At 45.2% G+C, this 112,937-nt stretch overlaps 4 protein-coding genes across 4 annotated transcripts; 3 read left to right on the top strand and 1 right to left on the bottom strand.

Annotated features, from left to right (window-relative positions):
• Positions 1-47,138: 47,138 nt before the first annotated feature.
• MRGBP (MRG domain binding protein) lies at positions 47,139-52,745 on the top strand (the record flags this gene model as incomplete). Its single annotated transcript, XM_084271705.1, has 5 exons — positions 47,139-47,361; positions 47,926-48,047; positions 48,594-48,675; positions 50,322-50,396; positions 51,463-52,745. 5 exons carry the CDS (start codon positions 47,139-47,141, stop codon positions 51,651-51,653), a joined length of 693 nt encoding a protein of 230 aa, XP_084127831.1. The 3' UTR covers positions 51,654-52,745.
• Positions 52,746-54,072: 1,327 nt separating this feature from the next.
• OGFR (opioid growth factor receptor) lies at positions 54,073-64,279 on the top strand (the record flags this gene model as incomplete). The annotated part of the gene is made up of 8 exons (XM_084271579.1): positions 54,073-54,297; positions 58,819-58,863; positions 59,585-59,647; positions 59,967-60,048; positions 60,410-60,488; positions 60,970-61,036; positions 61,340-61,488; positions 62,639-64,279. The coding sequence occupies 8 exons, from the start codon at positions 54,073-54,075 to the stop codon at positions 64,005-64,007; spliced, it is 2,079 nt and encodes a 692-aa protein (XP_084127705.1). The 3' UTR covers positions 64,008-64,279.
• Positions 64,280-68,252: 3,973 nt separating this feature from the next.
• On the top strand, positions 68,253-104,527 carry COL9A3 (collagen type IX alpha 3 chain; the record flags this gene model as incomplete). The annotated part of the gene is made up of 32 exons (XM_084271617.1): positions 68,253-68,318; positions 69,540-69,608; positions 74,016-74,051; positions 74,611-74,682; positions 75,338-75,391; positions 79,733-79,768; positions 80,401-80,424; positions 80,726-80,779; positions 81,428-81,481; positions 82,196-82,237; positions 83,707-83,763; positions 85,374-85,427; positions 85,859-85,912; positions 86,449-86,502; positions 87,291-87,344; positions 87,605-87,658; positions 88,104-88,157; positions 88,448-88,501; positions 89,124-89,177; positions 89,900-89,944; positions 90,890-90,943; positions 91,338-91,391; positions 94,160-94,213; positions 94,818-94,889; positions 98,171-98,206; positions 99,181-99,225; positions 99,635-99,667; positions 100,052-100,198; positions 100,821-100,875; positions 101,621-101,803; positions 102,067-102,144; positions 104,041-104,527. The coding sequence occupies 32 exons, from the start codon at positions 68,253-68,255 to the stop codon at positions 104,214-104,216; spliced, it is 2,028 nt and encodes a 675-aa protein (XP_084127743.1). The 3' UTR covers positions 104,217-104,527.
• Positions 104,528-106,077: 1,550 nt separating this feature from the next.
• TCFL5 (transcription factor like 5) lies at positions 106,078-110,639 on the bottom strand (the record flags this gene model as incomplete). The annotated part of the gene is given in 7 exon segments (XM_084271580.1): positions 106,078-106,098; positions 106,100-106,192; positions 106,957-107,098; positions 107,482-107,722; positions 108,299-108,443; positions 109,036-109,222; positions 109,906-110,639. Coding segments are annotated over 7 exon segments (1,563 nt in total).
• Positions 110,640-112,937: the final 2,298 nt, after the last annotated feature.

Raw genomic sequence — 112,937 nt, 5'->3', positions numbered from 1 at the left:
CAGAAGTTAATTTATTTAAAATGGCTTTAAATCCTCCTCTGCCTTATTGAATTTGGTTGATCAGGTTGGAGTATATTCGTGAGACTGTGTAGGCAGTAAAGCAGCCTGTCCTGGTCTCGGGTGGGTTGTGCACTGTGAAGCAGAGCGTGAAATGGCTCTGGGCACTCAAGTGCAAAACCCCTCCAGAAGTCCTGGAGCACAGACATGGATGCCCTGAGCGCTGTGAGGTGGCAGAGTGCTGGGGAAAATCCTACGTAGGGCAAACATGCAGAAGCCAGCCCTGTCTCCGCTGGGTACCAGCCCAGCGCCTGGCTCACTCAGCCCAATGCTGGGGGAAAGGATGGAGATGGAAAGTTTAGGACAGGCCAGCTGAGCCCACCAGTGACTGCAGCTACTAAAATGAGAGAAAACACAACTGTTCCACTCTTGAAGACGGACTTACTGATGGCAAAGTTAGTGGGAAGAGTCAAAAAAAAAAACCTTGAATGAAACTTAAACATCCCAGAGATGGCCAGAATATCATCATCATAGGTCTGAGTACAACAGCCACACACTTGCTGTGCATACACTTGCTATAGATTTTTGGTCTTTCCAGTGGAGGCCTGTTCCTCATGCTTGAAAGTACTGGAGGGCTCAGCTGGTTTGTATCACCAGTGACATGACATTTAATTATACTTGGCTCTTTCTCTGTGAAATCCTGAAGAAATGGGAAGTAATATCCTTCACCCTTTTAATGCAAAAATGTAAAACCACCTTGTAAAGCAGGACCAGTCCACTCTGCTTTCACACTGCTGCTGCTCTGCTGTGCACTGCTGAGATGTCTTAGCTTTGTTGTAAACCAAGGTTACATAAAGGAACGATTATGAACACATAGCCTGCAAGATGTGCTCCAAGATCTGCAAAGGTACAGAAAGAATAAAGAGCTCCTCTCTTGCCAGTAACATTAGTATCTTGGATGGACCGTTTCATCCTCCCTCATCTTGATGAAATGCAGCGTGAAGATGAAAGGGCGGATGGTACATTAACTTCAGGAGCATTAAGAGCTGAACCGGTTAGCCTAGGATTTCTTTGTTCCTTTCTTCTCCTTCTCCTTTCTCCTGTCTTTGGAAGCAGCTTAGTGGAAAGAGTATGGCCAACACTTCTGCAATGCAGCTTTCAGCCTCAGGCACCACTAAAACACATCATAATTAATCAGGATCTCTGATTGTTCTGTGTCTCATCACTTCTCCTTAACGATGCAATCTCCAGTGCAAATATTCACATACCATTTCTTCTTTATAAGCATCTCAGGGCTGAGCAGATATCAACATGTGTTCACACTGCTAACGGCCCAGCATACTCCATACCTCTCTTGCTGCAAGAGTGCTGTTGTTCTATGAGAGGGATTTCAGGCACAGAGGACTTAAAAGATTCACTCAAGAACTGTAATGAAATCTTCTTGTAGACCAGAGATTCAAACCCCAGTGTTTCCGGCACAGTCAACTCTGATTCATCCTTCCCTTCATTCAGCATAAGCAGGTAGCCCATGAGCTATTTTAAGCCTCCATCCCAAGACTTGTATTAGCAAAACATGCCAATGTTCAGCCATTTAAAAGCAACTTCTCACTTGGTTGTCAGCAGCAGCAACAACCTTGGCACAGCACTTGGCAGCTTTCAAAGTGTTCTTGACGGTGCTGTTATCCTTGGTGAGACTGCAGAAGGTGAAGCATTGTGCTCTGAATTTAAAAGACACCCAAACAGGCACCAACTCCCTTAAATGGGAATGACCTTAGTGATGCCATGGAGAACCGTAACAGAATCTGTGACACCTGACATTTTCAACGTTGTAGTTCTTCTGTCCACTTGAAAAGCAGCTACGACTGCCAGCAGCATTTTTCATACAGCTCCCTCACAGAGGATTCATTCTTACAAAGCTCCACATTACTGCAATAAAAAATCATTTTTGTCTTCCTTCAGTCCAGCAATTGGGATAAGATTAAACTTGTCTTTACCAGGGATAAGATTAAACTTCTCTTTACCGTCATCACAAGCATGAAATTAGATTCTTTTGTGATGATCCCAGAAAAACACCTTATGTAGCCAATGGTGTTTTCTGACTTGAGCCTTAACGTCTCTCCTCCTTCCTCTGGGCTTGATCCGGATTAGGACAAACAGAAGGTACAGGGATTTTAAACCTGGTTGCTGATGGACCACAGCAAGGCAGCCAGACTGGTTAGTTTTATTGCCCAGAGAAGTGAGCATCCTTCCCAGGAAGGCTGATTTAGTAAGACATGTAAACATAAACCTATATAGTCTTTTGAAACAAGACAATCTGGATTTGTGGAGCGTTTGTGAGCCTAGATGTAGGCCCACATGCATGGCTGGTATAAACCAGTTTGCAGCTGCAAAGGAACCCAGTCTATGGTTTGAAGTGACCCAGTCCAACTTTGTTTGTTTCTCTTTTCAGAGACTTTGTTTTTCCCCCCAAATATCATTTAGCAGGGAGAAAAAATGAAGGAGTTCATTATGTTAGCAGCTCCACAGCCAATCTTAAATGCCAGAGGCGCTGATCAGATTAAAACAGAAATCACACTTCTTAGCTTGTGTCTGGGAGGAACAAAGACTCTGCTCCTGAGTTTGATTGAATACGGGATGATATCTCTTGCTTATTGTATATATTACAACAGCAAGGAGGGAGAGTGTTTATCACAGCATGCCTCGGTGCTTTTTAATATACTGTTTATCATACAGAGCTCACTGGCATGCAGAAAACACCCTTGCAGCCTCCTCTTTGTATCTTAATAAGTTTTCATGGACTTTGGAAGACAGAGAAAAATTCCTGCTCTCATATTGCCAGTCTCACTCCATTTATACACCATTAAAACCAGCTCCTCATCGAGGAGCAATGTCCTCGGGTTAGTGTAGCTAACTGGTAGAAATCCCTCTCTTCCTTGCCCTAGGGTGGTAATGATGATGTCTGTGAGAGCCACATTGTTATAATCTGATTCCTGGGGAAGATGTGCTGTCTTCTGCAGGGAAAACATTTCACCAGTAAGCTTGAGAAAGAAAAGGAATAAGCATGAGTGGCAGCTTTATACCTGTGCTGAGCAGGAAAGCCAAACCTACCCATAGATGAGCACTAACACTGAAATCATGGAGGGCCACCTCTGCTCCACTCATCAGTCTGGAAGGCAAATGCAAAATTAATGAACCTCTGTACAGGGAGAGGGAGGCTGAAAAGGTTCCTTCAGGCAGATCTTGCTTTGGTGGGCCCCCAATAGAAATGCATGGGTCTACTCACTTGTCAGTGCTCAGCTTTGAGGAATACTGTGCTGTGTCTGTGCATAAGATGTAGGACAAAAGGTAGAAAGGAGTCCAAATGTCTTCAGAAAGCGTGGGAGAAGCGCGTGCACAGTGATAATTCTATTTGCTTGCTGTGTTTCTATATACATCATGTCATCAAAAGGATTTGCAGACTTTTTCCAGAGAGAAGACGGTTGTGTTAGCAGCATCAGCATGTAACAAAAAACACAGGGAAAAAAGGGAAATGAAAAAAAAAGCCCCCAAAAAACCCCAAACTATTCTGTCCCTGTCTGATTTTTGCGACTTCACAAATCAGTCAAAAGCTTTTCTCTTCAGCCACAATCTCACTTCCACTTATTTACGACAATTCATCCCCCTGTGCTACTCATTTTTCTTGCAGATTGCCTCCAGGGCTCAGGGGCTGCCTATTTTTTTATCTATCCATTTCTCCAGGAGGCACCGTAGGGTTTGGAGATTGGTTGTCTTGATCAACATGAAAAGGCTGTTTTATGTGAGAAGGGGCTGAGTCACAGCAGGACTTTGATGAGCGCAATAGGCTTCCTTAGCAGTTGGCACCAGAGTAATGGAGAATTAGGAGCTATAGGGCTGGAATGAAATACTGAATCAGATTATAGGATGAAAAAGATGTTTTGTTGGGGAGACAACTGATAGAGCTGAGGATACCTTGTGTTTATTTGAAAGTGAGACCACTTCTTGTGAGGCGCAAAATGGAATTTCTCAGGAAGCTGTTTAATTGTGCACAGGCAGAAAGACAGAACAGGACAAGGAAGAGAAGGGATTGGATGGGAAAGAGGGATGGTCAGACCACACACCCCACGCAGTGGGTTAAAGGAAGGGCATGGGTGCCACTTCACTAACCTGCTCAGTAAAGCATCCCCTCACTGAGCATCACAGTAAAGCAGGGAAGCAAAGAGTTAAGTTTGCTCATGTCTCCCAGCAAATGCCTGTTCCCACAATTGCTGTCTCTTTCTGGCCAGAATTCTGTATTTTTTAACAGTTCTCAACTGTCTCTCAGAACAATTATTCCACAGAGCAACTGAGGACATTTTCCCTCCTTCTCAGATGAAAGTCACTTCTGTTCAGTTTGGTAGGAGCTCCTTGAACCACCAAATAGCATCTCCTTTAGTATATAACCTGTAGGTACCCAGCTGCAGGGAGAGCTGCTAAGACACTCTGCAAGTCAGTGGGAGAAGAAAGCAGAAGGGAAGAAAGGTTCTGAGCTGACGCTGCAGAGGATGGGGAATGGCATGCTCACCTGGTTTACAGGAGAAAGAGAGGAGGAATGTAGCAAGGAAAGACTTAAACAGTCAAACTTGGGGAGGTTTGCAGGATTAACTGCTCCCAGATTCAGCTTCAGAGCAGGCCAAGCTGAATCTTTATCAGCACCACCCCTTCCCACAACCATCTTTTCAATCACAGACGTTTTCGCAGCCATCCCTATTCCCCAAAAGTTAAATCTGGGAAAAATGGTAAGGCCCAGACCCATCAAACAACTGTGTTTGATTTACTTCAGCTCCACCTCAAATATTCACATCTCTCCAACCAGCTCCTCTTATTTAGGATTAACAAGTAGAAGTTCTGCTTGAGCAGCTGTGGTTGCACCCCGTGAATATTTAAATTGAGGATAATTTGTGTTTCTGTTCTTATCAAAGTATCTGCTGTATAAAAGGGCCTGAGTCAATTCTACATTCTTACTGTTTGTGAGCAGACATATTTCTGGCTTATTGGCTTTGTGGACAAATTTATTCCTAGCTTTGTTTTCTTTAATAAGACTGTAACTTTAATAAGATTTACATACCAAGACTTACAGTACACAGATTTCAGATAGATTTGTTCAGTGGTCAAGGCACAAAAGAGAAAATATTGCAACTAAATTGAATGCCAGCTTCTATCTGCTATTCCACCAGTAATAATGAATTGCAATCTAAAGCACAATTCAAACTCTAACCATAAATATTCATAGCTACAAGTCCTTATTTTCCCTTAAACTGCTCTGTGCTACTAGAAAATCTAGTAATTTCAGAAGTCAAACACTGAGACCTCCTCATAACCAGATATATCCAGAAAAACCATGATGCAGGAAAGTGGATTTCATCTCAAATAAATCATGAACTGTGGGGAGAGCAATGCTAAACACTGAGTCAGTGCATGACACTTGCACAGATACATAGAAAGCAGGTCTGAGGCAGCCAAACCTGGGAGTGCACAGCCAGGATTAGGTGAAGACACTGAGGTATCAGTGTCTAGATAGACAGTGTGAAGACCAGATATAAGGAAGACATTTTGTATGATGAAGGTGGTGAAACACTGGCTGAGGCTGCCCAGAGAGGTATGAGATGCCCCATCCCTGGAAACATTCAAGATGAGGCTGGATGGGGCTCTGAGCAACCTGAGCTAGTTGAAGATGTCCTTGCTCATTGAAAGAGGGTTGAACTAGATGACCTTTAAAGCTCCCTTTCAACCCAAACCATTCGATGATATGGCAGAGAGATACTCCAGCCCCATCACAGGCATCATGACCAGCCACATGCAGATCTCCCTTTGGCAGCTCAAATGCAGGAGATCAGCTTCATTTTAAGCATTAGTCTGGAAGAGGAGCTCACTTTTCCAGTGAAAAGTTTGCTTTCTCTAACATCTCCAACAGCCTCTGATCCTGTTTCCCCATCCATGAGCTGATCCTGCCAGACCCCACTAAGTTTTAGAAGCGTCACAACCTCCCAGGCAAAAAAAAAAGTGATAGAGAATACAGGAAGCAGGGGAAGATGTATCAGAGATTTCTGATATGCAGAAGAGAAGCTGAAATTGAGTGTTCCACACCTGTGTGAGAGTAGACCAGGTGTACCCTGCCAAAAGAGTTTCAGCACTGTCAATTATCCTGTATCTCCTCAAGGGCCAACCTGGCAAATACCGTGTTTACCACCAGCTTCTCTGCAGAAAAGGGGACTAAGCTGCAAACAGCCAGGCTTTTGGCCAGTGTACCCAGGGCTGAATCTGATCTCCACCACAGGGAAGTGTGGGTTGGCATTGCCTGTATTGAATGCCCATGGACAGCACAAGCTCACATCCCTTGCACCATTCCTGCTCACTCACCTAATGCTGCCTGGTTGTAGGGAGGTCTGGTGCCACAGAGGAGCACCAGCCCTGTCTGTGTGGAGCCTGAGTGATGGAAAAATAACTCAAAAAGGCCGATTCTGCTCTGCATCTCAGTCCCATCAAACTTTAAGAGGTGGTCTAGGATTCTGGTGCAGGAACATTTTCTCCTCCTCTCCCTTGGCTGGCAGTTCACCATCCCTTTTAAACCACACCAGGAGTTTTCAGTTTGACATCCCCAGAAAGCAGGTACCTGGGGACCAAGAGATCTCATCCCCATCCTTAGATGCAGAGGCACTTTAGGCTATTTGCTCAGAGTGTTTGCGTGCACAACTGCACGGGGAGGGGGGAAAGGAAGAAAGGGTGTCTTATAAACCCCACGACAAATGGGAAGACACAGGTAATTGGATTACTCTGCACAATGATGTTACCAAAAAGGATGAAGAACTTAAGTAGATAATTGTCTCTCCTTTGTTTTCATTGTTGATTGCAAACTAATGCAATTATTTGTACAGGTGATGCCTCAGTCCTGATTCACAGGGGGGAAGAGTACTTCTGGTGCCTTATGAACTGTTAATTCAATGTGACAGGTTTGACCTGAGAACGCTAATAATGTTGTCATCTCAGTTGTCTGTTGGCACAAAACTGGACTGATACATGCTGTCTCTCTAGTTCAGGTGATTTTGTGGAAGCAGAGACCTCTCAGGTGACACTGTGTACAAGAGGAATGTCTTTCTTCCCCCATGCACTCCCCCCCCCCCCCCCTATTTTTATACCAACATCACTTTCCCCATAACTTAAAGTTGATGTTCTCTTTCACTTTGGTTTCACCACCTAAGTCTCTCCTAGATTATAGCTCCAGTAAGGGAAGAGAAATGCGAGAGGGAGTCACTTTGGAGTACAGCCACAGAATGGCTGTGGTTGGGCTGCTCATCCCTCTGCCTGTCTCTATCTTCTACCGCCAGCAGAATAGAATTTTTTCCATTCTCCCCTCATTATTCCTGATGCTCAACTGGCAAAATCCCCACTCACATGTGTTTTCCATTTGTCCCTTCCCATGAGAAGCAGCAGAGCTTGTGCCAGGGACTCTCCTCTTCGAGCAGTTTAAGTTTCCAAATACTCCCACACAGCCCTGCCAGGTGGTCCCCCCATTACATAAGTTGCAGCCCAAACACAGACACCTGTGCTCCATGCTTTTGTGGTCCAGAAACTACAAGAAGAACTTTCCAGGAACATGAGCAAGCCTCTAAGCCTGCATGACCCTGAAGATAAGATCCCTCGAGGAGAGGGAGCCTGAGCTCTTCCTTTTCTGTGTCCTTCTGTAACTTGATTTTACTCTGCTGTGAAAAGTTTCCCACTTGTCTTCTATGTCCTTCCACCAGAGAAAGACCTGCACTGAAAAGAGCTGACTCTCAAGCCAGCTGCTGCAGGTTGTGGTGTTGAACCTGCTGAGATCCACATGGTGCCATCTTCAACCTCCTCCTGAAATGCAACATTGCTCTGGGGCCATGTTCAAACACTTGGATCTGCCAAGATGGATCTCTGAGGGAAGGCTGGAGGTAACAAATGCTGGGTGTTGTCAGTTCCTGGGTGTCTTCAGAAAACAAATTCTTCACCTTATTTGTGTCTGTGGTTCCATCTCAGAATCTTCTCTGTTTCATTGGTCTGAATAGCTCCATTTAACACTAGGAGCCTTCAGTTAAATGTATATTCCTTTAAACAAAGGGAAAAAAAGAGATAAGGAAGAAAGAACCCTCTTTACTTGCAGACCTCTGTCCTGAAACCTTTGCTTGGTAATCCTACTCACTGGTAGAGATGAGCATAGTTTGCTTCAGGAGAGGAGAGGAGCTCTGTGTGCTACAGCTGCTGCATCCTGATCTTCCCTGCTGGGAGCAGCCTCAGTTACTACATCAGATTTCTCCTTGTTGCCTCTAGCTGAAGTCACTGTCATGTTGTTGGATTAAATGGATAATAAGCAAAAAATATACATACTCATGCAGTGGGCATTCATTACTGTGGTAAGCACCTTTTCTAGCTGATGACTCCCCCACAGACCAGTATCATGGCACCTGGGACTTTCTGAAGATGGACAGATCATCCTGATCATTTCACCCTACCTGTGCAGACCTGCAAAGCTGTTAAAGCACCAGCACATCTCAGGAGCTACTTGAGCCTAAAGGTGAGGGCATGGATCACCACAGATTCTCAGTAGCATCCTAAGGAAATGATCTCCCAACACAGATCAGACACAAAATATCCTCTAGGAACCAGAGCTGTGGGATGGCTCTTCTCACAAACTCCTCCACTCCTGCTGACAGCGGATGCTGAAATAAACTTGCTCAGATGTCACATTGGAGCCTGGAGACAGGCCAATGGGAAGGGAGGAGGTATGGGGGCGGATGAGGGAGAAGGATTTTTTCTCTTTGCAAACATCCAGTTCTACCAGTGACAAGCCTGACAGGTGGAAACCAATTTAAAAAAAAATAATCCCCTACCCATCTTCTCTGTAGAAGCTCCTCAGTTCTCCCCACTCTTTTGCAGCAACATTTTTGGTGCCAACACAGAGCAAGTGAGCTAAAGCAGCCTTGCCTCCCCAGTGTCACAGCCTTCCTGCCTAAACAGGGACCATGACGGGGTCTCTGTCAGCTAATGGGGTAACGTGGTCACCAAAGTCCCTCTCTCTGGATGCTTTGTGGCACCACACACCAACCACTCTGCTGCCCACATGGAACAATGCTGCAGAAAGGTCTGTCACAGACTTTTGCTCCCATTTTCCTGTGACATGCTAACAAAGTGTCTCAGAAAGACATAAGCTATTTCAGTTTTATGCTTAGCAAAGCAAGGACAAGGACCAGCCTATTAAGATGGGTCATTTGGCTTCAAAATTTCATTTTCTATCACATACTAAAGAGGATCTAAGTGGAAATACCTATGTCAGAAAGTCAGGTCCTGCTGGTGCATCACCAGATGGGCTTGGCACAAGAGCAGAAGATGGGTTCTCCCCTTCTGTGGGTCAAGTTAGAATTTAAAAACATATTCCTGGGAATAAACATAAAGATCCTAAACAGCTCATACCAGAAAGACTGGTAAACAATGTTCATTGTACAAAATTCCCATGCAAAATGAATGTGCATTCAATTCCTGCTGCAGCATCTACAAAGCTAAGCAAGTATCCCTCTGCACCCTGCAGTCAGTAAGGATGCAGAGCTGCCACTGCCTTTTCTGAGACTGGACAGCTTTAGCAGAAAAACAACTTGCTTTTTGCCACCTGCACTTCAAAAAAGAACAAACCCATGTAGAAGCAGCCTGGGTATGATGCTCCACGTGCAGATCAGGCACCAAGGGTATCCACTCCTCTTCAGGCTGCAGCTCTGGGACACGTCACCACTGGCTCTCTGGTCACAGTGTGTTTCTAAGCTGCTCCCAAGAGAGGCTGCACACTGAAATGCAGTAACTGTTGTTCACTCCTTTCCCAGGAACTCTGCTCCCAAACAGTACAGCTGAATAATGAACTGGGTAACACCACCAAACATGGTCAACTAAACACATGGGTGGCAGAGGGTTTGGTTTCTCGGTACTTAAAATGATGGACTCAAATCCTTTGATGTCAGGACAAGTCAAGTCACCATTTTCATGTCTCCTAACTCTAGGACATGGAGGACAATAGTACAGCAACATTACTGTGAGTTGCTCCTTCTTAGGAAACTATTACTATTAGCTGTGGAAAGCCTACTAATAGCAGCAACAGAGAGAAGCCACTGGTTCTCCTTGGTCCACAATAGCGATCTCACCTCAGTGAAGTAGTCTCTACACAAGCCAAGGAGGCCCTTTCTCTCCCACCAATGGTGTTGTCAAAGTTTGTTCAGGGATGCTCACCTCCGAGGGTGCAGCCCACTCGTCCTTGTTCACATGTGAATCCATGAGAGATCTTAGGCTATAAAGCCTTTCAAAAGGTTTCCCCCTTAATGAGAGCCTCTTCTCTGCAAGGACCCACCACAGCCAGGTGATCAAAGTCAACATCCACCATCAGACAGAGCTGCATTGCTGTTATAACCCAACTTGCTGCAGTGCAAAGCTCATTAATACAACTTGCATACAGCGCTGGTCATTACATGTAGGGTCAACATTCTGAAATGCTTGGCAAATCACACAGCAAGGTCCCCTAACCCCAGCTTACTCATTCCTTCCCTAAAAAAAGGATGTGAGGAGTTATGACTGACAGAAGGTCTTATTCGCTGATGTCTCTTAGTCTGCACTCATGAATTTTCATCCCAGTGCCTTCCTCACAGGACTTTCAGAAAGCCAAACTGACTTTATTGAATGTGACAGGAGATAACAGTGCCTTATAATAATTGTGCTTTTTTTGCCATCATGAAAACTATATAACGTAGCAACCTTGAGCTCACTGATGAGCAAAGGGATACCTTCCTAAGTCACAAGCTATAATGTAAGCAGCTAGAGCTCTACTTACCCTCATTACATCCCACATAAAGAGGATGACCCAGGAGGTTAGCACTGACGTCCAAAGCATCATATGATTCAATTAGTCCCCTTATGGACAACAAAGAAGAAATTAGGATAGGAGCAGAAACACACTGGAGTGCATCTCGTTTCTGAGGAACATCATCCTGCTGAGATGGGGAATGAACAAAATGGCTTGCTTTACCTTGTTATTCTAATTTAACTATTCTATAGTTAACCATGGGATAATGCCAAGGGAATCTTCTCACATGGCCAGGAAAAAGCCTGCCTTCCTTTGTGAGACTCAAAGGAATCAGTTGCTATCAAGTTATTCAAAGCCAAAGGGAAGACTTCTGCCTACAAGATCTGCCTCTCTGAGCCAGGCATCACTCACCATGTGTCAAACGGTCAGATGATGTAGCAGGTTGGAACGTGGAAAGCTTGAGAACAGAGGAATTGGGTCCATGTGTGCTTGAGTCTGTCCAGTTGCATGTGCTCATCAAGCACTTGGCTGCACAGCAGCTCCCACGAGTGTCTGCAATGCGTGCTACAAGCACAGGAAAGAATGGCTGCACATTGTGTTGGAAGAAAATCAGGCAGTTTGGTGAAGATGAGAAGCAATATCACTCCCCAGTTCTGCTTTTTGCTCAAAACCACTGGTGCAGGGATAGCAGTATCCTCAAATAACACTCACATACTTCATTTCTTCCTTTCAGCCCTGTCATTCTCCAGCAACTCTCAGTTTGCTGCACTCGTAATATTTTTCCTCCAGTAACAATGAAATCCACACTATTTTCATTATCCTTCAATTAGCTGCACATTTTAAGTAGCACTCTTGGAAACTGATACAGAGAGTGTGCTGCTGTCATTTAGAAGCAAGAACTGATTAAGGGGCTTGCAGCCAGCCCTCATATCTACTCCTGGGCTTAACACAGCCAAAATACAACAATGGAAAGGAAAGGGAACGCAGAAATCCCTCCTATAGCACTAAGCTCCAACCAGACCACCAGGCACCTCCATCTGCATGCACTCTTGAACATGTCCCACATTGTACAGCCCTACATTTTTGTGAGATCATGGTGTCACACATGTACTTCAAAAAATACACACAGATTCTTGCAAATGCATGCAGTACCTTGGCTTCTGACCTGTTGTCCATGCAACAGAGCTTTGGTCTCTTTGGGTGGCCCACCTTGGCTTTCTGACCTGTTATCACAGAATCACAAGGTTGGAAAAGACCTTTGAGATCATCAAGTCCAACCATACCTGTCCTCCACTAACCCATATCCCTGAGCACCTCATCTCTCCATCTTTTAAATATATGTCGGGTTGGTGACCCAACCCCCTCCCTGGGCAGCCTGTTCCAGTGCCCGATAACCCTTTCAGTGAAGAATATTTTCCTAATGTCTAATCTAAACCTGCTCTGGTGCAGCTTGAGTCCATTGCCCCTCATCCTATCACCTGTCACTTGGGCAAAGAGACCAACACTCATCTCTCTACAACCTCCTTTCAGGCAATTGTGGTCCATGCAACAGAGCTCTGGTCTGCCCACCTTTCCATCCTTTTCTTGTGGTGGTGGAATTCACCTCAATCTCAGAAAGGCTTGGTTAGCTATGATGCTCTTTCCTCATGCCAGCTCTCTGCATGAGCTTGGCAACAATGAGCCAGAGCAGAGGAGATGTAAAAGGTTCCTGAAAGCGCAGCTGATTCTTGGGTCCACTCATTCAGCAGAACATTTTATGATGCTGTATGTGAAGGACATAGTATGAAATTAATTGCACTACATTTAATTAGCTCTCTGTCTCTTTTTCAGGTCTGCTACATGCATATTTCCTTTCTTCCTGTTCAATTATTCTACATTACTCTCTTTGAGCTCCTTTTTATCATTAATGCTGTAGCTAATTCTGTAGCTGGTTGTTTACTTAGGGAAGTGGAACTGAGGCAATTTGTACAGGGAAAAAAAAAAACCCTTCCATGCTACAATATGCATTTCTTGTGGCAGTCACCAGACACAGACTCCTCCTGCCTCCCACTGTAGACCCCAAACAGCTAAAATAAGCCCTGACTGCACTACATGAAGCAGAGCTGCAGCCTAGCTTAAATCTATGCCAATCCTACCACCCAGGCAGCATTTTAAAATCAGGAGGAGCTGATGTCAATGGCCTTCTGTCAAAGTAAAAGAAGGACATCTATCCACCTTTGGAGAAACAATATGTCTGATTAATTTTCAGCTAAATACCACATGCAGTGGAGCTGTACTAATCCGACTGTTCGGGCACCATATGCTTGTTTGGATGAGCTGTAGTTCATATTCCTGTGCTGGAGTGATCACTATCCTTAGTACTTATTTTTCAGCTGTACTGTTGTGTCTTTTACCAGACAGAAAGATGCTTTGGCATAAGCAAAAGCACAAACAGAAGAACCAATAGTATTAACACAGATATATCACATCCACAAACTGATGGCAGCAGCAGAACAAGAGGATTACAAAATTCACCTAACTTCTAATACGTTACAGTCATTATCTGGTGAAGGAAGAGATAAAACCTGCTCCAAAGCAAGCCTGAGCAGGTGGGAGCAGATCAGCCCAGCATGAAATTAGCCCTTGCTTTAGGTGCTGAAGTGTCCTGTCAGAGATTTGCTTGCTCAGTTGAAATCTGGTCTCTGCTCAACCCTCGGAAAACTGACCAAGCGTTTGCATCGCCCATTTGCCACAGATGAGAAGTTGACCTTGGCCATGTAAGAGGAGGTCGTCAACTGTGCTGCAATATACATGGTCTTGGCTGACTTAATAGTCAGAGACTTCTACATGTTGAGAGAATCTTCACAAGACCCTCCTGACTCTTCTGACATCATGCTCTGCCAACTTCAGGGGTTGGCTATTCCAGGTCTTCTACATACTGGAGATTCAAACCAGTCCTCAGCTGCTGCTGTTTCATTAGGAGCAAAATAGCACAGCTTTGGTACAGGAGGGATCAAGCCTTCTACTGCCAAGAGGCTCTCATCTCAGTTGGTGTATCACTAATGTGCACTCTACCATTTTTCATGCTGCAAAAGACATTTATGCATAAACCCTGGCACTGGCTCTCTAGAGGATTTGGGTTTGGCCAAGAATATTGTGCAAGGAATTTTACATGTTAAATTCTCTGGATCCTAGGTAGAAAAGGCAGCCACTAATATTTACTCCATTTCACATATATCTTTGGCTTTCATAGCCTCTTCATTCTCAATGACCCAAATAGCTTCTGTCATGTCTTGTTGATAATCAGACTGTGATAAAACCTCTCTTAGTGTCATTAATCTCTCATGTGGAACCATGTGAGCAGAGCCCTCAGACTTACCAGAGCCTGTTTCAAGAGCCTTTGAAAGCAATTCTCCCATTGCATCTGTCCTGTAGACCAGGCTTCAAATACCTGAGCACGATGTCAAGCCCACGTTAATATGCATAGGGGACTCACTGCAAATTAAATATGCTAATGTTAGGCATGTGATTACCAACTATTGTTATATCAAAGGCACCTGTAACTGCTGCAGCTTTAATTATATTGATTAAACAACACAGGCACAAAGCAAAAGGAGTTAATTGATTGCTGAGCACAGTAAAAGGCTCCTCCTTCATCTCAGGAAGATCTCTAGATGTAATTATAAAGCTGCAGGTTGGCCCACAGTGCCCAGACTGTGTTAGGGTATTGGGCTGCCCTTTGCAATTTCTATCATCTATTAGGCTTGTCTCCCTGTGTTCTTGCCTCTCTGAGATTTGGAGTGACATCCACAGCAGGAGCTGCTGAACCCTTGAGCTTTCTACCCTTCACTTGCTACTTCTGATGGTAATTGAAGCATTGGGAAATCCTGGGGGAGCACAGAGGGCAGGGAAGCAATTAAAAATCCTCCCCCTGCAAGGATGAAGCCATTTGATCTCAAGCAGCTCTACAGAGGCAGATGGAGGGGTGGTTTCTTGAATGAGGTGGTTCTTATTACTATCTTATGGAGGGAGGGCAAGGGTGAGGATGTTGGGGGTTTTTGTTGGTCTTAGTCTCTTTTCAACAGTGTTGGGATGTATGATATACAGCAAGGGCAGAAGCATGTGCTGTGGGATAAATGGGAAAAGAGGTCAAGCTGAAGCATTCTTTGGAAGGAATGGAATTTCTCTGAGTTGTTGTACCTTTTCTCAGCAGCTTGCTGTCTGGAGTCTTTTGCCTGAACTATCTGGTTTCCTGGCACTGTTTCTCCTTCCCCACTCCTGGGGAGATGTTGATATTTTTTCCTAGCAGTAGGCTGTTTTCTGGGTTTTGTACTGGCTCTGTATGGTGTAAAACCAGTGTCTGCTTCAGAGATGAGAGCACTACCAGTGCCTTGGGGAAGCAGAGACATGAAATGTGCATGAGCTGTGGATGTAGGATTTCTCTACCCTGGCACACAGAGCTAATAAGGAAAAACAATGGAAAACTGTTGATGCTGTGGATGTTTGTCTGTTAGTGGGAGCTATTCCCCACCAGTATTGCTTAGCTTACTACAGCACCCAGAGATAACAGCAAGGGCAGAGTGCTGCTGGGTTTGATGTTAACTAGGGCAGTTCCTTGCCTACGTTCAGGTTTTGCTGTCCCCAAGATCTAGAGGTCCAGGAGCATCACAACAACGTTTCATTTTGGGCTCATCACCGTGATGTCTGGGTGACTTTTCTCCTTCCATGGTCTGAAGATAAGTAATTTTTTTTTCCCCCTCCAGTGTCAGCATAATTCCTGTTGAGTCTTCACAGTAAAGATCCTATTGTTTAGTCAGTGTTATTGTTTCTAGAAAGGGAGTGATTGCTGGTGCTGCTGTGGACGGGTATTTTCTCTGGACTTGAATGAAGAGTCTAAATTAACAGTCTGCCATAAAAATGAGGAGTTGGCAGCAGCTGTCATAAATCTGTCTCTCTGTGGAAAGAAAAGTGGAGTTTGCTGCTGATTTGCAGGTGGTAGATCTGGGTCTCAGACCAGTGTTCAGGATGTCAAATGAAATTACACCGAGCTCCAACAAAACATGCAGCTGTAGCTGCACTGGTAAGAGGATACAAATGCTCTATTGCAATCAAAAAAGCAACCAGGTCCATTATTTCCACCTTGCTGTTTTTTCTGGCTCATGATATGGCTGTATTCTTAGGAGAAAGAACAGGATGAAAGACAACAGTCTCTATGGCTCTAGAAGAATGCTTGAGAAAATCTCCCAGACATAGAGCATCACTTTGCATTGGCTTCTCTGACAGCAGGTCCAAGGCAGATGGGGGAAATTCCTCCATCTCAGAGGGATGTAATGGTGACATAGCAGCAATGACTTGCAGTGTTCTGCAAGGGAGGGAACAGAAAGTTGCCAAAACCTGGGAATCTTTTACTGTGAGCACCTTGGGGAGAGGAGTGATGCAGAGTCTGTCCCAGACAGGTATGATGTAGGGACTGTGCAGTCCAGACCCAGCAATTCTAAATTCAGTGGGACGTGTAGGGGTGGAATACAGAGACAAAGCCAAAGAGCTCAAAGTTTCCAGATAGAAAACTTTGTCTTTCCACCTGAATTTTATCTGTAGAAAAAGGGAATGTGAGATGGAAAGTGCTATTGACAGAGCTTGGGATCCAGAAGAGCCATGTGATGTGTCAGTGGGTTTCTCCGCAACTGCAACATAAAAAGTTCATCTTCCTCTCCTTGCTGCAATGTGAGTTTGTAGTTTCCTCTGCTTAGGAAAGTAAAAAGAACAAAAAAGAAAAAAAACACCAACCCAGAAGATAGAAACACTGTTGTGCTGTTGCAGTCAGTCTGTCTCGTAAAGCATCACATCTGATGTGATAGCTGGGAGCAAAACTGGGTCACCCTGCTACAGCAAGTGACTTTAATTAAACTTCTTGGCAGCATCCATGAAGGCACTGTGGTCACACCTCTAATTTAATATTTTTTGGGTGGTTGCATACGGCCACAGGATCCCCCTTTCTCCTCTCCTCCTCTGGCACCCTCTGTGCCCTCTGCTCCCTCTGACCCATTTTCATATAAAAGCTGTAACAAGCACAGGTTATTGAGCTCACTGGCAGGGTGCTGGCTGGATGGGTGGCAGGGGATTCCCCTTCTTCCCTTGCTGCTCTTCTCATAGATGGTTAAGAGAAGACAAGGGGGCGCAGAAGCAAGCAGCCACACAGCTGACCCCAGCAGGCGCCTGTACCAGATCTGCAGGCAATAGACAGGCTCTATACATCAGCTGGGGAGGTTCTGGTGGAGAAGGAGAGCTTTTAAACAATCCCTCTGCAAAATTTTCCAAGATGATGCATCCTGGTATATAATACTGAGTTGTGTCATGGTGCCTCCTACATCACATTGTATTAGATTAAGCTCAGCAGCAGGACAGTGTATTACACAGCATCATGGTGTATTAACTTGAATTTGTACTCAGTGTATCTGCATCATATGATAATGGTTTGCTGTCAGCAAAGGTTGTTTGAAAAAGGAAGACTATTAATACAGACATAATGAAAACAGAGAGAGTGGGAATAATTACATTTCCTAGTTCTTGTTAGAGGTCTACTGGGGCTCAGGAAGTGGCATGCACAGCCTGAACATGGCAAGAAAGGAGCAATTAAGGGAATCCAGAAAGAAGTACTGCCACAGAACTTGAGACAGGATGGACAACTTTGTGACTTTTTAAATTATGAAAGATCCTACCTTTTCTTCTTTTTTGAATTGTATGCCACCAAGTAAAGAACTAACTATTCATGGGGATGCTCTTAGGAAACAGCTGGGTTTAGAAGCTCTGTCTCTCCTAACAGGCAATCATTTATTGGGTTTATAGGAAAACAAGGTCTTTCTTGGGAAAGATCTCAAGTTTCAGCCACCTTGTTTTTGTCTTCCAGGCTTCTCATCAATGGAAAAAACTTGATTTAGCACTAGATCACTCTCTGTGATTCACCTGTAATTTCGCCATCACTGATTTGAGAGGCATCAAGCATAAACGGATGTGGAGTAAAAGCCAACCCACAACTGATGTTTTTCTGTGAGGGATGATAATTTATGATACTGAAAACAGAATACAGCTGATTTTAAAGTGATCTCACTCTTGGGGAAGCAGTGGAAAAACTTGCTAAGCTATGTCTCCTGCAGATACTTTTTCATCATGTAGATATTCAGAAGACACTGGAGGAACAAGAAAACACAGCAGGTTTTTAGTGTGCCAGCTTGCAAGCAAGTCGTGTGGTCAAGATACTAGACTGTGTTAGAGTTAGAACATGGATTAGTTCCTGGCTCTGCAAGAAATACTTCCTGTGAACTTCAACATCTTGTTTGTTCTCCTCCTGTCTCCAAAATAAATAAATTAAGAAAAATCTTAATATCATTGCCCAGGCTCTGAAGGGTACTACAGGGATGCATGCATTCATGCCTCTAAGGCACCTAAGTGATGCCATGACTACAGCCTTATTAGAACCATGACAGAAGCTTCACACTTTGGCCCCTCACCTACAGGTCACCAAGTCAATGGAAGTGATGGTCACACAACAAATTGAAGGGCTGTGGGAGAAATGGATCTGTTCTGTGCTTCTGACCCCATCACCTGCACATAAGAGCATTTATTCCACCCTTCCCCATCTTTGCAAGTTCCAGCCTGCCAGAATCTGACAATTGAATCTCAGCTTTCATGAGAAATATTTAGGGAACTGCTTTGGGATAGCAGCAAGATGAGCACTATTGTAATTCAACAGCACTCAGATACCAGTGTAGCGGGGTGGGAAATACCTCCTGTCTTCTCTTTAAGTCTACCTAAATTTTATTACTTTGCATCTAAAGGTTATTCAAATGAAAACCCTGCAGTCACCAGCAACCAATTTCGTTTCCAGTGTCCTGGAATAAGTTACCATACATTATCAATAAACAGAGGGAGAATGTAATAATTCCAGAGAGGAATGTTGTTCAAAGGGAACTCAAGTGGACTCGAATGGAATAATACAGCACAAAAAGCTCCCTGTGCCTACCCTCATCACCAGCTATTTGTAGCAAGCACGGCATCAGCCATATTACCCTAAGGCAATCCTGTCAGGATCAATGACATCCTTAATGAATCTAGCCAAGACAAAAATGACAGAAAGAAATCTCTGTATTCAATGTTTTCTTTGCACTTTGGCTGTCCCACAGGAAGGGGCTTGGGGAAGGCAGTGTAATAAGTCGCTTTGGGACCCAGACATCCATCTACAGTCCCTGCGCCTCCCACTGCCTTGCAAGCCCTGCAGAGATGGGAAGCAGTTGCCTGTACCAAAGAGGTTATATTCATGCCCTTTCATGGATCTCACACCTTTAGATTCTCTGTTAAGAGTCTAATTAGTCACAAAGGGTGAGGGCTGATGATCCAATCTGGGGGCTCATACCCTTCTTATGGGGATGTTTGCAGTGTGCAGTCTGTACCCTCTCTGCTTCAGTTTCTCTGAAGCAATCTAGTGAAATATATTAATCTCTCAGTCCCTGGTCCCTAGCTTTTGTTTTTAATTATCTGGTTTGCTTTGTGCACAGAAGCCTTGAGAAGTGAAGCCACCGGGGGCCAAATTTAATTTGGGTGGATCACACACCTAAGCAGATCTGATAAGCCAGTGCATTGGCAACACCACCAGCCTGGAGACAACGCTGCAGATGGCTGCATGACCTCAGGTACAGCAGATTGTTATTAAACATGATCTCAGAGCAGCTAATGCTTTAGAAACTAGGAGTTTATTAGGCTCTATATTGACATTCCAATCTCCAGCAGTTGACAGAACAAGCACGAATTCATCTTCTGGCTGACTGGGCAACCCTCTGCTCCTCTCATGTTGACAGATCTCAGCTGAAGCACATTTTCAGTTTTCTTGGCAGATAAGTAAAGGATTTTTGCCATCTGAGCTGTCTCAGGCCAAATTAATTCACTGCCACATACATGCTGCCCAGCTTGGGACACTGGGCACATTGTCTGGGTGCCAGGAAGCACATGCTAACTGACAGGCAACAGAGGACATCTGAGAACACAGGTCACCCCATTGCACACCTCCAAAGTCAAAGAGTGCTTCCAGGCTTGTCCGGATGGGGGCACTGAAAAATGGGAGAATTATATTCAATGTTGTTAACACACATAGATATACATATATATATATAAAGATTTACAAGCAAGCACACATGCGGGTGTTCGTGTGTATGTGTTGGGAGGAGGACATCCACCCAAGCAACCTAAGCAGAAAACAGAGCACCACATCAAAGCTGACTGCATCATAAGGAAATAATTCATGGACGTTTGAAAGGGAAAAAAAATGGAAAATAATACTAACAGAAAGCATTCCACCAACAGATCCCACCTCCCCAAACACCCTTCCCTTTACTTGAGAGATTTTTTATACTATATTTGGAATTGTTGATGATTTCTGATGGTTTTCTGCATGAACGTGAAAACTACAGATGGACTCCATGTTTCTGTACCACGGGGCTTCATGAATGGTCCAAGACCTTTCAGATAGCTCAGATAGCCACAGGTAAAGTGATTACCTGGGGATGCAGCAATCCAGAGTCTGAGGGGCTTAAGCAGCATCTCTGCTGTTAAACATGATCCTGTGTTGCCAGAAGCATCTCCCCTTGCTTGTTATGGAGCACAGTTTGACAAACTGTGTCCCAAAAAAAACCTCTTACTGCTGCCACTTCACACCTTGTTTTCATATTGCTGGGGTCACTGGATGAAGCAGGGCACTCTCAGGCTGTGGGTTTCTGTGATTTCTTAACAGTAGGCAGAGAGGCAGATCTCACCAGAGAGAGCACGTACAGGAGGGCCAGGCAAGGCTTTTCTCATCAAGGGAACTGCCTGCTGTGTTTCTGAGATGTTGACTAGAAATTTGTGCATTACTCGTCATGGATTAATATCAAAGAAGATACAGACATCAACCACTTCTCACCCTAATGGAAAGAGCTCCAAAAAGCTGTGAATATTGGGTAATCACACAAGCGAAAAGGGCAGCAATTCAATTAGCCACCCCATTAATTATTAACTCAGTATGTGTTGCTTCACTTTTCTGAAGAAACAGCAAAACACTAAGATAAAAATCAAAATGTCTGTATTTATTTGCACTAGTTTTTTTTTTTAATTTGCATAGAGCCACCACCCATAAGAAATAAAGTCCTTGTTTGGATCTCCTTTCAATAAAACCCACACGATGTGCAGAGGGAGACCTGTCCTGCTGAATGTGGGTGTCTGGCAGACACTTGAGCTGGTTCCACTTCTAAACACCTGCCAGTGGTTGCAACAGCTTCACTGGCAGGATTCTTGGCTGGCTGCTCAATGGGGTTTTTATAACTTGCCATCCCTGTGAGATGAGAATGGTCCTGTCCCACCATCCCCATCTGCCCGAGGCTCCAAGGTTTGGTTACCCACTCTTCTGCTTCTCAAAGCATGAATTTGTGCAACTCATCAATTTGCATCTTTCCTGCCTTCCCCAGATGGGTCCCACAGCGACAGTCACTGCACAAACATTTGCTGAGAGGCAGGACCCTCTGAAAACACGTTGAAGGCAAAAGGAGGAGGGTAGAAGAGTCATTATCTTAGTTTAGTGAGTGGACAACTCAGGTAGGGGAACAGTTAAGCCCAGGGTCTTACCTGAAACCCACTTTCTGACCTGTGGTGACGAAGGGAAGCTGAAAAACTTTTCTAACTTCAGCATTTTGGATCCCCTTCTGTTACCTTTCCCCAGGCAGGACAAGATCTTGCTCTGCAACTCATCTCACTTAAACCCCAGGAACTCTACGGAAAGACCAAGTCACTCATCAACTGGAGAGCAGACAGAATCTGACCTTTAGAAGGGAATGGAATGAAAATGGGGAAGCAGAGGGTCTCTAGGGAGTTTAAAGTGTCTGTCAAACACACACCAAAGCTCCAGTTAAGTGGGCTGGGGAAAGTTTAATCGGATGGCATTATCCCAAACTGAATTCATTTGCTAGTGTGTAATGTTAATGAACCTCGGCTGCTCTTGCTGAAAATAGAGGATGAATGTGCATTATTTTGAGTGCATGCATTAGCCACTGCTAGTTCCTTAATTAGTTTTTCAAAGACAGTGTCTGAATGGAAAGGTTATGGAATAATAAGTGATAATGGACTCTTATTTTAGTTGGTGCTTTTTCCTAATTTATGGGACATTAAAAGAACGGTAAAGAGAAATAATTCCTTTTCATCAGAGGTATCCATGTTGTGGGTGAAATGAAGCATGTATGTTTTCCACAGATGATCTGAAGCTCTCAGGTCCAGACAAGTTCAGCTTTGATGGAACTCCCTTTACAAGGGACAATTTGCCTGCCAAAAAGGAGCCTATTTTTCATAAAGCCTGTAATCCACTTGACTGATGCTCCAGTTCTCTTTAAAGAGCAGATCTGCATCTAAACTGCTTCAGATGCAAGGACAAAGGAAACAGTGAAATTCCAACAACTGAAAGCCATCAAGGCACTGGCAAATGCATTGACATCCATGAAAAGAAATGGATCTGGAGCTACAGGGCAGGCTTTCATGGAGGAAGAGGACTGATTGATGGAGACACAAAAAAGGCCAGGGTCTTAGACAAAGACAGTGTCAGGTTTCTTGTAGAAAATTGGAACAGTTCTTGCAAGAGGGTTTTTTTTTTAACTAGCAAAGACCTTAGCATTTTTTAAAACCAGATTATGCAGAAGTGCTCACAAAAGCAGAGACAATGATCTGCGTGAAACAGGAGACCCAAACTCTTACCGCTGAGCAATCTCCTGACAAAAGGACTGAAAGATGCACCTCTTCTTTCCTGTCTCTTGCAGGAACCCCATTACCTCCTTTATACCCACAGGGGAGGGAGAGATCACCCTTACACAACAATCATCAAACTCCACTGACATGCCTTACAGGTTGATAATAAACTACTTAATAAAATAGTAGTGGCCGTCTCTGGTTGTGTCAACCTCTTTTCTGCATGAGAGATCCTTGAGGACATTATCAGCCTGGAGAAAAGAAGACTAGGGGGGGCTTTATTAATGTTTGTGACTGTCTTAAGTATGGGATGTAGGGAAAATGGGCAGCCCCTTTTCAGTGTCTGTGGGGACAGGACAAGGGGCAATGGCTGCAAGTTAGAGCAGAGGAAGAACTTTTCCCCAGGGAGGGTGAGGGAGCCCTGGGACAGGCTGCCCAGGGGGTGTGGAGTCTCCATCTCTGGAGAGATTCCAGTCCCGTCTGGACGCTGCCCTGTGCAATATGAGCTGGGGAGCTGCTTTGGCAGGGGGGTTGGATCCCATGAGCTCTGGAGGTCCCTTCCAACCCCTGGGATTCTGTGATTCTCATCCTAGAAAAATGTGAAATCCAGGTCCATTCTCTCTGGTATATTACAGCTGCTCTGTTCACATCCCTTTCCTTCACCCTCATATATAGCCTCCCCTACCTTCACTCCTTCTGCTATTGCTTCCTCATTACAAACCCTTGATGAAGGTAACTCTGCTTTGACTGGACACATACAAAAAGTGTAAACCTCTCTGTTTTTTCCATGTGACTGTGCCTCAACGTGATTGTGCAGGACTTGATTTTGCTTGCAAGAGATCCATTTGCTCACAAAAGCTCCCTATGCCTTAGCTATTTTCTTCTGCCTTACTGTTTAGAATGAAGCATAAACACCACAGCCCCTGCGTGGTTATGCATCTCATTGTGTCTCATTTCCATACTTCAGGTTTGCTAGCAAGTCATACGCTGTGATTTATAGCAAAAGAAAAATATGAGACTAATCTGTCAGCTCTGTCACTGAGAAAGCAACACGTTATAATGTCTGGAGAATTGCCCTAATCAAACAATTATTTAAATTGCAGTGTGTTTAATTATTGGTAAACTTAACAGATTCTGTAGAAAAGAGCAGTCAAAACCCCTTCAGAAATATTTTTTCCTTAGAAAGCTCTTTACAAAGATGATTAGAGGGCTGGAGCACCTCCCCTACGAAGAGAGGCTGGGGGAGCTGGGCTGGTTCAGGCTGGAGAAGAGAAGGCTGTGGGTGGACCTCATTGCAGCCTTCCAGTCCCTGAAGGGAGCAGAGGAACAGGAGGGGAATCAGCTTGTTAAAAGGGTAGAGACTGGCAGGACAAGGGGGATGGATTAAAGCTAAAAGAAGGAAGGGTTAAATTAGATATTAGGGGAAGTTTTTTACAGAGAGAGTGGTGAGGGGCTGGAACAGGCTGCCCAGAGAGGGGGTGGGTGCCCCATCCCTGGGGGTGTTCAAGGCCAGGTTGGATGGGGCTCTGGGCAACCTTGTGTAGCTCCAGGCCTGGAGGTTGGTGTCCCTGCCTGTGGCAGGGGGTTGGAGCTCTGTGATCCTTGGGGTCCTTTCCAACCCAGACCATTCTATGATTCTATGTTTCTATGATTCTATGATTCTTTTGTCAGGATAATATCTGACACGTTCAAACTTCTCACCCTGGACTAGCAGAGTCTTTAACGCAGACAAGGATTACCACATTGTTCACGAACTTACTCAACAAGTGCTGATGCCATGATGGATAGAAGCAATATTTTCCTGAAGGTCTGGGATATAAATCAAACCCTGAAGGAGATTAATATCATCTCAGGCTGTTGTGCAGATCATGAAGTGACAGTGAGGCTTACTTAGATGCTCTTTCATTTCAACCAGAAATAAGTATTTCAGAATGCCAGAACCGATCTCTGATACAGGCTGTAAACAAACTGGGGTGGGTTATTTGCTCCTGTGAAGGATTCCTTTCCAAAAAACCAATTTTCCCACAAAAAATGTGTCCAATCACCTCCTGCTCAGAGCCATGTGCCAAACACATTTAAAGAAGGGGGGGGATGCGTGGTATCAGTCACAAGAGATAAATAAACATCTCCCAGCCAGCAGACACCCTGAAACACCTCCGCTATTCAGGAGTCTAAAGACTAATCATGGCCACCCCGAACTGACACAGAGGGAGAGTGAAATGACCAGATTTAAGCACGAAGAGCCCTGCCTCAGGCTTGTATCCTTGCTCAGAAAAGAAGCCTTTTATCAGCTGACAGAAGGTGTCCTTATTACTCCAGACAGAAGCTCATGAACCTTTCACTCCTAATTCAGGACTCTAATAGAAGAGGGGAAAAGAAAGGTTGGAAATGGGCAATAAAATTAAAATACCTTCTTAAATTCAAGTGATTAATGGAAAACATCTTAGTGAGGTTTTTTCCCTGCTTCCACCTGTCAAGTAAAATGCCAGTGAGTAGCATAGATGCTTCCCCCAGTGTGTAAGGACTGAGAACAGCAAGACACACACATTTAGTACTTGCTCATGCCCAGCTACAGAGCCTCCTGTGCTGCACTTTTTGTGTCTCCTTTGGCCACACACACCACAGGGATTTAATTACTGTCACAGGAAGTGTGGAATTGCCCAAAACCCTCTTTAAGGGTGCACATGGTGGGCTGTCTTCTGCTGTCTCTGATGCCTGACAAGGCATCTTAGTTCTGGGTTGCTGTCCCAGAGGCACAAGACCCAGCACCTACAAGTCGAAGCCAGACATTGCAAGAGAGTAAATATGATTTTGCTGTCTTCAGATCAGTACTGGGTGTGTTACTAGCCACACATCAGTCAAACATCAAAAGGGCAAAAACAAGGGAAATGGGTGGATTTCATGTCTGGGATGATGCACCTGGAAGTAAAACTATGGGATTTAATGACCCTCCTGGCTTTAAGCTCAATAGGGTTGTGCTGTGGTGCTGTGATAATAAAGAAGTCCTTGCTCAGAGCTTTTGTATTATTTCATGTAATACTGTTGGGATAGGACAAGGGGAATTTGTCCTGACAGAGGAATTCAGTCCCTCAGGATCCTGTCTCTAGCCCCTTCTCAGCAATATATCATTTCTAACCATCATTTTCCAACCCAAAAGCTAACTGCAGTATGTTCTTGGTGTGCAATGCTGAGAAGGAAGAAAATATCTGGAAATTTCATTTAACAAACTTAAGAAGTAAAACTTGTTTTTTGGGGCTGTATATTCTCACTGGAACAGTTCCAACTCCTTACTCAGGGTTCTTTTTGTCTCCTCAGGGGAAACATTATAGCAGTACTGATGTCCTGATGGATTAGATGATTTCTTAATAATTAATGACAGTTTCCCTGTGCAGCTTGGTCAGCATCTCACTAAACACCACAAAACAAATGAGGTAACAACAAAATAGTTAACTGGTAGGAAATGCTGGGCAACAGTTCTGAGGCTTCTTTAATTTTGCCAGGCACCTTCAGACTCCTTGTGTGGGAAGCCTGTTTAGGACTGTATTTTTTTTAATAGGGCATTAAAGACCATCAGGAAAATTAGATATCCCCTGGAGTACTGTAATTTATGTTCCTTGAGTGCAATATACTATAATAACTCTGCAGAGACTTCATCCCTGAGGTGTGCAACCACCCCAGAAGACAGGTACAAGCACCAACTGCCTAGGAGGGAAAACCAAGCTTCCCAAGGAGAAGTCTAAGTGAAGTTACCCTATGGAAAAACCTCTCCCTCTCTCTCAGCTGAGTATATGAGGACTTAAGTTTAATCTTCTCCCCAAAGCCCAGTTTGCCCGTGCCTGAGGGTGACTGTACCCCCCAAGTCTCCACAGCCTGTAAAAGGCAGAACACAGCCAGCCTGCCCACAGCCTCCTTCAGCAGCGTCAGGAACTGACACACTGATGAGAAGACTTATTCAATTATTAATGTGCTGCTGTTTCCCTGAATATTATGGAGAAATTACTTGCAGAAATCATAAAGTGTACTTCCTACATGAGCACACATATGTTTTGTACATAGGAATAAAGTACTAGCAAAAATTTTCAGAGGCATCAGGTGTTGGTTCCCATTGGCTTTGGTTACACGTTTTGCAATCCTGCATTCCATTACTTGAAAATATTCCATTATTCACCATGAAGGACACTATCCATATGGGATAACCAAGCACAGAGAGGTGTAGATCTGGTGCTCACTGCAAAAGCAAGGCAAATTATAGATGAAATGGAAAAAGGTTGAAATGCTTCCTAGCTGCTTTGCTGTACTTTTGCCCAAAATAAATAAATAAGTGGAGCCAAGTACGTGGTCTCTACTATTCCCTCACAGAGTAAGATGTGTGGCTCACATACAGATTAAATACTGTGTGAGTAAGGTGGATAACTGAGTTTGGCAGTGGTGAAATGTTCAGATTTAAACATCTGGCCATAGGTTATCTTATATCTTCCCAGTCTTTCCTGAGTATTTGCTATACAAAGGAAGCAGAAGAAAACTACAGTTACTGAAGTTATCACACCCATTTACCTTCACACATTAAAAAAAAATAAGGGGGGAGGGAGTTGGATTTGGAACTTCTCTGTCTCCTTCTCTGGAGATATTCAAGACCCATCTGGATGCCTCCCTGTGTGACCTGTCCTAGGAAACCTGCTTTGGCAGGGGGTTGGACTTGATGATCTCAGGAGGTCCCTTCCAACCCCTGTGATTCTGTGAGCCTGTGACCAGTAACGTAGGCAAAGCATCCGTGGGACCATATTTTCCTCTGAAAATGTTTCTCACAGGAAGCCAAATCACATCTCTGTAATCAACCCAGACTAGTTCAACTGGCATTTGTAGAATGAGCGCTGATTTCTTATTGAGTTTTTTGCTCCTGAAGAGAGATTTCTTACGGTGTGTCACACTTCCATCACATCCCCCACCCAGAATTGTGGCCGTTTAGTTCCCACAACCTTGTGCACACAGGCCAGTTAGTTACTCATCTAATGGAGAAACACTACAGATGTATATGCATACATATAGAGTTTATATATATGTGTGTGTATATATATGTATGCATATATATATACACACACACATACAGATATAAAATAAATAACAAACCTACAAACCTGGCATGCAACTATCAATGTTTCTCTGAAATTCAGGGTCTGTCTCTACCAGTAATTTTAATGGTGACCTACTTGAGCACATCAGATCTTCCCTGACATAGATGATTCTCCCAAGATTTTCTCTTTGCTCTACATTAGAGTTTAATCTCCATTCCACACGTGTGACTCTGGATCTCCTTAAGCGACTTCAGCAGCTATTGCATCGATCTCAATAAGAAGATTTGGACTGTACCGACTTGCCCAACGTGTCACAGTGGATTTGTGACAGTAAAGAAAATCCACGAGTCCTGATGCACTCCCTGCTGTTCTCCTCCTTACACAACACTTTGTTACATAAAACTTTTTCTGGAAAGAATGAAAAAAAAGGAAAAGAAAAGAAAAGAAAAGAAAAGAAAAGAAAAGAAAAGAAAAGAAAAGAAAAGAAAAGAAAAGAAAAGAAAAGAAAAGAAAAGAAAAGAAAAGAAAAGAAAAGAAAAGAAAAGAAAAGAAAAGAAAAGAAAAGAAAAGAAAAGAAAAGAAAAGAAAAGAAAAGAAAAGAAAAGAAAAAAAGAAAAGAAAAGAAAAGAAAAGAAAAGAAAAGAAAAGAAAAGAAAAGAAAAGAAAAGAAAAGAAAAGAAAAGAAAAGCAGGGAGGAGGGGAGAGAGATGGGAAAAAATACCATCTTTTTGGGTGTACGCCAGTTTTCTGTATCAACACGGCAGCAGCGTGTGAAGTGAAGCAAGATTTCCTTATAGCACCATGTGACAAGGCTAATCAAAATAAACATCCAAAAAAATAAAGAAATTAAGGATGAGGTAGCAGACTGTGGGGAGAGCAGATGGTTATTTAAAATAACAGCAAATTTTCCATGCTGACTGCAACTATAGCTCTTGTCACAAAACATAGTTGTTAATGGCAAAAGAGAAGGCAGAAACATCATCAGGGTATTTTGTGGGCTTGGTGAAAGCAGAAGGATGAAAACTGCATGGGGAAGAGAGTATTTTCCTCCCTCTGCAAAACCTGCCCCAAATACCATGGCACTAAGCAGAGGTAGGGAAACAGAAAGGTGGAAAGAACATCATATCGATCAGATTATCAAATCTATCGTACAATATAAAAGGTTTCTCATAAGCCAACTGATCTAAAGGTGAATCTTTGTCTCCCCAGGAAAAGAAAACCTCAGCATCTGTAGCTTGAAATGCAGAAAAGAGGGCCCAGACCCTGAGAAATGGAGCAGAGCTGGGAAACCAGGAGTGCACTGACAGCAGAACTGAAGTTGTGATTCAGCTCCAGCCATCAGCACAGTTCCCAGCCCCATGCAGAACTCCACGGCTTCTGTTCAAAGCCATGGATTTAGCCTGCTAACCCTGTCATATTACAGGCTCTTGGGGCAAGAAGGGGGTGTTGCTGTGGGTCACCCCCATACAGGGCTGCTCAGGTGTGCCAGGTTATTTTACCTTAGCCTGAGCTCTCAATGGATGGGGCAGTAACTGTACCTGCCCTTCCATCCTCTCTCATGACAGATGCTCCAGCTGGGCAAGCATCAGCCACAGAGCTCTGAGTGACTGACCACCCCTTGGTTTTGCTAGGAGACACAGCAGAGAGCAGGGCTGATTATTGCTAGGCTCCAAATCACATTTAAAAACAAAACAAAAGCCCAAGGTTGGTCCATTTAGAGAGACAGGGGCATGATCCAGGTCACAAACATGTTTTGCAGCCCCCCAAATTTGTATCCAGTGTTTGGGGGACTCACAGACTCTGATTAGAAGCAAAATACTCAGTCAAAGAGGCTCCCACCACCTCAGAAGGGCTCCTAGTCGTCTGAACATCCTCCATTCATTTTGCTGATGCCATTCCCTGGGCTGACTCCCTGAAAATGACTCTTGAAATGTGCCTGGTTTGAGAAAAAAAGAGAAGAACAAAAAAAAAAAAAGCAAACAATCTCCCCTTGGCAAGACTGTTGTGACAAATTGAACTGCAGGAACAGAAACTTCTCTCTGTACAAACTAAGCGCTTGACAACTGTGTGGGAAGGTGGGCGGGAGCACGAGGGGAAGGTGGCTCAAAGAGCCCGAAAAAAGCTGTCTGTCTGTACTCCAGCCTGCAGCAGCTGTGGTGGGAAGGGCTCTGGAATAGCAGCCTCCTCCCCAGTGATGCTACCAGCACTAATCCATCTGCTCTTGGAGAGCTGATCCTCTCCACCTTCTGCAGGCAATGTGAGCTCCAGGTCTGAATGAGAAGGCAAAAAAGTTCTGCTACGTGGTCATCTCTGACCAGGCCACGGGCCACCTCAGACTAGGGAAGACAAGATGCTTCACTGAAGAGCATACCAGATTGCCCTCTCCTCCCCAGCCCCATGCTGCTTGTGCCTGAGCCTTCCACATTGATCTCTGAGCCTTTCCCAGTGAATTGTAAAATAATGTGTCTTTCCAGTTCTCCAGGCAGGACAGCGGGGAGGAGGGGTGGCAGGTGGTTCAGCCTGCATCTCCACAGCTAAATGGGCAGCCACCAATCTGGGAAAAAAAACCCTCAGACTTAAACTCCCACTTGTTTCATGCTGACTGGCCACTGCCAAGCGTCTTCCCCATGCAGGCGGCACCACGCATACTGCCTGCTGTCAAGGGCACTACATCCATCAGCATGCTCTTTTTTTACAGACTCAAATTGGAATGTATTGCTGAAATCTCAGGTAAAAAAGAGAGATGCAGTTTCTGAGAAAGAGGATGCTGCCAACCAGCTGCCAAGCAGCATCTTGAGTGTCTCCAGCCCAACAGAGGGGACCTGGGAGCTTCTGCCTCCAATTTCTCTCTGCCCTGGCATGTGCTGCTTGCAATTTGCTCAGGGTGAACTCATTGCAGACCTTCTGTCAAGGAGCACCAGCAGATTGCTATTGTACCATCACCCTGCGACCAGCTGAGCAATAGTATCAACTCAACAAAAGGCATTCATGATTTCATAAGTTCACAGAAAATACCTGTTTCCTCCTGAGCTGCTAAATCTAAACTGCTTTTAGAAGTGAAATCCTCTTTAAGCCTGAATAATAAAAATAATAATGAGAAACTGCAGACAAATTGCTTCCTCTCTGCAGTTAAAACTTTCAGAAGTGAGCTGTCAGCACATTGAAAGAAAGGAAAGCAGCCGGCTCTGCTCTGTGCTATCAAGTGTTTTTAGCACACCAGACACTTCAGGAGCTTGGCACAGTGAGCAATAAATGCAGAAGAAGCATCTCTTCTGTCTCCTGCAGAGGAGGGGGAAGTAGAGGGCCATACTCCAAAGCCTCAAAAGCTGGAGATGAGAGTGACGCAGCCGATGCAGCTGTGTGATTTTTCCGTGGCTGATGGGTCTCCATTGCGTTCACAACGTTCTGTTGGTCATGGGTGGTACCCAACCCAGTTTAGCCTTCTGGATGTGGGAAATCAAATCAAGTGTGTGGACAGTGATACAACACCACCGCCCTTTCCCTGACACCTACCCCAGCACTGATTTTGTATCTATCAGAAAGGTGGAAATCACCAGTTGGGATCACTCCCAGGGGCCATTTACTCCACTTGGCTTCTCTGAGAGTGGCAGCACCAGATGCTTTGGAAGAAGGTGAAAAAAATCCCTCAAGTACTGCACCCCTCAGACCTGGGAAGGTTGAGCAGCCTCATTATCTGCATTTTCCAGCTGGTTTTCTGCCCTGTCTGATGTAAATGTTTGTGTTTTCTGTGACTGTGAGAAAGCTATTTCACTACTGCAGCAAAAAAAAATGTAGGATTCCTTAGATTTCCACTGAATGGCAGCTTCAGATCTGTTGCATGAGGCTTCTCCTCACTCAGCTACATCTCATTTCTTGTCTCACACAACTTCCTACTTAAAAATACATTTAGCAGCTATCTCAGTAACAGAAAGGACAAAGGCACAGGCTTATTGCCTGCCTAGAAACACAGAAATGTTCATCTGTCTGACCTGATAAACTACTGCAGCTGAACAGCAAATGAAATTAAAGCATTTTTCTACTTCTCTTCCTTCTAAGTGATTCTCCTGGCAAAAATTAACTGGGCGGATGCTCATGATACAGGTCTGCTCAAAGGTGAGAAAGAAAAGTTTTGCTGAGTGTCAGATCCCAGTGATTGGACTTTACACAAGATCCTTCTGCAGCAGTACCTGGATATCTAAATTATAACATCCTCTGAATCTGTACCAGCTCTCTACACCCTTTTCTTTAACCTCCCTGATGTTACACAACCATTTTATATCACCTCTCATCAGCACAAGATCTGAACGCTTCCCACATAAAACCTGAGAGTGAATAAAAAATTCAGTTAATTCTTTGTATTTCTTGCACATTGAAGTAAAACCTTGGCTTTGATGGAGTTATTTTTATTTTAGATGTTACTATTTCTTCTTCATTTAATACTGTTTGATTAAAAGGGACTTATTGAAAGTAATCTTGTTTCTAAAGCTGATTGTATATGCTGGGACTCAGGGTAGGATAAATCTCATCACTACCAAAGAGTACAAGGGTATTTCCAGGGGTATGATATCCAGGTGGGAAAAAGACACTGGTAATCCAGAGCAAAAATCCCAGAACCACAGCTTGTAAGGTAGAAGGACAAACAGCAATAAGGACAGCTCTAGGAGAGCAGACAGAGCCAGTGTTAAATCCACTCAGGAAGCCCTGTCCCTTGTGTGCCACAGGCACATGTGGTGAGTCACCACACTGTTGGGGGGAAGCAGAGCTATAGATACATATATATGTACCCTAATACCTAATTTTCTAGTTCCTGCCGGAGCATTTGACTAAAGATTTTTAGTCTGTTTAATTCAGTTTTGAAAATAAATCCTACCTCAGTGGTCTAATGAAACAAAGATTACAGCTTTCCTCATTGCCAGAGGGCTTAAAATGCAGCACGGCAACTTCATTACAGAATCAACTTATCAGATTAAAGCCCTTCAGATTCAAAAAAAAATGGATACCTGGTGAGCTCCTATATTACATTTCCACAACTTCTTGCATTTAGCAGCATTTTCAATGAGTTTATTTGCAAATTAATTGGCAGTGTGATTTAATTCTTATTCAGGTGCTCTACACAACGGTTCAAGCACCCATGTGAATAGGTAATAAAACATAAGATTAAAGTCATTAGGAGAACATGAGCAGTGACTGGCAATATTTGCTTGGATTTTTTTTTCTTTTGAAATTAAAGTTCTTGTCAAGCACTACAAAAAAACCCCCCAAACCCATAACTATGCCTCTAGTACCCTATCAAACACTGGCTTTGCAAAACACCCAGACTTGAAGGTTATATTATTAAGTACAACTCCAGAAGGTATAATGGAGGCTAATGCCATGTTTACAGGCTCTGAATTTATTTTTTAAAATAGAACTCTTTCCATCTAAGGTTTTCTGCCAGCAGAACCCTGGCTTGCTCAGTGAGGTACCAGCCAGGTACCAGGTTTATTTTCAAACCATCTGGCCTCAAAGGAGCTGTTTACTTGAAGTATCTATAAATATTGGTTTTCCCTCTACCTACAGAGTCTAAAAAAAAGGAGAAGGAATTCACAAAAAAACTATTGCCTGGATTTGTTTGGGTTCCTCCTGCCCAGTGCCTCCTCTCTCATCCAGCAGGACCAGAACTGGTGGGATTTTCACAAGGGATGTGCCTACATCTCTCATGGGACAAAGCCGAGGTCCAGCCTTTTGCTCAGGTGGGGGCTCTAAAGCTCAAACTCCCCCCCTCCTTTTGCTTTGCCACTTAAGAAGTGATGCTGCATTACCTGGTAGCTTAGCATTATGTGCCTGATTAGAGAAAGACGTGCAAAACCACCTAATGCCCTCTGGCTGTTAACGAAATCACTTAATCTGCAGGCACCGTCCTTGCAAACAGCCTGAACAATGGGCCACGGAGGTGTGTGGAAAGTCTTCACCAATCTCATTACATCCCAAGCTTGGATGTGGCTCCTTCTGCTGGAATTCGGCACGTTGAGCTGTGCCAGAGAGCATCACCAGCCCTGCTGGCACTGGAAAACGCAGCTAACGACCATCAGCCTCAGACTACACAATAAAACAAGTGATCTTAACTGTCCATTAAGCCTGATGACTGGTACTTATCTTCCCGATTAGGGGGATATTAAAGTAGATTTGCATTCCATGATTTCAACAGTTGTTGCTATCAGAGCTCGGGTGCCAGGCTTGAGCAAAACCTCCCCCTTGCTTTTATCCCCAGGCACCTGACCTGGCTGATGCCACCCAGCACCACCCATCCAGCCACAGCAAAGCAAAGGCAGAACTGCTGGTGCCTGGGGCCAGGGCTTCAGAATTTCCCAGGGAGTCGATTCCAGTGCAAGGTCGTGGTGGTACAACCCTTTATTTTCACAGCACGTTGGCACTTCCCCCAGCATTCTGAGCTCTTGGTGTCTGATTAACACAAATGCTGCTGTGTGGTTTGGTTCAGCACAGAGAATGCAAAATCAATATCCAGGAGGGCTTTAAAACTGAAAAAGAAACACCGTGTTCTCAGCACGGGGAGGAGAGATGAGGATGGAGCTGTGGGAATACCTGAAACTTGCTCCACTTGGATATTTAGTGTGGTATCACAATAGGCAGATATGGGGCTGTGGGGTTCTGATCTGTGAAGCCTTCAAAGCTCCTGTATCAGTCAGCTTTATTACACTGGAATTCTTACAAATTATTATAAATCCTGTGCAGCTTTGTTCTCTACAGCTTGTTTGTGGTAAAAACTGGAGAAGGTGCTTTAGAATGAGCTCCCTACCAGTAACAGCCCAGCACCACCAGGAATACAACCCATTGCCCAGGGGAATTTCGTAACAAATTGGAATTCCAGCCCTGTTCTTCCCAGACTTGCTCCTAAACCAAGTCTCCTCCAAGAAGGTTTGTCACCTTTTGTGGCTATTCACTTGGAAAGCCCTTGAAGTTCTCAGATAAACTTCTCATGCCCTTTTTAATAAGGTATCACAAAGCAATGATGGGAATGCAGCACCCACTGTCCACCCATCATGCAGCAAAAGGAGGGGGTGGCAGCCACCTCCAAATACCCAAGAGTTCCAGCAGCCAAGGCCAGGTGTGAGGAGCAGGTCCAGAGGCAGAGAATGCTGAGAACCAGACAGGAGCAGGTCTGGAGGCAGGGAACATGGGGAACCCAACAGCCTGCTGCTACAGGAACAACGGCACTTCCAGGGGCTTTTTCCAAGTGACTGCTAATGCAACAAAGGGGACTAAAAATAAGTGTTTTGCATTGAAAAACAGCAATCACAGGCAGTTTCATTTAAATGCTGTGAAACCAAATATTTTCCACTTCTGATTACAGCCCATAATGGCATTTCCTAAAGGATCTTACTGTGCTGCTGACACAGACTAGAAGGGAATAGGATGGTTCCAGTAAAGCCTGATCTCCAGTGGGTTGCTGGAAATTATTTACACTGAATGGTTTCCTGAATAGCCTGTTCTTCAGCAGAAACTAGGCAGGAACCTGCCTCCTTGGCTACTTTTCTTCATCTCACTGTGCCCCTCCAGCAGCTCAGAGAAACCCAAGAGTATTCAGGCAAGAAATTCTGACAAATTTAGTCACAGACTCACATTTAAGGATGTGTGGGATTAATTAAGTAGGAAAAGTTATACATCAGGAGTCAGACACCTGGGGTATTACAGTGAGAAGAAAATCACAGAAAATCAGCAAGCTTGTTTTCATTGGAGTGGGGAAGTGTAGTGTGTAATCATCATCCTTACCACACTTCAGCAGTGCCAGGCAGGTTGACACTGGCACCTATCTTGCAGCTTCTGTTTCAAGATGTAACTCTGCACGTATCACAGGGTGCTCAGACAAATTCACCCCTGCGATCTTGAACTAACAGAGCACCATCACTGCTGCTCCTCCAAAGAAATTGCTTCTTTTCTGCCAAAGGTGCTTTTATGCTTTATGAGAAATTAAAAAAACCCCTGTGGACAGAGACTAAAATCCCAACCCAAGCTCCCTTTGGAAACTCTTTATTTCCATAGATGAGACTTTTCAAACATTTATTGCTTAAAACAGTTTTATTCCAAACAATTCTAGCTGTGTAAGTGTTCTCTCTGTGCTGGTATTTCTTCCTGGAGGTAGATTTAAGCATGAGGGCTAACATCAGATCTTTTCTGACATCAGAGAAATTGGAATCCAGTTCCCAATCAAATCTATTCCAGCAGGAATAGCAACAACCACGGCATGGTGTGAGCTGTACTGCCATACAGCCACAGCATCTCTTTCTGTTCACACTGCTGTGAATCAGGAGTAATTCCAGTGACTGAATTGGGTAGGTTTAGTCCACGGTCACAAATCAAGTGATCATCATCATGTTTAATTACCTGTTGTTAAAGTACTGCCTGTTTGTAACCAAGGAGTAGAGGGAGCAGCACACATTGTGTATTCATTGTTCCAGTGCATTTGTGATTTTCATTTCCTGGAAATACATTTCTCAACAAATTTCCTATTATGAACCCAAGTATTACCTGTATCAGAAGCAGGAGCTTCAAACAGTTGTTGTCAGGATTCATTTTATAAATTAGTCTGGAAGACAAGTAGAAAGACACCTAATCAGCAATCCCATCTAATAAAACTGATTAGAAGAGCACAGTTTTGCATGAGCTTCCCTTGATGTGAGAGCAAACAATCACATCAGGGCACGGAGATAAGTTAATATACAGCTATGAATGGTGGGAATAAAAGCTAAATTAGGAAATGAGATAATATTATTTTTCTTAACAACTGAGTTGATCCAAGAATAGCTTAAAAATTCAATGTAGTAAATGCAGCTTACTCTGCTCTTGGGCTCCTCTTCCACAACAGACTGTAGATAGAGAGAAAAATGTAGATATAGAGAAAAATTCACCTGCTCTCCCTCACATCTATGTTGAAGATGAATCACACTTGTGCAGTTGGGTCCAAAACCAGCTACACACCTTATATGTGAAGCTATTTTCTACGGGTGGAAAGGTACCTGTTTCATCCCATCTTTCACCAAGGAGAATATTCAGACAGAATCAATCAGATTCCCCTTCAATGGAGAGAAATTAAATGAATATAGTATCAAGACTCTTTAAAACAGCTTTAGAAAACACTGTACAAAAAAAGGAGAGAAACTGCCACTTTCTGTGTCATGCCCATGTTTGAAAGCCACTATGGATCACTGCAGCTGGATGCTGTCAGAAAGGCAGGAGCAGATTAAATGCTGCCCTGCACAAGAGTAGAGCTTCTGAAACGAGACCATTCAAATCATCTCTGAGGATGGAAGCCTGGGCTAACTCCATATCCCTGTTTCGATCACTTCCACCTATGAAAAATCCTTCCCATAAAAAAACCCCAAACAATTATGAGACTATTTTAAAGGGGATCATTTACCAAAGGCAGTGAATGACCCAGCATTTTTAATTTGCTGCAAATATTATTTTTTCCAACTCTCATTTTAGGTCTTTCCTTCTTTGGCTTCTTTGACCATTTGGTCTTCAGGCTACAAAATAAAAGGGAGGACAGCAGAGCCAGACATAGCAAAAAATGACAGTATGAGAAAGGTCAGTATAAAAGGGATTTTCTGAGAAACCTGGCTCATGAGTAGATTTGGTGGAAGGTCCTTGTGCTCAACACAGCTGAATGATTTTGTCCTCTGACCAAAGTCAGGCAGTTCTTCTAAGGTCACACAATTCTTCCTTTAAAAGCATCAAATAAAGCATTGGTACATGCAAGTTCTCTTCTAAACTTTCCACAATTGTAAATATTTTCTAGAGGAGATGTAGTCAGTCAAAGGAAAAAATTGTGATTATGTTTAACGTCACCAAAAGTAGAGAGCACTTCAGGTAATAGCTTCCAGGGAGGGGAAATAAAATGTTGTGAATAGAGCCATCCTTTTACTCTTGTAAATATTTATTATTGTTGCATGAGCAATTCAGAATTCTGGTATGCAATGTTAATAGGGCCCATTACAGTTCACCTGAGCCCCCAATTTCCTACTGTTAAAGCTAAACAGATTATTCTTTATTCTTATTATTTTCTTAAAGCACATCGTACACTAGTATACAGGGAGATGTGTGTGGATTCCAAATGAAATTTCATCTGCTACTAATAATGAATATAAAAAGGAAAACTTTTGAAAGCCAGAAATACAGCCTGACTGAACAATTCTTATCTCAGGACTGCCAGCGAACCCAGGGCCTGATTTAGTGTCTCTGAAGTTGCTGCAAAAAGAATTCATTATTTTTTTCTTTAGGCTTTGAGATCTCACAGCAGCAAAGAGAGCTGGGAAAAGATCTGTGCACTGAAATACCTGGGGTTGGCTCTGATGTATAGTGATTTTGGCAAATATAGATTACAGATATCCATTTTTCCTTCACAGGTATACCATCCCTAAAATACAAAGCACACAGATACCTGATTCGAGATGTGAGTTAACAAACCATCCAGGGTGAAATCAGTAGTCAACAAATGCAGATCCCATGTGAATGAAGGGTCAGTTTTGCTTCTGTCCCACCCAGGCAGATCGAGACACCATGGCAAATCTGAAAACCAGCCAGTGAAGGAAAGGCAGAAGAAAGGAGGATTCTTATCACCCCTAATTCACTTGACCACGTGGTAGCATCTCTAGGGTGCAAAGGGATCCCTAGGGTATAAGAGTCCAGATAGGTATAAAGTGGCTGGGGTATCACAGAGCTCTGACATTCCCTAGGATGTTTTTATATTACTTCTCCAACTCCAAGAAGATAAACTGCAGCAAATGCCATTTCTTTATCCTCCACTCCTACTGGCTTCCTCAGGGCTGACCTAAAGTCCTCTGAAGCTGGGAGAAAGACCCCCACAGACATTGGCTCATTCCATAGCAGCACTTCCTTTGGAGAAAAGGAAGTCTTTTCCTAATGGGAATGTAAGAAAAAGGTGAATAATTCAGATAGATGATCAGCAGAGACAGTTTTAAGAAGGGGTAAGAGCAAGAGATACTTGATAACTCTGACAGGGACTGGAGGATGAGTCAGTGGTACCAGGATGAGCGGGTGGAATCCAAAGGCAGCCAAAGTATTCTGGGCACCAAAGCATCAGTCTCTCATATCTCACCTTTCTCCTCCAACCTGTAAAGAAACAGTTAGTGAGCTTTTAAAAGCATGTCCCCCAACACCCAGGATAAAATCAAATAGTTTCTTTGTAAGTCGCTCACACAGTTAAACAATGAAGTTATGAAAGAAATCGGGGCTTTCCTACCATTTAGGAAATTGCTTAAATTTGATACTTTACCTCTGATATTGTGTCAAGGAGCATAAAACCAGCATGAATGGCTGAGGCAATTGAGAAATCCAGAACAGGAGGAGAAGCTGTCTCTTCCCAAAGAGCTTACAGTTGCAGCTTGCTGGGAAAAGCTGTGAAATGTGCTAACTGGCTTTGTCACTAACGTGATTATGCAAAGCAGATGATAGTAATAGCACTGCCCTGCACTCCCTGACAATGGCATCTGCTCTCTTTCAATTTGATGTAATTTTCATTGAATTCAAGTCCGTCAGGTTGCCCTGCCACAGGATTCATGTGAAAATGAGCTCCTTATTCTAAGCAACTGATGGGGTTGAAGGAATAGGGAAGTGTTAAGGCTGAGATCCATTATGTAAAGAGAGGAAGATTATTCCAAAAATGCAAAGAGGTAAAATCAATTTAAATGTACAAGTTTTCAGTTACTTCCCTTCCAGAAAAGAAAATTGAGGCCGTTCTGTATATCACAGCTGGCCTCAGAGTACTCCAACATATGTGCTCAGATGGGAATTATCATATACATGTAAAACTGCTCACAGAGCTACAGAACACATCCTGAGAGGAGTCTGGGAGTGTGGAGTGAACATTCACTTCTCCTAGTGTGGAACAGCACCTCTGGGGCAGAGGCTACTGAACAAAACAAAGAAGGGGTAAGGCAGGACTAGTAACTCAAAGATAAACAGTGATCTTAGCAAAGTAACTGGCCAAGTCATCCTGTACCAATCCACTCTGAGTTCCTCCAACACCAGAGCCGAATGATGCAGTGCTCCTAGTAGGAAACAGTGCAGGAGGCACTAATTAGTTTTGGAGTGCAGCACAGAACTGCTGATCCAGTGGGCAGGTTTATGCAATTAAATCTCTCATGAAAGTAACATAACATAATTTGCCAAATTCCTTAAGCAATAGCTCATTGGCATCACTGACTTTTATATCAACTTCTATCATCTCAGTACAGTTTATAAAATCCCTGAGTTATGGTATCCAAGCAGCAATGCACTGAAATGAAGTGCTGCCTGCAGAACCAGAAAACAAAGAGTGGGTAAGGGTATCAGCTTTGTGTAATGAAAAGCATTGCACAAAAGGAGTGTTACCTTGATAATACTCTCAGCTGTGTCTGTTCCTTTTTACAGAAACAGATCTATCTATGTATTTTTATTTTTATTTCATTTTTAATATAGTGATGTCAGTCAGGACAGTGTTGTCTGCAGCCTTTCTTTAAACCTGTTTGTTTATTTGAGGGTTGTTTTTTTCCTCCTGAGACACCCAAGGCATGCATATGGTGAAAACTGACATTTCATTGGCTATGGAGATGGAAACACTTCCATGTTTCAGATCTAATCCAAATACTTTAAATTACTGATATACTTTGGCAGTTTTGTGCTGTTTTAGAAGGAATAGTGGCTTTGAAATATGTGCTGTAAATTACAACAACATTATAAAAAGTCACAGGCCTGAAATACAGTAACCAATTGTCTCCTGTATCCTCTTACTGGTATCTCCTAAACTGCCACATAAATCAAAACAAGGATACGATCTATATGAACATCCACCTTCACTGGAACCAGTGGATTTTTTCCACTTAACACTTCAACATTAGACAACTATTTTTATTTTTTTTTTCAGTTGGTCTATTTTAGGATTATTAAAGAGACTGGTGGATTCATGGTGCAGGACAAAACTCACAGAGACTTTAGGCAACACCAATTGCAGTTGCTCCTGATCCAGGGCATCTGTCTGGTTGAAGGCAAACTCTGACCCATGCCAAGAGCATCTTCTACCAATAGAACCACTGAAAATATACTTATGATTTCTGAGAATCCAATTTCTTCTCCTTTTGATGGACTTCACCCCATACTCAGTGAGGAAACTCAACAGATAAAGCTGCTGGTATCATCAGATATGTTGGTTTGTCAAGCATTTCCTACTATGAGTAATTATATTCTTTGCACGTGAGGATAAATCCAGAATTACACGGCTCTGGTTTGGTTCTGTAAATCAAATGCAGGCTTGAAATTCTGCAATCAAACCAGAAGTGTTTGTAAAACAAAACACTCCCAGACTAACGAGGAAAAAAGATCCTGTTACTAGCACTAAACTCTCCTGTTTGAGAGATGTGCTGAACTTAGATACATTTCTACAAATCAGACAAGTTCAGACCACCTTTGACAAGTGACTCTGCTTAGGCTGGATGGTGCTATAGACTCACCAGCACTGCAAGGCACATTTCACCCTAACCCACTGTTATCACAGCTTTCTGCAACAGCAGCGTGTCCCAGCTGGCTGCAGCTCCAGTTTGTTGCTAACGCATCACAGCTTCCCCATGCACAGGCTCCGTCCTAGGAAGCAATCTTAAACCTCTCCCAGATGATATAGCCTAAAGGATGACACTGAAGGGCACTTGTGAATACTCTCTGGCAGTCAAAGAATGTCCCAAACCCCCTGACTTGCACAGTTCTGTCCAGGTCTGGACGTGCTGGAAGAAGTGCTGGAAGTACATTATGAAAAGCTGCTGCCACCCTCCGCACAGTGAGAAGCCTGAGTGTGGCTTCATGTTAACGTCAGCTAGTTGGCTACAGCGCTTGTCTGCTTCCCTTCCAAAGGGCCTTTGTGCTGGCTGTTTTTCATCTTAAAGAGCAGTATTTTTGTTTCAAAAACTAAATTTGAAAAAAGAACCCAGAGAAGCAAATGCTGATCTGAAAAATCCCATTCACAACACTGAAGTTGTATTGGGCATTGGTGAGGCTGCACCTCGAGTGCTGGGTCCAGTTCTGGGCTCCTCAACATAAGAAGGACATTGAGGTCCTGGAGTGAGCACAGAGAAGGGCAACCAGGCTGGGGAAGGGGCTGGAGGGCAAATCCTATGAGAAGCAGCTGAGGGAGCTGGAGGTGTTCAGCTTGGAGGAGGCTGAGGAGAGACCTTATCACCACCTACACTGACCTGCCAGGAGGGTGCAGAGAGGTGGGTGATGGTCTCTTCAGCCAGGGGACAGGAGATGGGACAAGGGGAAATGGCCTCAAGCTGTGCCAGGGCAGGGGCAGATTAGATATTAGGAAAAAATTTTTTACTGAAAGAGTTGTGGGGTTGTGGAACAGGCTGCCCAGGGAGGGGCTGAGTCACCATCCCTGGATGTGTTTAAAAAAAGGGTAGATAAGGTGCTTCAGGGATATGGTTTAGCATAGGACAGGAACAGTTGGACTTAAAGGTCTTTTCCAACCTTGTGATTCTGTGATTCTGTGAAAGGGATCCCCTGTAGATTTATGATGACCAGTCGGGACAGCGCGAGTTTAGCTTGGCACTAACAGTAAAAATCCCCTTCAGCAAGACATGCTACAGTCTTCTGATCCTGGTTGGGGTTAGCCTGGCACTCACAAACTGATTCTTGTGCTCACCTTGAACTGGTTCATGCTCAATTCACTGGTTCTTCTTTATGCTTCTCTGTAAGCCTGGGGCATGATGGATTTATTAAACTGAAAAATCAGTAAAATGGCTTTTCCTTCTCCAATCCCTGCTCTGCGCTGGGATATTTTGAAGCATAACAGCAGCAGTAATGAACGCCTCTGTGCGTGCTTAGAGGTGATTATTTGCACTGTTTTCAATCTATTTTTTCCAAGGCTTGCCATCTGATGCCCATCTCATATGTAGCCTCTCTGCTGGGAGAATGAGCACAACCGATCACAAGGGAAAAGTTCGGTTCAGGAACATATGTCTCAGCTAACAGAATGTATCCTCTGTCTGACAGCTGCTTCCCTCTCCTTTGCTGCTTCACACCCCCCTCTCACTTTGAATTAAATTCTTTATTTTTACTCCTATAAGAAGCCACATGGGCCAGATCTGAGAGTGAACTCCCCATTCGATGTTCTTCTTTAAAATAATCATACACACCTTTTTGTTAAGAACTTATTTGGGAGAAAGATGGGAAGTATGTCCTGTAGGCAATGCTGCTCTAAAGGGTTCTATGATAAGACTCCAACAACAAATAGGTTTATTTATCTTTTTGGTTCTTCCTCCTTGCAGGTTTAATGGGGAGAAAAACAGGTCTGTATCAAACTATCTTCACTGATTTATTAAAAGACATGTAAAATGATCAACCTCCAACTTGGGGACAGTTCCCTATGCAAGCCTGTTAGGCAAAACTGCCTATGGATTTCACATTGAAAGAACAGATTTTGAAAGTTTGGGTAAAGCTTACAAATCAGATCAGAAAGGTTATTATATTTGGAAATACTGAAATATGACAAAGCAATGAGATTCCTTATCTTGAAGGAGGATTTATGGACCTGAGAGTAATTTAGTGCAGGACTGGACCCCAAATGTATGTATTTCTGCATGTAAAAACTACATATGCCATGGAAATGAAATAACACAGTAGCTAATTACTCTGTTTGTCAACAATTAAACCCAGCTATGGCTGGCAACATACACGCCCATGACTGCTGAGCACATCCATCAGCCTCAGCGGGGATCCATGTCCACGGTCTCCAACATTTTGCAGCACTTCTGCTGCACTCAATGTCTGTAGAATCAAGCTGATAATGCATGCTGGGGGTATCAGGAGGTTTCATGCACCAAGATAAGAAAAATTCTGTTATGAGTCTACACCTAAGACATACTAATCACCCCACCAGCAAAGGTTGTGTGGCTGGTGTTAATGCAAAAGCATGCAGATTATATTCTTTTACAAACATTCATGTGTCTTGACAAAAATTATCCAGGTTTCAGAATGAAGTTTTTACTCTGTTAAAGGCACTAACACATGGTGTTCTAAACTAATGACAGGAATAGTTGTAGCCATATTGCTTATCCCAGAAATCCAACGCTTCTAGAGAGAATGCCAAATGTTAGGCGTGTTTCTCAGTTGTTGTAATGTCTTATGAAATATCAGATCATTTCTGCAGGGGGACACAACGTGATCCAGCAACAAGCTGCACACCTTTAGTTGATGTAACAGGCAGCCAGGATTCTGGGGCTGAAAGCAGCCTAAAGGATAGGAAGAGAAAGAGAGGAACTAAACTGTGCATGTCTTACACGGCTTAAAAACCAAAAGTAAGATTTAAACTTGAACAAAAGGAAGGTAAATATTTCAGAATCTGAAAAAATCTGTTCATTTAGGGGGAAAAAAGCCCTCTGAAATTTAAAGAGAGACAAATCCAACTCTGGTCCTAATCCAGGTAGAGGCTGTATGTGGCATTAGTCTAGGCTCTTCTATGTTTCCTAGAGGCACAGAGACAAGGAAACTTAAGCCAGAGGAAAATTGTCATGATCCACAACCTTGTCCAGGACTTAGTTTGGCAGAGGTTAAACCCCCTTGTGAACCTCAGATCACTCTGGGTGGCTGGGGGCAGCTGGATTTAACCCTTGAGTGATGTCCAATTCCTTGGTGTTTTATCGTGATAAGTTCTTCACAGTTCTTGGAGAACAGAATTAAGACTCGAAACGGAGTCAAGGTTAAGGTTGCTTTATTTGGCCCACAACAAATGTGCAGGGAAAGGGGGAAAGAATGAGAAAAGGGTGGAAAAGAGAGATAGAGACAGTGGTAAATGGGAAGGGGGTTGGGGGGTAGTATATCTACCACCAAGAGGCTACAGCATTCTGTCCGATGGCAGAGTATTCTCCAGTGTCTCTGGGTCCGATGGAAGGGGAGAACGTTCCCTCGTTTGTCCCTCGATGTGTTCATTCTCCGTTGCTTCCCCTTTTGTAGTCATCCTTGGCATAGCCACAAGCTTCCACCTGGCTTGTGGGAATGCTTCAGGGTGGATGATGGAATGTCCGATGTGTGAATGGCTCCCGATGTCTCTCCTGATAGCGGAATGCACTCCTGATGTGTGAATGGCTCCTGATATCACTCCTGATATCTTTTGGGTGGATATGTGGAAGGAATGCTCTTCTGATGTCTTCAGGGTGGCTCCTTGAATAGCCATTAGGTCCTTGGCACAAGCCACTTTGAGCCTGAGCTGGTGGTGATGTGGTGTGGTAGGAATGAGGTTTCGTTAGGTAAGAGAAAAAAAGAGGGGGTACAGTTCTGCTGGCGATTGTTAAGGCTTATTTCCAGTACCTTACACAAATGTAATTATTTGTGATTGAAACAAAACAGCAGACAGTCTATACATATATTCTTTCTGTTCAATTAACATTATTCGACTGAATTCTTTTCATGTGCTGTTGCACTTGCAGAGGTAGCCATATGTTTTTCCACATTCTGTGCCACATGCTACTTTTTTTCTAACCATCAGAATTTAATGACATAAAAATTGCTGTCTGAGTTGACATGGTTATTCCCTCTTGATGACAGTCTTTAAGCAGAAGCATAATGTGACAGATGAGTGCTGAAGCTTGGTGTTTCACACAGATTTAAAAATAATTAAAAAAAAAGATTCCTGCAAAACTTTGAAAACTATTCTACTGGGGAACAATTTTTTTCCCCTCTGTAATTTATTTGCTTTTCTCTCTTCCTTCATTTTTCTATGCCTAGAAACATGTGTATGAAAACAGGAATTTAAGTCGCACACGAATTCATTTACTCCTGCTGTGCAGTCATCACAGGAAATCACAACCCTCTCTTTTGGTAGCAGCTGAAGACTAGGTAGCAGCATAGATCAAATCAACATTGGAAAACTACACAGGTCTGAGAGCCATACTGGCTTTAGGACTGGATTTAACTGGAAAAGCATGCGGAGTTGTATTCAAGATCAACAAAACCTTGTTGATGTAACATTTTGGGTCAAAATGAGGAAAGTAATGTGCAGCCTGAGCTGTGTAAAGGCAGGTCGGCCATCAGCAGGACATGGGTACAAGGGTGACAGTAAGCAGGAGAAATATTGCTGGACATTCCTGTAGCCTTGATGCAGAAAAAGTCATTCTGCAAGACCTGTGTCATTGTGAATGGAGCTCTCACTGATACCATTATTCCAGAGACCAGATCAGAGACTCTTTTCCATTTTGAGAAGCCAGCCTGAACCCTGCTGGAAAGAAGGATCTGTATTCAGGCATGATTTCCCTGGTCCGTTCCCCGCTCCCTCCCTCAACCCCCCAAACTCCCAAGGCTTCACAGGCAAAGTTTTGGGTTTAGCTCATTTCAAATGATGTTAGATTAATCTGGTTTGGGTAGAAGCATTACATCAAGCTCCACAGAATTATATGAGTCACGTTAATTCTTTGGGTATCAAAGATACATAAAGTTTTCAATTTCAGAAAATTGCATCTTTCCCTTCCTAGCTTTTAATATTTGGATAATTTGCATGAAAATTATCTGTCTTTGCTTGTGAGTTTTTGCCCCCACTGCTTTATTACTCACACAGAACATTTGCTCTTTGCCTATGATGTCATTGTTATTTGCTATTGAAATAATTTAATGTCACAAAAAGGATTGAGATTTCAAGTGAGGAGTGAGCCACAGGAAAACCTGATCACCTAAGCAACAGGCGGCCTCTGTGTCTAATAATACCTAAGAAGGCAAAAATCCCTGTCACTGAGGGAATGATACATTCCCTTTCTTCCCAAGCAAAATGGTTTTTTACACTTTAATGATGGGCGAAGCTGGTGGGTTCTGTATTTTTCAAGCATGCCAGGCATACCTATTTGTAAAGCGCCAATGTCAAGTGGACACACAACGGTCCCACTGGGACAAGAGCAAAGGTTTGGGGGGTTATGAGGGGCTCAGGACCATTCCTGGAGCAATCTCGTGCCTTGGAAGGTCCTTGTGCCAGCGAAGGAAGGGTTGGGAGGATGATGGGTGGTCAAAGCTACCCTGGCAGCAGGGCCAAGCCTTGGGCACTGCTCTGACCTCCCCATGCCACCTTCCCAACCCTCTGGTATCTCAAAACGTAGAAGAACAGGCCTGTGGCGGCCACCTGGGATGGCAGCATTGTGGTGCCTCCACGATCAGCTCAAGAAACTCTGAAGCTTGACAATGGGGGACGAAAAACTCATCTGAGGTACCCGGCGGTCCCGTCTCCCAGTCTCTGAGGGAACGAACTCTGTGCCCAGCTCACCCTCTATCGCTACGACCGCGGTGCGGCACAACCGTGAGATAAATGCCCTCCAAAACCCTCCTCCACTCCAGGAAACATGCCACACCGCCGCATTCCCCCGCCTGGCCCCGCCCGCCGAACGGCCTGCAGCCCGCCACCCCCTCCTCCCGGCCGGCAGGAGCCGCTGCGGGCGGCGGCGCGGGGAGTGGGGGCGGCAGGCGGCACGGCGATGGGCGAGGCGGAGGGCGGCTCGGTGGGCGCTGTGGAGAAGCCGCCGCTGCCCGCGGCTGGGCCGGGAGCCGCCGCGGCGGTCGCTGCCGCCGTTGCTGCCGCCGCGGCGGCAGCGGCCGCCGCCCCGGAACCCGGCGTGCCGGTGGAAGAGGCGGTGGTGGTGTGGAGCCCTGAAGTGGAGGTTTGCCTTTTCCACGCCATGCTGGGCCACAAGCCCGTAGGTGAGAGCAGGCCGCGCCCGAGCCGCGGTCTTGAGTTACGGCGCTGGCCGGGGGAGAGAACCAGGCGCTAGGCCCGGAGCGGTAAGGTCCGGGCGGGCGGCGTGTGAGGGTCCCACCCGGGAGCGGTGGCGGCCCGGCTGCGGTGCTGCCCCTAGCGGCCTCCCGGACCGCCACCGCCGCGGCAGCCGGCCCAGGGCCCCGGGGCCCGCGGGGAAGGAGGCGCCGTGAGCTACCGGCTTCCTCCTGGGAGTACAGAGCCAGCCTTTCTCGCTCGCCCGTGCCGTTGCCCTTCTTCTCTTGCTGCCTTACACTGTCCCGCTGTTGTTTCGCAGCCTCTCTAAAAGCTCTGGCTTTTGGCTTTACCCTATGGGGCACCCTCAGCCCCTGTCCCGACCAGCGTCTGTAACGTAGGGGGAAATGTCAGCCCGGCGGGGCCGCCCAGACTGCCATGTGTCTCTTCTTCCATACTGTGTGGTTTCTCTGTAACGCCAGGATGCCCGCTTTTAATTGTGTGCCGCGAGTAAAGCTGTTAGTAGTGTTAATGACACCGAGTTCTTCCCCTAGGTGTGAATCGCCATTTCCATATGATCTGTATCCGAGATAAATTCAGTCAGAATATTGGACGGCAGATTTCATCCAAAGTGATTTGGGACCATCTCAGCACCATGTATGATATGCAGGCTCTTGTGAGTATAAAGGGTTTGATGCAGCCACGTTCTTATTTCTTATAGTTCAGGAGTTTCAATAGGCCAAAATCACTGGGCCTGTCCTACCTGTCAGATTATTGGGGAATTTGTGTCAGTCCAGTGAGTTGATGAGTTTTTCCCTGTAGGTGGGAGGCAATAAAACCTGCAGTGATTTATTTTGGGTTTTCCCCATACTGTGTTCTTTATTTATTAAAGTTGCTGAAATGCTAATCCAACAAACGTTTACACAGGTACTTAAGTGTCAATAAAGAAGTTATAGTGTGTTCGTATAAAAATTTGCCACAATTGGGTTCCAGAAATGATCTCAGATGATCATGAGATGATCACAGATACCTTGACCTATCGTACTATTGGTAGTAATCAATTTGACATCAGGAGCATCCTGATTCTCTAATGTCTGGAGCACCTTGTTTAAAATTACTTAGCCACTAATTGCATGTAAAACAGAACTTCAGATTGCATTTCAAAATCCAAATTAAAGTTTTTATCAAAATCATTTATAGATGTTTTTCTTTTCTGTCTAAGCACGAATCTGAGATTCTCCCATTCCCGAACATAGAGAAGAATTTTGCTCTTCCTGACGAAATGATTCAAGAAGTGAGAGAAGGTAAGATGTGATAGGCAGGCTGATCTTGTTGATTGCTCTGATCTCCCCTCAGAACTGGTAGTTCAACAAAACTCATCCTCTCAAAAGAATGTAGCTTGCAAATGCAAGCAAGGCTGTTCTTTCAGACTGGTGTGTTAGGTGTGTCAGAGAAAGGAAGTGTTAAAACAGACCCAAATTTATCTTGTGAATTTCTGATCAGCTGCCTGAAGGAAACTGGGGGAGAGGGTCACAATGCTTGTGCTGCTCACCTTGTCACTATCAGCCCCTGTGGTTGACCACTGTAGGGGACAGGCTAGTAGGAGAAATAGACCTTTGGTCAGATTCTTGTTTCTTGTGTTCTTAAATATATTGTAGATGGGATGTTACTACAGCACTAACAAATTGTATTTGTTTAATTTAGAGTCATCTTCTGGGTATACACAAAAGATCCAAGTACTTCATCAATACTGGTTTGCAGAGTGAAGGGCAGAATGTCATTCTTTGAAAAGTGATTAGCAGTTTATTTTGGGTTTCTTTTACTTTGTTGAATCAGCTGTAATACTACCTCAGACCATAATTTTTGCCAAAATAGATCATTTGTATACTTGAACGTGGTTCATTTTGTAGCAGGTTCATTATTTAAAGAGTAGGAGCTCTGGAGTTGATGAAAATGTTTTCTACATGGATTTTTTTAATACATATTATAATATTTCTGTGATAAAATTTTCTGTACGAATGATGATACAAGGCAGTGAAATAACAATTCAGCTAATGTTTGAAAATGTACACCAGGAATATATTTATTGAATAGCAGCAGTTTCAGTAGCTGGAGAAACTTGCTTTTCACCATGGACTTTGTACCAAGTACCTGTTGTGCCAGTATAACCATCTCATTTTTAGGATATTAAAATTTTTAACATAGTTCACATATTTTTCAAAGCATTACTGGTTTTTAATGTCTGATGTGGCTTTTTTTTCAGTATTTACCTTAAAATTGATTGAAAACAAGAATAATATGAAATGCTTAGGAGTGTCGGTATAGAACAAACCACTGTGAAATCATCTCAGTGGTTTTGCCTTCTTGGGATTCAGCTGTCTAGTTCTTCCAAATCTCTAGCTCATGATAAGCCCATCTGTATTGTCTAATCTAACAGAAATACATAGCAGTTTGACAGAAACATGAGGTTGAGCAGTGAGAGTTGGATTTTCAGTTTGGTTCTGTGAGTGTTACTTAGTACTGTTACCCAGGGTGGGAGCTAGGAAGTTCAAGCATCTGCCAGAGGAGTTCTTGAGACAGTTTGAACTACAGTGGAATGCTTCTCAATTACTAGGCATACTAAACTTTTACACTAAAAATTCAGTATAAAAATCATAGCTAAGACTATTTTTGCCTATTTAGCATTTCCTTTGCTGCCTGTTAATAATTTCAGGGCAACTTTTTGACATGTGGCATCATCTTGTTCAGTTCTTTACATTATGCTGTAGCATGTCTGGACATTGAGCTCTCTGTCTTTATCACAGTGCTGAGGAACCTTTCTAAATCAGTGCTGAACCTTGCACTGAATATTTGTTAACGTTAACACATATGCTGAGGCTAATAATGTAGAAGAAAAACACATACAGTTCCTTAAAACCATCTAACCATTGCTTAATAAACTTTTCTGTAGGAAAAGTAATGATGGAAGAAGAAGTAAAAGAGGAAATAAAAGAAGAGATGGAAACACATGCAGGTCCAGAAGAAGGTAAATTTGTCACTCTCTACTGTGTAATACGAGATTAAAAATCAACTGTAACTCTGCAAAATTGATGTTAAAATGTAAATCCCAAATCCACTGTACATTGTGATTTGTATTCAGACTTTGCATATGCTCATGCCAAGAACTACTACAGTAATTTAAGAATGCACAGAGTAAGCAGTTGCCAATACCTGATACTTCAAAAGATTTCTCCTTTGCTCCGAATTCACATGTGCAAAGTTGTATAGCTTTGGAGTTTTTGGTTTTAATATGTATTTGAGAAAACCTGGTGGGTCTGAAGTAATCTAAGGATCACTGAAAGAAAGTTAAGTCCAGATTTAGTGAGCCTAAATACTCTGTGTTAGGACCTGTGTAGTCTTGGGGAAAACCAGGGCCTATAAATGAGAAAAGCTTGTGAAGATGGTGTGCTTCAGTGGGAAGATGGGCAGAGTGGTTGGTTTGTTTGGGGTTTTAATTTTATTTGCATTATCTTCCTTCTTTTAAATGTAAGGCTTATTTTCCTAACATTTTGCTGTAGAACAAAGTCATATGTCAACAGGAAGGATTCTGCTATTTACCTTAACAGACCAAGCCAGCTGCTAACTATGTCATTTCATAGTACTTCTATCAGAGAATAAGCGGTGTTTTAAGATGGAATGTAATAAAAGATCTAAAATTTTATATTAATAATATATTAAATTTCACATTTTGGGTGTGCAGTTTTAAACTCACCACATGTAATGACCATTACTGCTGATAAATTTCAGAGGTTGGTCCCCTGTTCTGTACGTGTACCTATTAAGTATTTAATTTTAAGTGCTGTTTAATTCCACTTAGCCTGTCAAAACACATGCCTGTCTTTAAAGCAATTAATAAAAGCAAGATGTGCCTTTCTTACAGAAGATTTTTCCTATAAAAGTGAAGTAATAATTAATTGGTGACTAAATGCACTGAGAATTTGGTTTGAATGAGGTTTGAAAAGTTCTGTGCAATATAAAGAAATCTGCTATCACTTCTTGTTTGCCTATGTGTATGACTCTGATCTGGAATCATTACTTTGATCCTATTTCAGTTTTTGCACCCTCTGGAAGTTTAGGAAAAACAACTGAAAAGCCAAGCAGCAAAGAGAAAGAGAAAACTTCATCAGATTCTGGGTCCAAGGAAGGATCTGATAAGAGGAAGCGCAACAGAGTCACTGAAAAGGTCTTAAACACAAACAGTAACCCTTCCAGTCCCAGCGCTGCCAAACGACGCAGAACATGAAGCAAGCTGTGGAGGAGAGAAGTAATGAACTATGGAATGGGAGGAGTCAAAAAGGAGCAGCAGGACAGTGGCTGCAGAAACACTTTTGAGAAAGGAAAAAGATATCTGAGCCAGGTATTTGAAGAACCTGCACGTCGGCTTTATACATGCGAGACCTGTCCGTCTTCCCCGGTGTGTGTTGGAGTCGGAGTAGCCAGGCCATGGCTACCTTCTCAGGGCAGTGTGGGGGGGAAGAGTTGGCAACCTTAAGAGTTTACCTGTGTGCAGCCACTCTGGTGGTTGCATTTCGAACAAGTAGCACACTCTGTGTCAGCTTAGTTTCGAAAGGAGTGCTCAGTGAAACAGAGATCCCCTGGTAGTGAAAAGCATAGGTTATTTCTGTAAAGTTTGGGTCCTTCTGCTTTTGTTTTGTTGCTGTCTTCGAATATTACAGACCCTCTGTGGGTGATGTTTGGCCATTTTACTTACTGCAAACGTGGCATTTGTATATCAAATGCCTGAATTTGTTGGTTGAGTAGAAAACTACAATTCTTTTAAATGCAGGTTACTACTGAGTTTAAGTATTCTTTAGCTCTGTTTGCTGGAGGAACTTTCACTACTTTCAGCCATAGTGGGATAATATTTTTCAGTCTTCATAAGTTCATATACCATAAGTGAAGTGCAAATGGTAATGCCTCTAGACAGAATAATTAGTAAATAAAATACCCAGTGATGTCACATGGTTTGGTTAAGGGATCAGCTGAGCTGTGTGAACCTGGAGATGTTCATCCATTTGTAATATAACAGTATAGAACAGTGGGGTTTGTAATTCATTATTTATTTTTTAAAGGCGTTTTAGTAGATGTTAATGGAATTGGTATTCCAAAATGTTAATTTTGTTCTACAGTTTAAGAATGTTACTGACATTGTAACACGTTTGCTTATTATATTCTGGAATATTAAGATTTGATGAAGTTACTACTTTGTGTTGTGAAAAGATGGACCACAATCAGCATGGCATGTTAGATGGTGAATGAAGAAGGCTGAAATGTTACTGACATAACTACGAGTTAATAAAAAGAAGAGTTACTTCTTAACCTGTCAGTATTACCTGTGAGGTGAGGAACTAGGAATCCACTAGTTTCTGCTTTTATTCTAGGTACCAAGTTCTTGTCTGCCTTATTTGCTTCACTTGTTTTATACTAAGAATAAATTTGACTTGTTCTTATTTTACTAAACAGTAATTGTTGTGTAACTTGATTCAAAAGAAGCTAGGCCAAATTTTAAAGTTTTTTAGGTATCTTGTAGGTATCTTGAGGGTTTTGAGGTGCTTTTTGGGAAGCTCACCTGTTTACCCTCTAGAAGGCTGGAACTCTGCAGGGATGGCCACTAGTAACACTTCCACAGTGTGATATAAGCTCACTGGCTTAAGGTCTGAAATAGCAAGGCAAAAACCAGTTCCAAACCAGAAGATATGAAATTCTGTGAATTTAGTGCTGTGCTCCAGTAAGCTGTGCAGAATGTTCAGTGAGATACCTGGCAGCTGAATGGAGAGATCCACGGAGCTCTGGTTCTGGGGAAGAGATGTTGCAGGTGTCTCCAGAGGTTTTCTGGGTGGGTGGAAATCAAACTTTTCAAACCTGTGAGCAAGCTCCTGGGTTTAATTTTGATACTTGATCGAGTTCTAGTCAATGTTTTTGCTGTACCAATGGAACAGGCTTTATACCTTCAAGTTGAAAAGTGTCGGCATTAACAGGTACTGGAGCAGTCAGTCTCTTACCACCCCTGAAAAAGGGAAAGTCCACTTGGGATTTCATGGTCAATCCAGCAACCCAGATTTTTTTGGGAATGGGTTGTTTGCAAGGTTGGATATTTGGAAAACGTAAATGCTCATAGTGGCCCGAGTGCTGCAGCTGGGTTTTCCTTTCCCTTTCACCCTGTCCTGACTTCTGGGGAAGGCTGGGGGTTGGTTCCTTTACCTGTAAGAGGAGTATTACCCCTCTGGGTGGAAGGGGTGTGTTGTTGCAAGGCTCGCCGAATTCCCCATGGGAGGAACGAGGGAAGAGCTCCCCCTGCTCAGCGGCTCCCTGCCAGCAGCAATCACTTTGTGCCGGGTGGGGGGTGTTACATAGCCTCTCCAGGACCCCTTACCGCTGCCCAGCGCCGGCGTGGATGGAAAAGATGGGGATTTGGTTTGTTTTCTCCCTGCGCAGAGGGCCTGGGCGCCCGGCCGCGGGAGGCGAGCGGGCGGGCGCAGGGACCGCGCGGCGGCCGAGGGGCGGTGCCGCAGGAAGGGGGCAGGGCGTGCCCGCGCTTCCTTTAACCCCCCCGCATCCCACGTGCTTGGGCTTTGTAGCGCGGGCGGGTCCGCCGCCCCTTTCGTCTTTCCTTTTCCCGTCCCACTGCCCCCCTCCACCCCCCCCCCCACCCCGCCGCTCCCATGGCGGTTTGGTTCGACTTCAGGCTGGCGGAGGACGAAACGTGCTTCTGGAGCTATGATTCCACCTGGGAGGAGGACGACGAGGAGGAGGAGGAGGATGGCGGCGATGGAGAAGGCGGCGGCGAGCCGGAGGGAGCGGAGGCGGGAGCCGAGGAGGAGCCGGAGGATGCGGGAGAGCGAGCGGTACAGAGCTGGGTGAGGGGCTCCCTGCAGGCGCAGGCCCAGGTGGTTGTCGAGGGGTGCGGGGGTCCTCCGGGGTGGGAGCGGGGCGCGGAGCGGCTCTCCCGAGGCGGCCCGGGAGGGCAAAGCCCCTTCCCCGCCTGCCCCGAGCTCTGCAGCTACCTCCTGTCCCGGGCCGAGGGTCTCTCGCTGCGGTGTCCCTCTGTTCGCAGAGGGGGCCCTCGGGGTGTTTCAGGGCCGCATCGGTCCCGACAATTACCGGGGCTGCGAGCTTGTCCCGGGCGGGCACGAGTGGGTCTCCCCGGACCGCCTGCTTCGCGCCCTCAGCGCATTTTGAGCCTTCTCGGCGGTGCCCCGGGTTCCGTCGGGAACGGCAGCAGCTCAGAGCGCTTCCAGTCAGCCCCAGGGGGTTTGTCCTGGCAGCGACCGCCGGCCTGTAATGCCCTCCCCTCGCAGCCGGCCAAGGGATGGCCCAGGGCAGCAGACAGGAGCGCTGCCTGTGACGGGGCAGAGGTGTGCACTGGCCCTGTGACTCCTGGCGTTTTCTTATGCTTCCACGACCTAGGTTTCAGCGTGTGTGTGTATATATATATATATATCCCCACCATTCCCCATGATTTGGATGCTTCATCCCACAGGTAGAGGTTCTGTCTTTGCCTGGCACCTGTCAGCCCACCATTAAGGTGTCAGCAGCTCCCCACAGTTCAGTTTGCTGTCCGCAGCCTCACACTCTATGGTGGCCTTTCCTCCCCTGTGACCCAGGGGAGGGCTTTCCAAAGTGAGCCGTACCTCTTTATTTCTCTTAGGGCCTTTACTTTCTAGGGAGTGTGTTACAAAGCACCTCTGAACACAACAAAGATGCGCTGCTGTTTTAGAACCTGCAGGTATGTGCTCGGTTACACCAGTGGGGAAGTGCTGCAAAGCGTGAGCACTTCTCCCCAGTACCTTCAAATAACATTGATTTGAAATAAAAGGAACTTGCTGGCCTTTACCTGCAGTTCCTACATTTAAAGTACCAAGGTTTGAGTTTTAATTTGGCATCAGTAATTTCTTCTACAGCATTGCTTGGGCAAATGCAGAAACCGTGTTTGTATTTCAGTGTTCCCTTCTGCCATCAAAACACACCACAGGCCTTTATCTTAACTCCTCCCCTGTCAGGAAAAGACTAGTTTAGTCCTTTGCTTCAGTTTCGTTTCAGCAACTGACTGGTATTTTTAGAACGCAACTAGGCAGCTAAAGCTTTAAACTTGAAATTCTTAGGAGCATTAAGCTATTAAAGTAACCTTCCTTTTAAAAAGTAATGCCATGCAGCGTAGTAGCCTAACCACCCATGACTTGTCCAGAAATACATGCTATACTTTGTAAACAAAATCAGGGTTTAAATGCAGCAGAAGGACACGCTCATGTATGTGTATGTGTCTTCAAGGTGTTTGCTACAAGGAACGTAGATCTGTGAGGGAGGTCTTGGGTATTGTAGGTGGAGTAGTTGCACTACTTGAAGAGGCAGGGGTTCCACTGGAAAACACTTAATTGTTTAAAGGCACACTTTATTTTCCTCTGTATGCAGCTGGAGTTCTGGTTTCATTCACAAGTTTCAAAGCCTCAAGAACATTCAGGTTATTCTTTTGGAATGTGATTGTTCTATAGATGACTTTTGTATTTTTTTTTTTCTTGGAGCAAGCTCTGGATTTGACATCTGTAACAACAAGGACCATTTTCTCACTCCAGTGAGCAGACTTCTCGAGCTCTGCCTTGCAAGGGAGGATGTTGTCCCTGAGACTTAGGGCCCCTGGACAAGCATCTTTAAGGAGGAGTTCTCCCTTCAGTGATGAATGTGTAGTCACCTCTGTCTGACAGCACCTGAAAGATTTTTAAGGGCAGTGAGCGTGAATACAAAAAGAAAGAGTAAATCTGCTGCTATCCCTTTGTGCCTTTACACCCTGCCAATGACATGGATTAGTTTCTAAAACTAGTTCCTACTTCTCCTTATATTACACTAATTCTTGTTCTTCTCCCCTCAGCCTCCATGTTATGCTTTTTTATGGAAGATGGTAATGTTTTTTTTCAATAATAAGGTTAGAGCTTTTTAATTATTATTTTCACTGTGCACTTTCAAAACCAACCTAAAATTCTACTTTTATCTTCGCATCTCACTTTTCTCTCAGCAAATGCCCCATATTCGTGGTCTGAAGTTCCTGCAGGTCTGTCTCTGCAGCTCTCTTGCATCTCTGTGCTTTTAGCTTTGAGGAGCACGCCTTGAAAACCTTGGGCTTCGTGGTGGCTTGAAGAGGGTTACAGGGTTACTTGCTGTTCTTCTGTAGTGCACGGGGTTCATGCTGTGCTGCTCAGGGCTGTGTTTTAACAACAATCCTGCCTTTAATTCTCCATTAACAAAAAGCTTCCTTCGCTCATCTATGATTCTGCCACCCTCCTTGTTCCTGCTTCTTGTTCACAATCCCCATGTTCTTCCATCCCTTTCGGTCACTGGTTTCCAGTTTTCAGCCAAATACTGTCTGCATTACCCTGTGCTGGCTTTGCTCTCTGCACAGCGATGCACATTCAGGTTTGGAAGGAGAAACCCTCTTGGGTTGCTTAACAGTGCTGTGAAAAATAGGTACTTGAGTTTGTCCTCCTAACCAGGAAGGGAAGGTTGTTGTTTCTGGATGGCTTTGAACAGAAGTCTTTAGAGGCCCAGAACCATCCCCTGCTTGGAAGAGAGGCTGAGTTTTGCTTTCTTTGCTTCTTGTTCTCTTAACGGTGTGCTCAGGAAAGCCTTTGTCCTGGATCTAGGCTTTCTCCTGCATCTAGCTTCTTTCTGGATGAGCTTTCTAGTGTGTCACACCATGGCATTGCATCTGTCTCTGTGCCTGCACCTTCCCTTCAGCAAGCCAGTTCTTTGTCAGAATTGGAGCCCATCTATTCTTAGCCTGCCCTACCTGACTGTTAAAGGGTGGTTTTTTAGACCGTGAAGTGCAAGGAACAGCTGGAGATGGAGGATTCTTCTGTAACCAGGAACATCATTTTCATTAATTCCACATGTATCAGTTTCAGCTTTGGAGTTCAAGAGTTATAGTCAAAAGCAACGATGAATTTGAAAGTGCTAAATCCTGGCCTCTGCTTGGATCTCGAACAAAAGAATCCTATTGATCTGGTCTGGCTGAAACACGTTCCTTAGTCTTGTATTTGCAGCCGCTTTTTTTAATGTTATTTGTTTCCCTGAACGTTAGCTGTGTGGCAGAGCCTTTCATAGTGGCGTGTGTTTCTGCCATCCAAGGAGATTCTGGGGACAGACACCAGCACTTGGATTTCTGATCCCACGTGGCAGTGGGAAGTTCTGCTGCCCGTTTTGCTCTGTGTTGCCATATACAAACTGGAAACGTGTTGCAGTGTAGGCAGGCGTTAGTTTAGGTCATCACGAGTTACTGCATTTACAAAACAAAGCCCAGCAAATCGAGCTGTATTTAATTCCTGTCCCCCAAGTATGGGGGACTCACAGTGTGTAAAGTTATATTTAAAATGGAAACTTTAAAAGTTCTGCATTGTTGCTGTCCCTCAGGTTCAACAAGGCCAAGTGCAGAGTCCTGCACCTGGGAAACAGCAACCCCGTGCAGAGATACAGGCCTGGGGGAGACTGGCTGGAGAGCTGTGAGGCAGAGAAGGACCTGGGGGTGTTGGGTGACTGCAGGCTGAACATGAGCCGACAAGTGTGCCTGGGTGGCCAGGAAAGGCAATGGCATCCTGGCTTGTGTCAGGAACAGCGTGGTCAGCAGTGCCAGGGAGCTGACTGTGCCCCTGAACTTGGCATTGGTGAGGCTGCACCTTGAGTGCTGGGTCCAGTTCTGGGCCCCTCACTACAAGGACACTGAGGTCCTGGAGTGAACCCAGAGAAGAACAACCAGGCTGGGGAAGGGGCTGGAGGGCAAAACCTCTGAGGAGCGGCTGAGGGAGCTGGGGGTGTTGAGCCTGGAGAAGAGGAGGCTGAGGGGAGACCTTATCACCACTTACAACTACCTGCCAGGAGGGTGCAGAGAGGTGGGCGATGGTCTCTTCAGCCAGGGGACAGGAGATGGGACAAGGGGAAATGGCCTCAAGCTGTGCCAGGGCAGGGTCAGAGGGAAAAGTTCTTCACTGAGATAGTTGTCAGGTGCTGTGAGCTGCTGTTGAACTGTGCTGTGCTCTGCTTGTGTGGGTGCTTTTACTGGGGAGCAGGCTGGTTTGTTTCGGTGGCTCTGCCTTGAGAGAATGCTTTTCCACTCTCATGGTTTGAGGTAAGAGGGGTCAGCACTCAGCAAGGTTAAACCTGTCTGTGTAGTTTGTGAACTGTAACAAAGTCTCTTATCATTGAAGTAACCCACTCTGTAAGAAAAAATAAGTATATAATTCAGTTTTTTGTCTATAGCAGTGTGAATTAGGAATAAAATCAAGTGAATTCAGCTGTAACTAGGTAAATCTGTCACTTGGCAACTAATGGGGATCATGTGGGTATTCCCACTTCTGTCTGTCTTTTTGTTTTACTAGTGAAGTTTGGTTTCAAAATCCTTCCAACTAAATGCCTTTTACTTCTAGGGCCAAAGATCAAATTTATCACCACTATCTCAGAGGGGTTTTCAGGTAGACTTGCCATGAAGTTTCGTTACTTGGAGAGATGAGCAGTAAGGAAGATGATGATTAGAACAAAAGTCTGATAAAATAAATACCTGACATGACCATGTGGGTCTGTTATTGTCCACCGACTAGATCAGCATGATGCTAAATCAGCAAGGCTGCTCTTGAGCAGAAAGCAAAAGACCAAGAAAACCTAATGTCAATAATGTCTACAGGGAATGAGAATCTTGAAATTAAGATGTAGAAATATCCTTTAAATTTGAGAAATTTAAAGTCACATCTATTGTCTTGACCAGGGTATGTAGTGACACGGACAGAGATGGACAGATAGGCAGGGCTTAGTTTGTCCTGTGTTAAAATCTTTGAGTTCAAGCAGAAAAGACACTTTGCTGTTTGGGATTTCCAGCTAGTTCTGACCATTTCTGTGGGAAAACCCAACTGGAATAAAAGATGTGTATGAAACATGAAGACCTTGATTAATTACATGAGAGGAAAATAAAATTTAAAGTTTGGTTAAAGGAGATAGTGTGAACTGCTGGTAGTCCCAAGCTGTCCTCAGGAGAAACAACGGCGGTACCAAACCGCCTGGGTTTGGGAGTGCTGGGAGTGCAGGGGGATGATAGGGAACGTGTGAGAGGTGCTAAATTCAGTGAGTGGGGGGGGTTTATCCCTATTTTTCCAGAAGACAACCTTATTGTGGATCTCCAACCTGTGTCTTTTTCTCTAGTCCTCAGGCAGGCGCAACTGGAACGCGGCAAGAGACTTGCAGAGATACAGACATTGTTACCCGGTATGGACCAAATGATGATGCCCATGCTCTTGTGACTCTTCCTCATCGTGTGCACCAAGTTTAGGAATGTTTCCTAGATTTGAGGGCACGCTTTTGTCTTTACACTATCTGGCTCAGAATATTTAAGGGATTAATTTGGGAGGGGGAAGGGACAATGTGTGTGTGTGGGTGCATCAGAAACAAGCTGTTACTTCCCAAAACATTTCAAGGCTTTAGCTTGAAATGTCCAGGAAACACAAGGGAAAGCAAGGAGAAGTGTTGAAGCAAATACTGCCTCTGAAAAGATTGCTGCTTGTTGATTTCTTCTTCTCATCTCCAGGATCTGATAGAATTGGAAAATGAGGACGAACAGATGTGGAACTTGAGCTTTTATAAAAATGAGATTTCTTTTTCGCCCCGTGGTGAGTGCCTTGTATGATGGCTGTTTGATGCCACTCTGCTGCAGCTGGTTGAACTGGTGAAAGAGTAGCTTGATCCATGTGGGCAGTTGTTAAAAAAAAAAAAAAAAAAAACACCAAAAAATACACACCAAGAATTTCCATTTTAAATGCCTTTGTGCCTGCTATATGTTCCTTAATTTTCTGCTTAGTGGTAGAAAACATGGGGGGTTTTCTGGCTTGGCAGGATGGTTGTCCTGTTAGAGAAGCTGATGCCTGTTTGTAGGTCCTGGCCCTGGATAATGACCCGACCTGGGGTGACTGGCTGACTTTAATTTTCATTTGGTGTCACTTTTTCTTGCCTGACTTTTCCTTTTCTTTTCAGGTTTATGTATTGAAACTCTGCTTGAAGCTTGGTGGGACAACTATGAAGTTCTGGAAGAAAATCATTCCTACATACAGTGGTAAACTCTTGCCATTAATATATTGCCTCTCTTTAGTGGTGCCTCTTTCACAAGTCAGTTGTGGCTGTGTTCCTGAATTCAGCTTCCCAGAAGGCCCAGAATTACTCTTTTACACCTTACTGATAGAGTTACCTTCTCCTCGAAACGATGCAGTGGAAAGCCTGAAGGTGTGGGGTGTCCAGTGCAGCTGTGGCAATAGATGACAGTCATGCTTGGTCTTGGAGCATACTGCAGAACAAAGTATTCGGGCAGCAAGAGAGATCCAGAGAAGCACAGGATGTTGTTATGACTGGTCTAGTCAGGGCTTTTATGGGAGGGATTTATTGCTAAACTACTTCCGTGTCCATACAGATGTGAGCTCTCCATGAGGTGCTTGTGGTAACAGAGTTGGTAGAGTGAGTCTTTGAGTTGTAACAAAATGGATACCCTGGGTTGGGTGTCATCTTGGTTCATCTGAACTGAAGTGTGTTTTTCCCTCCAGGCTATTCCCTTTACGTGAACGTGGGATGAACTTGCGAGCCAAGCCACTCACGTGGCAAGAAATCCAGGTAGAGAAAGCTTTTACCTTTTTTCCTCTTCCTTTATCCAGATCTGAAGCAGGTTAGGATTCTCCCTAAATGCCTTCTATCTAACATAGTTTGGTTTATGTGGCTTCCCTGGGGCCTTAGTGTGAGCAGAGCTCACTCAAGATCTAGGCAGTGTTTGTGGGCTTTGTGTCTGCCGGTTGCTACACCAGCAAGTGAAATGCTGAGCGGTATAATCAAGCCTTGTTTGTACTTCAGGTGCAACTTAAACTGGTGCAGGTAATTAGGGAGGTGCACCTTGTCCTCATTGTTCTATCTTGTTTTCAGGCCTTTAAGAACTCCAAGGAAGTTATGCAAAGGTTTGTACGGGCTTATCAGCTCATGCTGAGGTTTTATGGAATCATTCTGATCAACGAGGAAACTGGAGAACTTAAAAGAGCAGAGAACTGGGCTGAACGATTTCAGAACTTGAACCGGTGAGTGTTTATGCTGCAGCCAGGCATGTCTTTGAGAATTCAGGAAAAAAAGTCAAGAGTATCTTCAGCCTTGGAGGAACAGAGACTTTTATTGATGGAGGTTAGGTAGCTGAAGTCTTTTCAACTTGGCTCTGCCTCTGCCCATAGCTCATCACACTCTGTGACTCTAATGAGTGACGACTGTAATGAGTAAACCAGCTGGGCCTGGCTTGCTGTGGTATGGGATGCAGCTGTTAACAGCAGGCTTTCTTCATGTTTGTCTCCCAAAGTATGAGATGCAGATGGGGAGATGTTAATATTTGCTCTAGTGGAGCTTGTGTTTAGAACCACGTTTTAAGCAGGAAGCCAAATTACCTTTGTAGTGTTCTGTTAAACTACAAAGCAGGGGTGTTTCTGTATACATCCCTGAGTGTTTATAAAGCTGCCCTAATGAGCGTAAAATCTTTTGACTCCTTGGTTTCTCCTTGGGTTTTGACTCCTTGGTGCTCTGCAAACTGATGGCAATGTTTTTGTGTTATTCCAGGTCCTATTGTAGAGATAGAAATGACCCTTTGCATTTGAGTAACCCCAGCAATGTTGACAGGGGCTCGAAAAGGACTGGGCATAGTCACAAAAGAAAAATCAACTTAAGGACTTTCATCTATAAGAAAATAACAACCCATCAAAAAAACCAAACAACAAACCCCAAACCAAAAAACAAACCCAGCCCCAAACCAAAAGCTGTGTCTAACTGAAGTCCCTACCTCACAGATTTCTGGCAGCATCCTTACACACCTGTATTCTTACACATCTCTACAGGCTTCCCCTGAGGGTTGTTGTCAGTGCAGGGTATTGGGATGTGTGGGCTGGTGTGCCTCACCCAGTATGGTGGGTGTTACCTAGCAGTGGGTGATGCAGAAAGGCAGAACCCTTCCAAGCAGTGGAGATGATTAATCCAAACAGGCTAGGAAGGTCCTGCTAAAGGCAGGCAGCAGCAGTAGGTGCTTTACATGTAAGCCCCTCTGTACTCCCACATCCATTGTCAAGTAGTCTTTACTGTAGACCACAGTCAGTAAGGCCCCAAAACATTTTTGCAGGTACCCTGGGGGTTTGCTGGGACTTCAAGTTTGTCAGCCTCACCTGATAAACTCTGGTTATCTGTTTATTTCAGGTTTGGCCACAACAATTTGCGTATCACCCGCATCCTGAAGTGCCTGGGAGAGATGGGGTATGAACACTATCAAGTGCACTTGGTGAAGTTTTTCTTAACAGAAACTCTTGTTAATGAGACGTTGCCAAACGTCAGGAGCAGTGCCTTGGATTACTTCCTGTTCACCATCAGAAGCAGGCGGAAGAGGAGGGAACTAGTCCACTACGCTTGGCAACACTTCAAACCTCGAGACAGGTTTGTGTGGGGACCGCACGACAAACTCCTGAAGTACAGGGCGCGCCACACCAAGGAACGGCTGCGCCCACAGGCTGGAGATCAGCAGGAAAGTCCTGGTAAAAAACGTGATGATTCTGGAGAAGAGGCTCTGAAACCATCTCTAGAGGAAGACCAGAAAGCTGGAGATGCTGCAGACTTGCAGCCTAAAGTGAACGATGAAGATGGAAAAGAGAAGTCAAGTGATTGTGTTTCCAAGGGAGAGGATGGTGAAGAAGAGGAAGGGGCTTCGGTTGCCCAGAAGGAGAAGGAGTTAAACAGTGAGGCTGAAGAAGTGCAGGGTACGGCAGAGAGTGATTGCACAAAGGAGAGCAAGAAGAGAAAGCTAGATGCAAGTAAGGCAGACACCAAACAGAGTGGTGCATTGAAAAACCCTACAGATATCGAAAACATCTCCCGCAACCTGGGAGAATGTGCAATTGATGGAGAAATCCCCTCCTCTGTCCCACTCTTACAAGCAGAAGAGGACCAGGAAGCACTGAAACAAGACTCAGCAGGCACCAAAGACTCAACAGTGCCAGAGGCAGCTGGTGCAACTGTGAAACGGAGGAAAGTTGATAGAAGAACGAGAAGCAAACCGTGCACCTTGGCCATAAACCTGACTATGGGGCCTTCTGCCTCTAGTGCCAAGTTAAATAACTCTGCTGCAAACTCTGAGGCTGAAAAAGAAAATGTCAGTGAGAAAAACACAACTGTGGAAGCAGCAGTTGAGGAGGGTGGTGGTGGTGCAGATGATGGGCCTGTGATACCTCTGGTTGGTTCCATGCTTCCCGAGGCTGGCCGGACTGCTCCAATAACTAATGGCTTGGAGGTGAGTGGAGATGAAGTCACAGCAGGGAGTGATCAGCCCCACTGCAACAGCACGCTCTTGAGAGGTACAAGTGAGGTAGAGGGGATAGAACAGCATAAAAAGGTAGAAAATGCAAGTGAAGAGAGGCAAGCAGAAGTCACAAGCAAGAAACAAGTTCCAGAGAGTCTTGAGCAGAACATGGCATCCACCTCTCCTGAAGAAGACAGTGCTGAGGTTGCAGCACGTAAACCTGAAAGCTCGGAGCATGCAGCAGAGCCTGATGAAGAGCAGGCAGCAGCAGAGTGAGACCAGCATGGCAAGTGCTCCAACAAGCGGAGATGACGCTGCCAGCACTGCTAGGAGCTGGCTTTAATGAGTTGGGTAGCAGAAGTATGTGGAAGAGTAAACTTCCTTTGGACTGATCCAGGCTAGCCCCCCGCTGACTCTCACTCTTCCACACTTTTTTAATCCTGTGTAGTAACTCTACTGAGATCCAGCCCTTGGCTCCCCTAAAGAGGAAAATACTAGTGTAGTTATCTTCATGGGCAGGCTGTGTCCCATGCCTGTTTTTTAACAGATATTCAGGACAATCTTGGAGCAACAGGGATTTTTGCACTTTGTTTTGTTTATGATATATCCCTTCTTACATAGAAGAGGAAGATGATCTGTTTCCTTGTGTGAACTAATCAAGTATTTATTAAATATGTGAGTTTGTAATGCAAGGCAGCATGACCTAATATGCCAGTCCTCCTGCCACGTAACCTCTATTTGTTATTTTGAAAGGCTGTTCCTTCCCAGCAGATTTATTCCTGGCAAAGGTGCTGTTGGTCTGAAAGAGATGAGTATGTGCATTTCATTTTGTGTAAGAGCGGCTCTTATAAAGAGAGGAGGTTCAGCTTCTGACTGGGATAAAATGCGTAGTCCAATTGCATCCCCCACCAGTATTACCCTTTGTGTACAGATCCTGTTCTCCAGGGTGCAAAGTGCCCTGTAGTTTTGTTCTTTATCCCCTGCAGAAGTTGCTTTGTAGAGCTCGTTGGAGCTGTTAAGAATACTGATTGTCTGCTGGTTTCTAGGAGAGAAACCTTCAGACCTTGCGTAAAGCTGGCTGTGCCTCCTCTTCCCTAGGTTTGTCCACCGCTTTCAGACCCTTGGTAGTCTTCCACAGATCAGGTTCAAAGCCCTGCCTTCCTCTGAACCCCACAGGGATTTGTCACTGCATTTTGTCCCCAGACTTTGCCGTTAATTTGCCGCAGCCTGTGGAGCTCTATTTCTCTCTCTCTCTCCGCAGGCCCTGCTCCAGGTTGGACGTGTCACATTCAACCCACTTCCTAGTTAGGGCAGGGCTGGGTTTTCCCATTAATGATCAGTGTGTCAGCCAGCCAGGGCATGTTTGAGTGCACAATGTCTGGGAACCACTGGGCTTTGTGGGGCAGCTAATTGAAGCTGTAATTGCAGGGGGTACGCTTGTCTGCTTCATTTACTTACAGACCTCAAGAATTTACTCTCAGACCTTGCCAGCTATTTGCCTGCCTCCCTGGTCCTGACCTCCCTGTTAGCTCTTCTGCCTGACTTGCACAGTATTCAGCCGAGTCAGAAGGAGCATTAAACAATTTAGCACTTTGGGTCTTGGAGATTTACAGCAGAGGACCTGTTTCACCAGGCAGAGGAATCTGTTCCTGATGGCCAGAAGGTCTGGAGTTGCTGTTTGCTCTGATTGTTTGTTTTAGTTTTGGGGGTTTTTTTGGGTGCTGTTTGTTTTGTGCAGGAGATGGCTGGAGGCTCTCTGCTGCAGCTCTTAAGAAGTTCCCATCTTTCAAGGAACAGGATCAGTGATTTGTCCTCCCAGGCTGCAGGTCCTGAGCCAGCATGCCCCACACATGTGTGTGTGTAAAAGTCTGCAGGCTGGACATGGAATGTTTCAAGGTCATGTATGTGCAGTGAGCAGAAACTTGCAGATAGGGAGCTCCACCTAACCACGAGGAGGAACTTCTTTGCTTTGAGGGTGGCAGAGCCCTGGGACAGGCTGTCCAGAGATGCTGAGGAGTCTCCATCTCTGGAGACATTAAAATCCTACCAGGATGCTGTCCTGTGCAGCCTGCTCGAGGTGATGCTGCTCTGGCAGGGGGTTGGGCCACATGATCCTCCAGAGGCCCCTTCCAACCCCCATCACTCTGATCCTGTGCTGCAAAAAGGCTTTTTAACATGCAGGGTTTTCTCTTTTTTTTTTTTCCCCATAGGAACAAATGGAGTTTAATAGCCAATAATAATACACTTAATTACAGATATAAATACTTGAAGATGCTGAAAATTCTTTTATGAAAGATAAGAAATTGTTAATTGTGGCTTTTGTACAGATTTATAGAAACTTTCTTATTTAATGAAGTTTTCATTGTGCATATGTGCTCAGCTGGGGCATAGATCATGTACCTTGTTACAGTGGTGTGTGGTTTGGTTTTGTGTTAGTGGGATTTCACTGTGAGCCCCAGTCTGGAGTGTTCAAACCAAACAGTTCCCTGTCATGACCAGGTTTAGAATTTGGCTGTAGGTGTTGGCAGGGAGTTCACAGGTATTTTCCAGCACTCGGAGCTGTACCACAGAGTCTCTTACTTTAATGACAGCTATTAAAGCATGATTTTAATGCATACCACTTTCTGTCTATATTTATTTTTTATCTTTAATGGCAGGATGTCACAATCTGCCCCCCACCTCCCCACCCTGTCCTATCTACCATAGCTTGTGCACCCAAAAGTGGGTGGATGGGGCTTCCCAGTGTTTCCAAGCAGAGGTCTGGTGGGCTCACCATGAGATAAACCTCTGCTTGTTCCATGGGAAGATGGTAAAACATGGCCAGTGAATGTTTGTGGGGGGAAAAGACACACACTTCCCCACTCCTCTATGCTTCATGTTTAATGGTGTGCTTTGGAATGTGTCTGTGTGCCTATCTCTGTGCTGCCATCCTCCCCAGCATGGGTTGTGATGCTCTCTAGAGCAAACAAGGAACTTGTTCTTGAGGCTCAAAGGAAGAAGGGCAGCTGCCTTTTCCTTCAGGACATGGGTAAGTGGCTGTGTCCCTTCAGCTGTGCTCCTTCTGTGTGGGGATGTGGAAGGGGAGGAGGACCAGTCTTCCTCCTGTGTGGGGTGAGTCTGAAGGTGAGTGCTCCCAGGGCTCTCCCCATGCCTGCAGCAGCTCTACACTCCCAGGCTTGCCACGAGAAACCTGTGGCTGAGGAATTGGGACCTGCTTTGCCTTCACTTGCCATCAGTTGGGCTCAGTGAAGGAGGAGGCACAAGCTCTGTGCAAAGCACTGTGCTCCCTCTGCGGGGGGGTTGTGGTGTCTAAAAGCATTCCTTTGACTTGGAAGGCATCTGGTGGCATCCAGACACATGCTTCCTTTCTGTCCCCAGCTGCCTCTACTACAAGCTCCTGTAGCAGCTTAGTAAGTCTTTGAGCCCTTTATCTCTCTGTCCAGGCTGGTGGAGTACTGGGGAGCTGGACAGGCACACACCATGTGTTCATATAACCCCCTGGCATGAGGATACAGGACTTTAACCTGGCATTTCCTTTTTTAAGCTTTGCTTTTCCACCTCTGCTCTCCTCTTGCAAGCCAAATGAGCTGTGTCGTTCCGGTCCTGATGAATCTTGCCACTGTTCTTCTCCACTTCCCGGTCCTGCTTTGGATGAAATTGTCTTCAATCGATAAAGGGAAGCGTGTAGCTGTTTGCAGAAGCATCTCTGTGAATATATTGCCTGTTGGGATAGCCCAGCTGGGAACTGTCCTCCTCTTCCTTCCTAGCATGTATTTCAAAGGCAATTCTGTTATTTTTTTGTGGCTCTGAGGTTTCTCCTTTTTCCTGTTTCCCTGTATCTCTCTGCAATCACCTGTCCTCTGGTCAGGATTCATCACTTTCTCCAGAAATCTGTTGTCATTCTCTAAACCTTCCTGGGGAAAAAAAACCCAAAACCTAAAACAAAACCCAACCCCAGATGTGAATACACCTCCAGCAGGAATACACCACCTGGCAAAGCAGTAAGTGTGTTTCTCTGTAGTGCCTCCCGTGCTCGGTATGGATACACTAATCTCTCAGTGAAGTTTGGTGGCCTCAGGCACTGCAGAACTCCCCGTGTTGCTTTTTATCTGTCACCGAGGTGGTGATGGGCTTTGCGAAGTGCCCTGGGTGAGCCCCCGGGAACAGCTTTGTATCTCCAGCTGAAGCAGCCGACTTCTGCTCCGACCTCCCGTCTGCAAGCGCGGTGTCTGCTGGAGGCTGGGGCTGCCCAGCGGGGAAGGAGGGAGAGCTGCTCTTCAGTGAGAGCTCCTCTTCCCGACCCACCGCTGCTCCCCCTCCTTCTCCCACCTCTCCCCTCCCAGCTCAGCCCCTCTTGCCTGTGCTGCTGGGCTCTGCCCCTCCAGCTGGAGCCGCAGGTTTATCTGGAGGCCAGGAGTCTCCTTTGTAAGCCGAGACCCAGGAGGAGGAGGGATCTGGTGGACCCTGGAGTAGAATCTTTAGCTGCCCAGGAGGAAGAAAGAGAGGCAGAGCCTGGGCACCATGACTGGATTCTCCACTCTCGGGCTTCTCTCCCTCTGTCAGCTGTTAGCCACAGCATCAGCACAGGTAAGAAGCCTCCTTTATGTCTTACACAGGTCTGTGAGGGAAGCAGATGGGGCTCTGCGTGTGTTACAGCTGCAGGATGGGATGTGGCAACAGGCAGGTTACTGGAGCCCGAAGTTTATGAAGAGTGATTGTGTTGCTGGTGCTGTTACACAGAGTGCCTGCAAGCACATTGGGGGGCAAACCAGTGCTGGGGGGGGGCTTTGGATCCTGTCCTGCTGGGTAGAAACTGCTGCTTTATTCTTGCTGTAAAAGTATTGTCCTGTTGAGTTACAAGAGAGAAAGCCTGGGGAAAGGGGAGACCTGTTGCTGTAAGAAACAGTTCTGGCTCCGTGAAGTAGTAAGGACTGATCTGACCCACATCTTCATCTGAATCCAAACTTCTTATTCCTTCCCTCAATTGGTTTTTAAATTTTACCCTTCTAAAATAGTGTGTCTAACCTGTGTCTGCTTCAGACATGAAGTTAGATGATATGTCCCTGTATGGTGTTGGTAGTATTGCCTGGGGAAGTTACTAACTGCTCCATGAGGTTTTTCATTGTGTTAGCGAGGAATTTTTGCAGTCTGGCTTGGGAATTCAGAGCTGCCCCCATCTACTGCGGGCACAGCTGCTTCTACAATGAAACCTTTGTTCGCTGAAGCTACAGCAAGTCGCTCTCTGGAGCCCTCTCTATACACAAGTCATTTGTTGGACCTTTCTTTCCTCCCTCCACCTCAGAAATCCCGTATTTTCAAATTGCATCCTGCTCAGAGAGGAGACTTTCCCTTTCTCCTTTTGTCTTCAGCAATCTCCTCACAGCTTTTCCATCACCCCATCAGCTCTCCCATCAGATTTGGACTGTAAATTAAGTTTTCATGCCAAGCACTTGACCCTTATTTTCTGTGGGCTTTGTGTTTCCTCCTCTGCCCAAAAAGAAATGGCAGTGAGAACTGTTTCCCATACCCAAACCCATTTGCTTCCAGGGACCAGCTCTTATTCCCAACATAAGCCAGCTGGGAGCCCTGAGGACATGCTCCCAAAAAAAGGGTTTTCCAAAAAGCCTTGCACTGGTTCTGAGCTCTTCTGAGTCCACCCAGGGTGGGGTCCCCGAGGGATGGAAGGTTGGTGCAGATTTAAGGTTAGGCTGCAGGGCTTGGCTGTTACTTTCTGATTTATCCCCCGTATCGTTTCTTCTGATGCAAAAATAAACTCCTCTTTCTCTCTCTTTCCCCCCATCCTTTCAGAGAGTAGGACCACAAGGCCCTCCTGGACCACGAGGACCCCCTGGACCATCTGGCAAGGACGGCATAGATGTGAGTGACGTAGGGCAGAGGGCAGGCTTGGCGAGGGAGGCGAGGGGTGGAGCAGAGGCAGAGCCAACTGAGCAGAGAAGCCAAGAAGCTGCTCTCCTCCTCTGGTGCCCCCAGGCATTGGGCTGTATGGACCTGGAGAACTAGCCTACTCTTAAGAGACCTCCTGCAAGAGTCAGAACAGTGAGTGGAGGTGTGCTGAGTGGTCTCAGGTCCTTAGCAGGATCAATCCCTCGTCTCAAGAGAGTTCAGGACAGAACGGGGGATTCGTGACCCCCATTGCAGAGCTGAGTATTTCTCTTTTGGTGTCTAGGGGGATGGGGGACCATCATATGGTTGAGTGCATGGGTACAATATACACTGGATTCATTGCATGCTCTGCTGTTCAGAGAGAGGTTTATGTGACGCTTCAGAGCACTGCTGTTTGTAGAGAGGCTCCAGTAAACTCAAATACACCGCACTGGACGCTGCTTTTACTTATACTGGTTGTATCCAACATCATTAGTGTGGCCATCCCTAACTTGCCTTGGCACGTGAGAGGTCAGAATCTGGCTTGTGTGTTTCCAGGCATTTAGGGGCACAAAAGGCAAGTGGATGGGGCAGCCTTTCTTTCAGCAGGCAGTTCTTTGTATGTACACCTCCCACAGAGGTAGGAGACTGTACCACAGGACTTACCAGAGGAGAAAAACTTGTCTTACTTTTAATTGATGGTTCCATAGGAACGAAACACATTGCCTCTGTACATCTAGGTAAGGACTGAATTGGGTCCTGTAGTTGGCAGTGGATAAAATCAGCATTGGATGGAGCTTCAACAGGACCACATCAAATGCTTCAATGTTCAGTTCCTTATGGAATTGGGGAGAGGTTTTTAAGCTTGCCTGAAATAAGTTTGTTGGAAATTGTGCCTTTAAGCAACTTTGAAAAAATCTATTCATTCCATGCAGCACATTTTCTTTTGGATAAGAAGGTAAAAAAAATACCTAAGAGTTCCCTGGTATATGGTGAACAAGGAGCTGTTTTGTCTGCTGTGGTGAGCTTTCATAGTGGCCCTGTGAGCAAGGCAGGTCTGAAGAGAGAACCTCATTGATCCGCAGCCAGTCCCTCCCACGTGTCCTTTGGACTAACGCAGCCTGTTTCACCCAAAATCTCACTCTGGTTCTGTAGCATGAAAAGTTCAGAGCTGGGACCTCGATGGTTCCTTTCCACTGTTTTTCATGGTATGAGAGGAGCCTTAAGGGACCACCCTGGAAGAGGGCACAGGGTGTATGTACATCTACATCTGCAGCAGTGTGCCTGTGGAGTCACTGCAGCAGGACATCTGTGTGGCTGGTGGGTTTCAGGAGAGGGTGGCTGTGTTTCTGTATGGAGTGAGAGAGAAGAATGTGGGAGGGATGAAGCCCGTCAGACTTCAAGTCGTAACCAACTTCTGTGTGTAGGCAATCAGAATGAAACAAATCCCTTTAAGTGTGTTGTTCAGTTCCTGTTTTCTACAGGCTATCTTACTACTTAATTCTGGAACAGCACTAGCATCACTTCTGACCACCATAGGAAACAGGAGCCCAGGCAGACGCTGGTCACGTGAACCTGCACCCTTTTATCCACTGTTAAAAGCTTTGGAAATCTCCCTGTGGGACAGGACCTAACGACAACATCTAATTAATGTAAAGAATTTAGAACTAAAACCCCCCAACACAGCTGAGTCTTGCAGTCCCAGCTTGATTCTGGAGCTTTGGCTACACAGGAGTGACATAATTTGATTAGACTTGATCTACGTCCCTCCTATGGCTATAGGTTTTTGGGTGCCCTGTTCGTGTGTGAGATGGTCCAGCTGCCCAGGGACAGGCTCTGGGATGGATTCTGCATTTCAACAGGGCGTTTAGTCCTTTAAAGAATTTCAGAGGAGATGTGGAGCTGGGGCCAGTGTTGAGCAGAGCCATGAAGCCTCCCAGTTTCAGGGCTACCGTTTTTCTGGCAGTACCCTCCAAAGAGAACAGCATGTAAAATCCAGCACTGCTCTGTATTTCCACAGAGCTGCATGGAGAAGGTCGTGTGGAGCCCGGCTGGAGATGTCAGTTCCATCACTGCAAAGGATGAAACTATTATTTCATTTCATTTCATTTCTTTAGCCATGAGACTTCTTCTAAAGCACGATCAGAACTGTTCTGGACCGTTACCTACACAGGTTTCCTGCACTCTGCAAGCCTCTCCAGCTGGGTTGCCTTTGCAGGTGGCTTTGGATGAATGCTGTGTGGGAAGAGGTGCCCTGTGAGCTGGATGAGGGCTGCTGAGGTGCTCAGCAGGCCCTGGCTGTGAGCAGTGAGCGGTGTGTAACGTACAGCTGAATTATTCAGGATGTCTCCAAACAAACCTTGGATGAACTCCATAAACACAACTCCTAGAAGCTCCTGCTTTCCTTCCTGCCTTTCAGTGGGAGCTGCAACGTGAAGTCCCTCTGAAATGGTTTATAATTATAGCCTTTAACATGCTTCACGTTTCATACTCAGTAACAAGCCAGATCTCTCCCTCCCAAGAATAGAAACAGCGTGTTATGATGGAAAGAATTAGTGACAAGTTCCTGTGAATTATTTCAGGGGATGTAATTCCCCAAATTGCTAATAAGCAATTGTCACTTTTCAAAAATCAAGCTTTTTTTTTTTTTTAATTTTCTTTTCTCTTTCACTTTTTGTCTCCTGCCTTGACTTGCTGAGAAAAGAGTAAACTTCCTTCCCTCTCCTGTAGCACCAGGGGAGCATTTCCTTTCGCTGACAGCCTTTGCCTCCGATTCCCAGTGATCTGGAATTAGGGGGACAAACACTGATTAAGCTTTTGATTCAGCTGACTGAAGTTCTGGTGCTCCTGCAGAGTCCTGCAGGGGTCTGTGACGGCAGGATCAAGGTTTGAGATGGCCCCACACAGCCTTTGCTGATGCTGTGACCTTGCTGTATGAATTGCCACCACCCCAAGCAAGGAAAAAAAGAAAATGCAAGGAGCTGGCAGCCTCAGGTGATGGAGGAGGCAGTTAACCACCTCTACTGCCATTTCTAGCTGCTTTTTGAAACCATTCATTGCTAAAGAACCGCTCCTTTCATTTCCTTGGCAGGGGCCTTCCCCACCTATGATAATGATAACTATTTATGGAGAATCTGTGGGCAAGGGAGTTGCTCCAGCAGGCCAGAGCATAAGGATCCCTCTGTTCAGTGACCCTCTGCTCTGTGCATTGATCGATCACCGGTGCAGTGTGTAAACCCTTGCCTGAGCGAATCAAAGCAGCCAGTCTTGAGAGACTTGCCCACAGACTTCTCAGTTGCTGACACGGTAAATATAGAAACAAGCTATACATTCCACATTTCTACTTCCAACTCCTAATTTCCAGGCCCACAGAGGTGATGGTGTTATTTCTAGCCTTGCTCTGTTAATAACCATCCTTTTTCCATAAAGATTTCCTTCTTCCAGGGTATTGACATGCCCTCTCCCCCCCTGCTCACCCACGGTACCCAAGTCTCGCAATATTCAGTGCCAGGAGGGGAGGGCACCATTCAGACATCTGGAACTGGGACCTAAAATGGGTTTTCTGCAGGTTCAGATGGGAAACTGAGCCCTGGTCAAACTGCTGCTCTTCACAGTGATTTTTTCCCTCTTTTGGGGGCTAATGACAAACCACAAATACGTCTGTCTGATCCACACAAGCTCCTGGGTGATGTTACAGCTGGCTGAGCTAGGAGTGATTCAAAGGCTTTTTAAAGATTGTCTCTCAAACACCTTTAATTCTGTTCTTAAAAGTTGATTGCCATTATTAGGATAGGAAAAAAATAAGTGCTTTTGAAATGTTATAAAAACTGAGTTTAATCCAGATTGTGCAATTGGATTAGGTGGAAAGCAGCAGGGGGCTTTGGTCACTTGCTTTTCCCATGAGAGTTTAGTCACATGAGGAAAATCATTGTAGATGGTTTGTTCATTCCTCGCTTTCTGATAGTCCTCAACTCCTGGTAGTACCACAGTTACTCACCGTGTCCTGGATATCTGGAGATTATCATTATATCTCTCTGTTTCCTCAGGAAGATGTTTGGAAGCCTCAGTAGCCATCCAGCTGCTTCTCTTGTAGACAAGCCCCAGTGCAAATAGTTTCTAAGCATATCTGGCAAAAGCTGTGGGTGTTGGGCACTGTTCAAAGGTACTGGCTCTCTCAGAGACTGAGGAGGTGGGTTTCACTAAATCTGCTGCTGGAGATGTGAAGGCTATCCAGGTTCATCCTTGATGCAGAGCATCAGCCTCATAAGGACAAGGATGGTAGATCTTGGAGTGGGCATGAAGGAGGACTTGAGGTCCCTGATAGTTGGGACCACCATTGTTGGAAACAGTCAACAGAAAGAAGTTCAGTGCTAACACTGATGTCTTTTCTCTTTCATTTAGGGAGAGCCAGGCCCTCCTGGTTTGCCAGGCCCACCAGTAAGTATTTACTGTATGACAATGACTTGCTCATCCTCTTGACAGGGACACAGTGCACAAGAGCTGAGACTTGCCAGCTTGGCTTTCCTCTTGATCTGCAGCAGGATTTCTGTAAGGGGTATGCAGGAGTGGAGATGCTCAGTGCTGGTCCTGGGGAAATAAAGCTTGGCCATTGCCAGTATAACAAAACCCAAGATGAAGCCATGTAAACGTGGTCACTGCTGGCCTCATCCAAGTCTGCTTCAGCTCCTTGGGCTGCCAAAGGGTGCTGAAAACTGTACTGGGTGGCACAGCACTTTCCCATTTATCCCTTTCTGCCCCTTTCTACCCCTCCATGGGGAACAGCTTATGGGTGACCTGTGTGGAACTGAGCCAAAGCTCTGCAGTGGATTTCAGCTTTGGATATGGATTCCTGGCAAGCCTCATCTCTCTGCAGAGCTTCTCCTGGTTGTGTGGTGTAAGATTGACACATCAACCAATGAACTTACATCTTCTAGCCTGTATCAGCACACTTCTCTTGTTACTATGTTAAAAGTAATTGCCTGTTTCCCTGATCCAGGGGCCAAAAGGTGCACCAGGGAAGCCTGGAGAAGCTGGTGAAGCTGGATTGCCAGGCCTTCCTGGAGTGGATGTGAGTAGTTTGCCATCTTCTCTTGGGTCTGTTGAATATTTCACACAGGCGCGTGTGTTTCCCAAGTGTCTCAAACTTTCTCTGTGTCTAATAGAGAAGCAAAGCAGGTCCTGGATCTACTTATATGCCTAGAATATTAGGAGAAATTTGAAGAGTTGAAAACATCTCTTGATTGAATTAAGGAGAACGAGAACAGTTTTGAGATGCATAACTGCCAGGGCTGCACTCTGACAATGAAACTGCTGCTCTGGGCAGCTCTGCAGAAATGCAGGTGTCAGGCAACATTTCTGGGGCAAACCCCTTGTGCCTCAGTCCAGGCATCTAGTCATACCCATCAGCTGAGGCATTTCACCAGCATATTTCCTTCTGCGTCAGACAAGAGGAAGTATTTGGTCAGCTTGCCCAGCTAAGCTGGAACTCAGTAAACACCAGGAACTGGGGTGTTCATCCACACTTGTAGTGCCTGGGGAACAGAACTGGTGATTTGCTTCTGGTCCTTTCCTTTGTGGTTAATTACAGAGAGAAATAAAATGGTTAGCCTTTCCTGAGACCTCAGCATCCACGTGGCTTGTGCTGGTGACAGTGAGAGGCATGTCCTGTGGCACTTATGATGATATTTCTGTTTTAACACCTCTTTCCTTCGTTGGTTTGACAGGGTTTAACAGGAACTGATGGCCCACCTGGCCCAAATGGGCCTCCAGGAGACCGTGTGAGTACCCCATTAGACCCTAAGTGCCTTTAAATGAACATTGTCACTGATTAAATGGCTGGTTTCTCATTCCTTTGTAAACCAGTGACATTCAAGCATTGGTTACGATGGCTTATTTATCTGTAAACCCTTACAGAGTACTTGGCTGCTTGAAATGAAGCTCCAGATGGCTTTTCATTAGGCAGGGCATGAGATCCATCTTCTTTCATATGGCCTGAATGGGCTTAGATAGCCTCAGTAGTAGGAGTACCAGTGCAGAACAGCTCTGGTGATATTTCAAGTATCTAAAAAGTCCCTGGAAGCAATGGATTGACTTAGTTACGAGGTTTATCACAGTGAAGCTATTTTGGCTTTTGTTTGCAGTCTGAGTACACGTCTCTGTTATGTTTCTAATTCCTCCTACTGTGTATTAACCTGTTAAAACTTTTGCCTTTTGTTGGTTCTGCCACCATTATTAGCTGCTTCAGCATAGACACCTCCAGCCAGTGTAGTGAGAAATAAGTTTTCTCTTGCTTGTGTTATTACTGCTCTGCTAAGGGGCAGGAGAGGGCCCTGAGATGTTACAGCTGTCCTTCAGATCATCTGCAAGGGGGCCAGAAAGACACTTATGATATCAAGAAGTGACCATCAATGAGCCATTCAGCACAGCTTTTTATCCAGCATGGCTATTTCTCTGGCTCCTGGTGTGGGGAGATAAGGGTTGTATCTGTGGCTGATGTTTACTGGTCTCTTGAACTGGGGACTACAATGATGGGCTAAACACACATCACAGTGTGCAGGGGTTAAAAGAAGTGGATCTTTCTGACATGTTCAGGACGTCTCAGCAATCCAGTTTTGAGCAATCCTCAAAACTCTGTGAGTATTCTTATTTAGGTAAGGGGATGAGTGATAGAGCCATGTATCTTTGATATGCTTCTCTTCCTTTCCCTTGAGCAAAGGACAAAGTTTGGCCACTGAGAAAGTTGAGTGGCAGGACCCAAACTTGTTGGTCACATCTCCTCTGTCCATTGGCACTGCACTAAACCCCATCTCCTTTGCTTTTCCTCTTGCCCATCTTTCTCCCCAGGGCTGCAAAATCCGGACTGCTCTCAGACAGTCTGTGGCAGGAGTCCAGCAGCTTCTGGGAACTCATTCCTGATTTTTAAAACTGGAAAGTTCAGGGCCACACACAGAAGGCTGAACAGTTTGTGCCCCTGTTCTGGGCTCGGGGGTAGCGTTTGCCTGTGCCCACTTCAGCGCACAAGCTCCTTGTTCGCAGAGTAATTGAGCAGATCATTTCTGGGTACAAGAACTTCCTCTCTGGCTGTTCCATAGACGGACACAAGCATGGCTGCCATAACTACACACTCTGATTTGACATGCTTTCCCACGTCTCCTTTACTCAGTGTGTCAGCATGGGGTAAATCTGGGACCTGTTGCCGTTTGCAAGAGCTTTTCAAGGTCATTGGTCCATCTGGAAAATTGTTTTAATTGGTCTGATAAAAGCCTGGAAAAAGGACAAAAGCCTCTAAAATCTTTAGCACTCTAAAAGGACAGCATCGTTATCCCAACTTCCTTTCTTCCCCCCCAACTTTAAGGGCGTATTTCAGCCCCCCAGGAATCCCTGAAATCAGCAGGTGTCTACTTACTGTGGTGGGATTTAATTCATGCTTAGCACTGTGACTTCTTCTGAATGAGCGTGCTTTTCTGAGCTGTGGTGTCTGAGAGTGAAGGTGTTTGGCATATGGAAGTGGACTCATGGAAGCATGTTTTTAGTAATATATGAAACATTTCTTGTGCTCTGTGTGCCACACTTCATCAACCCAACTCATGTCCAACCAGGGACAGAGTACTGTGAAGGCAGCCTATAAAATGGGTTTTATCTTAAATACTCCTGTTGCTATAGACATGTGTTAGCTTTTCTCATGGTTCTGCTTAGAGACAGATTAGATCAAGCTTCCTTAGTTCTCCAGTTTAAAAAATCCTTTGGTTTTAGCTGGGTTCTGACCTCAGAGCTAGGTACTGGTGTCCTTCACTGGAAAGTTTTCATTTTGAACTTTGGTGCTTCACACTGTAAGCAGCAAGGAAAACATAATTATTCATATTTATTTATGAGTGTCACGTTAATCAACTATTTCCTGTGCTCTGTAAATGCATATTCATAAAGTATATTGCTTTGAAGTGAGAAATTATGGTGAGATTGTTTTCTAATCAAAAGAGAAAGAACATTGTTACCAGGAGAATGAGTCGAGTCAGACAATGTTATTAAAATCGAGGTCTGAATTAGAGTCTCTCCCCTGAGCTTAATGGAGTCACATCAGCTTGCTTGGGGCTCGATGATCTCTTCCCATACCAGGAACACTCACTGCTGCATGCTGCACTTTGCATCTTCAAAGATATCAAAATTAAGGACAATAAAATGCCAGCACTTGGCATTTCGGGTACTCTGCCAGCCTTTCTGGATGTTGGCCAAAGCAGACAAGAGCTGTGTACCTGGTTTCAGTGGAGGAGAGATTTTAGGTGGCAGGAATTCAGTGGTTTCTTTACATGAGATCCCAGCTTGTCCCTTACAACCATCATTAGCTGTAAAACCTCAGCCTAAAGATAAAAGGGACTGGAAAAAAGCAGAGTGACCTGCAGCAAGAGGAGGGAACAAGCTAATGCTTGCAACTGAGCTGACTTTTATTGGATTACAGCCCTCTCCTCACAAGACTGCTCTTAATGAGGCCTTGGGTCCATCTTTCTTTTTAAGCCTCACAAGGCAAAATATTTCTAATCTCACTTGGCACGTAGAACGTTAGAAAAGGGCTGGTGGCATCGCTGGGACCACAACAAGCAGCAGTAGGTTGGGATATTTTCCAGGTGTGCCCATCTGCCTTGTTTTCCTGGTCCTAGGGGTTAGATACTGTTTAGTTCCAGCTCAGGACATCATTCTTACAGTGTTCTCTGTGGAGCATTTTGAGAACATTTGGAGAACAGGCTTGGGCAACCCGGCTGGCAAGAGGCAGAGGGAGCCCTGTGCTGTAATCGCTCTTTGGCCCCTGCACAAGGCAACGAGGGGGTTTTGCTGGCGCTGGTTTAACGCAGCCCGTACGCACCAGCGTGGTTTGGTCTGTGTCTCAGCCTGTCACCGTCTCACTGCTTTAAATTCTGCCTTTCTCATGTTCCTCTCTGACAGCAGACGTGAGCACAGAGCTGTGTGTGGGGAAGTATGCTGTGAGGTTGCCTCAGTGCTGCTGAGCAGACTGTTATTTCATTTATCCCTCACCTCAAATTGCACAGAGGCTGCTGCACCCCTACCACTTCTCTCTTTTTTTATTTCCCTTTCTTAAAAAAAATTCATTTTAAAAGGAAATGACAAAACCAGTCTGCCCTCATCAGCTGCTGCCACTGCTTTTCTTTGCCCTGCTGCAGCAGCAGCTGTTTTCTGAGGTGTCTTTCAGACCCCAGGGCATCAGTCAGCAATGCACACCCAGTATATCCTGGGGATACCTTAACAGCTGCTGGCCAAGGTCAGGCCACTGCACTAGGGGTTTTTTGGTCCATTTTTATATTTCCATTCACATTCTGTTTCAGAATTACCACCTGTAATTAATTTTACAGTCTGCTGGCCAATTGTGGCATCTTTGCAGTGCAGCAAAGGGATGAAGGTCTGTCTTGTCTTCAGTTGAGCAGGACTGTAACAACCTGAAGAGTGACTTAATTCTAGTCTAAGCCATAAGATCACTGAACTCTTAAGAATAAAAATGCAGATTGGGAAAAGGAGACTGGGGACTTGCCAAGGAAGCTAGTGAAGAGGCAAAAGCTGCCAAATCTTCATCTTTGCTTGAAGAGAAAATGTATGAATTAATAAAATGAACTCAAACAAGTCCAAATCTTGCAAATAGATTCAGATAATTTAGTCATTAGATCCATAATGTGAATGTATTATGAATGGGGATATTTCAAATAGATGAAATTAAATTTATGAACATTTAGATATTTGTGGAGACTAATTTAAGGCCAGTGTGATTTTCAGCAACATCTATTAGGAGCAGCTCGTGTTTTAATCCTTACTCTCTTTTGACCAGCAAATGGTGAAGAGTGTCTCTTGGGCTGATTTTGAACATCCATCCCGATTGACTTACCATGTTCTTCAATCAAGTAATTAATCAGGGATGACAGAATCATTATCCATAAGCTTCTGTCCTTATATTTGGTGAATTCAACTGGGCATCTCCAGTTACATGCTGTTTCTGTAAGCTGCTGCTGGAGTTCTCAAGCAAAGGCTGGTGTTGAGGAGAGCAGGCACTGGTGTTTATCCACAGGGTAAAACCACAGTGATTTATCCCTGATAATTTGCACTCTGTTTTATATCCACAGGGTGCGTTAGGACCTTCTGGGCCACCCGGAGCAGCCGTAAGTAACTCTGAGAACTGCACACGTAAAGATGGTGTGTAATAATCAACAGGAGGTGATGAGAGGTCTGCTATCCCAAAACAAAGGGATCAAAGCCTGAATGGGTGAGAAATACTGTTTGACATGTTTAAACGTGTGTGTATGACCTGTTCTGGCAACACAGGGGCTGGTTTTAGTCTCTGAGATGTGATAAGTGAGCTTGGGATAAAGGCCAGCAGATGAAATCCCATTGAAATTATTAGATGTTATCTGATTTCTAACAAAAAACAAAAGGAAAAATAAAAAAGAAAAGGAAAAAATAAAGAAGGGAAAAGTAGATAAAGGGTAGATAAAGGAGAATGTTGTCTTCATAACTCCCTGCATCCCGCTTCCTCGCTGTACGTGGCTTTACTTAGAGCTGACTTGTAGGTAACAGCGATGTAAAGGGAATACAAATGATTAGAGGCAACAAAAGGATTCATCAAGACTCCAGCTCTGCTCTGATTGCAAATTACAATAATTGGGGACAGGGGAGTACTAAGGAAACTTAAAAGAAAAAAAAAAAAAAGCAAAGCAGTGTTTTCTGAGGGGTTTTTTTTCCCCTGTATGTTCAGTTTTTAAGTGATTTTTACTGTTTTAAATGTTCTTTCCAGGGCAAAGGACTACCAGGACCTCCAGTAAGTAACAAGGCTCTTTTTCTTTAAAAAAAAGAGTTACAAATTATTATATTAGCTTTATTGGATACCCTGGGAACTGCCCTGTGTCAGAAGGGTTGGCAACACCTGATGAGAAAAGCGTGCTCCATGGGAAGGTGGAGCAAAAAGAAGAATGTGCATTGGTGAACCAATGGTCTGGGTGCAGGATTGAGCCCCTCAGGGGGCTGAGATCAGTGAGGACAGCCAGACTTTGTTTGCCCCGGGGCTTTGGCAGCTATGTGAAGTTGCCCTGGGTGTAAAGACTCTTCTCTCTGTTCATCAGGGGCCTCCAGGACCCAGTGGCCTCCCAGGTGGAAATGGATTTCGGGGTCCTCCTGTGAGTTTCTCCTACATTTCATCCTCTTTTACTGAACATACCACAAACACAGAAGAATGAGGTACATTTCTGGTCTCTTACCCCAGTCTGGAAGCGTGATGCACTCTGCCCACAGGCAGTGCTACTCCTTGTATCAGCTTATGTAGGGTCACCCCAGTCAACCAGTGCAATGCCAAAGGTATGCAGGTGCTTGCAGCCATATCTTTCCCTTCCAAATATGAGTAAGATATAGCAGCCAGTGTCATGAGAACAGAGGTCAGTTACCAGCTGGTGTCTACTTTTAGCATCCTCAAAAGAAGTTACTGCACAGAGTGTGTCTGATCTGAGGGTGCCCATTCTGCAGAAGCATACCATCGTTTTTGGGTGCCCACAGCTCCACTGGAGAGGTACAGAGCCAGGGGAAGCAGGGATGGAGGTGCAAGGTCATGCTCTTCTGTCCCAAGCCCTACACTCCCACATGCATCTGCTGTTCTCTTTGCAGTCATAGAAGCCTCTGCAGAAGGAAAGGTGTAGTTTAGTCCCATTAGAGATATCTTGCCCCCCATTCAGAAATGTGCAATGGTGTTTGGTAGCCACCCTTCCCCTCCCTTTGCATGTTCATTGAAATGGTTAAAAAGGGGAATTCTTCTTATTTTTCACTCTTCTTAGGGACCTTTTGGTCTGCCAGGATTCCCAGGGCCTCCTGGACCACCCGGACCTCCTGTAAGTTGACTCTCAGATAAAGATAAGAAAATTCCCATGGGGGCACCAGAATTGTCTTCTTGCTGCCTGAACGTGCACTTTTCATTTCCCATGATTGCCATGAGCACTCCCTTTCCAGGCTAAGTTTCAGCAGGCCATAAGCACTGTGCCCCAAGAAGAGCAGTGACTTGCCACTGCCTGCACTTGGGTGTGTTGATGATCTCCTGTGTACTATTTGTGTGCTGTGGGTGGAGGAACCCAATGCCATCTGTGCTTTGTGGTATAGAGGGATCCACAGGGTGGGCTTTCTGCTCTCTCAAGTGAGGTTTATATGGTTGTTTGGGTTATGATATGTTCTTGTAGGGCTTGAGAGCAGCAAGTCTGTGCTTTAGGTTTGCTGTGGTGGCTCTGGAGGGTTGGGTAGTGGTATTGGAAGGTCTTCCCCAGGCTAGGAGAAGGCCAAGCACAACTGCTCTTCTCTTCACTTAAGGCTCAGAGCTCTTCCCCAAGCTCAGCTGTGCATCTCCAGAGGATGCTTACACCACTGACTTGTCTGAGGGCTGGTGCAGCTCATAACTCCCTGTACTCAGGAGCTGCATTTTATGCTGTGGGGCTGGGTAACTGCTTTGTGCAGATCCAACTGAGCTGGATCCATAAAGGGCATCTCCAAGAAACTGTGTTTCCTCCTGGCATCTGTCTTGCTGTGTTTAAGAGACCATGTTTCCCGAATTGCAGGGTCTTCCAGGCAATCTTCCCAATGGTGGTGGGGACATTCAGGTAGGTTTTTCTTTATGTTTATTTTTTGGTTTAATGCCTGATGTGACTTTGATTGGCATACCTCAGCGACTGTCAGGCCTTTGACCATTCAGACCTGCAGACATGGGTCTAAACTGCCATACCTTGAGTAGCTCCAGGCCTGGAGGTTGGTGGCTCTGCCTGTGGATCCAGGGTTGGAACTCTATTATCCTTGGGATCCCTTCCAACCCAGACCAGTCTATGATTCTATGATACTGCAGAGCACAGCAGCATTGTGTGCGTATTCACAAGCCTGAGATGTCCTTTCAAGGAGGTAGATAAGCTACTGCTGACCTTTTCCTTGATCTTTGCTGCTTTCCAGTGTGCTTTCCAAACTGTGGGGTTTTCATAGGTTCTTTTTATTTCCAAAATAACTTTAACATTTGGTAAATGACAATGGGTTTTCACACATCTGTTTCCAAGCCTGCTTTGCAAGAGAAAAGGTCGTGCATGTTGCACTGTTTATTTCCATGGATGGTGGCACCAGGTTCCTATGGGCATATGCTTTGTTTAGGCTTCCTTCCTTATGAGAAAGTCTCGATTCCTTTCTTTCAAGGGAATGAGAGGAGTGTTAAGTCTGTGAACGATGGAAGTGACATTTCCAGATTTCACAGCTGTTTGTTGTGACAGCATCTTTGGTTTTCTAATTGGCGTGCCCCAAAAAAAGCTCAGAGTCAGTTTAGACTGCCTTATGGCACATCATGGAGAAGTTAATAGAAAATGATACTATTTCTGCAAGTTTAATTGAATTTACCCTGTGGAATATACTAGAAAATTAAGTTTCTGCTGCAAAGGTGTAGCCTCGGGTTTCTCTAAGAGAAAAAACAAACAAATGAAAGAAAAGCTACAGACAAATATCTCATTCCTTATTTATAGTTTTTAGATTACAGCCTTTTAAGTCTCTGTTAAGTTTCCATGCATGTTCTGATTTGTTCCCAGTCAATCTAGAGCTCCCACCATGGGCTCACCCACCCCAAGACATCTGCAGATACCAGCTTACTGGTATTTGGGATCATTTTTAATAAGTCCCCTTCTGATAAAGTCTATCACTTGTCGTTGTTTCAGTTAGGTGAGTTGTCTAATGGAAATCAACAGGGGTCAATGACTATGTAGATTTAAGTATGCTCTTAATGATTGACATGATACTGGTCTGGTTTCACTGGGGAACTGTGACTCTCCAGCATTTTGGACTGTAGACAACTGTCAGCCTTCAGAATTTCTTACAGCCCGTGCTCAGAGTGAAGCAGAGCGTTTATAAATCCTTATTTTGTGGGTTCCCAGGGGGCCTGAGTGCCAGTTTAGGACCCTCTGCCATAGGGAAATCCCAGAGAATCCATGATGCTATGGATTAATTCGGTTTAGTGGGTTTAGAGCCAAAACCCCCATGAGCTTTTTTCCTCTTGTCTGCATGTGCTGAGCGTGCTTGAAATGAGTGTTTCTGTTCCTTGCAGTGCCCAGCTCTGTGCCCCCCAGGCCCTCCAGGCCCCCCAGGAATGCCAGGGTTCAAGGTAAGGACATGCCACCTGCAGATACAAGGGTCTGTCTCCCAAAACAAATCATGCTCCGAACACCTGGGATTAAACTGGTTTATATACAGCACGTGTCTCCTGTAAGCTCCACAGCTCTCCCTGCCAGCCATGCCTTTGCCTGGGTTCACTACCGAAACAGAAACCCCCTGACATGGCCAAATATGAGAAAGGAGGGGAACGAAGGGCCTGATCCTGCCCTCCACACGCTGATCCTGCCCCACAGCCGTGGCTGCTCTGCCCCTGAACCCAGTCCCACAGAAACTGCCAGCAAAGCGTGTGAGCGCTCTCCCTCCGCCTTCAGCAAGAGGCCTTGCGAGCACCCAGCGAGCTCCAGCCCTCACAGGGCTGCAGCCCTTGTCCGATGGGAGATCCAACCACTGGCTTTGACTCCAGGCTGTTTCTTTCCCACAAATGTGATTTAACCCTTTGCAGCACAACCACCCACGCACCGTGCCAGCTTTGTGAGGGGGTGAGCAGCAGCTCCAGGCAGCCTCACAGACAGCGTGCTGCCTTCCCAGGCCTCAGAGAGCTGTGAGAAATCCCCCCAGTTCATAAATCACACTCACAGCCCCTGTATGCAGAGATGCACATTCTGCCATAGCAAGACATGACTAAATACAATTCACTTACATGATTAAATACAAACTTAGTTGTCATTTTATACCCAGTGTAGCACCAGACAGCTTTCTGTTTATGTCGTTTGATTCCAGTGTGTGCATTCTGAGTTGCAACCCTCACTCAGCAGTAAAACATCTCTCCTGTCCCCTCTATGGTCCATATGAATTCCATGTGGGAGGTTACACCAAAGTAATAAGTCACTTGAGTTATATTTTTGGTTTTAGCAGGCTGTAGCAGAAGTTGGGAATGGGTGGAACATCTCCTGGGATGTTCTCAGCTTCTCATGAACTGACCTTTTGCAGGTCTGGTCTCTGAGCTGAGTCATAAATATCATTAGAAATGCACGGTGTTTAGGGTATAACTTCAAAACTCATAGCTTATGAAATGGAAAAGCCTGCTGAGGTCTCCAATTACAATGCAAATGATGCAGAGGACCTTTTGTGTGGTGAGGAATAACATCTGCCGTGGCTGAAATTAGTCAGGGTGTCTCCTACAATAATAGGGAGGGAGCCAAGAAGCAAATTGAATCTGAGTTCATAGAAAAGATTCCAGTGGGACGTGCGAGCTGCCTGGTGCAGACATCAAAGAGTACTTAAACAAAATGGGAGGTTAGAGGTACAGAATGGAGGTTTTGGAGGCATCTCAGCCCCATTTTCAAAAGCGATGGGAACTGAGTCCTGGTCCTTGACCTGTAATGAAGAATTGCAACCAGAGACCTGTAGCCTCATCTCACCATACATCTCTCTTGAAAAGCCAATCTGGGTGTTTCCTGAAACTAGATCAATCCTGACACACAGTGATACCCAGCAGAGGAATGGTGCCTGGCTTATTAACCCAGAAGTGACCTCCATTCACACCCTTATTGCACACGTATAGATTATTTTCCCAGTAAGCTGTTTGCATTATATGGGTTTAGGTCTTTAGTTTTGAAATGAGTCTTGTACATGGGTAACTGGAGCTTTTATTTCTAGGGGCACACTGGTCACAAAGGAGAACCTGGTGAAATAGGAAAAGAAGGAGAGAAGGTAAACTTCAATTTGAGGGGCACTGGGGGTGGATTTTTCTCTTTAAGACATGGTTTCTGCAGGAAGACAGGGAGAAATGAGGCAGTCAGCTGAACATCAGGGAGAAGTTACTATGACAGATGTGTATTTGCTCCCATGGCCCTGCCTGTGCTCACACTTCAAGGAAATTCATCTTCCCAATGACCATAACATTAAGATCAGTTTGATAAGTCAGCTCCTGTTGTTTCACATGCAGGGATGTCAGCTCAGGAGCATTAATCACTCAGGCAAATTCCTGACTGATCAAGTGTTCTTGTGCATAGAAGGAATTGTCTATAATGTAGAAGCAGAAATCTGGGTGGGAAAGAGCTGAAGGAGAAGACAGACAGGAAGGTCCCTGGGTTGGGATAGGCAGCTTCATGCCTTTTATCTAATTAATTTTTCTCTTCCAGGGTAATCCTGGCCCTCCTGGTCCTCCAGGCATTCCTGGCAGCGTTGGCTTGCAGGTAACACCTACTCTTCAGAGCCATTCCCATACCTTGTCACTGTGAAACTCAGTGGTTCCATCAGTCATTTTGCATTACACAGGCAGCTCTTGCCTCTGTGTAATAACAGATGTGAAAGTTGGTGCTGGGAAAAAAGAAACCAGGCTTTAATTCAGGTCCTGCTTCTGGTACCTCACCTTGGAGGAAACATCCAGGTGATAGCTGCTTTCTTGCTGGTGCTCTGGGAGAGCTCTGAACATCATCTGGTGGTGGGGATCTGAGGCTGAGCTCTGGGCTGGCTTGACAGCCTGGCGGGTGGGCTGGGGGAGCAGGCACCCTGGCTGCATGTCTGCACGGGCTGTGTCCACTGTCACTGGCTCAGAGGTGGTCACCAAAGGGGAAAGTGTCCTGTTTGTGTACCAGAAGGCTGAGCTTTCTGCTGCTCTTCACTGTTTTTTTTTAATGTTTTCTGTGTTGATGAGTTGTTACATTGTGATATTCTGCCATTTTTATGTTTAATGGTGATTGGCTTTTAACAGATTTGTTTTCTTAATTAGGGCCCAAGAGGACTAAGAGGCCTCCCTGGTCCAATGGGTCCAGCTGGTGACAGAGTAAGAAAAACCTTATCCTGGTTTTGGGGGTTTTTTTGTGGGGGCTTTTTTCCTCCCTCCTCCACCACCAGTTTTTCTCATGCAAGGTCCAAGTGGCATTTGTCTTTACTGAAGGCTGCTGGGGAACCTGCAAAGTGCAAGCTCTGTCCTGCACACTTCCCCAAGCAGAACATCCTTCCAAAGGCAGGAGGAGCCTCCATACACGAGGGACTGACAGGATCAGACCCAGTGTTGATTGAAGCTTTCAGACCAGAAGGAAGCAGTGCTGTCCTTGCAGGGCTGGCAGTGCTAAAGAATCTTGCCAAAAAGCAGAGAAAACTTTCATAACCACTTCACTTTCTGTCCTGTTGCTTTACAAGGAAAAGCCAAAGAATCACTGGTAGAGAAAGGTTTTTCAGGACATGAGAAGTGTCCTTGGTGGGAACAGGCTCAGACTCCAGCTCATTGTGGCTTTGGACTTTTTCCAAGGTCCCTTGCCCATTGCCCTAGAGTCTGAATGGGTTTGAATTTGATAGGCATCCATTTATTCAGGAACAAGAGTGTTATCAAGATACCGAGGCCATGAATGACATCAGTGTATCCCAGGGAGAAGGGTGGGGAGATACAAAGTAAAAACCTGCTTGTTCAGAGGGGGATCTTTTCAAGACTGCATTGCAAGCTAGCTAGAGGGATGGGGTACCCTTCCAGGGCTGTGTGTGTTTTCTTAGGCTGTGGTGTAAGGTGGGGAATGCTGCTACTTCACCCTCTGCCAACCACAGCGTTACAATGATGTATGTTATTCTGTGCAGGGTGACATTGGTTTCAGAGGGCCACCTGGCATCCCAGGACCTCCAGGAAAAGCTGTACGTATCTGTTCCTCAGTGGCCCTGCCACCCCTGACCAAAGCCTGAGCTGTATCCCTCCTGCACTCACCTCTTTGCTGCCAGCAAACAGGAGGGGTGTGCTGACCATGTCCATCAGATTATCCCCTTTCCCTTTTCCCTCCTGTCGCTGCAAACACCAGCAAACAGCAGAGAGAAACCATCATCATTTATGCCCTTGAAACACCAGCTTTGTCACTGCGTGATGAAGATGCTTAATGGCTTTTCCCTCTCTCTTGTAGGGAGACCAAGGGAACAAAGGACCTCAAGGATTCAGGGGGCCCAAAGGCGATTCTGTAAGTGCAGTAAAACACCTATTTGTCTAAACACTGGACGAGACACTCAAAGGAGTCTGTCTGACAGGCTTATTATGGCTTGTTCCCCACCCTGTTTATTTGACCAGGAGGTGAAAGGGATGAAAGTATTCCTCTCAAAAATGAGATGTTAAAGTCTTATCAAAGGTGCCCAGGTACTAAGATGCCAAAGTGTTTTGTACAGTCCAGAGCACAGGGATCAGATCTTACAACCCTGTCCCTTAAAACAATCCAGACTTCTCCCAGGTGCTGCAGCCAGCATTGGGTGAGGTTTCTGATCTGTCCTAAAGGACCCAACACAGCTGTGTGAACCAGACAGGGGTCAGCACAAACTGATTGAGATGTCCCTACAGAGAGTGATTACCTTTGATGTCTGATTGTTCTTGAGGTTTTTTTGAGTAATGCAGGATTTGTTGTTGATTTCTAGGGTAGACCTGGACCAAAAGGAAACCCAGGGGCTCGTGGACTCATAGGAGAACCTGTAAGTCAATTAAGGAAGATACAAGTATCACTGTGTTGCAGATAAGACATGACAGGAGAAACCTTGTGTCTTACAGTCTTTGTTTACTAACTTCTGCTTTGTGGGTCTGTGTAACCTTCAGTGTTTGTAATCCTGGTTGGAACTGGGTCTAGTTGTGCTGCTCTTCATGAAATACCTCCCTGTCTCCCAGTACAACCAGAGTTGGACTCGCTGCCAAAGGGTTCTTTTTGAATGTACTTTGCAAACCACAGTGTCCTCATAACCTTAACCTGCCTTGTGCTTGGTTGCAGGGTATGCCTGGTAAGGATGGACGGGATGGAGCTCCTGGACTCGATGGTGAGAAGGTTTGTAAAGTCCTACTTAAACACTGCAGGAAAGATTTCTGTTACTGTCCCGTGTGTGTTGCAAAGCCCCTGGTGCTCATCAAGAAAGACTGTGGCTGGAAAGCTTTTCCTTGTAAAGTTTTCCAATAGCATAACTAGTGAAGAAGAGTGACATTGTTCCTGTTAATTAATGCCGGGGAAATTCCCCAAGGAAAGAAGATGCTCGAACGGGCCACGCACATATGATCTAAACTCAGCTGTGTCCCTACACTTAGTGTTCCCATTAGCTGACTCTAGGCCTTCAGAGATGCCTTTTCAGAGCTGTTGACAGACACATCTGGTTATTTTAATTGCCTGTAGACACAGTGCTGTCAGGTTCTAGTTGCCTGGTTTTTGAGTGGTGATCCCACAGGAGCATGGACCGTGTGCTGCCAGGGAAAGCTGGGAGCTGAAAGAGGTCTAGGGAGAGACCTGGCAGCTCTGGGCACACGGTGGCCAGTGGGTTCCTACCTCCTGTAGACACCACAGGTTTGTTTAAGGGGAGGGAGAAGATGACAAATGCCTGGTTGGGAATGTGTGTCCTACCTGTGTCAGACCATTTCCCAGTAGCAGAGGGTCTCTGCTAACCTCTCAATACCCACAGGGTGATGCAGCTCGCATGGGTATTCCTGGAGAGAAGGGGCCCAACGGACTGCCGGTGAGTATGGCAGCAGGACCCACCACCTTTGGGGGGGGTACAGCAGCTTGGCCAGTGTACAGAGATCCTTCCTGGGGAGTGGGGGTCATGTTGTGCATCGTTTCACATGGGACATTTCATACAAACAAGGGAGCAACAGAATGGAAATCATCCAGAATAGCAACCATGTACTAATGGTAGTAAAACCCTGGCTTTTGGCCACTCTGGGTCTGTTTAAGATTTAAATTTGAGAGGGAGTTTCTCTTCCACATCCCAGTGACATGCATCCCCTACACAGGGAGGTAAGATCTGGGATACGTGTAACCATCACTGAACAGTACCCTGGGCTCTGCCCTTGTTTGCTGGCAAAATGTTTCACCTCTCCAGTGTCCCAGCTATTTAAATGAAGGTAAATTATTCCTTGTTTTCCTGTCATACAGAATATTTTAACACCTTTGGAGTGAGGTTTCTGCTCTGCAAAACAATTGCTGCTGTTGCTCTATTTGTATATCCCTCCTCTTTGCTCCAGCTATCCAGGATCAGGGTACACAGAGCTGCTAGGGCAGCGAGCAAGAGAGAAACTGAAGCCATAATTTTCATGGTGAAATGTAAAATCCTCCACTGCTTCCAGCAAACGTTGCTCTTTGTGTGTCAAATCAGACCAGAATAACAAATTTAGTAACTCTGCTTCTCTGAGGTTGCTTTAATATTGGTTTGTGTTTTGTTTTGGCTCTGTTTCTCAGGGACTGCCTGGAAGAGCAGGTATTAAAGGCTCGAAGGGTGAACCAGTAAGTGACACTCTCTCTGATGGTGGGTTCTGGTGGGGGAGTTGCTAACTTGTCACAGCAGGGCTTTTCAGCTTGTGGGGCTTGGTGCCCACACGTACATCCTGGCAGGACTTACCCTGAAGTGATGGTGTCAGCATTCCTGCCTGGGTTGGGTTCCCCAGGCAGTGAGGAGGAGGCATTAGGTATAGGGACTGAGATGTCTCAGCAAGAGCAGGGCCAGCTCTTGTGCCTGGTTCAGTTAAGACTTATCAGATACACAGGAGAGTCGTCACTGGTTTAGTAAACCTCAGGAGGAAGAATTCCCCCTTTTGTCCCAAGAGCAGGCTTCATCTTTGGGGAACAAAAGGCTGAGCGTCTGCAAGCAGGAGCAGCATTATCTCATCTTGCTTTTTGGAGATGTTTCCCTTGCCTCTGGAGCTTCCATGGAGCTTTTGATTGGCACCTACCTGTGAGACAAAATAAAGCCTCAAATGGACCAAAACAGTCCTGAACAAAGCTGTTCTGGAAAGCTTCTCTATTAGTTTTCCATCCTTCTTCCTTTCTGAATTTCCCCTTCTGTACCTGTATTGTTATTATTGCTAACCCTCATGCATGAGAGCACTGCAGGAGGATGCTTCTTGCATCAAGGTGATGCAGAAGCAGATGAAATGAGTGTCCTGAGAATGCCTCCAAATGAGCATCCCTGTCTCGCTCAGCCCAAGGTGGGATATGATAGCACTGCCCAGTTGCTGGCAGCCCTCCCTCATCACCAGTCCCAGCCCACCTGTTCTTTAAATCTCCATTGTTTAGTTTAGTGTTCTCTTCTTGGCCTTAAATCTGTTGAAAGTTTAAAGCTGTTCTTATTTCCAGGTCCAAGTTTTAAGTCCCTCATCCTTCTGTGACTATATAGGCTAGAAATGACTCTGAAGTTGTGCCCTAACCGAGCATTTGCTTTCTCCTCCACAGGGCAGTCCTGGAGAGATGGGAGAGGCAGGTCCCTCTGGAGAGCCAGGCGTCCCTGTACGTATCCCCATCACTTACACTTAGCATGAGCCCTGATGAGCATCCGTTAATCCAAGCTGCAAAGCTGGAGCTCCTGTGTTGCTCCTCCACACAAATAAAAACTTTCAGTAATGCTTTAGGAGCTGTGCCACTGGCAAGGTGTGTGAGCCATGGTGATGAGCACCCCCAGGCAGCCCCATGCTTGTGTGGAGCTATGCAGTGAGCAGGGTGCCAGCCAGATGGGTGGGCACCTCTGTGCTGTATGGCAGTAGAGGTCAAAGCCCCCCAGGGCAGGTGGGGTGGCATGCTGGATGGGGCAGGGAGTTTGGGGTTGAAATAGCTCAGGATACAGCAATATTTTCCAGGAAGGGCAGGTTCATGGTTCCTAAACAGCACTTTGGTGTCATTGCAGGGTGATGTTGGTATTCCTGGTGAGAGAGGTCTGCCAGGACCCCGAGGAGCAACTGTAAGTACAACGCTGCTTGTAAATCAAATAGAGCTCAGTACCTGGGATTGCTCTCAGGATAAAATAAAGGGCCATGTTCTCTCTTGGTATTGTTTCTGGGGAGCTTTGGCAGCAAAGGAATTACTCCCCTGTAAGCGGGTCAGATTCTGCTCTCTCAGCTCCATGCAAACACAGTGATCCCTTATATTTGGTTTGCAAAGAAAGCTGCGGATGCTCAAGAGGTTTGTGGAGCTGCTGTGGTCGCACAGGAGAGACTGGATGGACAGTCAGCAATGCCCTGATTAGGCACTACTAATAAGGTTCATCTAGTGCTGAAGGCAAGACATTAATGAAGCAAAACCCCTGTAAAGCTATTGCAGCCTACGTTGCCACCAGCAGGAGACATCACATCCTTCCCATTCCTGGGTGCAGCAGAGATTCGCTGCCCAACTGGGAAGCCCCACGCATTGTCATGGTGATCCATGGAGGGGGGGCTTGAGAAGCGTTAAAAAGTTTGTAGCCCTGTTGGCAATCTTTTGCCTCTCTTGCACACAGTTGTGTGCTTTTCCCAACTGCTTGGAAACACCCTGAAGTTCCCAACCATAGGGTTTACAGGTGGGGAATCCCTTCACACGTTTCCTATCCCACCCAGTACTGCAGCAGCGTTTTCTGGCTGTGAGCTTGTAGATCCAAGCCCTAGGAAACAAACACACCACCCCCCCCCCCTCCTCCCAGCTCTAGCAGGTTTCACTTTTACTCTGTTGGACTGACAACTTTTTGAGATGTCTGGGTTTAAAAACCACGGAGGTCCTCACTGGAGCATCTTGTTCCTGCTTTCGCTGCATTCCCTGCATCACCTGGGAGCCTGAGGAATAAAAATCTGCAGGAGTTCCCATGCAAACCTGACAGTAACTGCATGGCTACCTGTTGTGTCCCTGCTGATCTGCAGAGATGGTAATAAATCACCTCTGGATGATAAAAGCATGGGGAGTTTTTTTCCACGCTATTAAAAATGCTGGGGTATCTTTTATTTTGGACTCTCCAACTAGTGCTGCCATTGTGGTTGGACCTGACCTTCCAGTGGCTTGGTTGGGCTGGTTTTTCTTCTCTTTTTTTTCCCTTTGTTGATTTGATTTTGAAACCCAGAAGCCCACAGCAAGTCTGATGTGATTTCTGGTGTGTGCCAGTTGGAAGAAATTGAGCTGTGTGGTGATTTATTGTTTGTGAGGAGCTGCTCTTTAAACTTCCAAGGAGAGGGAAATCAGCTTTAGACATAAACTAAATTAATAATGTCTTATATGTCTGCAATTCTTCATCAAAACAGCTGGTCCCAGAAAAGATATCATGTCATTACAGCCAAAAATCAAATGCTGTAGAGCTAGTTGCATTGGTGCAGACTTCTGCCATGGATGCTACAGCAGATGAAGGAATCCCTGTGTATTTCTAACCTGGATTTAGATGCAAAGTAGTTAAGCCAGGGTGATTCTAAGAGCATTACAGGGCTCACCATGTGTTGGGACTGTTTGGCTCAGAACACTTTGACTTTTTATTGGAGCACTCTGAGGTTGCTGCCCATTCAGAGGCTGTTGGTCTCTGACGGGTCCTGTCGCTGCTCGAGGCACCGGCACAGTGACTTTGTTTGTGGTGCACTTCAGTGTGACTTTCCTTGAGCTCTGTATTGAGTGGAGAAGTGGGAACAGCCACCACAAAGCTCCCCTGAGCAATTCTCTAGCTTCTTGAAGATGATGCTGTGGTGTTTCAGTAGATCAGCCCTGGCTTCATAGCAGAGCCTGGTTTCTGCACAGGGTGGCAGCCAGGCAGGGATAAAGGCAGCTGGTTTGGGTTGGACATCAAGTCACACATCACATGAAGATTCACTCTTTGTGATGACCTGAAAATATTAGGAGAGTGAGCGGATGTTCACACACCTGGGAGAACTTGTAGGGCCAACAATGAGGGCAAGGTGGAGATGCTGTTGGATCGATCGCAGGACATACCTGCACTGCAGTCTAGGAGACAGCTGCTTCCTTGGGTGTGTTGGACAGTTCATGCTGACAGATCTTCTGCCTGTGGGGGCCACTTAGAAGTTTATTTGTGGTTCTTAGTGCTGCACCCAGCACAGGTGGCTCAGAGACAAAGCTGAAATCCCACCTGGCCAGGGAAGTTTCCCTAAGGTGTCTATTCCAAGAAGACACATTACAAAACAGGATTTAGATGCCTAAATTACTCAGGGTGTTGGTTTTTTTTTTAAATCCAATCATGTATGTGTTTTTTTTCTCAGTAGAAAGCAATAGAGACTCCTAATGGCAATGCTGCTGTTCTGTCCAGTGAGCCAGGCTCTGAAAAACACCGGGACTAACAGCCCAAGATGCTGCCTGTTTCAGTACTGCAGGCATGGACTATGTTTGGTTTTCACAGCTACTTGCATGCAGCACATGTCTTACCTTAGTTTCTTGCAGAACTGGATCAATTAAAAGCAGAATCCTGGAAGAGCAGCTCCCCTTTAACGCCTCTTCTCTGTGCTCCATCGTGCCACCACGTTTTGCTGTCACTCATCTCTCCAACTCAGGAGCGTGGCATGTCCTTAAGCACTGACACATACAACTGAGCATTTCTGCTGATAATGACAATAACATCACCAGAGCTCAGTACACACTGAGCACGGCGATAGGCGGTCTGTTGGCAGCACTGAGCTGCACGCTCTGCTGGCCATGAGCCGATTGAATTACACGAGTGACGTACCTGGCTGTGACCTCTCTCCTTACCAGAGCTTTTCTTTCTCTTTTCAGGGCCCACTTGGTCTTCAAGGTCCGATGGGAGCGCCCGGTGTCCGAGGTTTCCAGGTCTGTATCCTGACAGGGGTGATTTCACACCCACCCTGTTTTCAGCTGGCAAAACATCTGGCAAGACGAGTGTGCGATGGCAACAGTGATAGGAGGAGATGTCTTTCCATGTCCCAGAACCAGACTGACACCTTTGTTAACTCCACGTGGCAGATCAGCTGCCTGCCAGGGTGATTTATAGTTAGTGTTTGCAAAAGAAGGGTTTGTGTTTGACCTACGTAGAGCCACCTCCATCCCTCCTCAATCTGGATGCTCCCAGCCTGTATGTCGTCAGCAGACTCCTCCTTCTGATGTGCTGCAGAGCCCCATATTTTTTCCTCCCCTCTCTGAGGGGAGTGTTCACAACCACCATCCCCATCCCAGTGAAACTGGGTGCTCCCTCCTGGGAGCATCACTTGGTTGGGAGTCACCAGATGTGATTTTCCTAGAGATGTGGTGGGGCAGAAGGCTGTGAGCTGTACAGACCGATGCAAGTGGTCCCAGCACTCAGCAAGGTCCTGGGGGGACAAGACAAATGACTTTTCTAACATGTTGTGGAGCCTGTGGACTGTGGGTTCCCTGGAACTTCAAGCTGTAGCTCACTCTTTTTTTGTCTCCCTAACAGGGTCCCAAAGGTGCCAGTGGTGAACCTGGCCTTCCTGGTCCAACTGGAATTCGCGGAGAGATGGGTGACAGGGTAAGTAGAAGACATCTGTAAGCAGTTCCTGTTTGGGAGATGTGAAATTAGAGCATAACAGGGCCCCCAGACACGGTGTAGCTGACATCACCCCAGCAGAGGTGGGTGCCTTGGGTGGCCCAGTCCATCCTGTGAGGCTGCTGCATTGCCAGGACCGACCCCACAGCAGGGAGCAGGACTGCATCGTGTCACTTCTGCTCCTGGCCTTGTTTCCATTTCAGTTCAGGAACTTGTGCTATTTTCAGAAAGCAGAGGTGGTTTAAAAGGGACTTTGGGATCCTGTCCTAGCCAGAATAGCTGATTGTTTTGGGTTTTTTTCCCTGATTTCACTCTCCCTGAGAGCACAGGAGAGCTGATTCATGCATTTGTGTTATTCAGTGATTTTCTTTCTGAATAGCATCATACCTGGTCCCCACACCACAGAATAAATGCAGCTTTTTATTTAAATGAATGTATTCTCATGTAAAAGAAGCCAGCAGGGTAAAGGAGAACAGTAGCTGTGTGTTTGCTGGCTCCCTCCACTCCAGCTTTAAGGTGAAGTTTCTGTGTGAGCCATCCCAGCAGCACCATGGGGGCTTCACAATGACTCTTCTGTGCTGGCTCCAGGCAGGTTTGAAAAAGCCTCTTGGAGGCACTGAGGCTGGAAGCATGAAACAGGAGGGTTATTGTGGAGCTGCAGGGTCCTGGCTGCATTTGAGGCTTCACTGCAGTAAAAAAATATCTGTTCAGAGGAGAAGAGGCCCCTGCACAGAGCAGCCTGGTACCCAGAGAGCTATGTCGAGCAGGGGGGGTTGAAACTTTATCCTTAGATTTGTTGGTTTTGGGTTCTTTCTTTAAGTTTTATTTCTGTCTCTGAAGTTCAGTGTAGCTACTCCGAGGTGGAATTATTGGTTGTTTTACCACCCCAGCTCATTACGAGCTCTCCCCAGGGAACCTTGCTGCAGCAGGTTTGGGTAATGCTGGAGATTTTCCACTTCCACGTGTGCAGTGGGTCCTCAGGTAACTTCTATCTGCCCACCCAGTCCCACTGGTGACAGCCACATGTGGCCACAGTCCCCCTCGGTGTGGGCAGCACTGTGAATATCCACACATGAGGCTTGAGCTGGGAAGACCCAGGTTGTAGGGTCTCGGGGTCTTTCTGGTGGAAAGCACCAGCCTTGATCAGTGGGGATGGACAAAGAGGGCAGCAGATCCCACCCTGGCTTTGCTTTAGGGACAACCCACCCCTCTGGTCCTGACATGTACAGAGAGAACTGCAAATACAGGATCAATACAGTCACGCTGCCGCAGTGCAGCTACCCCAGCGTGCTCTCCCAAAATCAGCTGGGGCTTCTTGCTTTAAAAAAGAACAATAATTCCCTCAAGCCTGAGTAACAAGGGGTGCTGATGTGGGGTTTCACAATCCTGGCACTGACTGTGGCCAGGAATATCAACCAGAGTATCAACAGGGGAGTTTGCAGGCATGGAAAATACAAGGGGTTTGACTGTAAGATATGAAATAGTGTTGATTTAAGCGTTGTTGTGGTGTGGGGTGTTGGGGAGGGGAAGGGTTTGGCTGTTATTCCTGACCAGGGTAGCCACAGGCAAGTATTTTTCCTAAGGATTTTTATTATGATCGAGTTCCTGAGGACTCATGATGCCCACCTGGGGCGATGCCTCTCTCAGCTCCATGCTGGCATCACTAGATGCTTGGCCAAAGCCTTTGGTGTTTAACTGATGGTGACACAAACTTGAGGATGGCTGGTGGAGCTGGTGGTCCTGGAGTCCTGTCAAAACTTCTTGGGCTAAGCTTTTCTTTAGGGGAGTGTTCCCCATGGGCACAGTCTTTGGGGACTAAGTTGTGTTTTATTACCATAAACTGTCATGGAGCCTGGGGACTCTGTGAAGTCAGAGGTATAAATGTAGCTGATAGATTCTACTCTGAACATTATCATCTTTGCAGTTGGCAAACCTAAAATGGGAGTTATAAATAACTGCAGCCATTCTGGCATCTCCACGGTCTATTGTCTGTTTTGCTGAGAATTATTTTTTTCTTTAATAGAAATCTGCCCCTTTTTAAGCTTATTTAGTGCCTGGCTTGAGCAGAATGACATGCCCACACTACGTGTGTTCGTCCCCCTCGAAGATTCTGTTCTGCTGAGCCATCTCCAGGTCTAGTTATTAAAAGAAATCAGTTTGCAAATGCCAGGTTGATGAATGTGCTGTGGAAATCCTGTCTGCAGGGTGAAATTCAGGGTTCAATTTCCCAGATATTTTTTGCCTACTGCAAAATCTATTTGGGGTTCTCCTGAACTCCTTGTTGTCTCTCCTATATGGACCCAAAGTCACAAATGGGGCTGCAGATGTCTTTTCTCTGGGAATGCCAGGTGGATAAATTCAGATGGATTTTTGAAGCTGCCCAAATTATTCTTAGGGTGATGACCAGTTCATCATCTCCATGTATTTTATTCCTGTGGCTGTGTGGTTCTGTGGATCTCAAAGTCAGAGACTCCTGACTAAATCCCCAGGAAAACCAACAGTCTAACAAAGCCTTGGAAAAAACATCCTGACTTTTTTGCCTTTGCAGTACAAAGGTGTTCTTGTCTGGTTTATACTGTAAATTCCACCTCCTCCTCCTCACACCTTCTTCTGTGTGAAAGGCAGAGATCAATTGCCCACCGGTCTCATCCTGGGCCTTGTCCTTTAGTTTGTGGATTTGTGAAATGGCTGTTTGGGTCATGATGGTGAGGTGATGCTAATGGTGAGATTATGATAATGAAGAGCAGAGGGGCAGAAGCAAAACAGGTCCCTGCCCCTGAGATGGGTGTGAAAGGCAATTTTTGTGAAAAGAGTTTTAAAGACTAGGATTAAAAGTACAGGATTACTTTTAGTTTAGGAGGATGGTATGAGAAAGACTGGTGTAAATAACCTGTGCTGGGTGGATGGGGACCAGTGCATCCTTCAGCATCTCAGAAAGGTCTCTCTGGGCTGGCTGGGTGAGGACTTGGTGAGCAGAAGACCACCAGGCCTGAGTTGGGAGGTCCTGCTTGGTCTGGCAGCTGTTCTGTTCTGTCCCACAACACAAACTGGTGACCTGGAGAATGCTACACAGCCAGCAAGGATGCTTAAAGTCTCTCCTTGTTTCTAAGCCATATGAATGAGATGTGGTCCCTCCTACTTGGCAGTCGGGAGACATAAACCCCCAACCCCTTGCTGCATGAACGACTTTCTGACTGCACCAGGAATTCACGACAAAAGAACAGTTTAAGCTCATTTACCTTCTTGGTTTTGCTTATTCCCAGGGTCCCACCGGTGCTCCCGGTCCCAAAGGTAACCAGGTAAGTGAAGCTCATCTTCCTCCCCGGATAACTTTCATGCTGCAGCCAGCAGAGGCTGTGATAACCCACCAGACTCCTGTGTATTCTGTAACCAGGAGGCATACGGTGTGTGAGCTCCTTCCCTCTCAGGTGCCTAAGGAAGAGGGTTGGTCCCAGCCTCAAAGCTTGGCATTCTAATAGACTAATTTAACCCTTTACTTTCTGCTGCTTAACTTCTGTAGTGGGGTTAACCTCAGTGATGATCTTTTGAGCCAGTTTTCATCAAATACGTGACTTTTGTTAAGACATGGCTGTGTTTTTACCAAAAAGGACTGCTTTTCCAGCAAGCATTGCTTTTTGTGTTTACCAGTGCCAGTGCCTGTCTGGTCCCTGTTTTGTTGCTACAGGAAAGACCAACCCCACCTCCATTTCTCTTGAAATGCTTTGTCTCAAAAGCCATATCATCACCATAACAGTGTTCATTATCTGCTCCAATTGCTGTGTAAGAGGCCAGCTCCACAGCAGAGGAGCCACTGCCTGTGCAGCTGGTGGCAGCAGATCCATGTTGCCCCCAGTGATGCTCAAATTGTTAATAAGATTAACATCACCAAAGCTTTAGAGCCACCCTCATATTAGAGTGCCCACACTGAGTGGAGAGGGATGGTTCTCACCAAGTGATGGGTCACCGCTGTTTAGGGGTGGGATGAAGCTGCTCTGCAGACACTTTGCACTGAGGAGACCCAGAGGGATGTGCTTACACAGGACACTGAACGTTTACCTGTCATTGCAAACACACATTTGAGACCCAGAGCTGGGGGACCAGAGATCTGGATTCCTTGTGTGAGGAATGCCAGTGCCTGTCTGTGGATGTCATTCATGGCCACCCCATCAGGACACTCTCAGAGATGAATTCAGCCTTGCATTCAAGTACCAGCTTGTTGCAAAGTACCAGCTTGCTGCCAGAGGTGCAGTGTTAATCCCAGTCTCTCTTTCAGGGCATTGCTGGAGCAGATGGCCTCCCAGGTGACAAAGGAGAACTGGTAGGTGGCCTTGAATTCACTAGAATTGACTCCTCAAATGACAGATGGGTCTAGAGAACCAGATGTCCTCTGTAGAAGCCTGGAGCATCAGTGCTTAATTGTCATTTTCCTCTTCAGAGCGGTTGGCATCGCTCTGTCCTTGGGGCCTGTGGTTGTCTCAAGAAGTAGCCGTGTTGCCTGGACCAGCGTTCAGCACTGGCACCTGGGGCAAGTCCAGGCATCAGAGTCCTCTCTCTGGAGTGCCAGGGCTGAGCCTGGACTCAGCATCCTCTTCTCATTCCTTGCCCCTGTGTAGGAAAAGCGTGTCAGGGGCTGTGTACATGTCATTCCCTGAGCATAGGACATGAAACCTGAGATGTGCATGTTCTGAAAGGATCATTCTTTCTTCTCTCACTTTTCCTTCTAACAGGGTCCCTTTGGTCCTCCTGGCCAGAAAGGAGAGGTACGTGTCAGACTTTGCAGGCTCAGGCCCTGGGGTGTTTGGGGGTTGACATGCTTATCCCATCCTTTTGATGATGGTTCTCCATAAACTATGTGCTGGCATTGTTTCCTAGAATCACGTGTTCTTCATGGTCATGCTATAAAATCTATGACAGTGGCAGTTTCTGGTGGTATTCAGAACATTCAGGGGTGTGTGATAGTTTTACTGCAGCAAAGACTCCTATTTTCATGACCTGTGTAGGTAAAACCACCCATATGATGTAAGAATGTACATGGTCAGCCAGATCAGTTAGGGAAACCTGACCAAAGCCTTAGCTAATCCCCATGAGAAATGAAAGGGCCATGTCTTTTGTTTTAAGTGGATTTTGTTTTTCCTTCATTACAGCCAGGAAAAAGAGGAGAACTTGGTCCAAAAGGTGTCCAAGGACCTAATGGGACAGCTGGAGCACCAGGGATCCCAGGACACCCAGGGCCCATGGGTCATCAGGGTGAGCAAGGTGTTCCTGGCATCACAGGAAAACCTGGCCCTCCAGTAAGTGTTACCTGCTCCTGGGGCGCAGCTGGGGAGTCTCTGGAGTGAAAAATTGGGGATTTGGGATGTGTATTAAAAAAAAATAAGGTCCTGCATGTGAGCAGGCAAGAGGAGGCAGCAAGCATGGAAGCACAGGGTTGCAGCAGGAGTTTACCAGTGCAAAAAGATGGACAGTGCACAAGTTTCAGCATTAAAGTCCCCCAGAACCCATCTTCCCTCACAGTGATGTATGGACAGACTGTGTCTGTGGGACAGGCTGTCACTGTTCTTGTTACAGAAGGGAGTTAGAAGTTGGTCATTGAAAAATACAACTCCTGCTTCAAATGTCAGACCTCTGTCTTCGTCCCAGAGCTTAAGTTTCATTGTTTGGGAAAGGCCAGATAAGGCCTAGATTAAATATCTGGCCTAACACTAAAATTAATCTCTGCTACTAATATGACAGAGCTTTCAAGCTGAAGCCATCCTCTTTTGAAGAGGGGACACACACCCCCCATTCCCTTCATGTGGGATCTTGTGCTTCTTACTGAGCTGCTGGAAATGAGCTTTGTGTCCTGCAGCCTCTGTCAGGGATGATGATCAGTAACGTGGTTTGTATAAAGCTGGATTCTTTGGTTAATTGCAGGGCAAAGAGGCCAGTGAACAACATATAAGAGAACTCTGTGGGGAAATGATAAACAGTGAGTATTAAAGAGAGAAACTGACTTTAATTAGTGTATTTAGTTGGAGATGAGTAGATCCTGAATATAAGATCACTTCTGAGAATGGTTGTTTCTGTCTTAATAAGAAAAGATATCTTGACCTTTAACGTAAGGAAACTTCAGGAGGTCACCTTGTTGTCTGAGATGTCTGTCTTTTTTTTCTCAAATTAGTATTTTTTCAGTGATTCATCATGGCAAGATACAGAGTGTGCCAAAAGCAGCTTCCACACATGCATGCTGGCAAGCCCACCTGCCCTGACCCGTGTCATTCTACTCCCCAGCTCCCTGGAGCAGGGTTCTGGGCAACTCCCAAGGAGTCATGGTCTTTTCTTTGACCTGACTATTCATCAGTAACTGATGAAGTTACTGTGTCACCAGTTGGGATGAAGTCAAACTCTGAAATATTGTTTCAGAAAACTTGTTTTGATTAGTAAGGTATTATTTTCTAGAATACTTAGTATCTTTTGAAGTGGTTTAGGATACAGGAAATACCAATGGCTTAAAAACCTGCAGATTTCTGACCACAATCTCCCTCCTAAAGATGATTAAAAGCCAGAGCTGAGAGGCCAGAACCAGTAAGCAGTGGCAGGGAGCCAGCTCTGCCCAAGCACGTGGCTCTGCTTGACCATCACACGGTTTGCAGGGGCTCACTCAATTGGTGGCAGAGGACAAACAGCCCAAGAGTGGAAGTGTTGGACACACAGTTCTGAATTGCTCTTTTCAGATCAGATTGCCCAGCTGGCTGCTAACCTGCGGAAGCCCTTGTCTCCTGGAATGACTGGTCGTCCTGGGCCAGCTGGTCCCCCAGGTCCTCCTGGAGCCATGGGAAGCGTTGGGCATCCTGGTCCTCGTGGTCCCCCTGGTTACAGAGGGCCAACAGGAGAACTTGGTGACCCAGGTCCCAGAGGTGAGATTAAACCAATCCCCTTCTCTTCTGCACCTACTGAAATGGATTGCCAACTCCTGCTAATAATGTCAGCAGTGGAGGGGGAAAGATCACAACTTGGGCAGCTGCTAGAGTTCTAGAGGGCAGTTTTCATCTTGAGTGTAAGCAGAGATCCTTGCAGCATCCTGAGGAATTTGAGCTTCCCTTGGGTCTTTCCCATTCATGTCCCTGGAACCAGCCTCAGCACACAACTCACTGCTGAAATTGTCTGTTTATGATTAAAGGTGACACTGGTGAAAAGGGAGATAAAGGACCTGTTGGGCAAGGTATCGATGGGCCTGACGGCGATCAGGGACTTCAAGGTAAGGCTGTGCAAATAATTTAATGGACCATGGCTAAAATGAAGGCTTAAGAGGAGCAGCTCCTCATGTTTCTGGCAGTGCATTATAATCACTCCAACCCTTACCATAGGGTTGTTTTCCTGTGGGTAACAGCAAGTGCAGACAACTTGAGCAGTGGAACTTAATTAGCAGGTCCCCTCTTCACACCCCTCCTGTCTAGTCCTAGCTGTTCTGGAGAAGTGCTGAAGAGGCTGCTGGGGCAGCCAGACTATCCCTTTGTTCTTGGTTTCTTCCATTAATGGCTGTGAAAGGTCAGGAGCTTTTTGTAGATGGGAAGTCAGAACCCTTAACTTCTCCTACGTGCTCGCCCGTGTCAGGAGGTTGCTCTTTTCAGTGGTACTTCACAGGCAGTAACTAATTAGTTTAAATAACTGATAGACTACTTGCTAATTTAATGTGTGTAACAACAGTGAGGCTCCAGATGTAAGGCAAAAGGACAGTGGATCCATTGCTGATGGCTGCATGCCTTTGTGATACGCTGCTGAAAGAACACTACAGCCTGGACTACCAGCTGTGGTTCTCCAAAATTCAGTTCCTGTTTCTGGATCAAATGAGAGAAACTGGGGACAGTATTTAATTTTACCATGACCTAGCATCATGATTTTGAGAAATAGAGTGGTGTTACTGCTCTGTACCTGGTTATAATCCCAGTTCCTGAAGTCACAAATGCTCTACTTGAGGATTCAGAGATTAATTTATGTTAAGTAATGAATATCTATTTGAAACTCAGTAGAATATTCTTTATTTTGCTTGCCTATTAAGGCAGCTTTTCTAATTGTGATTACAGCTGCAGAGTGATTAAGTTACAGGCACCAAACACAGCCTTTGCATCCATGTAACTTCACAAAACCAGAATATTCACACTCAGCTGCCTTAGATTCTTCCATAAATTAACTACATTAATCCATAAATATTTTATTTTCCAAAGTACCTAAAAAGAGGCTGTGTATGTTTAATATATTAGATAGTGAGAGCATGTGTGCTACTCATGAAATGTGAGGAGATCAACACCAGGTGCAATTACATGATAAAAAGACTGAGGTACCATCTCTCTATCATCATTACAACAGGAATGCAGGTTTATAGACCACCTACTATAGGTGTCTTTCACGGAGACAGATCATATTTGACAGTATTTAGGAAGCTTCAGGAGCTTTCTGTTACAGAAATCAGTGTGTTTGGTAATTATGTGTGTTTGGCATCTAAAGGAAAAAAGAAATAGAAACATAATAGAATTATTTTGGCCAGTAAGTAAAATGTATTTTGCATTGTGAGCAAATTTTTGAAATTAGACACAGGAATAAAGGAAACTCCTTGTCTGTGCTGTCACGAAGATGCTCTCTACTCTCCTCCATAATTCAGAATCTTAATTACAACTATGATAAATGAATTGAAGCTACTGCTGGCCTCCCACTAAGGAGCAAACTGGGGGGCAGAAAGGAGGGACACTTGTGTGTTCACAATAAGCTGTGAGCTCACACATCCAGGACATCCCTTGAGCAAACTATTCAGGGATGGTGTAAAATAATTTTGGTTACACACTTTTTTGTTATTACTCATGGAGTTATACACTAGTTGAAGCGTTCTGCATGCAGTAACAAAAGCGTGATGCCATATGAGGTACCACCAGTAAATGCAAAGGTACTCCAAAAAATCCAAATACACATGCTGAATTCAGAGTCAGGCTACATTTATTCAACACCTTGTACTCAACAGCCCATAACAAGTCTGAGGTACAGACAATAAAAGCATTTGAAGAACTTTAGAAGCAACACACATATATATACATAAAATAAAATTTAAAATAAATTAAAAAAAAGTAATAATGAAAGTATTATTTCTCCCCTTCTTGTTTAGGACCACCTGGTGTACCTGGAATTAGTAAAAATGGTCGTGATGGTGCTCAGGGTGAACCCGGCCTTCCAGGGGATCCTGGTACTCCTGGTGCTATTGGGGCTCAGGGAACTCCAGGAATATGCGACACGTCGGCTTGCATGGGAGCTGTTGGAGCATCAACTTCCAAAAAATCATAAAACAACAGTACACAAAGTGGAGAAGTGACTGAATATTTAAATAAACAGTGCATTGTAAGGAAACAGACAGAATCCTCCTAGTGATAAATGGACAGATGTTCCTTCTATTGTATTAAGCGGAGACTTTGACACAGTTCTATGGACAAGAAAGCATCAGATGAAACCTTTAATTAAAGATGCTTTATAAGTATTTTCTCTCCCCCCAATTATTTTCCAGAATTTTTACTGCTAAAAAAACCCTCACATCCCCTTTTTCCCTTTGTTCAAGAGGCCTGCAAGAGAAACAGGTGTTGTTTTTTGCCCTAACTGTATTTAAGATCATGACTTGTCATATAAACAGTCAAGCCTTGTCAACTGAATTCCCTGGTGCTGCTCCCCCTGACTCCTGTTACACAGGTTTGTGTGCTAAGATAAGTGTTGTTAAGGGATTGGGGCATCTAACTGCTACTTACAGCAGTGGAAAGGAGGTGTTTAAATATCCTGTATTTTAATATTTTACAGTTCTGGCTTAAGTAAAGACCATAGCTTATGTATATGCTGTCACTTGTCAGTTTTCAGACTGCACCTCAAATATTTGCCAAGGCTGGTAAATAGAAATCCTCCCGCAATCAATGTCTGCAGAAAGTGTAATGTATATATTTTAATTTACAGGGGAGAATTTTCATATATTTCCATATGAAAATAAAGGAAATGAAATAACAGCAATTTCAGGACCTCTGCTTAAGCTATTTGCACAGTAATTGTCCATGAAATCCCAAGTAAGACAAGATGCTCTTCCAAAGTCCAGGCAAAAAAAAGACCTGTATGAACTGTTGTAAAAATAAAAGGAGTTTTTTTCTAAATCCTTTCTCTGCGATGTTGTAAGTGTCATTAAACACATCAAATTAGCTCAGCTGAATGCTGTTTTCCAGAAGTGGTTTTACAAGGATTGTTTGGAAATAAATTGCTGCAAAATTGTCTATATCCGTGATTTAACCCAGTATTTCTTTTGGGAGACCTTTTTGTACTTTAAAACCTGCTAGCATCATCTATTTTAAAAAGATTTAATAAAGCCTCTCTCAGCTCACACACTGTTACATTTCTGCCCTGTATGCTAAAGCTTAAGAACAAAGGAGTTGGTCATAATAAATATGAAAAGAGTTTCTACATTTAAATTACCTGCTGTTTACAATATGCCACTCTTGGCCTGAAGTAACAATACAAGAACCTGTTGGACAGTTGTGTGACAGACATTATAACCAACACTGTATTTAAGAACACTACTCTTCAGGGCCAAGTATGTTAAACTATGTATGAACTTCATAATATATGTACAGTTTAGAAACTGTGCACTTAACCAATATAGTCTTTAAGTTTTTAGTGGGAAAAAATGGGCATTATAATACAGTAACATTTAATTTCTTTTTACATTTGAAGAATATATTTGCATCTAGTCATTAAAATAACAGGACTGACTGGTGTTCTACAGCTATTCCTAGCTGTACTGGATCATCTTTTTAAAAAGCCAACAAAACCAAAACAAACCACCAACAAAAAAAATCCCAAAGCAGAACCACAAACAGAAAGCAAATAAATGAATGCATTTTTTTACCACTAAAAGGGAAAAAACGTGTCATGACATTTTCTTGTAGCTTCTGGTTCCCAAAGTCCTTTTAACAGAGCACTCATTACTATTGCTGGTAGTTCATTTTTTCATTCCCATTTTGAATAAAGAAATGTTTTCTTTAAAGCTCTATTTAAATATTTTTACAAGTTATAGTTTGCAATTCTTATTCAGCATGTAAATGGAGAAAATAAAATACAGTTTGGGCCACTGTTAGTTGGCCACACTTGTTGCACAACTCAAGGTGGTCAGTTCAGACTACTTGGTCTCCATAGCCATGAGTGTTTTCCTGCACTGGACACGTTACAAACGAGTCTGATCTTGCTATTTTTAGTCTCCTGCCTGTTTTATCACAGAACACAGTCTCAAATTCCTAAAAAAAATCAAAATACAAAAAAAAAAAAACAATTATGCTTAAATGTAGCTATTTACTTATTTGACATGTATGGTTTTGTTTTTTTCACTAATGTCTTGAAAAGAAACCCCAATGCTACACCTTTAATAGGAAGTGCTGAGGAGCCATACCAGGATCTAGACAAGCAGGTTGTCCTGTATGTACTCCATCTAATCTCCTGAAGATACTTAGCAGAGCCAGAATTACTCCAGGGCTGCAGCTACCAGTGTGGTTGCATGGGAAGTGCTTATAAGTGTAAGCCTTTACTACTGTCACCCACTTTGAGATAGCATGGACATGTAGCTATAAATTCCTCACTTAACTACCTGTTCATGAAAGCTGGCTAGAAGACAACTCCATGAAGCAAGCAGAAAAATAGAGAACAGTAAGAAGAGAAGGGCAGGGAAGGATGATGGAAGAGGATCTCAGGTGTACGCTGTTGCCCAGACAGAATCATGTTCAAGAACCATGCTAATTAAAAAAAAATTGTTAAAAAAAAAATTTAAAAATTAATATCTGATTTGAAACCCCTGACTGAGGGCAGCTTATGACGTCACACCACTGAACTGAAACTGTTGTGAGGACAGCTATTTTAAAAAGCAGTTTTAAAGGGAAGTTTCAACAACAGCTAGAGATCCTTCACAAAAAGCATCAGGCAGAAGCATTCCATGTACTTTTAGCTATGAGAGTTTTCAAACATTTCACATTTTCCCAAAGAACAAAAAATAAATGAGATTGAAAACCTGTTTCAGAGAATCACCGTGCCTTTCCTGGATGTACTTCAGAAACGCAGTTGTCCACTGTAAAGTTGTTGCCTTATCAGTATCAACAGTACAGAAGGGAACCAGAAGATTCAGCTCATCACAACAGATCCGGATCCTGCGCCTACAGGAAAACACAAAGTTCATCAACAGATGGGTGAGAAGTAAGGAAGAAACAGAAAAAGGAAAACTACTCACGTGGTACAAGCCATGGACTTTGGGGGCTTCTTTTTGTTGGCTACAAGCTCTGTGGTTTTGTATTAGTCACATTATGCTTTCTAGAACTGGTTAAACATTTTGAAATCTCTGTTTATAGAGTATAAAACCAACACCAAACACAGTGAAACACATGGGTTGTTTTCCTCTAACAAACCCCTGTTTTTTCTTGTAGGTAAAACAAAGTAAACACAGTATGTCCAGTTTACATTTTGCTCTGGATAATGACAGGACTGTTACAGTGTTTTAGGCTTCAAAAACGTTCACCTTGCCACTCCTCACAGGAATTACCTTCGGTCCCTCTCCATGCGGTTGTGTCTTTCTCTTCGCTGAGTGACTCCATCCTGTGTACCACTGTGCACCTGCACACTTGAATTTGGCTGTGCTGGCTGCCAAGGACCCTGGGCAGAGGCAGTACTCTGGCTATCATGACACACATTCTGAATTTCACCAAGAGGTTTGCGATCCTGGTTTGTATCCAGCGAGCTTATTTGGCTGCAGCTTCTGTTTATCACTTGCTTGCATAAGGTGTCTCCTTGGAAAAACAAAGAGGAAAAGAAGAAGCTATCTATAACACTCCCACTAATCACTGATAATTAAGATGGAAGGGGTTTTTCCTGCCACTTCATTTACATGGAATAATCTCTGAAGCTTTATTGCCAGCACATGTCCTTCCAAAACCCTAAGCCACTCCCTGATGTTTCAGAATCCACCTAATTTCTATTTTCTTAGAGACTGTGTCTGCCTTGGTTAGATTCGAGACAGTCCTTTAAAATCCTTCAGTTTGATACTAACTGGATCTGCTATACCAACTTTGGAGTCAAAAAGTACGGAAAGCAACCAGTTGCTTACCCTAGGCACAGATTTTCAAAGGTACTTTGTTTTGCACCCTTGGGTTTTCTCATTTCAAGCTAGAAGTGCTAAATAATTTTGAAAGTACAGCTAAAAATCATAGATTTTTTGAGAAATCTGATCCCATACTGCCTACAGCAAATAAAATCCACACCTCTTAAGAATCACTAAGATCATATTTATTCTAAAAAATTCAGAAAAAATCTAGATCTGAAGGCCAAGAGAAAGCTAAGTGAAACGAAGATAAATGGTTTACCTCCAACTTTAATCCACACTTCCTCAGGCAAAGCTACTGTCTGTTTCGTGGATTCAATTTCCTGATAGCAAAAGGAGAATGCCTTTGGTATCCCAAGGTCTTGATGTTTGGCAGCTTCCATGACAGTGCAAGATGTTCCAGAGCTCTGTGAAAAGCAGAAAGGAAATACTCAGAGGCCTACACACATAAAAAAAGAGCTTATTTTGACATCTTCATGTTGATTTCTTAGAGGATTCAATGCATTCTATCAGAATAAATCCCAGTTACTTCTGTACACTGCAGAACTTTTGGGGGATTCCTCTGACATTTCTGAGTGCCACGCTGCCACTCTTGCTTCAGAGGTTACTGCAAGCTGGGGAAAAAAAACCCTTTTTCATCAAAATTCATTAGAAGAAAAAAAAGAAACAGTAGAAAACAACACAAAGTGTCTGCTTCTTGTCCTGTGAAGATTAAGCAGGTGTACTGATAAACTTTAAAGAGTCCTTCCAATGAGAAATCTAACCATCACTATGTGGATGCACTTCACTACAAATGGTTTGTGTGGAAAATGACTTTTGATGGCCTTAAAGATTAACAGGAGAATAAATAAACTGCATCACAGAGCATTTGGATCATCCCTATGCAAACCAAGTCAGGTTTAACAGGGAGGTTTAGAACTGTATTACACCTCAGAGGTTAATATTATTAATGTTTGACATAATTAGCAGGGTACAACCAGTGGTGGCTACGTTACCTACCTGTGCTTGTGCAGGGTTAGCACTTCCAGCAGCAGAGCAGGTGTTCATAGTGAATAACGGGTATGTGAACTGCAGAGGAGGAGTGGCAGGTGCTGACTTATTTTTCCCTAAGGCAGCACCCTTGTTTTCTTGCTGATGAAGAGGAAGACCTATCACTTCTGATGGCTGTCGAATCAATGTTACTAAACTTCAAAAGAAAACAAAACCAACACAGAACACACACCACACTGACTACCTGAAAACGAGCACAGAAGAACTTACAGCTACACATACTTCTAGTAACTATCAGCAAGAAACCACTTTCATTTACTGTAAAGAGAAATCATTGTTATTGCCACATTGCCTGCTTCAGGGACAAAAAGTAAATAATAAAGAAAAATAACCTGAAAAGGTATTTTATTCTGTGCAGTAACAATTCAGCTTTATGCCTCAATAAAACATTTTACCAGCACACTAACACAGCTACAGACTGTAAAACAGTATTTTTGCCTTAAGTTTTCCCCATGGTCAGGCCTCCACATTCTAACTCTAATCACCTGCTCTTAATTTTTTTTTGGTCACAATAAAATGCTATCTACTCTGTTTTTAGCAAGTTGCATGTTTAAACTAGGTAATGTTCTTCTCTCACCTTTATTTACAATACATGTTGTTATCAGGAATAAAGTTGTAAAGCACCTAATTTGGGAACTACATGCTGTGCTCCTTACAGAGGGGCCTCATCTGAGGTTGGGGGTTGCAGTCATGCTTGACTGGCAGAGTTTAAAAAAGCCCAACCCACGATCTCATGTATTAAAAAGTGTAGGAAATCAGTTCTGAAGTATAGGATGATACATAGTTTAACAAGGTAAACTAAAATTAATTTCAACACACTTGTTAAGAGTTACTCCAGATTCTTGGGGTTCTTGACATCTGGGGTTTTCTGTCTGGATGCTGTTGAATCTGTCTTCCAACCGAACTCTGACTGCAGATTTAAATCTAGGCTCTGGTGCCAGTGCCGAATTTTCAACAAGTATGTTTCCTTTATTCGCCCCAACAAAATTTTCATCATGTTTAACTTTTCCTACACTGTGTCCTGGGACTTCTACAGAGCTACTGTTGGGAGCTTTATCCATTTGGTTCAAAGGGAGGTTAGACTCGCTAAGCAACATCAACCTGAGCTCCTGGAAGTCAGCGTAGCTCAAACGTGCATTTGAGCTCAGCAAACTGCTGTCAGGAGGCAATCCCGACTGAGAGGTAACTGGGTAAACCGACTGGTTCCCAGCGCTGGTTGATGAACACCCTTCCTGACTGGTGTTCAGGGAGGTCTGGTGCAGAGGGGGTTCTGCAGAGTTACCAGGCGAGGAAAAGGAATGGAGCCTAGCTTCCTCTTCACCTTCACTAGCTTGTGCCTCCGTGTGTGAGTAAAGAACGTGCTGCAGCTGGGTATACTCAATTTCCATCATCTCCACCAGGCTGACGTCTGTGCTGGTGAAGCTAAGATTTTGCTCACCAAAGGAAACGTCACTTGTGCCTCCAGGTCCAACAGCAACCAGAGCAGGATCAGGTACACTAGCTGTGCTTGGAGGAACGGAGGTCTGAGGCGCCTCTGGGGCTGATCCTGACATGACTACAGTGAACCTAATCAGTTACCAACGTCTCTTTCAACAGTAAACCATAAAACCTGCAAGAATTATCAGTAACATCCATTAAAAGAAAAAAAAAAAGGGGTGGAAAGGGGAAGCAAACCCCCAAAGAGCTCCAGTTAATAGCGACCCCGCAGCACCGGGAGGGAACGAGGGGCTGCACCAGAGGGTGTAACCCGCCAGCCCAGGGGAAACCCTCCCTTTCCCACCGCTGCTCACGACAAACGGATTTCACCTGCCAACACCCGGCTTCGGGAGGGAGGCTCTGGGTACTCTGCTGCCTAAGACTCCCTCAAAGGAGCCCCCGTGCGCCTTGCGGGCCCCAAGGCGGCCGCCGGGAACGCGGAAGGGCGGCCCCCAGCTGAGAGAAGCCGAGGGGAGCAGGTAGCCCAGCTCCCCGCCGAGCGAGAAGGGAAGGGCCGACCCAGCCGCCAGGCGCGGCGGGTAGATGAAGCCCTCGGGGGCGGAGCGGCGGACGCAGGCGAGACGGAGAGAGGCGGAGCCGAGGCGGAGTCCAGGCGGTGAGCGCGGCGAGCGCGGCGCTGAGCGCGGCCCACCGCCCCCTCAGCCCGGCCCAACGCTCCGGACAAACCCCCGCACCGATTCGCCAACGGCAGCGCGCAACCGCCGCCCGCGTGACCGCCGTGCGCCTGCGCCTTCTGTCGCCCCGCCCCGCCCCTACCGGCGTAGGCCGGGCGCCGGGGATGGAGGGGATGGCGGAGTTCCTCGGTGGGGAGCCGGGTCGCTGTGCGGGAGGGTGTTCCTCCGCCTGGCCTGGTTCGGGATGTGGAGAGCCCCTGAGGCGGGGGGGCGCAGTCCGTGAGGGAAACTGCCGAGAGGAGACTCCCAGGTCTCCACGCCAGGCCTCCCCGCGGGACGTGGACACGGCGGGAAGGCTTAGGGGTTCATGGGCAGCGGGAGGGAGTCCTTCACCCCGCGCTGCTGTGAGAGCAGGGCGGCAGAGCTGGGCCGTGCCGGAGCGGGGGGCCGGCTGCAGGGCGGCGGTGGGGCTGAGGCCGCCCCCAGTGTCGCGAAAAGCCTCCGCAGAAGCGGTTTGGGCAGGGCCGGGGCCTCCTCGCCCGTCCCTGGGCGCTGCCGTGTCTGTCACCTTCCTCTGCTGTCACGGCGGGTGCTCGGTCACCAGCCGCTGGCAGCACAGTGGGGGTATCGTGGAGAATTTTAAGAGGAAAAAGAAAAGAAACGGTGATTTGAAATTAACACCGGTGTGGTGTTCGCTTCCTCCCCTCCGAGAATGCTGCTGGAGACGGGATAGCTTTCCTACACTGGGGACACTGCAGCAGTGCAGTCCATAGCCCTGGGTTCCCCAGCCGTTGGTTCCCTAGCCCTGGGTTCCACAGCCCTGGGTTCCCTAGCCCTGGGTTCCACAGTCCTGGGTTTCCAGCCACAAGTTTTAAGTTACAGAATTAAAAGCACTTCAGTAGTTTGTCAGGGTTTAAATACTGGTCTTTGGTAGAAAGTTCATCCAAAGCCCATTAAGAAAGTTCACTTTTTCTAGACTTAACAACACTGTGTTCCATGATTTCATGAAAATGAGCTTGGATGCTGCCTTCCATTCAAATACCATCTGAATGCATCCACAGAACCTCGCACAACAGGCGTTGCCATCACGAGCAGTTTGTACATCACCTATCACGTATCCACATATTTTAGTATGAAAACTAGATGCCAAATACAGAAGACACAAGTGTCCATCCCTGGAGATAGTCCAGACCCATCTGGAGGCTGCCTTGTGCAATATGAGCTGGGGAGCTGCTTTGGCAGGGGGGTTGGACCCCATGGACTCTGAAGGTCCCTTCCAACCCCAGGGATTCTGTGATTCTAGAAAGAAGCCAGAGTGCAAAAGGCATGGAAGTGCTACTCCAGCTCGTATACAGAATTTAACCCCCCCCCCAGCAAACTTAATAAAATCTTGATTCCCTTCAGGAGGTTGAAAAATAAAAGCTTGTTTACTGCATTCTTCAATGACTTGCATATTCACTCCTTGTAGCGCTCAGAGACATTTTCCACGTGGAACTGTAGGTGTTCCATGAGGTGTGGCCAAAGTCCCGAAAGTCACACTGGTGACTCCTCTAGAAAGAAAAGTGGGATTTCTAAAAGCAGTTTTGGGCACACTGGACTCAATAGACACCGTGTTTCTCCAATCCTGCTTATCTCCTTTAGAACACATAAAACATTACAGGCTTTCACAGGTGGAAAGATCTTCGTGCTTGTATTGTTCCAGTCCCTTCAGAGGATTGGCAAAATTCTCTTTGCAAAGTT

This window comes from Gallinula chloropus, assembly GCF_964237585.1.
Source record: "Gallinula chloropus genome assembly, chromosome: 16".
NCBI lineage: Eukaryota > Metazoa > Chordata > Aves > Gruiformes > Rallidae > Gallinula > Gallinula chloropus.
This window is presented reverse-complemented; position numbering and strand designations above follow the sequence as displayed.